The 144,179-nt window shown below is 37.4% G+C and overlaps 1 protein-coding gene across 3 annotated transcripts; it reads right to left on the bottom strand.

Moving 5' to 3' along the window:
* Nucleotides 1–45,990: 45,990 nt before the first annotated feature.
* On the bottom strand, nt 45,991–95,150 carry LOC131037230 (sirohydrochlorin ferrochelatase, chloroplastic). 3 transcript variants are annotated; one of them, XM_057969299.2, is made up of 6 exons: nt 94,825–95,149; nt 94,528–94,736; nt 94,369–94,430; nt 93,517–93,627; nt 93,189–93,281; nt 45,991–46,184 (listed from the first exon to the last, which is right to left on the bottom strand). In XM_057969299.2, the coding sequence occupies exons 1-6, from the start codon at nt 94,944–94,946 to the stop codon at nt 46,173–46,175; spliced, it is 609 nt and encodes a 202-aa protein (XP_057825282.2). In that variant the 5' UTR covers nt 94,947–95,149; the 3' UTR covers nt 45,991–46,172. The 3 variants fall into 3 exon arrangements, with proteins under 3 accessions (XP_057825282.2, XP_057825281.1, XP_057825280.1); XM_057969298.2 differs by lacking the exon at nt 45,991–46,184 and adding an exon at nt 46,589–46,642 and having other exon boundaries at nt 94,825–95,150; XM_057969297.2 differs by lacking the exon at nt 45,991–46,184 and adding an exon at nt 48,452–48,718 and having other exon boundaries at nt 94,825–95,148.
* Nucleotides 95,151–144,179: the final 49,029 nt, after the last annotated feature.

Here is a 144,179-nt window from a genome sequence, read left to right as displayed (position 1 = left end):
GAGCCTCCCATGCATCCTTTGATTTTGTTAGACTGGCAATTCAAGGAAAAATTGAGACATCCAAGACAGATTGAATGGTGAAAAGAGCTTTGTTATCCTTCTTTTTATCTTCTTTCAGCTGATTTTTCTGTTGTGGTGTCCATGTATTCAATGTATTCTAATCAACAGGTTTTGTGTATCCACCTTCCACAAATTCTCAGAGATCTTGAGATAAAAGTAGGGTCTTCATCTTGATACTCCGATAATCATAGTTTTATCCAGTAAACAATGGAAGCTGAAATGCTAAATCTTTTCCATTAGCCATCTAGAAATAATTGTTGTTCTAACCTACAACCTACATAATCAAAACTCTTGCAACCTGGTCTGATACCAAATGAAGATTATGAAAATAATACAGGCTGAAAGATAATAAAAAACACAATATATTCATAAATGAAAATAGAACAATCAGTATTGTGAAAACTGAAAGATATATTGAAAACTTGAACTCATGAACCTAAACTACATTACAATAGCATTGTTTTATACACCTTGATCTCCTGCATCGATCAAAGCAGAAAAACAATAAAACAAAACTTAAAAACCAAAAAACAGTAACAAGACTGTTTTTAAAAACTAAAATTAAAACTTGTCTACGTAGCACTTTTATGAAATGTTGTTTCACACTAAAGCATAAAGCATAAATAAAAAATAAATAAAAATCTAAAGTTGGTTTTGCGTTCTCATCTCTAGCTCAACAATCATATCTTCAATTAGGACTTATAGGTACATCTAAAATTATGATGGTTGCAATATAATTGTAATGCCCCGCCAGGAAACCCCGAAGGGATAAAGCTAAAACACACAAATGGAGTGCAAATATTTTTTTTTAAAATAAGACACGACCTAAAGATACAATGAGTTATCTAAAGCTCATATAACACAGCGGAAGACTAAACAAAACCTAAGGAGTTCCCAACGTGATTACATAACTTACCATCTAACTCAACTCACAACATCTGACCTAGACAAACAGGTTAACTTAATTTCGTGTTGTTACTTTAAACAAGGATATAATTTGTTCAGTAATTTAAAATTATAGATAATAGGACGTGTTCATCCATTATGGTTGAAGATGAGTCTAACATGAAGAAATTTACCCATTAAAGTTAAAACATAGATAACATATGAATTCATCCATTAAGGTTAAAATATGGTTAACTTGATGAGTTCATCCAAAATACAACTAATATGATGAAGTTCATTTATTAAGATTAAAATGTAAATAACCAAATGAGGTTCATCCATTAGAATTACAATATAGGTAACATGACGATTTTATCCAATAATTTTTAACCATCCATTATATTCAATTTTACATTAAACATATGCCATGCATCTTGTTCCAAAACACACTATAATTTCATCATAACTAATGAGAACTTTTCATGCATACTTATTTTTATTAACAATAATAGAATTCATTCTGCTAATCAAACTACACTCTTTCATTAACCACTTTACTGCATTAAGATACGACTACATACATGTATTTACAATAAATCTCATCTAATCCACTTATACATTCTATCAAAAAGCCTTCCATATATGCTAACACTAAAAAACATGAAACATAAGAACAAAAGCATCACATAACACCAAATTGATATCGGAGTTCACCCCTAAAGGGCTACATCTCCGGGTCTGCTCAATTACAAGACCCCTCTGATCATTTAAATAAGTTAAGGGTACATAAGTTCCACATCATTTACATTCCCGCCATCAAAGCAAATCATACCAATAAACAACCGACCACATCGGTCAATAATTACATAAATGATCCCTACATAGAAACGGATTCAACTGAATATATTAAAACTAATACAAGGTCCATTGTCTGACGATACTCTAACTAGAGACCTGACCAACTATGGTCAACCACAAATCAACACTCAATACCCGCATAAGGACAAGACCAATTATAACACCATCACAAGACAACAACCAAACTAGAGACCGAAGACATAACCAAGTACCCCAAATCAACCAAACGACAAGGTCCAAACAAACATATCAAGGCCTTGCCATTACTTTAAACAAAAGCGAATACAGAAATTAAACTAGCATAAGGAATAACCGGTTGAGACAATCCTTTCCCATATTGATTTAAACATTAAAGGTCGATCAATTTTTCTAAATGATCTAAGTTGATTTCAGTTATCTACCTCATCTAGGTACAGGTCATTCTTGGTTTTCTAACTCACTAAGTTCATATGCATCAAGACATAACATAAATACATCATTATGAGTTTTTAAACCAAGTTCACATGAATGTAAAGCATTAATCATCTAAATATGATATTTAATCTTTAGATAAACATCATTGTCATATTGGTTTGGAACAATAATCTAGTCTCATCTCTAGCAACACAAATTTACACTTTCCAAAAATGGAAATATACATTAAAAGAAAATATCGAAATGGATAAACATTTCCCAATGAAATATAATTGTCTTGCATATATTTAAAACAAATACACCATCTAAAAATATTAATTAGCATATATATATACCTAACTTAATAAAATTAACGACTGAACAATAATTGTTATTCATTGAAAATATATGCTAAAAGGGTTCCAACAATTAATATATTAATATATAAATTATCTAAATTAACATATATTTAAAATATATGTTAATCAATAATTAATAATTAATATATAATAATAAAATATATTAATTAAAATTTAATATATTTATTATTTTTAAAAAACTAAAAATAAATAAATAAAAAAAGAAGAAGAAGGGCAACCAACCCTAGGGCAGTTGCGGGCCCACCTCCCATCCACGAGAGTGGGGTGGTCGTGCCCTAGTTGTCGAGCCTGCGGCCATCATGGTGGACGCAGAATCTCGGCCTCCACACAGTGGAGTTGGGGTCTTTGCGGCCACCATGGTGGTCGCAAACCCTTCGGTCTCCACCTTGTGGAGCAAGGGGTTTCTGCGGCCACTTACGTGGACGCAGTCCCTCTGCCTCCACAAGGTGGACGCAGGGGGCTTTGCAGCCACCGTGGTGGGCGCAGAGACTTCGACTGTGGATTTGCAGAGAGGCGGAAAGGGAGGGGTGAGGGTTGAGCTTCGGCTCCCCCCCTCCAAAACCCAAAATTTCTGCCTTTAACAAAATTAAATTTTGATTTTAAATTTAATTTAATAAAATAAAACAAATTTTAAAAACATAAACCCCAAAGATGATTAAAAAAAAACACAGTCTCACACAGAGACTATATTATTATTTTTTTTGAAAGTCACGGGTTATTGAATACTCAAAATTTGATGAATAACCAAACCCACAAGCAATTTTCTTCAAACAAAGCCCATATATGGGCAAAATGAAACATTTCTCACCCATGAATTAACCAACTTTGCAAGAACACATGCTATTATGCATGGTTTTGAAACCCCAATCCCAAATTCAATCCAGAAATTAATCTGGGAGATCTTTCAACAACAAACACATATATTTCAAAACCAAACTGTAAATTCTTTTGCAACTAAGGGACCATTAAGAATCCTACCTCATTAAGCAATCTTGGATGAGATTTGTCGCAGAACCCAACCTCCAAGCTCTCGATCAATTCTTCTCTTCGAGAAATATTTTTCCAAAAAATTCCTCCAGAGCTTTTTCCAAAATGTCTCTCCAAGAATTATTTTTCCAAAAATTCTTCTCCCCAAAATATTTTTCAAAAATCATCCCCCCAAAATATTTCCAAACCTAGGATTAAATAGAAGAATCCCTTGACCTAATCCCTTTATTTAGAATTTAAACAACTTTTGAATAAAAAGAATAAAAGAAAAATCATTCTTTTTCAACTATTCCATTAATCTAAAAGAAAATTTCTACTAAAAAAAATCAACATGCTTCTCTCCCTCATTTAATTTAATTTTCTAAATATTAACAAGCTAATATTTGTATTTCACAATATTAATGAGGGTAAAATATTTTTAATTAAATTAAATTCTCAAAATCAATCTTTCACACTATATAAAATATATATGAATAAAACTTACTTTTCTAATCAAAATTGATTTTTTTAAATAATTAAAATTATCCTTTCTATTCCAAAAAGCAAAAGAGACTAAATTATTTCTATTTCGAATAAATTTAAATCTTCCCTTTCAAAATGCATAAACTGAATAACTTTTTTATTTAAAATTAACCATTAAATTAAACTTGCAACAAATATGAATAGAGCAATTTTTTTTATTAATGATTAGTTATATGAAAGAAACTTATTTACTTTAGTTTCTTAATTACTAATGCGTAAATGAACACATTAAATCAAAATAACTACTTAGGATTAAATACTCAGTTTAACCACATGCCAAGCACGCAACCCAAGAAAGACAACCAAATACCCGACCCACAAACCCAAATGAAAAGGGAACTGATGGACCACAGGCGACGCTCACTTGAGCATGACTAGGGTAAACTGAGGGTTTTACAACCACCTAACCCAAATTCTAAGGACGAAAGAGGTATACTCAACCCTGCAAATCCAAGTGAAGACGTACCTCGCACCTAGGCGGTACTGTACTTGCAATCTCCTGCAACCAAGAGTCACACAAGCATATATATATAATCCAAGTGAAGACGAACCTCGCACCTAGGCGGTACTGTACCTGCAATCTCCTACAACCAAGAGTCACACAAGCATATATATATATATATATATATATATATATATATATATATATATATATATATATATATATACATATATATATATATATATATATATATATATACATATATATATATATATATATATATATATATATATATATATATATATATATCATGAAGATGTTAGCTTGAGATTAATAACAAGAATCAGGAGGCCAATTAAACTTACATAAGAATCAATGCGAAAGCACATTAATAGGTACACACAATAATTATAATATATGAATACAACATTACCTCATGGTAATTCAACCATTCAAGAATGCCACATAAAAAGTCAACCAAGGTCAAAACCGGTTTTACAAAGCTGACTAGGGTAGGGGCACTACATTCTCCCCCCTAGGCTCTGACTTACTCTCGGAAGTCGTAAGGCTAAGCGGAAATCATGCAACACGTATTAGCCCTGAAACTCATTTAACAATTATTAATTTGCACATATAAATATTTTCTCAACAATTGAAACATTATTGCTAAATCCTCTACGAATGTTATTATCCATTGGCAAGATATATCTAACACCATACACTTCTTAAAATATTCTAGAAATTATCCACAATCATAGCAGAGAAACAAGAATTGTATTCCTTTCATTACACCAAATTAAAGCATTAAAAGAGGTAAGAAACAATTACTATACTCATCTATCAAACATGACAAGAAAACATGCCATCATGATCAATTTCTTTTACCAATACATCTTTTTCATTAAACTTTATCGCATAGAACTAGCTTCAAAATTCAATTTCTACAACCAAGTTAACTTTAAATAAATAAGAGCAACATAAATAACTCAATTGTTTACACTTGCCAAGCATATTAAAAAAAAACATTTCCAAAGACTATGTCCCATAACATAGTGACAAGTCAACACAATTTACTCCATGATTACTTATGATAATCATCCACATAATTGGAATTGCACAACTCAAAAGGCCACATGTGAGCATGTCTAATGCTCGGTCAAAGATAACATGCATGATCAGCATCTCTATGCCTGATCTCAGAATAATAATATGATCATATATATCCAGTATATCACTCAAGGGCTTGATGGTGCTAGGGCACACCATAACGCTGCTACCTTCCATACAAGACCCTCGTGAACATCCCTTGTTTTGTAAGGTGGTTAGCCTCCAAGAGATAGTCACCACACTTAGGTAGGTAGTGGATCTTAGCTACGTCACAACCTCACATACCCCCATCCTCAAGGTTCCTTGCGTCTACTTCCTCATACACACTCATCCAAGACTGCCTCCTACATTCTTGGAGAGGAATTCATAGTACAACACAAGACCAGCATACAAAAACAATAAGGATAAACTAGTTTAGCCACCAAAGTATAGATGAATACTGATAATAAATCACCAATTCCAACAATAAGGCAAGAAAATAATCCAAAATTTGCAACACCAAATCAAGTATGTAAAAGATCACAAGATCGTGGCTAAACCTTCAAAGTCAAAATAAATAAATTGTTGGTCCCCAAAGAAATAAATAAGAATATTACAATTGCACATAACATCACTATGTGACTAGAATCTAGCCACCAATGAGGAAGGAAGGAACAATCATCTAGCTATCGCAGTAGCTCATCATGTGGTGTGGTCTAGTCACACATCCGCATGGCATGGCAGTGTGCACCTCGACATCACCCTGCATCACGTCGTCACGTGGCATGGCTCTACCCTAAACCTGTCAGTAGGCCGCATGGCAATGTCTACTACATCCTGCATCGTGTCTCAGCACGGCAAGGCAATACTCCAAGCGAAAAGGGCATGCAATGGACATATCCCACATGACAGTGTACCTCGCGAAAAAGGGCACGCGTAGGTCACACCCTGCATAGCACCGTACCTCTCGGGATACTCGTCATAAGCCAGAGGTATACATGGCTAAGGTCCACCCACATGTCTACCAACGCTGGACAATTGGCAGCTCATGTGAAAAATAACATACCTTTCATGAAGACAAGGCAAAATATCCTCCAATAAAACCATCATTCTACTCAAGAACTGACATCAATATGCTCAAATAAAGGATAGGAATAGGCTGGCACACATGAACCTTATAAATCGGTTCATCACAAGGGAAAGTATTGAGTACACCTATAATATAATTTCATTACATAACTATATTTTTCCTCGAAATAGAGAAGCTAAAGTCGCTTCGCGTCGACATTACTCATACGATGTTCCATACTATTCAAAGAATGGTGACTTCTAATACTACCCCTTCACATATTGACTTATCAACAACCCATGGGTTGGCACTCAGTAAGGAAACAAATAAGCAACATCACATAAACAGTATGGTTTCTCATACTCATAAGCAAACATATCCTCCATGGTTGATTACCTCACCATCCCATGGGCACACATAGCAAACACGGGTTTCTTACAATACACAAGGAATAGCACCATTATTGGTTTAGTCACATTTACGGGGAGTACTTTTCAATACGCTATCATCTACTCAAGAAAGGTTTTACCTATGCTTTCCACATGAATCACTGAATAAAGTTTACTCTAGATACCAGCATTCATATTCACATTACTAACTATGCAATTTTCTTTCTAAAGCATAAGACTTTCATCTTTCCATAAGAAGCCCAAAAGCAAAGATACAATTTCATATGCGTTATAAAAGAAAATCTTTTTAAATCAATGCATTCTTAGTAGCATTTCTAAAAATCTTATGGTTTAGGCAAAGAAAAGAGAAAGAGAGTTTGATAATCAAACTATTTCCTACAAAGGCACAAGATTAACAAGATCACACTACAAGCTGAAACTTCTCACTATAAGTCTATCATTTTAGTTGCACGGTTTTCATTTCACTATTGTTTTAGGAGGATGCCAAACAGCCTAACATGACATTTCAAGTCATTATGGTTGCAACAAAATGTTTTAGTTTTCCAAACAAGAAATCCAGACAGACAATCCTTCAATAATACAAGACCTCTTGAGAACACTCACTACTTTAATGCAATACAACCGCATATCATAATTTGCAACCTATCATTGAAAATTCAAGGTACGGTAAGAAGATAAGTGAGGAGCTATCAACTAAATAATACATATTAATGCATGCACATCAAACAAGTCTTTCATTTTGCACTTTCTAGTCAAGCTAAGCCATTTATATATATCCAAAAGCAAGTTCAATATAGCAATATTAAAATAGGTCCTTAATCAAATCGGTATAATGAAACACATAAAACAAACTTTCATGGAACACATTAATACACTCTTAGCCACTATAACATGTTCCCTTTTTATACCTCTTTTACCCACAAGGCAGTTTCACATAATTCAACTATTCGCATCTTACTGCAAATTACTTAAGATAGAATTTAATTATATTACTCCTACGAAACACATGGAGAATTCTTTAATGTAAACATAAAATTTTTCTCAATATCCAATATGAACTTTCAAACCAAAGCCCTTTTATAATCTAAAAACACATAAGCGTTATAAGGCTCACACAAGGGCTCAAGAAATCGCAACCTTTCTCTTGCAATAAGAAAACTCACATAAGAGATAAATATACAAATAACAAAAACATTTAATTTCTAGAGAGAGAGAGGAGGAAGGATGATAATCATTCATTTTACTACAAAATAAGCATTCAATATTTACCATACTAGTCCTTCAAGTGGACAACACTAAACTAGATCATACTCTTAAACATGCACATTTCGTATTTTTAGATTCAAGACAACACTAACCAACCCAAATGGATTAGTCAAAAGAGTACAACAATCAATAAGAAAGGTACATACGACTCTCCTGCAACCAAGAGTCACACAAGCATACATATATATATATATATAGAGTCACACAAGCATATATATATATATATATATATATATATATATATATATATATATATATATATATATATATATATATATATATATATATCATGAAGATGTTAGCTCGAGATTAATAACAAGAATCAGGAGGCCAATTAAACTTACATAAGAATCGATGCCAAAGCACATTAACAGGTACACACAATAATTATAATATCTGAATACAACATTACCTCATGGTAATTCAACCATTCAAGAATGCCACATAAAAAGTCAACCAAGGTCAAAACCGGTTTTACAAAGCTGACTAGGGTAGGGGCACTATGATAATCATATGAGTGTTTGTGGAAAAGTAACTATTGACATGGGCGAAGGATGTTTCACAAATCTCCTTTTCATCCCAAAATTGTCCCCCAGTCTCATTTCTATCTATTAGATTTGTCATGACCCTGTCACAGAGAAGACAATCTAAATCAAAAAATGTCTTATGAAATAAGACTTCAAAATTTTCTAAAGTAAACTACGAACTCCCTTCTAAATGTACATTGTTTCCATTATCCACATACATGGTCTCTATGTTCAATTATATGGAAGGTGGTGTTTATTAAGGCACGAATATTCCTAAGTACTAGGATTAATGAAGAGGCACATCAGCAATCAAAGTGAGGAAGACTATTCTCATGGAGATGTTACATTTAGAGGAGGCGTGACTCTAGAAGGGACACATCCTTTCCATCCCAAGTGAAGGGATAATCATGTGTTGCAAATCAGAACTCCAGGGATCATCACAGAAGAAGAGAAAAGGATATCCGTGGGAGGAAAAAAGGAAAAAGACTAAGATCAATGGTGATGTCAGTAAGTGAATACATCTTGGTGCTATAAGCAGTATACTGAGTCAATACAGATTATATAATAGGAAGAAATCTTAAAGTAGTAAACATTAAGAAGAATATATTTACGATTCCATTTTTGTTAATATTGTCAGTATCTAAGAAGGGACTGAATTGTTTCCAAAGAGGGGCAATCTAAATACAGCCATTAGAATGATTCCCAAGATAGGGTAAGGATCAGCATCCCATAAACTTTGAGGGTATGGTCCTAAGATACAGTAAGGGCCTACATCTGTAAATTTTGAGCAAGCCTATTGTGTTTTGGTATCTAAGCACTTTGGCAACATAATCATCTCCTTCTTCCTTAGGACTGGGTAGTAACAAGGGTTGAACATTGCATTAGAAATTATGGATTATGAATAATAGAATTAATTATTAATTATGATAAATTGGTAACTTATTTAGTAATGATTGATAAATTATTGAAACTATGGCAGCTTCAAATAAGAGAATTACATAGTAACTAAGTTATATCATAATATAGAGGGTTAAGATTTATAATATGAAGGAATAGTAGTAATAAGCATAATAACATTTGGTAATGAATTCAATGTTGTATGACAATTGTTGATAACATGACAGCTTCCAAGTAGGGAACATTACAATTGGTATCAGAGCCTAATCATGCCATCCTGCGAGACAAAACTACATAACCGTCATACAATTAGGGTTAATTATAAATAAGCCAGCATTGCTCTTATAAGTGTATGCTTCCTACCTTGTGAATAGTTGTGATTCTTAAACTTAAACTGCATACCTTGCATATATTCACACCTTACATGTATTTACGCTTCATTGGCTTCATGCCTTACATACCTTAATGCGCATATTCAATGTCTTACGTGCATTTATGATTCATGTTGTGCATCTATTCAATGGGTATACATTTTCAATCTTTATATAAGTTCACATGTTTCAAATGTATTGGTATGCCTTGAATGCATTTGAGTATGCTCATATATTTGTACATATGCTCTATGCCCTATGTGTATACTTTATGTTTTACGTGCAAGCTTCTTTCCTTAAGTGCATTCATGTGCCTTATGTATATTTCTCTTAAATGTATGTTTCATGTATATATACCTCAAAATTTGTGGATATTCATGTGTTTGTTGTGTCTTTAGCATGATTACTCCATTGTATGTTCTATGCATGTACTTTTCTCATGTGTGCTTGTATTGTATGTATGCTTATGTGATTGCACCATGTTTGTCATATTTTCAGCATGTTTATGTCACGCGCCTTCCTAATGTATGCTTCACATTATCATTAATGTGTTTTCAACTTGTCTAATCCATAAGCATTTTATGTATGCCTTTCTCAAAAGCTTCATATCTTAAGCATATTTACTTCATGACTGATGTGTTTGCATAGTGTTTCCTCCATCTGCATTCTTTGAGTGTCTTTCTTATATATGCTTGTACCTTATGTGAATTTGTGTATTACTACATATTTTTGCATGTATTCATATGTATGATTTGTGCTTTGCATAGCCTTATGTGCATTACTTCATGCCTTATGTATTCTCATGTGTGTTGTTTCTTGCCTTACACTTGTCCATTATTTCATGCCTTATGTGTACGCTTCATGTCTTATGGTGTTTATGTGTCATCTGTATATTTTGTGTTGCATGTATTCACATGTATACTTCATGCCTTAAGTGAATTCATGTGTATGCTTCATGCTTTATGCATTGCATGTATTCATGTGTACACTTCATGCTTTACCTATATTCATACCTTATGAGTATGCTCCACGTTTTACGTAGATGTTTCTAGCCTTATGTGCTTCATCTTTACACCTTATGCATATTCATGTGTACGACTCATGTCTTATGTATTCATGTGTATGTTTCATACTCAATTCATGCACAAAGTGTTTACTTTGTATGTATTTCATATGTATGCTTTGTGCCTCTATGTGACGTGTACATAACTTATTTGTATTTATGGGGATTGCTTCATGCATTACTTATGTTTATGCTCCAAGACTTGCATGTATTCATGTAATTGCTTTATGCTTTCCATGTGTTTGTGGCCATGCTTTGTATCTTATACGATTATTTCATGTATTTTCAGCATGAATGCTTTTTGTCTTCAATGGATACTTCGTATCTTACATGTTTCAACGTGATTACTTCATGTATGTGTGTGCCTTCCTTGAATATGTTTAATTAGTATGCCTTATGAGGACTTATAAATGTTTAAGGATTATACTCTAAATGGTGTGCTTTTTTTTAATCACCCTAGGCCTATCTTTTGCAAACATAAGTCTCTACTCATAATAACAGGGGAAGAACAACATAGGGACTATTGAAACCTAGAGGAAGGAAGAATGTCTGAGAGAAAAATTTCTCAAACCATACAGTGATAGTATATAAGAACTTGATGAGTACAGGGATTGTCATTAAAGAGGAAAAGAAATATGGTAGCCATCCAATATATTCATGATACATTTAATCTCAATCTAACACCTAAGTCTATTGATTCGTGAATATCCAACCATAGCAATCTATATGCATACAAACTATATGGCAAAAAAGGAATGATGCCAAATTTTCGCAATTAAGAAATTGAAACCTTATTTATTACTCACCTAGATGGTAACTACAGTGCTAGTGACATTCACATTACCCACCAAATTTTTTCATTGACTAATCACTCTCCAATATTGAGGGTTCAAGATACATACTCTAATTATTGATGTCAAGTATGGTTATTATTATTATATTTTCACGTTCTCATCTAGATCAAACATCTTTCACAATTCTCTAATTAATACAACCGTTATACGTTTTGTGAAATTCATCTCACTAATTGTTTTACCTATTGACTAATTCACCCAACAAAGCAAGAAATTTAGACATATTTGTATGTAATGATAGAGTAAAATTGTCAATTGGGGTTTCCTCAAAATCACTTATGCAATCATAAGTGATAATCAATAATCCTTGTACCAAAAGCTCTTCTATTCTCTAAACAATACTTATCATTTCACAAGTTGCTTATCACACACTATCATATTCAAAAATTTGTATAGAGCCTGACTGAGCATAGTCATCCATCATGATATCAAACTTCTTTACAAATGTTATAGTAATTTATCCTCTCTCAAACAATTGTGTTGGGGTACATCTATCATACAAACAATAAGATGCAATGAACAAATTCCTAAAGGTCTCCATTCTATAAGGCATAGTCAGTATGATCATCCCACAATAAAGTTCATAGATGTGTGTCATGCTTCTAATCATCATCTTAATATATAAGAAGCTCATCCCTTGCTTTGTCTTGAAGAGATATCCATAGGACTAACCAAAGTTGTTCTTAAGATCATAATTGATGAGAGAGAAAACTTGTCTTAAGATTAAATCTTCAAGGGTTAGTTAAGGATTCTCACACTGAGAAGATTCGGTCAAAACGATCATTGCTTGAAGACAAGCAATTGTGAGAAGGGCGGACTATCATGACCCTTCCACAGAGAAGACAATCTAAATCAGAAAATCATCTTATGAAATAAGACTTCACGATTTTCTGAAGTCAAATGCAAACTCCCTTATAAATGTACGTTGTTTCCCTTATTCAAATACACGTTGGTCTCTATGTTCGATTATGTTGAAGATGATGTTTACTAAGGCATGATTATTCCTAACTACTAGGATCAATGAAGAGGCACATTAGCAATCAAAGTGAGAAAGACTATTCTCGTGGAGACACCACAGTTAGAGGAGAAGTGACTCTAGAAGAAACACATCCCTTCCATCACAAGTGAAGGGATATACATATGTTGCAAATTGGAACTCCAGGGATCATCATAGAAGAAGAGAAAAGGATACACGTGGGAGGAAAAAAGGTAAAGGATTGAGATCGGTGGCGATGTCAATAAGTGAATACATCTTGATGCTATAAACGATATGTTGAATCGATATTTATTACAGCATTGAAAACTCTTTCTAATACTGTTTTGCAGTAAATTTATAATTATTTCTAAAATATAAATGAAAGAATGTATATAATGTCTCAAGTAATTAACTAGTCAAATAACAAAATCAATAATAGATTATATAACAGAAAGAACTCTTAAAGTAGTAAACATTAAGAATAATATATATATGATTCCAATCTTGTTACTAATGTCAATATCTAAGAAGAAGGGACTGAATTGTTTTCAGAGAGGGGCAGTCTAAATCCAGCCACTAAGATGATTCCCAAGATAGGGTAAGGATCAATGTCCCATAAAATTTGAGGGCATGGTCCCAAGATAGGGTAAGGACATGCATTCGTAAACTTTGAGGGATCCTATTGTGTTTTGGTATCTAAGCACTTTGGCAACATAATCATCTCCTTCTTCATTAGGACTGGGTAGTAACAAGGGTTGAACATTGCATTAGAAATTATGGATTATGATCAACGAAATAAATTATTAAGTATGATAAATTCGTAATTTGTTCAGTAATGATTGATAAATTATTGAAACTATGGCAACTTCAAATGGGGGACATTACATAGTAACCAAGTTAGCCCATAATATAGAGGGTTAAGATTTATAATATGCAGGAATAGTAGTAATAAGAATGATAACATTTGGTAATGCAATTAATGTTGTATGACAATTGTTGATAACATGACAACTTCCAAATAGGGGACATTACAAGATTACACATGGTAGGACAAGGAACACTATTGACTTTACACCAAATTTTGTAATTATTTGAGATTTGCAACATAGAGAAATTGTTGCAATTGGCAAGGTTGATAATTTCTCTCATGTCTACACCTCTCACTTTGTTCCCAATGATTTCTCCTCTATGGTTAACACTCCTACATCTAGTGTGGATAGCTAATCAAAGGCTTGGAATGACCATTTGAACCTTGGAGTACTTAAATCTAGTGTTGATCTATCATCTCCTTCACCTCTTGCTTCCTCAAATTTCAATGTTTTCATGGCTTCCAATACTTCAATTCCATAACATGATCATTATCTTTCAAATTCAAGTTTGTGGGATGAGTACTTGATAAGTATATTAGATTTATTTTGTGATTCTTATATTTCATATTTGGAAGACACATTAGAGGGGTTACCTCTCCTTTTTTATGACAATTACGACACAGCTATTGTCACACCATCATTATCTTTGAAGATTGTTCAAGAGTTTTCACATAGTCTTGATTTGTCATCTTCTTCAATTGAGATTGCGCCCAATTTTGTTTTGGCATACTCTAGCATGGAGGCACTTAATTAATTTTTAGAGACACATCATAAAGCTACTTCTCTCATCTCTCACCTTGCCTATATAAAGCAAGGTTATATGTACATTTGTGTATCCATGTGGGTAACTACACCAAGATGGTGAACAGAAAAGTGGCCACATGCCAAAAAGAACAAAAATTTTCATAACCCGTGCGGGTTCTAAAATTTCAAAAATGTGTTAGGCTTGGTAACACCAATCCTAGAGAAAAAACAATTAAAAAAACCAAAAGTTCCTCTAAACCCAGGTTTTGGCCATTTTCAATGCCAAAACCCGTGGAACGGCAGCAAGGAGAAGCCAAAAAAAGCATCAAACCCGCACGAGTTTGCAATAGTTTTTTATTTTCCCATCATCAAAAGCAATTTTCAACAATGGCACCCCGTCGAACAGGTAAGATTTGATTTGTTTGATTATTTTTCTTTGCATTTTAATTAAATTAGGGTTTTTTAATTGATTTAAGTTTTATTTTTATTAATTTGATGTCACATTCTTCAAGCAATCCCCAAAAACGAAATAGACAACAAAGACCTCCTCCTGCACAAGTAACACAAGAAAACCCTGTTAACATTGCACAAGAGTAACAAGAAAACCCTCAAAATCCTAAAAATGTTGCTCCTCAACAACCACCACCACCCCGAAACCCTCCACATCCTTCATTAGATCATGTAGATGCCACACAAGAGGATCTCATCAATCACCTTACACAAAATAGTGCCCAAATTTCTATATAGGTGAATAGGTTGAGGACCTCTAAGCTTGAGCACCACTCAACCCTTGCCAGAACACTAGAAACAATGGCTAATAGTGCAAATGAGGTATCTAGGGAGGTTACGAAATGGGGTTCATGGAGGGATAGATGTCGAACATTTTATGCGGATGGGTTGTCATATGATCAAATGAAGAAAAAGGGCATAGTTAAAGCTAACATATGTGCTCTTTTCATCGATCTTGTTACCAATAACAACCTAGAACTAAATACGACTTGGTTTCCTATACATTGGTGTGTTCATGCTAAGTTGAAAGATTCTTTTTGGGATAGGTGGTATATGGTCTTTGACCAACCACCTTGTAATAATTGGGAGGTGCCTCTATATTTTTTTAGAAAGTTGTATTGTGAGTTTATCCTCGGCGAGAAGCCGAATTACTTTGACATCCAATAATTTCAGGGTAGAGGGAGAGGCTCTGCATAGGATAGACTTGGGGCCCATAGGGTGGTAGATCCACATCATAGGAGGCGTACAACTCCTAAACCCATGGTTCATGTCACTGTCCCTATATCCTTGAAGGAGTCTATGGAATTACAGACTCTTCAAGCAGCTGCATCATTGACTGATGTCATTGTTCAACATGGGACACAGTTGGTCGGAGCAGAGGATGTACCAGCACCTGCAGCACCTCCTTCATCAGCGACACCTCCTTCATCAGCAGCACCTCCTTCCTTAGTGGCACCTCCTTCATCAGCAGCACCTCATGCATCATTTGGCATGAGCCAGCCGATTCAGCATATGTGCCCCACCTGTCAGGGTGTATGTTCTGGTGTAGACACTGACCCGGACAAGGATGGTGGGACATCTCATTCGTGTACATGTTGCAGGAGTAGATGCCATGCTTCCACTACAGAGGATGTGGCCCTCACCGACGAACTGCTCAATATGTTGTACCCTCTCTATCAGACACAGGTGCATTTAATTCTGTTTATGACATGTTATCAATTAAGTGACTAAATCTTATAAAAAGAAATGAATTTTTATTCTTAGAACAATTTAAAGTGACATATAAATAAAATGCATTGCAGGGTGCAACAAGTGGTGGGAGTACACCACATACTGTTTAGTCAACTCCACGGTCACGAGTAGTTTCGCCACCAAAGGTAAAGATTTGTAAATTTGTTAAAAATATAATAATACATTGGATTCAAAATATATTTTGTTAATTATATGTATCATTACTTGATATTTTGTAGGGCTTATCAGTGGCTAAGATGTCCCAACTTGATGATATCATGCTTTCAGCCATTGACTTTGGCCAAGATAGCTATGTGGTACCATTTAGATTTATATTTTTTTACTTAAGTGATATATTAAATACATGCTCTTTTCCCTTATGTTTATTTTTGTCCATTAGTTTACCCCACCTTCCTCAAGGACATCTCGTGTGAGAAAGCCATCCTCTAGCACTTCGAGGCAGAAAAAGATATCCTCTCGGACACCCAAACGACAGAAGGTAATTCACTACAATTTAAATTCAATTGTTGAAATGTATTATGATTAAACATGTATATGTAGATATTGATAAATGCACTTAATTTATTTGTTCTATATACAGAAACATATGGAGTTTACGGAATTAATGAATGCACCTAATGTCAATGAGGTTCAGTAGAGAGAAGAGGTGATATCTTCATATTCACTTTGGATTGCATTCTTGCTTGTTCAAAATAACTAAACCTTTTATGTCTATATCATATGTTATCATTTTTTATACAAGAAATGGTAGTAGCTACATCAGATTCGACTAGGCCTCCTAAGGTTACAGGAGAACTATACGAGGCTTCGGTGTGCATTTTTTCTACATATGTTAAAAGTATTCGTTTTATCTAGTTTGTCAACAACTTTGGGTTATTAACTTGTATGATTGTCTTTAAACTATTATAGGCCCTTGCAAACTTCCTATTGTTATTCTACCATTCCATTTCAGTAGAAGTCCTACACGTATATTATGGGATCCAACACGACCAAGGCAAAAGGTATGTCTGTCTTAGATCAACTCATTTTCACTAAGTGCACAACGGAGTTGAAACCGTCTAGTTAACTCCTTATGGATCACTTACCATGGATATAGGAAATGGTCGCAACTGATTCATCTATGACTTTGCCTTCTACGACCACAGCACATCCATCTGAGGCTCCGGTATGCTTTAGTTTTTTAGTCTATTCATTTTTAGTTATTATGTGTTATTTGACATATATGTCATTAACATGTATTAATGTTGTTTTACCAGTTACAACCTCTTGCAGAACATCCCACGAATCCTCAGCCTCACCGAATTGCAAAAGACAGAGATGAGGTAATCAACATTTCAACTTCAAACAATTTAGAGTTCAGTATTTAGTTATTATGATGTTATATTGATGTAGACACCTAAAATTGTCCAGTCTAATTAAATAAATATTTTATTTATTTAATTATCTAAGCCTAATTCTTCTATTAATTAAATAAATCCTTATTTATTTAATTAATTCATTTATCCTCTTCTAGCCTTATTTCTCATTTAAATAAATACATTTATTTATTTAAATTATCCTTTTCCTAAATTAAATAAATATTTTATTTATTTAATTATCCTACTTCTTCTATTAATTAAATAAATCTTTATTTATTTAATTAATTCATTAGCTTTTTCTACACATGACACACGTCATTCATCTCTTAATTCCTACACTACCTACCTCTTTCATTATTTTGGTATTTCTTTTACCTACCCTCTAATCCTAGCCGACCTCTCTTTTTACACCTCTCAATCTTATCCCTCCATTTCATATAGTGTCTTCTATTTAAGGAGATGCCTCCTTCATTGTCTAACCCTAATGACTACTCTAACAACTTGATCAATTGACTACACTACGATCCTACTTGCAACCACATTCCGTTCTTTGTTGAGCTCTTGTGCATATAAAAATCTGAGAGCAAATATATCAAGCAAGATCAATGGAGATAGGAAGAATGGAGATCAAAACCCTATTGGACATGTGATGGTATAATCTTTGTGATTTTGTTTTATTTTGCATTGTCTTAGGTAATCTTCATATGTTATGGTGGATCTTTGTTGATTGTTAGGCTAGGGTTTTGTGGTTGAATTCATTTAGCCTTTCAATATTGTTATTATTGTTATCCATTTTCACCATATACATTTTGGCATGCCCGGTGGGACTCTTGTCCCTTTACATTTAACCTTTTTGTTGCAGGTTTTGCGTTTTTGAAGTTGCAGATCGGATATTTTCGACGGCATTTTAGGTTTTTCCGCGTCTGCGAACTTTCGGATCGCGTCTCTGAGTTTCAGGAGCGTCTATGGAATCTGGAATCGCGTCTGTGTTTTCAACAAATTTTATTTTGCATGTTTCAGACAGGGGCGTCTGTGTTTCAGAAGCGCGTCTGTGTTGTTTCGGATCGCGTTTGTGTCAGATAAGGGCGTCTGTGTGTTTTGGCCGCGTCTGTGCATCACAGAACCGCGTCTGTGTCATACAGACGCGTCCGTGTAGGGGGTAAAAGCGTCTGTGTTTTACTGTTTTGAAAATTTCAAAGTTTCATTGATTCGATTTTCGGATTTCGCACTTAGGGTTTCAGATTTGGTTTATTTTTGGACTAACCCTTGCAGATCTAGCTAACTAAGTTTGTGCAGCTTGTTTTGGAAGCAAAAACGTTTTTGTTGAAGGCCCCTCTTTCACAAAGTCTTTTGGGTTTCTAAAATTTACCTAACTTGTGTGCTTGCAGGAAGGGGTGATCATTTGAAACAGCCCAAACTACTAACAAATTTTGTTGCAGGTCCTTGGCTAGGGTTTTGAAATTTTGTTGTGTGCCTTGTTTTCATAGATTAGCAAACACTTCAATTGGTGCACTAAAATTGAATCATTGTCTTTTGTGTCTTGAGCAATAGGCTCTTTTTGTTTAATCTTTAGAGGGCCTGTCTTCCCGTGTGGTCATTAGGACTACTAGTGAGAAGAGAACGACCCAAGTGGTAGCAAAAGAAAAGCCATCTTCTTCCAAACCACTATAAATAAATGTATTCATGGTGAAAACTATGAATAACGTGTGCTGATTAGTTCATACCGACACTATGTCTCCCCATAAACCCGTTTGATCAAATTTATTTGATCATTTGTAGGGCGTAACCCCTACCGGCTGGGAGCCTTCTGTATTTACAGAGCTGAAAGTGCCGCATGTATGGCCACACAAGCGGATGCCCTTACTAGCACCTTTTTGTTTTAGAAGCCCAAATCCTTCTAGTTGTTGAGGCAGGAGGTCGGACCTCTGGTAGCGGCCCACACACATACAGTTCTTAGTAGAGATACAAAGTTCGCCATGGAGAGTTTTCATGGGGACTGATGCTTGGCTGACCCGAGAAGTGAGTGCCGAGGGTGGAGCCAGTGAGGTCAAGCATCTAAGTATCCGCTCTGAATAGCGTAGCCTCGGGGGTAAAACCCTATGTGGGATCAACAACTATTGTCTTGGCCAGCCATAAGAATTGTGCTTGTCTTATGTTAAACATTCAAAACATTCAAGACCAAACAGCAAAACATTGTGTCTTTTGTGTCTTCAAGTGTATGCAAAACAATTTTACATCAAACAACACACTTTTGGAGTCTAAACACTTGCAAACATTGAGTCCTCATCAACATTGTGTCCTCTTGTCACGAAAAATAGTCAAACAGTTGGATTTGGTCACAACAAAAAAACTTCACAGATTGGAAAAATTGCACGAAGTTCACAGAAACGCGTCTGTGTCTGTTTTAACCGCGTCTGAGTCATATAAGCGCGTCTGTGAAGGCATAATAGCGTCTGTGTGTCTAGCAGCGTCTGTGTCGAACAGAGACACGTCTGTGTCTAGGAATCGCGTCTGTGAAGTATACAGAAGCGTCTGTGTCCAGAATTGAAAATTTTTACAGTCCAGCAAACAAAAGAAATTAGTTTCGGAATACTTGAGCTTCCTAGGTTGTTTCTTCAGGTTTCATCTAGCATTCAACCTGTCTTTGGGTCTCACATAGTCCATCATTGCTTTACATCTCTCATTACATTCATAATTGTCTAAACTTGAGTCAAAAGGTCACTTGCTTGTCCTCATCATACTTTGTCAACATACTACATACAACTACACTTTGCTAAGTGGTCCCTCATCAAGGTTTCTTACCTTTGGGTCTCATTTGGTCTCACTTAGAGTCAAGGTCAGCTTACCTCATCAAGAGAAACTATCATCTCTTTGGAAGTCACACCTACTCTACTACATACATACTCGGTCTTACACTTTGGACATTGCAAGTACACCTCAAGGTTCATTTACATTCCATACAACTCTTGGTCTTCCATACTCTTTTCATTTTTTATCTAGTCTTTCACATCTTGGTCAAACACCTAGTTCATGGTTGAAACCCGCCTTCAAAAATCTAGGAGAAAAGCTAAAGAAGCTCAAGAATCCGCAAACATGAGTTCTTATGAGTATGACAATGATTTATTTTTCAATCCTGAGCACACTACATTGCCTGACATGGATGTTTATAAAAACATTCCAAATTTGGAAAACACAGACACTACAAACAAAAATGCTACACACAATGACAATGTGGACAACTTTTCAATACAATCAGCAGATGTAGAAGAATCCATTATGAATCCTCATTTCAATAGATTGGTTGAAGAGATAATGAAGAGGGATCGACAATACTTCTTACACATGATGGCACAAAATGGAGCTAAAATACCTCATGACTTTGACATGTCTCAACTTATGGAAAACCGACCCTCGTAACAAACTCACTCCAACATGGATCAAAGGAGACCCAATAGTGGAGGAAATAGAGGACCACATATGGTACCTGAATCACCATCAGCTTTGCTTCAAAAACCAGAAGTCTCACATACACATGCTCAAACGTATGATACTTACCTTCGAAGACCATTATGGAAGCCTTATGCAGATAGATATGCTCAATCACATGCTCAAGCTATGGATCAATCAAAACAAGTGGACATTCAAAGGCATGCTCCAAATTTGGACACAAGGAAACCTCATGTCAAATTTGGGGGCAACACAATAGAACATGACGTGCCTATAGAATATGGTATATATGCACAAAATAGATATGGGGTTCCTCAACATGAAGCCATACCAAGTGCTCCCTATATGCCACATCAATATAGACCTCCTCCATATGAACATGTGTATGATCAGTATCATCCATACATGCAACAAGCTCCTCCTCAAATTGGTGTCTCAAACATGGGGTATGCTACAAGAAATCAATCTCCACCTAAGAGCAATTTGGAGCAACAAATCAGAGATTTACAAAAGAAAATGGAGGACATGAGTACACCAAAACCAACATACACTATGAGAGACATATGTCCTTATCCATTTGATAAGAGCATTCCAATGCCTCCATTTCCTGCACACTTTGTGACGCCAAAATTTGACAAGTATAGAGGAAAAGGAGACCCCAAGGCACACATACGACAATTTTTCACAGCTTGCATTGAGGTAGCGGCAGAAGAAACATATTTGATGAGGTTGTTCCCACAGAGCTTAGGCAATCAAGCTATGGAATGGTTCTCTCAATTACCACCTGGTATTAAGTCATGGGGTGACTTAGCAGAGGCATTTATTCAGCATTTCTCCTACAATATAGAAATAGATATCTCAGTCACTACTTTGTGCAATACTAAGCAAAAGGAGGGAGAATCTTTTGCGTCATTTTTACAAAGATGGAGAAATCTAGCTAGCAGATGCTCTTGTGAAATCCAACAGAAACAAATGGTAGAAATGTTCACTCAAAACGTTAACAAGGATATTGGCTATGATCTAAGGAAAGCTTGTTTGTCCACCTTCAAGGATGTTATTGAAAAGGGCTTGGCAACAGAAAAGGTCTTAATTGAACAAGGAGTCATTAAGATATTCAAGGAAAACAAAGATGACTTTAAAGGGAAAGACAAGCCAAGATTTTGGAATAAGAACAAGAACACAGTCAATGATGGTGTTGTTGATGCCAATACAGTGCGACCCAAATTCATCTTTTCGGGATCAAGTTCTACAAACAATCAAGTGAATACCCAAACAACTTCTAGATCACGAAGGAAGTACACCCCATTGGGAGAACCACTTGAATCAGTCTTCAAAAAGCTTGTGGCAAACAAAGTGATCACAGTTCCAGATTTTCCTCCATATGAACCAAAGGTCAAACCAAATTGGTGGAACGATGATGAGTATTGTGAATTTCATAAGAGCAAGGGTCACAAGACAGGTAATTGTCATCGACTGAAGAACATTGTGCAAGATCTCATTGATAGAGGTGATATTGAGATTGAGGGACACTCATCCAATCAAGAACATGAGATGTTTAAGGAACCATTCCCAAAGCATGACAAGGGAAAAGACAAAGTCACAGATGATCAAGCCAACTATACTAGAGCACCTTACAACTATGATTCAACTATCAATCACATCTCAATGGACAATCATATCTCTACTATTACCATCAAGAACAAAAACCCTGAGAATCCTCCTCAGAGACCCAAGATTGTCCTAAGAGGTGTTGGATCTTCTTCCGAACCTACCTCTGAATGTCATGTTACAACTCGTCGAGGTAAAATTACGTTGCCAGGTGCCTCCACTAAAAATACCACTTCTTCATCAACCAAGCCTGAGTATGACTTTGTAGAACAATTAGGGAAGACACTCGCGCTCATCTCCATTCTTGAGCTCTTACGCATATCCCCCGCTCATAAAGCTATTCTTGACAAAATCTTGAGAGACACTGTCATTCCTACTGATCTGAACGTGGACCAGTTTCAAGCCATGGTGGGATACCTTTCCATTCCACATTCCCTCACATTCACAGAAGTCGATGACGCCTCCGTAAGTCAGCCACATAATGCCCCACTACATGTTGAAGCCTTCATACACAAACATCGAATAAAGCGAGTCTTGATAGATGGAGGAGCTGGTCTAAACATTTGTACATTGAGCACCATTAAACAATTGGGATATTCCGATAAAGCTGTGAATTCAACAAATCAAATCACCATCAAGGCATATGACGATGAAGAGCGCTCATCCAAGGGCACAGTCACCTTACCTCTAAGAATTGGGCCAGTCACAAAGGATGTGGTTTGTCAAGTCCTAGATCTGGATCTCACATACAACATATTGTTAGGACGTCCTTGGATTCATGAAATGAGGGCAGTCCCATCGACATATCATCAATGCATTAAGTTTCCTCATAATGGAGTCGAGGTAACAGTTAACGGTGATCCTAATCCGTTCATATATTGCAATAACCTGAGATCACATACTGAGACCATCATTCCCAGTAATCGTGAGGCTGCTCCTTCTTCGGCATACATTGACTCTGAGTCGTTGAAACCTTCGACATCAAAACAAGGTGAACTTAAAGGCAAATTTCAAGACAAAGGCATGGGAGAATACACTTTAAATCAGACCATGTATTTACGACAAGTCATGAGCTCTCCAAAAGAATATGGAAGGCCACATCCTAACCAGCAAATATCCATCATGATACTCAAATGGGATCCTACTACCTTTCAAAGATGGGGTGAACTAGAAGAGGAAGATTTATACAAAATGCTCTATAAAGACATTGAAGAGGACACACAAGATCATATCAATATACCCTGTGAGAAATATGGCAAAGGCTTCAAGATTCTACAAAAATTCGGGTATGATGGAAAAATCCCTCTTGGGTTACGCAAAGAAGGCGTCATGGAGCCCTTACAGCCTGAATTGACTGTAAAAAGGGAACGCTCAAAGGGACTTGGTTTTCTGACTTCCAAGATCCACACTAAAAGGACAGAAGGGGCATCACAAATAAAAGTTGCCAAAATTCAACAAGAGGATTACTATTCCACAGATTCCAACGAATGGGAATGGGGTTCAGACAAATCCTCCAGTGACTATGAGCTCACCGAGACATTCAGAGAGCCAGATGAACCCACAGAAGAAGAGGAATTTTATAAAAAGTTCAGAGTTGGTCAAGAAACAACCCATAAGGATTGCACACAGTCTTCGTCTCAAGGTTCTAGGTCGAAATCACATAGGATGAGGACACCTGTCCCGGAAGGCGCTACTAGTGACGACAATTTGGATTCGCTCACGATCGAAACCGATGAGGAGAGTGCCATCGATGACCTCGACGATTGCCTTGATATACCTGAATATAACCACATCTTCACTCTTAGCCCTGCAAACTCCGAAAACATTAAAGGCCTTCCCCTTGTTCACCACCAACTCATTGACTGGGATTATGAAGGACCAGGACAATTTGATACATTTCAAAATGACGAAGCTATTATTGACTATCTGGGCATAAGAGATGATCTTCCCCCTGGGGATCACAAAGCAGGATACACCATAGAACTCAACAACATGGCATATTTCGGTGAGGGTGTCGGACCTTCCAGTCGCAAAAATGTGAAAATAAGAACAAATCAAGGGTCTTATGGCAAAAACCACACTGTGGCGCTATCTGATTCCAAAAGAGTAAAAAGAAAGGACGTATCTGAGGGCGAAAACCTCTCTGAGGCACCCGAAGATGGAAGGCTCGACATTCTCCCAGCATCATATGAGGAAAAATCATCCATGTTGGTAGAGGAGACCATCAAAACAAACATTAGTACGGAAGAGGTTCCACACAACATATTCCTGGCTCAATCATTGACAGATTCCGAAAGGTCAAAATTCATAAGCTTCTTCAAAGAACGACAAATCAACTTTGCATGGTCATATGCTGATATGCCTGAACTAGATCCAGATTTGGTAATGCATCATTTGACAGTCAAACCGGGGGCAAAGCCAGTGAAACAGAAATTAAGGAAAATGCATCCACAAGTGGCATTACTAGTCAAAGCAGAGCTAGAGAAGTTATTGGATGTCGGATTCATACACCCAATTGATTATCCCAAATGGATCTCCAATTTAGTACCTGTCAGTAAACCAGATCGCAGCATTAGAATATGTACAGATTTTAGAGACATCAACAAAGCTTGTCTGAAAGATGACTTCCCATTACCAAATATCGACTTGATCGTTGATCTCACAGCAGGTCACGAAATGTTATCTTTAATGGATGGATTTTCTGGTTATAATCAAATCAGGATTGCACCCGAAGATCAACACAAAACATCATTCACTTGTCCATGGGGAACTTTCTGTTGGAATGTCATGCCCTTTGGGCTGAAAAATGCAGGTGCTACATATCAAAGAGCAATGACCACTATCTTTCATGATCTCATGCACATAACCGTGGAAGATTATGTTGACGATCTCTTGGGTAAATCAATAGACAGAGATACACATTTGGACATACTTTCAGTCGTCTTTGATCGGTTGGAAAAATACAAAGTAAGATTAAACCCCAAGAAATGTGTCTTTGGAGTAACCTCCGGGAAGCTCCTAGGATTCATTGTGTCTAAAAGAGGAATCGAAGCCGATCCAGCAAAAGTCAAAGCTATCTTGGACATGCCGCCACCCAGAAATATCAGTCAACTTCGATCCTTACAAGGGAGACTCCAGTCTATACGAAGATTCATAGCACAACTTGCAGATAAGTGTAATCCTTTCCAGCACCTGTTACATAAAAATATCAAGTTCAAATGGGATGATAACTGTCAACAAGCTTTTCAGATGCTCAAAGATTATCTTTTGAATCCGCCAGTTTTGATGCCACCAATTCCAGATCAGCCTTTGTTACTATACATATCAGCTACTCCAACAGCACTGGGGGCACTCCTAGCACAACAAATAGCTGACGGCAAGGAAAAAGCAGTATACTATATCAGTCGCACATTGGTGGGATATGAGCTAAACTACACACCAATCGAGCGTGCATGTCTCGCTGTGGTCTTTGCTTCACAAAAATTACGACATTATATGCTCACTCACAAGACTAAGTTGATTGCAAGAATTGATCCATTAAAATACCTTCTCAACAAAGCTACACTTACTCGGCGACTGGCCAAATGGGTAATGATCCTAAGTGAATTCGACATCGAATATGTAGATAGAAAAGCAATAAAAGGACAAGCAATCGCGGATCAATTAGCAGATGCTCCCATGATAGATGATGTTCCTCTAAATTCAGAATTTCCAGATGAATCCATTTTAACAATATCACATGCAAGGCCATGGCAACTATACTTTGACGGCTCATACACACAACATGGGGCAGGAGCTGGTATTCTCTTTATAACTCCTCAAGGCGATTCTATACCAAAATCATACCGCTTATCATTTCCTTGCACTAACAATATAGCGGAATATGAGGCATTAACAACTGGATTACGAATTGCAGTTCAGTGGAAGATCCAGGAACTTCATGTTTTTGGGGATTCTCAACTTGTCATCCGTCAAGCAACTGATGATTACCAAACAAAAGATGAAAAATTAATGCCTTACAAACAACTGGTAGATGATTTGAAACAGCACTTCACAAAGATAGATTTTGAACAGATACCAAGAGAGCAGAATCGTGCTGCAGATGCCATGGCTACAATTGCTTCACTAATTGATCTGCCTCAAAATGAAACCTGCTATGAGTTCCTAGTAGACAACCTGTTGGTTCCTTCATATGAGATCACTCCTACTGAAATGATATGCGTTGTTGGTCCTGAATCCCAGTTATATGGTTCCATATTCACATATCTTCGCGACAATACCTTACCTCCTGATCTATCAAACAACCAACGTCGCACTTTCATTCGCCAATCTTCTCGATATGTCATTCTAGCTGATATCCTATACCGACGAGGTCTAGATGGAACTCTTCTTAGATGTTTAGAAAGCGACGAAGCTCAGATTGCATTACGTGAAGTGCATGAAGGGATATGTGGTCCGCATGCTAGTGGTCCTACCTTGGCCAAGAAACTCATCAGGACTGGATATTACTGGCCCAATATGGAAAAAGACTCATATCAATTTGTCAAAAAATGTAAGCAATGTCAAATTCATGGAGACCTCATACATGCACCAACACAAGAACTACAACCACTTGCATCTCCTTGGCCCTTTTGTCAGTGGGGACTTGATCTCATAGGCAAGATTCACCCTACGTCTTCCAATGGTCATAAATTCATTATCACAGCTACAGAGTATTTCACAAAGTGGATTGAAGCTGTGCCTCTCACACAAGTCACTGGGAAACAAATTGCTACTTTCATCCTTAACTATATCATTTACCGATATGGTATTCCTAATTCCATTATTACTGATAACGGGCGTCCCTTAAAAAATCAGGATGTTCGTGAACTCTGTGACCGCTTCCATATTTCTCATCGTTTCTCCACACCATATTACCCCCAAGGTAATGGCTAAGCTAAGGCGTCTAATAAAACAATTCTTAAAATCCTTAAAAAGACAGTCGACGATGCTGGCCGTAACTGGCATATCCAACTCAATCGTGCACTTTGGGCCTACCACACAAGTGTCCGCACACCTACAGGAGCTACACCCTACTCACTTGTCTACAGCGCTGAAGCCATCTTGCCTATTGAGGTCGAGTTACCTTCTTTATGGGTCTCTTTGCAAAACATCATCAACGATGAAGATTACAGGGTTTCTCGCTTACAAGAATTAGAATTGTTGGATGAACGGAGACAAACTGCTTTTAATCATCTCAAGGCTTACCAACAACGAATGAGTCGCAGCTACAATCACAAAGTCAAGCCTCGCACATTTGTGGTAGGGGACTTGGTTCTCAGATAAAATCCCAAGAATCAGCAAGACAGAGAGAAGAAGGGCAAGTTCGAACCAAAGTGGCTTGGTCCTTACATTGTTACAGCAGCCTATGGATCTGGGGCATATCAGCTCTCAACTACAGAAGGTGAACCTTTGGAGGATCCTATCAACAGCATACACCTTCGCAGGTTCTACACATAGTTCTCCGGAATATCCTAATTCAAAAACACAAAAAAATCAAAAAATTCAAACATACAAAAAAATTATAAAACAAAAAAATCGTTACTTGGTGAAAACCTGGCAAACAGGCGCCTTGTGACACAAAAAAAAAAAAAAATTGAAAAATCAAAAAAAGTAAAGAGAAATAATTTCGTCCAACGGTGAAAACCACTTCGGTGGCGCCCTGGGCAAGTACCATGGTGAAAACTGAGTCACCAGCGCCATGCGTAGAGACATTGCTCCTCCCTCCTTTAGGATTCACTTTCATCATTTCACTTTGCACACACTCACAACCTATTCACTCACAATAAATTTACCCATTCCCATCATGGCTTGTTATTGATCTACCCAAGATTGGTTAGCCATTCATAATAACCCCCCCCCCCTTTTTCACTCCTTTCCATCCATAATAAATTAGATCCTATCTGTGGCTAAGGCAAAATCCTACGTCTAGTGATGGGTGTGGAACTGAGAACATCACATGTTTCGAGAGTACAGTTTCTTCCAGCTTTCTTCAGTCTATCCGCGCACAATCCGTAATAAAGCAACATTTGCATCACAGATCCACAATAAAGTTTCATCTTCTCCGCAAGAAAGTATCAGTTTCATGGATTCAGTCAGTTTCAGATGAGACAGTAGCAACAATAGGCTTCAACAAATCAAATCTTTCAATAGACTCAGACAACATATGGTTCAGTGCTATCTATCCTTTTTGTGAAAGTAAACATTGTGACCACAATCAAATAAGACTTACACAAGTGACAAGAGACACTAAACTCGAGGACTACAGTGGATGTTGGTGTCGAGTCTTGGTTTTCTTTTGATTTTATCTTTTTGGTGACATGTCTTTTAGCTTTTCCGGGATGTCTTTGACTAGAGATTCTATCTCCAGGATGTCTTTGACTACAAAGGCGAGGATGGGGTATCGTCACCTATTTGCATTTGCTGTCTGTGGATTGTCTCTTAGTAATGCTATGACTTGTCCAAGGATATGAGGACACTGTGAGTCTAGTATGAACTGGGGCATTCCTTGTTTGTGACTGTCTTATCTCCATGCAAACAGGTACAATGACTTTCTGGGTCGAACATATACCTCGATTGTCATAACCTACTTGCCATAATAAGCTCAATGATGATAACGCACAAGAAGCTCTTTCACTTTCATATCTTCTGTCTTCCATCCCCCTTTCTTGATTGACTTCCATCGTCCTTCTCGAGTCCGCGTAGCTTGCTATCACATGACTGAGTATAATGACACACCAAAAATATTTGCATTTCATGTAGCTGCACCTGCATTACCACATATAAGTATTTCATACATACATATAGATATCACAACTGCATCACATCCTGCACACAACACCTGTTAGCACAATTTACACTTACATTATCATATTCATCTACATCACATACATTCACATTTGCATCATGCATCACATATACAACATAAAAGAGCAAAAATATATTGCATCATATACATATTTGTATCCATATCATAAGCATCACATAAGAGCATCTCATCACATAGGTACGCATGCATATAGCTGCCGCAAAAATAATCACCTCATATATATAATCAACAGTGTCATGATACAATGATGTCAAAAATCATATGGCTACAAAATCACCCGCAGGTGTCTACAATACAAAAAAAAAAATGGTACAAATACTGATACAAGGGAGCCCTTTATGGCTATGATGAACTCCCTCCCTCGGAGCCGCTGGCCTCGACGGAGTCTGAGCTCTAGACGGACCTGCTCCAAGATCACCCTGCCTGTCTGGTGGTGGTGGAGGACCCATGACCCCACCGCTCGATGCCTGTCTCCTCCGGCTCCCTCCCGTAGCTGTCGCTGTCCGCGATGGTCTATGGAAGCTCCTCGCCCGCTGATCTGCTAGCACGGCACCATAATACAGGTCCCTCCAGTAGGCAATCTCTTCTCCGGCTCGCAGGACATATGTGTAGCCTGCTCCTGCGTCCTCTACCGCCTGCCTCCCTGCCCTCAGCGCTGTCTCAGCCTCAGTATAGCGCTGAATCGCCTGATCCCTCTCCCGCTCAGTATCCCTGAGCCTGGTCCTGAATCGGTCCCTCTCCCTCTCCAGATCCTGGATCTCATCTGCCTGGCCCTGGCAGATCTCCCTGAGCTCAATCAGCTCATCCTCCTCTAGATCCCCACCCTCTGCCTCTGCCTGTGGCTCTCCCTCTGCGGGTGCCTGTCCCTATACCTGTACCGGTGCCTGAACGGGTACCTGTCTCTGTGCATGCCTAGGTACCTGTACCTGTCTCCGTCCCTGCTCCTGTGCCTATACTGACACCTGTCCCTGTACCTGTCCCTGTCTCTGTCCCTGTACTCTAGGACCCTGTGCTGCTAGTACCTGCAGGGACAATCCACCGCGACCCCTCACCACCTGGGCCTGTCCCTCCTGTCCACCCTCCCTTCGAGGTGTCACTCTCCTCTCCCCAACTACTCCCCTCCGCCTCCGTCGGCCTCGGCCTCCATCACCCCCACCATCATCATCATCATCTCCTCCTCCATCTCCCTCCAGTAGCTCTCCTGGATCTGTCAATCGAGGGAATGGATGCTCGGCCCAATATGCGGAATACTCTGCATCCATCCCGGCGTCCTCGATCTCTGACCACATATCCCAGGGTAGGGGCACCATCTCTGCCAGCTATGTCAGCGCCTGATCATATGACAATAACGGTCCGAACTGCCCCTGATCCCTCACTGTACGGGCATACATACCCGAGCCTCGTGGCATCCTCTGGATCCTGCCATACTATCTGCATACTTTATCCACCAGCTGTCTCTCCAGTATATAGGGTGTCCGCCCAATAAAATACCTGCTCCGGAAAGTGTAAGGCAGCTCCACTGCGTCATCCTCCCACTCCTCAGATCCCAGATACGGCCTCCATATGACTACATCAATGTCATCTATCACTCGCCGCCAATGCTCTAGCCTGCCAATCCGAGGCTGCGAAGTGATCATATCATACAGATGAACAAAACTCTGTCCATGACCTCTCCCTCTAAAATGTATTGGTCGCGTGATAGGCAGATGCTCGTACGCCCAAACCTGCAGAAGTGTCACTCCACAGCCCAGTCCCACTGATCCATGGTAGACAAACTAGTGCAGCTCATAATATAGGTGGGCCAACACACATGGACCCCACGTATATCTGGTGTGATGCGTCACCAATGTCTCCAATGCTCCTCCCCAGCCCACTGCCAACCCCCGTGTCGCTCTGTCCGGACATAGGAACCCACTGATAGCTCCTCTGATCACAGCTGGCAAAGCTAACCCTGTCACGGTCATGGTGTCCCATGCCACATGTCCTGCTCTCATCTCTAGGCCGGGATCCTGGAACACCCATCTCAAAGCCTCTATGTCTCCGTCGCGATCGTATGGAATCAGATCTCCATCAATCGGTATATGTAGAATCCTGTATACATCCTCAAGGGTGACTGTCATCTCACCCATCGGCAAATGAAATGTGCATGTCTCTGAATGTCATCTCTCGGCCAGCGCAGTTAGCAATCTCATGTTCGCCCGAAACTCAGGCACATATAGCACGTGTCTCAATCCCATCTCCTCGATGGCAGCTCTATCCTGAAATGACAACTCCGGTCGCAACCTCTATGTCGATGGGAATCTCTCTCGTGACTCTAACATAGGCAAATACTCCTGCAGTCAAACAAATCAATCATGTCAGTCATCGTGGCATTTACTGTTCATCACAAAATGCTACTCACTATCTAAATGCATATGGTTATCTATCCTAGTGACACTCACTGTTCATCACAAAGTGTTGCTATCTATCCTAGTAGTACTCACTGTTCATCACAAAGTACTACGTGTGTGACATTCCCTGTTCATCACAAAGTGTTACTCACATCTTGCACTCCCTGTTCATCACAAAGTGCTGCTCATACTTTGGGTACTCCCTGTTCATCACAAAGTACTCTATCTTGGTACTCCCTGTTCATCACAAAGTGCCTTGATCTATCCTAGTCTTCCTAGAGGACCTGCTTCAGTGTATCCTCTCAGCAGCTTATCCAATCGACAGCGTATGTTCATCACAGAACTGCCGATTTGATCTAGAAGACCAAAACCTTGCATTTTCAGACATAAATGCGTTTCTAACTCACAAATGCACCTATTGACTGCACAAGCGCACCTAAACAACACAGATGCGCCTGTTTGACATAAACGTGCCTACATTATCCACAAACGCGACTTTGAAGCACAAATGCGCCTGAAAGGCACAGACGCGGCCGCATTCGACACAAACACGGTTCCCGACACAGACGTGCCTGGCACCGACACAGACGCGCCTGTCAGACATAGACGCGCCTGGCACCGACGCAGACGCGGTTTCCCGGTTTTTGCATTTTTTTGCATCCTACTTCTAAGCGCATTTATTGCCCTATCTACCATGCATTAATGACAAAAGCAAATGCGTCAAAGTACAAGGAGGTTTGGTGGTACTTACCGACTCTCCTACCTCTGCTGGTCTCTGAAATCGGTGAACACGGTCGAATCTGTGTACGAAAGCCATCGCTGCTGACTGCTGCTACTCTTTTTCTCGCTCTGCACTGTGATCTTGTGAATATGTAGATGACAATGAGGATGTCTTTTGCCCATGGTCTATCTTATAGCCTACCCTAGCCTTGGCCTTCATTTCCCGGGTCAGTCTTCTTTATCCCATGACTCTGTCACTTTATCCGGTCAATCCATTCTAGCCTTTCTTTCTTATCGAGAGATTGTCTGCAATCTTTTCAGACATTTTCATCTAATCTCTCGAGGGGGCATATCATTCCCATTCTTGGGCAACTTTGTATCAGTTCATCTTATCTTCTTTGAAACAGCGCGACAAGCCGCATTGTCTCAAAGAGGGGCAAAATGTAGACACCTAAAATTGTCCAGTCTAATTAAATAAATATTTTATTTATTTAATTATCTAAGCCTAATTCTTCTATTAAATAAATATTTTATTTATTTAATTATCTAAGCCTAATTCTTCTATTAATTAAATAAATCCTTATTTATTTAATTAATTCATTTATCCTCTTCTAGCCTTATTTCTCATTTAAATAAATACATTTATTTATTTAAATTATCCTTTTCCTAAATTAAATAAATATTTTATTTATTTAATTATCCTACTATTAATTAAATAAATCTTTATTTATTTAATTAATTCATTAGCTTTTTCTACACATGACACATGTCATTCATCTCTTAATTCCTACACTACCTACCTCTTTCATTATTTTGGTATTTCTTTTACCTACTCTCTAATCCTAGCCGACCTCTCTTTTTACACCTCTCAATCTTATCCCTCCATTTCATATAGTGTCTTCTATTTAAGGAGATGCCTCCTTCATTGTCTAACCCTAATGACTACTCTAACAACTTGATCAATTGACTACACTACGATCCTACTTGCAACCACATTCCGTTCTTTGTTGAGCTCTTGTGTATATAAAAATCTGAGAGCAAATATATCAAGCAAGATCAATGGAGATAGGAAGAATGGAGATCAAAACCCTATTGGACATGTGATGGTATAATCTTTGTGATTTTGTTTTATTTTGCATTATCTTAGGTAATCTTCATATGTTATGGTGGATCTTTGTTGATTGTTAGGCTAGGGTTTTGTGGTTGAATTCATTTAGCCTTTCAATATTGTTATTATTGTTATCCATTTTCACCATATACAATTGAGAAAATATATCTGATTAGACATTTGAATTGTCCTTGTGCAGCCACCTGCAGAGCCACGTACTACTTCGAAGAGGCTCGATTTTGATGATCCACCATAGTCATAGATATGGATAGAGACATATAGTTATAGTTGTGGTCATTAAAGGGCCAATTTTTTATATATTCGACATTTGTATATGTATATATCGACTTTGACAGACATGGCACATGGCACATGCCACATTTTTGTAACTATTATTGATTTGGCATCTATTCCATTTTTTGATATATGTACATGATTATTGTTCATTTTGATATATATGAAACTTGATATTCGATCCAATTTGTTCATTGATATATATGAAACATGATATTCCTAAAACTTAGTTATTTGCTATTGAAATGTGATCAAATTGGTTAGTTGTGTATATGTCTTGAAATGTGATCCAATTTGTTCATTACTTGTAACTCATATGGCGTATACTTTTAAACTATCTATTGCTCATATTGTGCATACCCAAGTACTAATACCGGTAATGTTGATAATCTGTATTTTGATTGAGTGAATTTGCTTTGAGTCCTTCGTGCATGAAGAGATTGGAGTGAAGTTATTATTTCATAAACTCGTGCTTATGGAGTGAAGTTCATCATTTCAAGAACCAATTAAGACATTTCATGCTTAAGTTCATCATTTCATGCTTATGGAGTGAAGTTCATCATTTCATGCTTATGGAGTGAAGTTCATCATTTCATTGCCTATAAAAGAAGAGTTGAAGCACTTATGGACAATCTGTTTGAACCTATGGGATCGTGTTGTCGCTACCTAAAAAATCCTATCCTAGTTTCGGGCAACTCGATTCCGTTTTTTTCTGGTGAGATTTTTTCTATCGCATCAAAAAAGGTCAAAAGTTGTCAGTGAGAGGTGGCAAAATAGTGCATCTTTTGTTCTGCTTGTCGTGGGAAGGAACCATCAGTGCGAGCGCGTCTGGGTGGCTGGGTTTACGCTAGGTGTGCCCTTGTCTCGCTCCCCAAGGCATCTGATCGTTACGAGCCACCTCGTAGCGACATTTTCCCTTGAGCGCTCAAAGCGAAAAAACTGGTCAAACTTTGACGTAGCCTAACTTGGAGACCGTGGCACTTATGGACGATCCATTTGAACCTATACGGTCGTGTTGTCACTGCCTAAAAAATCCTATCTCGATTTTGGGCAACTCGATTCCGTTTTCTTATGGTGATATTTTTTCTGTCGCATCAAAAATCGTCAAAAGTTGTCAGTGAGAGGTGGCAAAATAGTGCATCTTTCGTTCTACTTGTCATGGGAACGAACCGTCAGCACGAGCGTGTCCGGGTGGCCGGGTTTACGCTAGGTGTGCCCTTGTCTCACTCCCCAAGGTGTCTGATCGTTACGAGCCACCTCGTAGTGACATTTTCCCTTGAGCGCTCAAAGTGGAAAAAATGATCAAACTTTGACTTAGTGTAACTCGGAGACCGTGGCACTTATGGACGATCCGTTTGAACCTATGGGGTCGTGTTGTCACTACCTAAAAATTCTTATCTCGGTTTTGGACAACTCGATTCCATTTTCTTGTGGTGAGATTTTTTCTGTCGCATCAAAAACCATCAAAAGCTGTCAGTGAGAGGTGGCAAAACAGTGCATCTTTCGTTCTGCTTGTCGTGGGAACGAACCGTCAATGCGAGCGCGTCCGGGTGGCAGGGTTTACACTAGGTGTGCCCTTGTCTCGCTCCCCAAGGAATCTGATCGTTACGAGCCACCTCGTAGCGACGTTTTCCCTAGAGCGCTCAAAGCGCAAAAAAGGTCAAAATTTGACGTAGCCTAACACGGAGACCGTGGCACTTATGGACGATCTGTTTGAACCTATGGGGTCGTGTTATCGCTGCCTACAAAATCCTATCTCGGTTTTGGGCAACTCGATTTCATTTTCTTGTGGTGAGATTTTTTTTGTCGCATCAAAAATCGTCAGTGAGAGGTGGCAAAATAGTGCATCTTTTGTTCTGCTTGTCGTGGGAACGAACCGTCAGCGCGAGCGCGTCTAGGTGGCCGAGTTTATGCTAGGTGTGCCCTTGTTTCGCTCCCCAAGATGTCCGATCGTTATGAGGCACCTCGTAGTGACGTTTTCCCTTGAGCGCTCAAAGCAGAAAAAAGGGTCAAACTTTGACGTAGCCTAACTCGGAGACCGTGGCACTTATGGATGATCTGTTTGAACCTATGGGGTCGTGTTGTCGCTGCCTACCAAAATCCTATCTTGGATTTGGACTATTCCTACTAGCCCTTCAAATCGGGTAATTCAATAATAACTCAAAACTTTCCCAAAACACTTGGAAAAAAAAATTGCATATTCATATTCAAAATTTGCAAATCAGCCCCATGGACACTTTCATATATTAAATTTGGCATCTTATATAAACTATCAAGCTCATTGTTGTTTATATTTACAAGATTTTGCATCTAAATATGCAAATTACAACTCATTGTTTTTTTATACAAAACTTAGCATCTAGATATGCACATTACAACTCATTGTTGTTTTTTTATACAAAATTTAGCATCTAGATATGCACATTACAACTCATTGATGTTTTTATATACAAAATTTGGCATTTACATATGCACATTATAGCTCATATGCATATTACAACTCATATGCATGTAAAGCACATCCAAAAAAGCGAAGTTACAACGTTTCACAAAAGATATATACAAAATTGTCAAAATTATTCTACCATATTGTAGAATTATTCTTCTAGATGGCCCAAAATCAATAAAGTGAACCTTCTGGATCAGCTCTAACCCTTAGTGTCTCAAGTATTGCCTCATGGTCTGATTCACGAACTTTCCACAAATCCTTGTTAAGAGGTCTACCACGATATTTAATCAAATGAATATTTGTTGCAACAAGAAGGTTTGAGTAATGAAGAATATGTCTATGTGTCTCAAAGTCCTCAAACAACCAGGCATTAGAATTTTTGATAGGGTACCTTCATTTTATAGAAGAATAATGCCAAAATCAATACAACGATTGCTAAATAAATGAGTTTAAGAGGTCTCAATACAACTCGACACAACAACGTGGTACCTTCTAAGCCATGTCCCTGTCACAACAACGGATCCTATTGGGTACTCAATACCCTCTCCATCAACCACTGTAGAAGTCAATTTCTTTTTTGCCTCAATACAACGACACAAAAAGTAATTTGTTCCTTCTTCGTTGTTCTCATCCGCAATAACTACATATACATGACCTGCATTTAATAGAAAGATATAAGTTAATACTAAAATCAGCGTAAGTTAATACTAATAAATTAAGCTTAAAATTGTAGCAAATTGCAACCCTTTACCTGGTTCAACTATGTTTGATACATGGTCAAAATCCACTGATGCTTCAATCCAGTTCATTTGTAGTGCTCTAAGAAGTTGATATGTATCTAGGGTTTGCAAAGGTCTACAAAACCATTGGTCAACCCACTCTTTTGATTCACATTCATCCCACAAAAAATGCATACACGAAGAGCAAAAGCATGCAATATATCTAATATAAATAACTAGTGATGTTGCATTTGAACTTCTAAATGAATGCATGTCACTTGATCCAGTAAGTGTACAACAATCTAGATAGTTTTCAATGTTAGATTCACTTATTAACCAAAAATATCTAGAAACCATAGACTTATCTGCATTACCTGGTCCCATTGTAGAGCTACACCATTGCACAATTGTTTTTGCATCTATTAACATTGCACCACCTTCGTACTTCAATTCCTCTCTGGTAAGAGCTCTTTTCACACATGCTCCCGCACCATCATGCTCTCCCTTTCCATGCCCTGCCTCAATGAAATTCCAAAAATGTTGCACACCACTTGTCACATGCATCCTAGTCAACCAGTAGAACATCCTTGCATTCTTGAATTGTGCGGTGTAATTGTCCGACCATATTAAGTGTTGGTTGTATCTTATATCTCTTTCACTTAAACTATCATAGAAGACTGTAAAGCATCCTTGCACAAACTCTGAGGAATGTGTACGATCGTCACTGATATAGAAGTGATATTCTCTTATAACCTTTTTGTCCTCCTCAGTGCTATCATGTGCATGCATGAATGCTATGTGTACAAAAATTGTAACTTGTGTAGAGTGGTAATACATAGATTGTACTTCATTTTGCGACTTTAGTGTATAATTCTCAACAAAATCAACGACAAAGACAATAGTGTCGAGGGGGAAAGTGTCCTTACACAACTTGAATCGCTCATCTAACCATCTAGCTCTATGTGTGTGACCTATGTACTCATATACTAGTTTCTCTTGAAACATTTTCATAAAATCGGCTACGCATATATCCCTTTTCACTAACTCACGCCTCTTTAATTCTTTTCCATCTTTAACACCATATGTTACTGACTTATATTTTCCAATAGAAACTAGTTCCTTACCAATTTCATGTGTGCTATCCAGATGTAGGCATCTATGCAACTGTTGCAAACCACCACATGTAGGACAAAAACCTCTCAAACACATCATCTTATAATAAATGCACCCATCATCTCGTCTACATAGTACACTTGAAATAAATTCTCTCGGTGACTTAGGAGGTGCTTGTAGACCACATTCCTGCAAAACATCGTTAGTGTGCAAACTACAACAGATATAGCGATAAATATCATAATACATGGAAAATTCAACATGGACCCTACAACATGTAGTACGTGCATGATTAATCTTAACATAAAATGGTTTTGTCATCTCAAAAAATCTTTGACTAATTTTAATCTGAGGAAAGCTTTGAAAAAACCTTTCATAAAATTGTGTTTGAGTTGTATCTAAATGGTGTTTTGGATGTGGCTCGCGATTACTAATTCCAATTCGCCTTCTAACAACATCTTCTTTGGTTGGGTGAAACCCTTGTGTTGTCATGCCAAAATCTCTCAATTAACGTTCTTAGTGCATCAACAACAACCTTGTCCTTGCGTGGGAGTCTACCGGAGAATGCCCAAAGAGAATTATTGTTAGGATCCTCAATTTTCTCTTGCCTCTCTAAGGCATAGTGTAATGTGGTTCTACTTATCCTTAATGACTTGCTTGTTTTGCTTATTAAACGAGATTTTTTCATTTCCTTTCCCATTATGGTTGATGTGAGGACACGACGAGTAACATTAGCATCTTTAGCGCGTGATTTTGAACCAATGGCTTGGTATGCATCAAAAAGATTTCTCACAATGGTTCTTTCACTATTATTTTCGAATGTTCTTAACCCCAAAATTTTCATTCTCTCTCTAAATTTCAGATTTTTAATCATTTCAACAACTAATTGGCATCTTCCACTTTGATTTAAGTTTTCAAAATAGTTATTCCAAATTCTTCTAACCGTTCTTCTACAAGTTCTTTCGAAAAATTTATCATGCATTGTCTTCACAATATTTTCATCAATATCTATTAGGAACTTTGGTTTTCTACAAATTATTCTAAGAGGTGTTAAGATTGGTCCATGCTCTTCGTTTTCATTAGGTGTATTATGTGCATTGATCACATCAAATTCAAATGGTAAATCTTCTTCAATTTCATTAACATGTGCATTCACCGAATCATTTTCAAATGGTCTATGTTCATTGCATTCATTAGGTGCATTCATCATATGTATTTGAATTGGTGTATGTTGATCATTTTGATTTGGTGCATTAATCATATCAATTTCAATTGTTGAATGTTCATCACTTTCATTAGGTGCATTAGATGATGTACCTTCACGTAATCTCTTCATACGCTCCCTTTGTCTTTCCTTTGTTGCCTCTCTTTGTTCATTTGTTCCTCTCTTATTCTTTCCCATTGTCCTACACATAACATCATGATGACAATCCACAATCAAATAGCAAAAAAAACAACAAATGATCATCATTTTGTTATAATCTAAAGTAACAATAATAAAATAACTTCAAAAAAAACCAAAATACAAGACAAATAAATCATAATCAAAGCAAAAAAACAACAAATGATCATGATTTTGTTATTATCTAAAGTAACAATTATAAAATAACTTAAAAATCAATCATTCCAAAGCAAAAGTGACAAAAGAATATGAAAACCTGATTGTTACTGTCCCAGAAAATCATGTGCAAAAGCAGTGGGGCCTTCAAACAACTTGCAATGTTGTTTTTTAGGTTGTTGGGACTAAAACATATAAAGATTTTCCCATAACCCGTACAGGTTATGGAAACCTTATATGTCAACGTTCACAATTTCTCATAACCCGTACAAGTTATGTAGAACTAGAAGTTTTGGCCTTAGTTCTACCGGTACGGGCTATGTAGAACTAGGAAAAGGAGAGGGGGAGAGGGAGAGAAAAGGAGAGGGGGAGAGGGAGAGAAAGCGAGATTGGGAAAAGGAGAGGGGGAGATGAAGTGAGGGAGGGAGAGGGGGGGAAAAGGAGAGGGGGATAGGGAGAGAGGAAGGGAGACGGAGAGGGAAAGAGAGGGAGATTGGGAAAAGGAGAGGGAGAGAAGGAGAGTGGGAGGGAGAGAGGGAGATTGGGGAAAGGAGAGGGGGAGAGGGAGAGAGAGGGAGATTGGGGAAAGGAGAGGGGGGGGGAGAGAGAGAGGGAGATTGGGAAAAGGAGAGGGGGAAAAGGAGAGAGAGGGAGATTGGGAAAAGGAGAGGGGGAAAAGGAGAGGGGGAGAGGGAGAGAGAGGGAGATTGGGAAAAGGAGAGGGGGAGAGGGAGAGAAGGAGAGGGGGAGGGAGAGAGAGATTGGGAAAAGGAGAAGGGGAGGGAGAGGGAGAGAGAGGGAGATTGGGAAAAGGAGAGGGGGAGAGGGGGAGAGGGAGAGGGAGAGAAGGAGAGGGGGAGGGAGAGAGGGAGAGAGGGAAAGGAGAAGGGGAGATGGAGAGGGGGAGAGCGAGATTGGGAAAAGGAGAAGGGGAGAGGGAGACAGAGGGAGATTGGGGAAAGGAGAGGGGGAGAGGGAGACAGAGGGAGGGAAGGAGGGGGGGGAGGGAGAGAGGGAGATTGGGGAAAGGAGAGGGGGAGAGGGAGAGAGAGGGAGATTGGGGAAAGGAGAGGGGGAGAGGGAGAGAGGGAGAGGGAGAGAGTGAGATTGGGAAAAGGAGAGGGGGTGGGAGAGAGGGAGATTGGAGAAAGGAGAGGGGGAGAGGGAGAAAGGGAGGGAGAGAGGGAGAGAAGGAGAGGGGGCGAGAGATATGGAGATGGAGAGAGCGAGATTGGGAAAAGGAGAGGGGGAGGGAGAGGGAGAGAGAGGGAGATTGGGAAAAGGAGAGATTGGGGAAAGGAGAGGGGGAGAGAGAGAGTGGGAGAAGGAGAGGGGAGGGAGAGGGGGAGATTGGGGAAAGGAGAGGGGGGGAGGGAGAGAGAGGGAGATTGGGAAAAGGGAGAGGGGGAGAGGGAGAGAAGGAGAGGGGGAGGGAGACAGCGAGATTATGAAAAGGAGAGGGGGAGGGAGAGGGAGAGAGAGGGAGATTGGGAAAAGGAGAGATTGGGGAAAGGAGAGGGGGAGAGGGAGAGAGAGAGATTGGGAAAAGGAGAGGGGGAGAGGGAGAGGGAGAGAGAGGGAGATTGGGGAAAGGAGAGAGGGAGAGAAAGCGAGATTGGGAAAATGAGAGGGGGAGATGAAGAGAGGGAGGGAGAGGGAGGGAAAAGGAGAGGGGGATAGGGAGAGAGGAAGGGAGAAGGAGAGGGAGAGAGGGAGATTGGGAAAAGGAGAGGGAGAGAGGGAGAGAAGGAGAGGGGGAGGGAGAGAGGGAGATTGGGGAAAGGAGAGGGAGAGAGGGAAAGAAGGAGAGGGGGAGGGAGAGAGGGAGATTGGGGAAAGGAGAGGGGGAAGAGGGAGAGAGAGGGAGATTGGGAAAGGAGAGGGGGAGAGAAGGAGAGGGAGAGGGAGAGAGAGAGATTGGGAAAAGGAGAGGGGGAGGGAGAGGGAGATTGAGAAAAGGAGAGATTGGGGAAAGGAGAGGGGGGGAGGGAGAGAAGGAGAGGGGGAGGGAGAGAGGGAGATTAGGGAAAGGAGAGGGGGAGAGGGAGAGAGGGAGAGGGAGAGAGCGAGATTGGGAAAAGGAGAGGGGGATAGGGACAGGGAGAGAGAGGGAGATTGGGGAAAGGAGAGGGGGAGAGGGAGAGAAAGCGAGATTGGGAAAAGGAGAGGGGGAGATGAAGAGAGGGAGGGAGAGGGAGGGAGAGAAGGAGAGGGGGAGGGAGAGAGGGAGATTGGGGAAAGGAGAGGGGGAGAGGGAGAGAGAGGGAGATTGGGAAAAGGAGAGGGGGAGAGGGAGAGAGGGAGAGAAGGAGAGGGGGAGGGAGAGAGGGAGATCAGGGAAAGGAGAGGGGGAGAGGGAGAGAGAGGGAGATTGGGAAAAGGAGAGGGGGAGAGGGAGAGAGGGAGAGAAGGAGAGGGGGAGGGAGAGATTGGGAAAAGGAGAGGGGGAGGGAGAGGGAGAGAGAGAGGGACATTGGGAAAAAGAGAGATTTGGGAAAGGAGAGGGAGAGAGGGAGAGAAGGAGAGGAGAGAGAGAGAGAGAGAGGAGAGAGAGAGAGAGAGAGAGAGAGAGAGAGAGAGAGAGAGAGAGAGATTGGGAAAAGGAGAGGGAGAGAGGGGAGAGGGAGAGAGAGGGAGATTGGGAAAAGGAGATGGGGAGAGGGAGAGAGGGAGGGAGAGGGAGAGAGGGAGATTGGGAAAAGGAGAGGGGGAGAGAGAGAGAGGGAGAGAGGGAGATTGGGAAAAGGAGAGGGGGAGAGAGAGAGGGAGAGAGAGGGAGATTGGGAAAAGGAGAGGGAGAGAGGGAGAGAAGGAGAGGGGGAGGGAGAGAGGGAGATTGGGCAAAGGAGAGGGGGAGAGGGAGAGAGAGGGAGATTGGGAAAAGGAGAGGGGGAGAGGGAGAGAGGAAGGGAGAGGGAGGGCAGAGATGGGGAGAATAGGATAAAGAGAGAGAGAGAGAGAGAGAGAGAGAGAGGGGGAGAGAAAGAGAGAGAAGAGGGTGAGGGTGAGAATAGGATAGGATAATGTGTGTGTGTGTGTGTGTGTGTGTGTGTGTGTGTGTGTGTGTGTGTGTGTGTGTGTGTGTGAGAGAGAGAGAGAGAGAGAGTAGGAGGAGGAGAGGGTGAGAGACATGAGGTAGAGAGAGAAAAAGGAGAAAAGGGTGAGAGAATCAAAAAATAGAAAAGTGTAAGGGGGAGAGAGATGAGATAAAACTCAAGGAAGATAAATAGGGCTCAAAATAGACAAAGACAATGATGGGGGTAGTAAGACGCGAGAGAGAGAGAGAGAGAGAGAGAGAGAGGAAAAGAAGAGGTACATGCATGTATACAAACATATATACATATATCTATATAAATATATGTATATATAACTATAGATATGCATATATACATACATAAACACATATTATCTAGGTATGTCTAAAACATGTGTAGTAAATGCTAAGTTTACAAGCGTACATTATTATGTCTTCATAACCCGTATGAGTTTTGTGAAACCAAAAAAAATGTTTTTAGTTCTTCATAACCCGTACGGGTTTTGTGAAACAAAAAAAAAAAATTCTAGTTCTTCATAACCCGTACCCGTATGAGTTTTGTGAAACCAAAAAAAATGTTTTTAGTTCTTCATAACCCGTACGGGTTTTGTGAAACAAAAAAAAAAAATTCTAGTTCTTCATAACCCGTACGGGTTATGAAGAACTGTGAATAGTACTTTTGGTTCTTCAAAACCCGTGCAGGTTTTGGCTTGGTAAGAGGGTTGGAAAACAACCCTAAGGCTTGCAAGCCCATTTTTCCCCCTTTTTTGTTCCTTTACATGTTTTTTCATCCTCCACCATGATTTATTGACTTCATCATCATCAGGTTTACAAATGATGAAATGGGTATCTCTAAAATTACCACCATAATCTCACACATCTTAGTTTTCTGACCATATAATTTTTTTAATTTTTGGACAACATTAGCATAGTAAACTTTAATTTTCTTTATAAGTGCCTTGACAGTCCTCACAAACATATGTCTACCATTTTTTTAATAATTTTTGATATACTTGACCAAATTCAAAATATATTATATATTATTGTTCTACACTAGATTCTATACACTTTAAAAAAAAACTTGCATTTTTTATTATTTTGATGCAAGTTATGCCTAGCGCACGAACAGGTACCAAATTTTCAGGATGCGGTCACTTCTAAAAATCATAAAAAAAAAAGTGGCCACTTATACCCCCTTTTTGTTCACCATCTTGGTGCACTTACCCATGTCAAGAAAGCTATTATCTTGATATACTCTCTTGTGGAAAGTTATTTCTATTTTGCAAGTTATCTTGGCATGTGCGAGCTCACTATCAAATATTACAACGATGAAAATTTCATACCTTGTATTTTTTCTCTTTATATCAAGCTCACTTTGACCCAATAACTTTATGCAATGATAAATATGCAAGGGACAATTTTTAGCACATAGCTTGAGCTTCACCTAGCCCCATCTACATGTATTCATGTGGCCTTACCAAGACTTGTGCAATTTGTGAAAATGAACCCAAAACATTTAAAATTCAAATTCAACATTCTTAGGCTACCCTAATTCTTCAAATTAGTTATTATGCGTCAACTTGAAACATGAAAGGTTACACTTACCACCTTTTGAGTTGAATGTAAGAACTAAATGTAATCTATTTAAATCCTATAGCATCTAAACATCTTGAATCTTTAGTATTAAGCCTTCAAAGAGCAAAAATTGAGCATCTATTCTAGAACTATATGACAACATTTGAGCATTGTGCATGATTATTTGTTATTTTCATTTTTTTCTAGAAGTCATTGCATTGTTATCCTATGGTTATGCCTAAAGGAGAATTAAACCTTGCCTATCAAGCTCTGAAATAGTGCTCCTAAACACTCCTTATTTGTAAATATAGATTTTACAAATGTAGTGAATAAGATCTAAATAGCAAAAAGAAACAATTCAAATGGACATATTCAAATCCATGCACCACGTACTAATTGATTCTACATGTAAAAACTAACCCAAAATGATATAATAAATTTATAGATTCTTAAGCATTCATCTACTTACCCATATTTTCTAAAATCCTAACAAATCAAGTACAAACACCTTGTACTATACTTTTCATCAATTGAATTCTAAAATTCAAATTCAGCATTTTTAGGCTAGCCTAATCCTTCAAATTAGTCATTATGCATCAACCTAAAGAATGGAGTTTACACTTACACCTTTTGAGTTGTATTTAAGAACTAAATGTAATCTATTTAAATGTCTAGATCTAGCATATAAACATCTTGAATCTTTAGTATTTAGCCTTCAAAGAGCGAAAATTGAGCATCTAATTTAGAACTATATGACAACATTTAAGCATTGTGCATGATTATTTGTTATTTTCATTTTTTCTAGAAGTCATTACATTGTTATCCTATGTTGTTGACTAAAGGAGTATTAAACTTTGTCTAACAAGCTCCAAAATAGTGTCCCTAAACACTCCTTATTTGCAAATATAGATTTTGCAAATGTAATGGACAAGACTTAAATAGCAAAAAGCAACATAGTTCAAATGGACATAAATTCAAATCTACACGTGAAAACTAACCCAAAATGACAATAGATTTTTTTATTCTTAAACATTCATCTACTTAACCATATTTTCTAAAATCCTAACAAATCAATTACAAACACCTTGTACTATACTTTTCATCAATTGAATTCCACCTAAATACAATTTATTTATTTTAATCCCACATTTCTTTCAGTGTATTGCTCCAAATTACTTTATCCTGGCGTAATTGTTTGATTATCATTGTTCAATTATTGGTGAGATGTAATTTTATTCTCTTAAAAAATAATAATTAAAAATCAAAATAAGAGAAATCATGGGACAATGGCAGAAGCAAATTGATAGCTTTTATTCTTGAATTAAGGTAATAAAAAGGCAAATCACACACATTTGCAACCATTAAAGCAAGATGCAAAAGTACAGTCATCCATTTATAATACTTTCATGACCTGCTTATACAATATAAGCACTGTTCCACGTCAAGGTGATGTCCCCAACATATTGGGGACTTGCAGGGGCATCCCCTTTTGCAGGACTAGACAGCCTGCTTCATTTGGTGCACTAGAAAAATGAGGAAAAAAAGTTAAAATCTCCTAAAAACTTTAAAATATTGTCATTGCAAATGCAGCACATTGTATTTACTTTTTAAAAATTTAAATGCTTTTAATTTAGATTATTTTAATAGTGATCCCCCTGCGGTCACCTTGCCATGCCCAAAATTTCGAAAAATTTACGCCATCCCTGGATGCCCCTACCCCAGGAACTCAGAGAAACGTTGCATATAATGTTTAATACTTTATTGACCCCATCTGATTATAATGCATAAACAAATTTCAATTTTGACCTAACATCAAGCATTGGTGTTTATTAATCATTTACTGCAAAAGTACTACATAAGTCAAATATCGACCCAGCACATATTTGAATAACCACAAAATGTTCTCAGATGAATCAAACAGAAAAACGTGTGATCTTGGTGTGCTTGACTAATTTTTCTTTCTCGCTGCAAATCCTTCCAGCTGTGTAATGTCCCCATTTTGAAATAGGATTTAATAATAAATACTAACAATAAAATTAAAATATAAAAGAACAAAAATAAAATTAGAAATAAAATATAAAGAATAAAATTAAAATAATTAAAATTTAGGTAAGTTTAATGAATGGTCAAAAGGCATGAAATGAAAAGTTGCGACTCCCTCAAACATGAGGTATAAAAGGGAGAAGAGAACTTGATTTGAAGGGGACCTTTTAAATCAACAATCAGAAGTGCAGATCTGATTTGAATGTGTTGATCTGATCTGAATAAGTGCAGATCTGATTTGAATAATAAGACAACAATAATGAGAGATGAGTTGATGACTCTTTAAATGGATGTCTCTGTCCAAAGAGATGTGTCTCCTCAATAAAATAGGACAGTATAAAAGGATATGGAATGGAGGAAGAAAGGAGAAAGGGAACATAGGAATTAAGGAAGGATTAATGGAAGAAGAAAAGAATGAGAGGAAAATAAGGAAGTGACTCATTCAAAGGGGAGACGTGTTGAAGGGTTGTGACTCTTTCAAAGGATGGTAATTGTGAAAGGTTCTCACTATTGCAAAGGGCAGACATGGTGAAGAGGTGTGACTCTTCCTCACATTGGGAGATATAATAAGGGGAAGGTTTCATTTGAGGAGGGCATCCAAGGGAGATCAATTTGGCGAATAATTTATTATTCTCAAAGGCAACAATGAAAAATGGTGACTCAAATCTTATTAAAGGTTATGAACCTTTCACCTAGAAAGTATAAAGGGGAGATCACTCCTAGCAAAGCTCAATACATCATCACTCATCAATGCATCAAGAATCAAGCAATATATGAAAATCAAGCAATATATGAGTCAGCAAAGGTCAAATCAAACAATCTATCAATTAGCAAAGATCAATCCAAAAAAGTGGATAAAAAAGCAATCAAAACATCATCAATCATAAATTCACATCTTGAAATCAGAAATCAATCATCAAATGTGTTTTAAGGAGTCAATCAATCTATCAAATCAATCAATTCATCATTCAAACATCACTCTATCAAATCAATCGTTCAACAACAATCCCTCAATCAAGGAAAGCAATTGAACTAGTATTGGTGCTCATAAAGTGCAGATCAATCCATAATATATCAGCAATCAGGCCATAGATCAGATTAGAATAATATATGTTTAAATATGTATACCTGATGAATACCGCAATATGCTAATATAATATATATGCATTCAACACTCTGTATATTAGGCATGAGTAGCAATATGATTTCCAAATAAGCAACAAGCGATCAAGGCAAGGTGAGTGAGGAAATACAAGGGGAAACAGTTATGAGGTCCTCTCCTAAGCACACCACCTCATGGTGGTGACGGGTAGTCCCATGAGGCCAACAGGGTGCAAGGAGTGCCCCACCCTTGGGCTTAGAAGGGAAGGATGTTCTGGACACCCTATTGTAGTTTCCCCAAACATCTACCATGGTTGACCATTAGATTAAGTTACTCCAATCATAAGGAGGAGAATAAGGGTGACAATAAGAGGGGAAAGGCTATGGGATTCCTCACTAGGCACACCCCCTCATATGGATGGCAAAGGGCCACATGATGGCCAAGAGGGATGGTATCATGGTATATCCGCTCTTGGGCGTAGGGTAGAGGATCATTTATGGCACACTAACATGTCTCCTTATCCTAACTCTCTCCTATGGTTGAATTACCTTAATGAATTAGATATGTCATATGACTAAAATACAATTTGAATGAGCTTGGAATTGTGATTTTAGGGCAAAAAACTAGGGCATTTACAAAAGGGAGGATTACAAACTGTAACTATTGTACGATTGAATCAATTTATAAAGTACAATCACCATCAGAAAATGTTTAACCACTTTGAAGCTTGTCAAAAGTGAATAGCAAGATTTCAGAATTAGCAATAAATATGTTGGTTCAAGCGTCAATTTTCTTGTGTAATTTCTACGCTGACCGTTGTTGGCATTGTCCACTTCCGGAACACATTTCACACTCACTTGAATCACCAGCAACTTGACTTAAACAATACTTGATTCGATCTTCAACCACATTCTGCAAAGAAGTAACTTAATGAGAACTAGTGACTGAGTAAAATAAGCATAAGCATAGAAAGTCACAAAGAACTACGCGTAGCCTCAAAGAATTTGAAGCAGCAAACACATATAATCCTCAATTACATTATTTTTAATTCCTCCAAAGTTTTAAATTCTACATGCAGATATTCTTGGCTTACATGGTGAAGCATAATTACAAGGTAATGATATCTAAGGCCTTCACTAACGACCTCAAGGTTGTATCCTTACATGCATCTGCATAATCTGTGAATTATTTCTATTATTCTATCCAATTTAAAAAAATGGAAAAAGTTCTAACTTGTAATATACCGCATTTCAATAACAGAGGCCTAAATGTTTGATAGATCTCATTTAGGGTAAAGGTGCCAATGTTAAATGTAATTAACGGGCATAATTAATTGGAACATTTAACCCAAAAAACTTGTTTCAACCTTGTTTAGATTTTTTAATGTTACAGAATATGTCTGGAGATATGATAAATGTGGCTTATCGGCAGAAGTGCTTATTCTAAATGGTGCAGCAATGACCAGCCCTGTTTGTTTATGTTTTGTTGGGAGAATGGAATTGGAGAAACATTATGAATCTACATGAGATTTTAATAAATTTCTAGGGTGCAACTGACAAGTGATTGCAAGTTTGATGCAGAAACAAGCATTAATGGGTGCACCCAATAATAAATATAACTCCCTCAATAAAAGTCGCTCATTGAAAATTAAGCTTCCAAAGAGTAGGGTGTGGTTTTTTTTTATTCATTACTAGCAGAGTTGATCTTTCAACTTACAAGTCAAAAGTGAGGATGCCTTGATATGGTTTAGTTTTTGATGGTCCATGGATCATGTCAATCATGAGCACACACTAGAAAGCATGGCATGAAGAATAGTGGATGTGGATGCCAATTGCACAGATGTTAACCTGGCAATAGTGATGTGATAAGGCCAGTGGTGGATGACATGGCAGATGTCTTCCAACCTGGAATGATTAGTTCGGATGTAATTTTAACAGCTAAACATGACTGCAGGAAGGGCAACCATTATGTGGATTAAACCTACTTTGAAATGATCTAGAACGATGTGTCATGTGACTTGCCAAACTGAAAAGATTCTTGGAAGATTGGAGAGTCAAAGAACACTAAAGAAGATATCAGAGAGAGGGGGCATCATACGATAAAGAAGGACAAATGTGTAAGAATAATTTAGTGGGGACTGAACCATACTACATACCATTAAGTTACAAGACCTTGAGCTAACCTGTTAAAATATTCGTCACTAGCAAATACCTACAGCCAATGCACGAACTGAGGGAATGAGATACTGCCATTGGGTTCCTAGATGGACAACTACAACCATGACAAAGATTTTGTCCACAAAAGAAAGGAACAAGACTGTCCCTTATCTCTAGCATGACCTAAGATGGGATATGTTTAGATTTGGGAAAGACACTGAAGCAATAGAAGACAGAAATTGGACTGCAATGCTATTCTTTAGAAGGTTGAAGTTCAGCGAGATATAAGGCTTTCTCTCCATGTGTGTATTATAACTCTGGGTTGTGTGTACATGACGATATTTTGTGTTGGGTGAATTTCTGATTTAGTGACCTATCAAGTAGGGTGTATATTCGTTGTTGTGTGTATTCTAATTGTCGAAACCCAGTTCAGACTCTAGGGAGATGGTAAATGGTAGTCATTTCTTATTTGTAATTTTGTAGAAATGTAATATGGTCTTCAAGTTGATAGTTCCTTGGTAGCATTCTCTACCTTCAACTGATAGCTCCTGGATGATTTTTTTTTATTATTATAATGTTGCCCCTACAAATTTAGTATGACTAGATAGTATAGAACTAAAGGCATCATATTCAAACAGAAGTTACCTTCTAGCGTTGAGCCTAGCATAGAACTGATGTTAAGATAGTGTCAGATGGAGAGGTCCCACAGTCTCTCTGATTTTGCTTCTAGTAGGGTGTCTGTTATAGATGCTTGTAAGAGCGAGGTCACGCAACGAAGCTCAGATTGAATCTTGCAGTATTAAAGAATGTTAAGTCTCTTGATTTCATGGACAAACCAAGTGTGCAAAGGCAAAATATTTAGTATAATAATTGGTTTTGTAATTACTTTTTTTAGTAAAATAATTGGTAGTGTAATTACTTTTGTTCTCATAATCATAAATAAATTGTTAGTATAATAATTGGTAGTGTAATTACTTTTGTTCCCAAGAGATTGTTGGTAGTTGCTGACAGTTGGTAGTCTTAACCAACCACCAGGTTACTATATATACTTTGATTGTTGTATCAGGAAACATTCATGATTGTATACACATTACACTTTGCTAATAATAACCAAATCTTTCTATCACGTTATTGTGTTGATTACTGTTATCTAGTGTTATTGTATGGTATGGTTTTGTATCTTGTTTACTTTGTGTATAGGGAAGAAGAAGAGAGGGATACAAGTAGACATTGTACCCTGGCAATTAATGCCCCTGTGACCAAACAAGGAAAGAAAACGTATTGCAAACACTCGAGAGGAGAGAGAGATCAATGAGAAGATCTCTCTGGATCAAGGAACAAAGTGACAGACGGCAGTGATTACGGAGAATAGTTGAGTCCCAGAGTCCAACAACTATCGAGCACTATATATACTTTGATTGTTGTATCGGGAAACATTTATGATTACACACATTATACTTTGGTAATAAAGAACATATTTTTTTGCCATGTTATGGTGTTGATTACTGTTATCTGGAATTATTGTATGGTATGATTTTGTATCTTGTTTACTTTGTGTAATCAATTAAGTTCCTTTCGGGAGTAAACATTTTGGCGTCATTGTCAATTCGAACTTGGAGATCTAAGTGACTAAGAATGACGATAGACAGGATAGCAGAGTAATGGGTCAACCAATTGAACGACCAGATTCAATTAAGGAAGAGGAAGACCCAAGGCAAGACAAGTTGACACAGAATTTGGTATACTTGTCAGAAGCATCCATCAGCCAGTACGTTTGATGGGAAGTTCGTGAAAATGAGGTCCCTAGGAGCAATGTATAGGACAGCCTGACAGTGAATGGCGTCGTCGATTGTCTCCTTTTTAGGTTGACAAGGTTGTTGGCACATAACCTCATTGCTCTCCAAGACTAGCACGAGGACAAAAACCAAAAGCAGCATCAGCAACAGATACTACAACAGTATGAGGAGAGAAACCATAGGGAAGAAGACAAGAGGGATAAGTGCAGACGTCATACTCCTAGCAATTAATGCCCCTATGACCAAACATGGAAAGAAACACTTGAGAGGAGAGAGAGGGATCAATGAGAAGATCTCTTTGGATCAAGGAACAAAGTGATAGATGGCAGCGATTATGGAGAATAGTTGTTGAGGAGTCCCAGAGTCCAACAAAGAGTAAGAGCAAAGTGTTAGCCGAAGCTATAGCTAGGAGAGGCAGAGACCACGTACGTGGAGTGAGTAAGCGGAAGTTGCTAGGAACCTACCACTCCCGTACGAAGTAAACAAGGATCTTGCCGACCAAGCAAATAATCAATTTGTACACTCAATGTCGGACGAAGGGACTGACTCCACAGAAAGTAGCCCATCTGTACGGTCTGTACGTGACAGAAAAGACAACGAAGGTAGGGACTTCCAGAGCGAAGCTGCTGAAATTTTTGAACACAATTTGCACCGCATTGAGAGCCTATCCATAAGAGAAGAACTAAGAATAGGGGAGCCTGAACCAAAGACCTTAGGGAGGAGGGAATCCAAAAATGAGGAAGATAGCCAAGGTATCGAGGGCGCTGACAGCAGACATGTAGAGGGCTCCCGCATGGCCGAGAGCATAGTTGAACAACTCAGCAACTTAAAAAATTGCTTAAATTTAATAGAAGTGTATTTTTTTTGCAAAATTCAGTGAGGAGATGCATCCAATGAGTATACAAAAGAAAAAAACTGAGTCTAGATATATTTTATTGATTTAAATGCAAATTGGGTACAAAATGGCATCCCCTTGTGGAATGTTGATGGCTGATAGACTGAAACAAAATGGAATAGAAAATTATTCTTGTAAAACTAAAAGTAAATACTAAAAAAAATTTACATCTTCCTCTTCCTAGCTTTAGTGAAAACCAAGGGAGCGATAGAACTAGAGGATCTAGTCCTAGGAGTTTGATGTAGCTTCTCCACCTCGCCAAAATTAGGTTGAGGGTAGCACCCCTCACGGGGGTCTAAGGGTGAGAGAGGGGTAGAGAGATAGGTCTAGATCTTGGGGGAGAGAGGAGAGAGTGAGATAGAGAGTGGTAGAGAGAGGGGAGGAAGAGTGATAGGGAGATAGATACGTCTAAAATTTGGGGTAGATAAAGTGAGTTAGATAGAGAGAGCGAGAGAATGTTGATAGGAGCCTGCTGAGAACTGAAATTTGACTGTCTGAAAATTTAAAAGATCTAAAACCTAGAATTTGCATTATAACTCCTAGAGATTTGAAACCACTCTCAAACATCCTGTCAATATATACATGAAATATAACTTAAAATATAAAAAAGGAATAAAACATATACTTAAATGTTATATTAATTGTATGTATTCTGATGAAGAAAATGAGATTGACTTAAAAAAAATTTAGATAATTTTTTTACGTGTTTGGGCCTCTTTTTTGTATGAGCTGAGTTTTTGCTGAAAACTCACCAAGTTTTTCCCAAAACTCTGCGAGTTAATGGCATAAATACTCGACGACCAAAAAAAACACGCTTCAAAACTCCCCAAGTATTCCATCTATCGAGAGTGCAAGCGAAGCACTATAACATGGGCGAGAGCGAAACAATCCTATTATATGGTACATACTGACATAGAATGATGGTCCCCCGATAAGTCCAAGTGTGGAAATGCATAAGCTCCCTAAGTTCATAGGGAATGGATCAGAGGATCCAATATGACACTATAAGACATATGAGACCATATGGTTGGCTAGCAATCAAGAGGATAAAGATTATTGGCTAAGGTCATTCCCTGCCACATTGCGAGGAATAGCCATTGATTGGTTCACAGACTTGGATGACAAACATACACGATCCTGAGAACAATTGAAGAAGGCATTCCAAGAGGAGTTTAAATTGTTGAGGGATAATGAAATTGTGGCGAAAATTTACAACACTAAGCAAGGGAAAAATGAAAATGTACGAGCTTACAATCGTAGACTCGAGGAGCTATTGGGTAAAATGGAGAACTAGCCAGCCGATGGGCTGAAGAAACGGTGGTTCATCGAGGGGTTGATCCCCTTGCTGAGGAAGAAAATGAAGGTGGTACCCCCATCGTTGTACACCAATGCCTACAATCGAGCAATGGACATTGAAAGTGAAAACAAAACATCCTGAGTAAAGAGGAAAGGCAATGATGATGATAGTACAGAGGAGAGTAGCAGCAGCAGTGAAACTAAAACAGTACAAGCCCTCCAATAGGATACACTGAGAATGATGAAGGAATTGGAGGCCGAAAAGGAAAGCTCAAAGGAGAGTAAGGAAATGTGGTGCGCTGACTATAAAGTAGGTCAAACAAAAACCACTTGTCCAAAAAAATTATTTTGCGGCATCTACCAATAATTGGGACATTCCATTAAGGAATACCCGTACAACTTACAAACGAGGAGCACACAAGTGCTCTTTGCCCAAGCGGAATAAGCAACCCAATGACCACACCACCAAAACCACCTACCAATCCTAATGCATCACTTGGCAAGTACCATAATAATAGGCAAGGGAATAATGACAAATTGCTACAATAATAAGAATACCCACGAAGAAGAATACAATAAGACGCGAAGAGAAGCATGATCCAGTGCCAAAAATGTAATGAATGGGGTCACTTTGTGCAAGACTGTTAGACGGTCAAAATAACAACACATGCTTTCTATGCAAATGGTATGGACCTGGAAATCACAAAGAAGTCGACTACTTGAAGTAGAAGGGGGTAAATATGATGGCCATGGAAGAGCCAAAGGAGGAAGGATTGGCGATCACTAAGCCACAAACAAAGAAAGCAATATATCTAGATCCCCGTACGAAGAAAGAAAGACTTCAGGTAGCCAAAGCCGACGTAGAACAGGCAATGGCGAATGAAAGCAGAGTCTCAAATGAAGCCGCCAATACTCCATTACAGTCAGAGTCAGAGAAAAACATTGTAAGATAGGTGCTGCAAACCACAATACCCGTAAAGGTAATTGACCTTCTACAAACCATGCCACAACTAAAAATGGCGATTACAAATATAATTAGTGTTGGTGATGACAACTACAGTCATCGGAAACAGTACAAGCCACGAGAGAAACTGACGGAGAAACTGCAATGTGAAGGGGATAGGGTGAGTGACTAAATGTTGTTGACGATGAGCATTGGTAGGAAAACACTGTCATGGAGATGGAAATTAAGGGAATGAAATTAAAAAACACCATCATCGATGGAGGCTCGAGAGTCAATGTACTACCAGAGGAAACTTGGAAGAGCCTTGGAAAACCTACACTCTGGCCGCCAACCTTCAACTTGGTGGGTGCCAACCAACATTGCATTAAGCCATTGGTGAATTTGATGGCACAGAAGGTAACAATTGGCACATAGTCCTTCCTGGATTTTGTTGTCATCCCATTACCAAAAAAGGCATACAAGTCTCTCCTCGAGAGAGGGTGGTTAATCACTACCATGATAGATCACAACTAGAAGCGGAACACACTCTCAATTGAGGGTCAAGGAAGGAAGTACATCATCAACCTAAGGAATTAGGCGGTGAGTGAAGAACTATCCTCTTCTAACTCAGAGTCTGAAGACAAAGAGTGGAGTATCGAGGAAGGAAAGAAGAGGATGGAACCAAATGATGAAAGGAACTGGAGCTGGAAGATTGCTCGAAGGATGAAACAAGTTCTTTGAGTGGGCTATTTCACTGATAGATGGAGGATTACGAAGTCTTCCACCCAGAGTACGACATGCTACAAATCGTGGAGATCGAAGAAATCAATGAAGGTACAGAGAGTGCTACCTTCCATCCGGAGTATGAAGAATATAAGGAGTGGCATGAGTGGATGAAACGCCTACCCATTGTATTGAAAGGGATAAAGTAATTAAGTATGAAGAGTTGAATGTGTACAAGGTAAACTTGGGTGATGAGGGCAAGCCGAAGGTGATTCTCAGCAGTGACGATTGGAACTTGGTACTAAAGGCAATGACATTCAAAATATTCATGGAGTACAAGGACACCTTCATGTGGACATACAAGGACCTTAAGGGGATACCACCGAAACTATGCATACATAGAATTCCCCTCGAACTAGGTGCACAACCCATATAAAAGCGGCCCTACCGGATGAATAAAAACTATGTTGCCAAGGTACACAAGGAGATTGAAAAAATGTTGGAAGCCAACATAATATTTAAGGTGGAAACAAGTGAATGGGTCTCGTCAATTGTTATATCTCTGAAAAAGGAAGCAAACCAAATACTAATCTGTGTGGACTTCAAGTGTCTCAATCCAGTAACAATCAAAAACCCGTTCCCAATCCCATTCACTGACACCATATTGGAGGAAGTAGCAAGCCATGAGATGTACTCCTTCATGGACAGATTCTCCAAATAAAATTAAATAAGCATTATCGAGGAAGATAAACTCAAGAGTACCTTCGTGGTGGACAACAGGATGGATGCATACAACAAGATGTCGTTCAGCTTGTGCAACGCCCCCGTCACCTTTTAGCGTATCATTCTACATATCTTTGACAAGATGTCCATGGAGAATTTCAAAGCATTTCGAGATAATTGGCCAATATACAACAGGCAGGATACTCATCTCACTGCACTTCGAGAATGCATGGAAAGGTGTTGAAGGGCACATTTGGCATTGAACCTGAAAAAGTGTAGATTCATGGTACCCCAAGGGAAGCTACTTGGCCACATAGTTTGTAAGGCGGGACTAAAGAAAGACCCAAACAAAGTAGGGGTCACTGTACAGATAGAGGCATTGGAAAATGTAACAAGAGTCAAATCCTTTCTGGGTCACATTGGTTACTCTTGTGATGTACTCACACATCGCCCCATTGCAAATGGGGACCCCCACTTTTTTCTGCTTCCTAGGATAGTGGTAGAGTCTTTTTCTATTAGCCTTTGCATTGAAGAAGTGTAATTGGTCAAGAGATAATCAAGTCCAAGTCTCCCTCTCTAGAATAAGTGAGGTCAGTCAGTTGTCGAGGCTTAGGAAATGAATGATCATCTTTTGCTTGCAAAACTAGAGATGAAATGCTAAATTTGGCTAATGTATGAAAATTTCCTTTGATCGCTTGGATCAGCAACCAAGGCATTGACAGCACTTCCTTTGCCCAGCCAAGGCATAATCCCTTGCACTTCTCCTAGCACTACCAGTGGGTTCCCAAACCCGATCACTCCCATTTCCAATCCTCACCTTCGCCATCACCATTTCACCCTTCCATTCTTTCCATGTCTCTCCCTCTTCATCTCATAGCCCTTCCATCTTCTCTACTTTCCACTTCCACCCCTCTATGCCTTCACCACATCCCTCACATCTCCCTTTCCACTTCCATTTATTTCCATTCACCCTCACCTTCCCTTCCACCCTTCCATCCCATTCACTTCCTTCCCTCTAACCCCTATCCACCTACCTTCCTACCTACCATCCTACCTTCCCAATCCCCTTCCTACCTTTACCTTTACCTCCACTACTACTTCCATCTCCCTTACCTTCCATCTCCTTCCACTTTCTCTATCCCCTCCCTTCCTACATCCCTTATCCCTCCATCTTCTTTCATCACCTACCCTTCTACCTCACCCTCACCTTCACCTACCTTCACCTACCTTCACCTATACCTTCACCTACACTTACACCTACACTTACACCTACCTACCTCTACCTTTGCCTACATCCTAACCTCGTCTCATATTCTTTACCCCCTAACATAACCCCCACTAACCCCTTACTCCCTTATCCTACCCATTCACTATCTTATTCCCCTACCCACTTCCTACCCTTATCCTATCCTAACCACCGTGAACCCCTTGCTATCCTCTCATAAACCGGTCCCATCCTAGTTTACATCCTACCCCCTACACCCAGCCCCTGACTATGTCCTTATAACTCCTCATCACCCGTCACCTCCCTTATCACCTTCCCCAAACTCCCTTTTCCTAATTCCTAACCCACCGCAGCTCCTAACCTTCTACCCCTTACCGCCTTCCTTACCCCTTTATTCCCTTTCCTAACCCCTTATGTCTCCCTTTTCCCAACATCCTCTACTTCCCTTTCACCCGTGGCCTTTCTTTACCACATTTCTTCATCCCTCCTGGCCAAGCATGCTTGGGCCCCACCGAAACTTTGGAGAGAAGAAAAGTTTTAAGGCATTTAGAAACCAAAAAGAAGAGCATCCACCTCACCATTATGACACATGCTCAAGCCCCTTAAATCAGGGTTACCCGGGGACGCGTCCCCGACCTGAAAACCCCCGTCCCCGTCCCGGGGACGTTTCGGGGACTCGGGGACGGCCAGGGGACGTTTCCCCCCGTCCCCAAATTGGCTCTTTTTTTTAGGGGACGTCCCCGAAACGGGGGGACGCCTGCCCTAGTTCGGGGGGACGTCCGTACGTCCCGGGGACGGAAGGGGACGGCTGGGACGTCCCCAATCCGTCCCGGGGACGCCCAGACGTCCCCCATATTTAAGGCCTTTAAAAAATATAAAAAATATTAAAAAATTGAAATTTTCAATTTTTTTTTTTAATTTTCTAATATTGGGCTTTTTATTTATTCAAATTGTTATTAATAATATTAAAAATAAAAAAAATTAAAAGAAAACAATAAACATTAATTAAAAATAATTAATAAATTTTAAATTTATTAATTTAATCGATTAATTAATTTAATTGAAATTCATAATTAATAATTTATTAATTATTAATTTTATAATAATAATATAATTATAATAATAATATAATTATAATAATAATATAATTGAGTATTAACAATGTTGTATGTTCAGAATTTACATTCTAAAATGTTTTCAACTTTTCATAGTATCATACACATGCTATATCCATGTTTTCATATGAATATATAATGTATATAGTATATACTATATACTATATATGCATGCTTTATCCATGTTTTCATATGAACGTTTAGAATTTTGAAATTTTCCTATATATTTTAAATTTTTCCTATATTTTATATAGCCGTCCCCTTTGCCGTCCCCTGCCGTCCCCAAAATTGGCAAAAAAATTTGCCGTCCCGGAAACGCGTCCCGCCGTCCCCTACCGTCCCCGTCCCGGAAACTCGGGGTAACCTTGCCTTAAATCCACGATGAAACATAAGGCAATAGGTAGCAGTATTGAATAAGGAAGCTGGCCTTTGAAGTAAAAGATGTGTCACTTAAACAAAACCATTTGGGATTTCAATTCAAAATCAGATCATAGAGAGAGCAGATTGCAAATTCCAGTTACAGCAGTAAAGGGAAGGTCCAAACAATTATTCACAGTATGATGCAAATCAAGACAGATGCAAATACTAGCAGTAGAGGTGAATGTGAAGCAAGGCACTCTGGTTTTTCTACTCCATATTACATGAATCTCCTCAAATTTCTATCATTCTATACACAGCCTCTCCAAAATCTGAAAATGCATTCAGAAGTGAATCAGAGAAGCAGGTTACAGCAAAGATACAAATAAACCATGGCAGATTCTGAGACAAGGATATCAAGTTGCAGAACAAATTAGATTCAATAACAGAGCAGCAGATGTGAATTTTTGCCAGGTTTCAATAAAAGGAGGGGTTTATGAAGAAGTTTGTTAGTAATGATTTTGGGTAGACAATGATGGTCATGAATGTTGTTAAGCTATGAACTAACATTTCTCTTGTCTCAGTTACTTGTATCTTATTTTTATTCTCAAGTTTTGATTCGGGATGTTCTCTTTTGTGTGATACAATATATACAAGATGATGACAAACTAAGAATGGGAACTCCTCAACACAAGGGAAAAGATCTACATACTCGAGGAATTGATTGGTGAATAAAAGAGGAAGGCTATTGCAACATACGGGATTTTCTCAATAAGACAACATGAAGGAAGGACCTCACTAACTTAGTGATACAATCACAACAAGGATTAATCAACAATGCACTAAGGAAGCTGGGATTCACAAGCAAAGAGAGGTTTTGTTAAAAACAAAGGTGAAAGATGCCACTTTGTGCAAATAAAGCACAGAACACCGATTTGCCTGAGTGTAATAAGGTGAGCAATATTGGATCAAACAGACTTGCTTCTGCAAATGAAACCCAAAGTACCACCAACATATAGTGCAAATGAGAGAAGCGCCGATCGAGTTTGCAAAAACAAGTGTGACAATAAAAATTCGGATAAGTGTTGGATCATTTCCTTTGCTCCTTGTAAAGTCTGAAATGACTTCCTTTGCCCTTGGAAAAGTCCAAAATGACTTCCTTTGCCCATGAAAAAGTCCAAAATGACTTCCATTGCTACCCAAAAAGTCCGATTGCACTTCTAGTGGCAAGTCCGAAATTGTCCTTTGATCTATAAATCGCGAACTACTTCCTTTGCCAAGCAATGATTTTGATCTTTCCAATCACCGATCTGGCCTAGAATACATTTTTTTTTTACTTTTTAGAGGTCTAATTTGGGCACAAAGAGTTGTTTTGAAGGTAAATTGATAATGGTAAATGGAAGAGCATGAGAGAATGGAGCTAGAGACTTAAACATTTCTTGTGCCTCACCACAAATGCAACCTTTCCTTTGACATGAAAGATTGATATGAGGATTGAAATCAAAGATCGAGTTAAAGAAGGTTGGTAACAAGAAGCTGGAGATAACAATTTGAAATGACTTCTTCCTTTGCTAGTTAAAAAGTCCGATGGCACTTCCTTTGCCATTTAAAAAGTCCAATGGCACTTCCTTTGACCCCCAAAAAGTACAAATTTTTCCTTTGTTGGGCAAAAAGTACAAATTTCCTCTTGTAAACAGCAATAAAAATGAACATTATCTATTCATCTTCAACATCAGCGAACCCTGTCTACCATCAACATCAGCAAAGAAAGCTTTCTGGACTGCAAGTTCAACCTCAACATCAGCAATCAGGACTTGGAGGACAATAGCACAATAAAATCAGGTGTGAAGTGTATGATTGCAAGGGAATACAAAGGAAGCATAAGGATGAAGGAGATACAACAAAGACATGTTCTACACACTCAAGGCAAGAAATTTTCTACATTCCAAGGCGAGTCAACACCATCACAACTTTCAAGGAGGACAAATGCAAGACATTCAAGGAGGAGGATGCAAGAAATTTCATAGGATAACAAGAGGAATCTAAGCTCAAAACAAAGGATTTCACAACTACACCAAGGAATTCAAGTCAAAGACTATCAATAAGGGAAGATCAATCATCATCACATTGAGAAAACTGAATAATGTTAGAGTATCAAGAGATATTACTCAATACTCATTCATGATGATGAATCAAGTCTACAAGTGCAAGTCGAGATGGCATCCTTGTCATCACTCAACCAATCAAAAGGTTCCATGTTAGTATGTCTAGATACAATGCACCTGACTCATCATATGGAGGCACAAACTTTTAGCTACCTACCCTCATATTTCATTGGTTCACATTCAATATTGAACCTAAATGTAATTTTCTCATTGGCCGAAAAGGAGTTGTTCTAACAAACCCTAATTAGGGTTTCCATTTTGTAATCTCGGCCATTGATTGTGAATCAATTTGAGCCACTCATTGTAAAGAGTTGTCTATAAAAGGCTCGAATCTTCTCATTTGTAAAGGTTAATAGCAAAGTTAACAAGAATAGCAAGTTAATGGTTAAATAGTTCAAGAATAGTTTAGTAGCAGATAGCAGCTAGAGTAGAATAGGAAGAGAAGGCAGAAATTGTTGACAAAGTTGTAAATAAACTTCTTTTTCATTGAAGTTATGGTGCAATGTGTTGTTTTTTATACAATAGCATGACTTCTTGTTGGATCATCACGTTAGCTAATGATAATTAGATGAATGAAAGAACTTTGTGCATAATCAATGGTGAAATTCATATATCCATACCACTAGCGATTTGTTGATTGTAAGTTTGCCTTGTGTGGTCAATTGGAATCCTTAAATGAACTTAACTTCAATTACTATTCACACTTTGATATGCATCGCCTTGATGGTATCCTTGTTGTTGATAGTAATTTAAACATCATTTTGCTTTCCTTAGAAGATTGCACTAAGCTTTGTGGAGTTGTTGCTTTGCATGTCAAAGCAAGGCATAGTGGAGTTTCACCAAAGGTTGTCTATTGCTCTTGAATTCTTAGGATTAGATTAGACTCCTCAAACCTTATGTCTTTTGCCCTTTTTATTTCCAAGCAAATAGTTAGAATCTAAGTTCCAGCAACATCCAAACATTCAACATTCAAGTATTCAATGTAAGTCCCCTTGGATTACCAGAAATCACATCAACCAATTGAGCTATCCACACGTCATGACTTGACTATAGAAACCTTGGAGTCGTCTTGGTTGATCACATCATTTAGTATCCAATAAGATTTTGATCAAGAGAGGATAGAATACATTTGGTATTTTATTCTGTGTTCAATTGTGCTATAAAACACATCAACAGTTACTATTGATGGTTTATAAAGAAGTTTGCTCAGATTTCATACGTATTGGACATGCTGACCAGGAAAGGACAACCATTCACATGGGGAAATCGGATGTTGGTCTCTGTGATTTATAAGTCCTATGGTGTCGAGGAGGAAGACTGGGAAGAGAGGCTTATGGGAATAATGTATAACATTTAAGGTGACGATAGGACACACTCCGTTCCAACTAATGTACAAGCAAGAGGGAGTGGTTCTAGTCGAGTACGTGGTTCCAAGTTTGAGGATTGTTGTTGAGAACCGACTCGATGACACAAAGTTTGAAGGAGCGCCTCTTAAATTTGAACAAGTTGGATGAGCAACGGGTAATGGCACAGTGGTCAACGGAAGTCATGTAACACTGGCAAAAGTTATGGCATGATAAGCACCTTCGTAGAATGAACTTTCAGTCGAGATAGTTAGTTCTAAAGTATGATGGTCGTAATGGAATCAAGCCCAAAAAGTTCAAAGTTCGTTGGCTAAGACCCTATAAAGTGAGGAAAGTTGGATAGAATGGAGCAATCAAACTTGCAACACTCAATGATAAGACAATCAAAGACCCAATAAATGAATCAAAGTTGAAAGCGTACCAAGGGAGAAGGGAAACTATTGCAGTAAACATCTTAGGTTATGCTATATGAGGAAAAGCTTGCAAACTGTATGAAGAAGCAACTTGACAAGGAGTTTGTACACAAGGAGCACCTAGTTGTACAAGAAAGACCAAATGTGAGCACAAGCGAGCCATACAAAGGTGTTCATAGCATTTGTGGAATCGGGAGGGTCGTTTGGAGGTGGAAGTCAAAGATCCGGCGAAGGAAGAACTAGTGGAAGAGAGTCATGCGGAAGCAAGGACGAGAACAAGGTCAAACTATATAGAGAACCCTACATGGAAAAAAGAAGCGAGGTCATACGCTAAGGTGAAGCAGAGCCGTATGGAAGCATAGGGCTTAATTTCAATATGTTACGAACAAGTTACAGAAACTCTAGCGGTTATCATAACAACCAACCGACAATGAATAAAAGCCAAAAAATTCATTTAGCATCCATTTCAAGCATGGCAACAAGTAACAATAAGGGGAAAAAGACTCGACCTCAAGTGCAAAAGGACGACAGAGTTCCCGTTGAGACTCACGTTTGAGAGCCTGAGAAGTATTGAGTGTTGCACATGGTGACAGGAGACACCTGAAGATAATACCGTCAAGGATTCACTGAGGAAGGCCAAGGTTGACAAGGCAATTCAAATGCCTGTATTCAACGTAAGGGATTTTGTGCTAGTGTTGAAGGCTATGGTAGTAGACTATGATCTCCATTGGAAAAAGTCTACCATAACCTTCCACAAATGTAAAGTTATTATATTGTTTTGGCGGAATGAGTTCACCAAGGTGTTTGGTATCCCCTTGAAAGGTGTCAAGGTAGCCAAACCCTCAGTAAAGATGACCACCAAAGAGAAAAATAGTTTGGCGAAATTGGTGTGTCGAAGTGACATAACACAAAAAAAAATGGGAGAGAGTTTGGAATAGCAGCAACAAAGGGGTTAAAAAGACCATAGCGATGGCCGAATGGAGGTGCCTCATGAATTTGATAAAAAGTTGTCTCACAAGAGCCAGCAGAGCCTCAAATATTGCCATATGGATGATATATGTGATGAACGGGATAATGAACAAGAGGGTTTACAACTGGGCGGGTGTGTTGTCGAACAAGATTCAAGAGTTTTTTAGCCTTGAGTATAAGGCATTTTATATGTCCCACCATGCCATTGGTCTTTTCCTCAAGGCACTCAAAACCTAGGTTCCCATAGATAAATGGGGCCACTTCCAACCCCTCAACCAAGTGAACCCATCCAAGCCAACCATGTTTTACTGGATGCATTTGGACACGCTCACGGTTGGGAGTAAACACAAGCTACGAGAAAGAAATGGTGGTAGGAGTTGCAAGAAAGTATCAAGCAACAGTCCGAAGGAGACTATGGAGGTCTCATCCTCTAAGAGCGAGTGCGGAGGACAACATCAAGAAAGGTGGCCCATGAAAGTGATGAGGACAGCATGGAGGAAGTGGAGGAGGTGGTGAGGATCGCTAGCACAGAGGCTCAACCAACAAAGAATGTATCGGAGGAAAACCCATTGCCAACTCCGCTAGCCATGGGAGTAAGAGAGACTCTCATAATAGTTTCGAGAGCAATGGCCAAGAGAATAGTACCACCTCCGTCAAGGGCTGCAATGAGTGGCAGTGTCACATTTGCGCCAGCGATGCTATCCCCTAGGGCACACTTAATGGCTCCAAACACGTCACTTTGGATCGCTACGCCACACGAAAAACAAGAAGCCACATGGAGTACAAGAAGCCACACCAGTGGCTATTGTGGCGAAATGGAAGACAATGTTGGCTATCAAAACTACTACTACCGAACCTACCAGTGACGTCGTACCTGCCACTGTCGTCGTGCTTGCCAATACCGCCAATGCTATCACATCAGTCAGTGATACCGCACCTATTGTAGAACCTGACAATGCTCCCATGAGGTTAGTTGAAGAGGTGGCAGCTGCTATAAGGATGGAAACTATGGGAGTTGACAATTGGTTGAGCAAATTTGATGTGGCACCCACTGCCCCTCCACCACTATCATCGAGTCCTATGGAGGACACCAAATTTCAACCTAGAGAGGTAGGAGAAGCCACAAAGCCTGGTAAGGAGGAAGAGACTCAGATGGAGAAGAAACGAGGCCTACCGAGGAGGAGATAGTGGATATTGAGGAATCGGAGCAACACGGAGAGCAGAGTGAGCATGACATTCTACAATCTAGGGCAGCAAGGGAGATGATGCTCAAGAAGGAAAGGTCAAAGGGGTCTAGTAGAGAGGAAGCCTACGAAAGACACATCTAGGTTTCATCCTCGAGATGCTTTAGGACCGGTGCGGAGGTATCTCGCGGAGTTGGAGGAGTTCTCCTCAAGGATCCATGAGTTGGTTGAACTGGTACACCAATTGGACATGGATCTAGCACCACCTGAGGTAGAGAGGATCCTAACCTTTATGCAAACCAACTGCGAGTAGGAGTTCTTCCACTGTCTTACATCTAGAGGGTGGCCTGCCACAAAGACTCCTGAGATGTTGGAAGCATGGCAGCCAGCACAACCGACCTCAGTTGAGGGATAAGGTGGCATACTTTCTACCTTACACGGTATGGAGATTTCCTTTTAGGAGGTATTCTACCAAATGTAGCGGGCAACTCACACATTGGAGGAGGTCGAGGCAGGTAGAGTGGTTGCACTACAAGAAGCAGCAACTACTTGGGAGGAGCTAGCAGTATACATACGCACCTCCCAAGAGCATTTAGCCCAACAGACACAGCTCACTACCCCAAAGAGGGAGCAAAGGATGGTTATGAAAGCCACATTGCCAGAAAAGGAGGGTCACTTGGAGGAGCAAAGGGTGACCATGGAGGAGAAGGATGGCAAACTAAGGGAAATGAAGGAACACATGGATGGCCTAACTCAGTAGTTGGAACGTAAGGAGCAAGATCTCAAGCAAGCAATGTACCTAGTGAAGGGGTTGCGGGAGTGAGACTTAGTAGCAAAACGCGAATTGTAGTTTCATGCAGAGCAGGTGCAACACCTCCGGCAGCAGCTCGTAGCATCTAGAGTCACACAGATTACAATGTCCTCAACTGATCCAAGGACGTCCTCCCACCCTCCCTCATCATAGATTTTTATGTACATATCCCCATTTTGTTTTGTCGTCTAGAAGACGACTTCTTTTTTGGGGGGGGCTGATGTAGGCAGCAATTATGCCATAATCAAAAATAAATTTTTAGTATAATAATTGGCAGTGTATTTACTTTTGTTTTTGAGAGGTTGGTGGTAGTTGCTGACAGTTAGCAGTCTTAACCAACCGCCAAACACTATATATACTTTGATTGTTGTATTGGAAAACATTCATGATTGTACACACATTACACTTTGATAATAAAGAACACATCTTTCTGCCATGTTATTGTGTTGATTATTGTTATCTTGTATTATTGTATGGTATAATTCTATATCTTGTTTACTCTGCGTAATCGATTAAGTTCCTTTCAGGAGTAATCAAATATTCTTGATTGTTGTAGTTGAAGGACTCGTTAAAAATTTAATAGATTGCCGATCAAGGAGAGTATTTTTAATATTTGATCGCTGTAGCATATAGGGTTCCAATATTAAAGAAAATTGTGAAGTCTTATGAATAAGACAATTTTCTGATGATAGTAAATATTAATTTCTTATTTAAACTTCTTTTTCCTGACTTCCTAATATATACATAGACCATTTGATCAGAACTGACTTATGTTCCAGATCAGAACTTCATTTACATATCTACTTCTTTCCCCCATATCCTCTTCTCTCTCTTCTTTATACATTTATATATACTTGTGCCACTTCACAAAGTGAGATATCCCTTAGAAAGGAGACAGCTGTTTTCAAGTAGTTGCAACTTTTCTTCAAACCCCATTGCTACCCTTGAAAACTTTAGTCTCTGCATTTTAAAACATATAATTCATGCTCTTTAATTACTTCCCTTAATTTTCCATCACTCCCTGTTATCAATCGCTCCACATTAGTTATTTATACACTGTAACTTCGGCACTTAATAAGTTATTTTTGTGGTCAACAGAAGGGTGGTCATCCCAATGTAATGTTATTTAATTTTTCTAACAGCATCGATTCTACAATGAGGGTCGGCCTAAACAAAATGGTGATATCTTAAAGGGTTGGCCTCATTATTTAATTTCTCCCATAATTATTTAGATGTAATATCCATGCTGCAATAACTTGAGTTGGTCATCCTTTGTATTGGTATTTTACCCTTGGCCAGCTCCTAGCAATTTCCCAGGTTTAAAGACTGCAATCTGTATTTATCAAGGCATTGATAATTTACAAGGCTGAAATTTATGTTAGATTGGCAGGGGCATGACAATCTTACAGCAGCTGCAAGTGTTTTCTGAGATGATTTGATTTCCTATTGAGGTATTTTGTATTTGAACTTGTCAAATACAATGTTCTATAAATGATGTATGCAACAAAAAAAGAAATGAGTTAATTTTGGATTTTGTAATCAATATCCTTGATTTAAATGATATGATAATGGTTACAGCAGTGGTTATTATATTGCAAAATCATTATTGTCAAATGTGACAAACTTTTTCAAACAAACAACAAAAATAATTCCAAGGGTGTTGCTACAATTTGGACTTGGTGGCAAGGACTTTGCCCCTCAAACCCCCCTGTATTGCAACCCAGAACGCGCTAGGGGTGCTGCCCCTCGACCTAGTTGGGGCACTGCCCCCAAACCCCAAGAAGAGCACTACCCCTTACCCCGTTGGGGGTGTTGCCTCCAAACCCCCATGAGGATCACTACCCCTCAACCTCACTGGGAGCGTTGCCCCCAAACCCCCACAAGGAGCGCTGCCCCTCGACCCCACTTGAAGCATTGCCCCTAGACCCCCATAAGGAGTGCTTCCTCTCAACTCCATTGAGGTCTCCACTCCTGACCTATACTAGTTATTGAGATCTTCTGTCACATAAGAAACTTGATTACAATGAAAAGGTCTAAGAGTGGAGATAACTTAGAAAATTATCTTTATGACTATCATAATATCATTGATCAATGATGAAGTATCATATTATCAAACATTCAAATCTCATTATTATTATAAAATATTATATTATATAATATATTCTAAGTTATCGGTTCTGGTACAGGTGCAGATATGGGTATTAGAACCTGGTATGATGGTATGACAAAAAAAAATTCCTTGGGTACGGGTATGGGAGTATATATACATACATTAATGACTCTGACAACATGGCTGGCAAAAAGTTGCAGAAAAAATCAACAACCAAAAATTTCTAATAAACAAGAGGATGCACACAAGCGGAAGTAGTAAACAACTCCATCCTATGACCAACATCAGCAGAAACAAACTACATCAACAAGCTGTATGACTGAACTCAGCAACAACAGACATACAATTAGCCATATGGCTACTGGATGTACAGTAAACTTGGACTTGCCATTGATTACCGGACATACAGCCAGTTTTCCATTTAGAACAGAGATATCAGGAGTAGAATTTTCCAATTGAACATCTATTGAACAAGTACATATTTCGAGGATAATCAAGTTTTGTTGGAAGTATGAGCTTGTATGGTTGTCATTGATGTCAAACCTGGTTATCCGGATGGATTCTGGTCCAAATATGCTCCTGGTTGTTGCAGTTGTGTTTTGTGTTGCAGATTTAGTCTGGTATTTTGGTGTTGGTTGTGGTACTTCAATTCAAATAGTTATTTATGTTCTCTGGCAGTGTGTCTATTAGACGTCCAAAAAGTCTTCAATGGCCTACGGATATGTTGCAGATTGTGTTGTGGTTTAGTGGACTTGATTTTATGGCTTGTGCAGTATTAGCAATATGCTTCTCTGATGGATTCTTTGTTCCGCAAGAGAGATTTGTTGTTTTATGTTTGGAATATCCAGTTGCGTTATGGTTTAGTGTGTCCATTTGGATTATCTTGATTGGATCATATTCCTTTGGTCCAAATATGCATTGGAGGATGTATTAAGGAGTTGTTATGGGTTTCACCATGGCATGTGGAGATCCGTGTGAGATATTTTGCATCCGAAGATGTTCTTTGGCCGACTGATTACTATGTCTACACGTTATGTTTGGTAACGACATTGGAGGATGTGTTAGCGCGTTCAGATCGTTGGATTCGTCTTGGAAGAATGTATTGTGATGTATTTGGGTTCTCTCTTTGTCTTGGAGTTGACAGCTTTGAGTATTTTAAATTTTTGGTCTAGATGGCTTATTTTGTGTAATAATGTTTATGATTTTCTTGGCCAACCCTAAATTAAGTTTTCAATGATCAATCTCATATTTAAGGAGTATGGTTGAAGAAATTGTTATGATGGATTGTGTGTGAATTGATGAGAAGAATATGTGAAAAATGTGCAAGCAGATTTGAGATTGCAAAAGTGCAAAGGTCGGAGCTTTGAAGGTGAGATATTCAGTGAGACAGTGGTGGTTATCAGAGATGTTTGCCATGATGTTGGTCGCTTGATCCAGTTGTTCAAGGACAATTTCATGTTCAAGAGATCCTTCCCAGTTTTAGTTCTACTATTTCCTTTGTTGTTGATTGATAATGAATCCTTCGATAATAGATTATATCTTGCCCTGAAGCAGTGAGCCTTAGTTGTGCAAGTCCTTGTATCCTGCCCTAAGGCAATGTGCCTTAGCCTTGCAAATCCATCAGGCATTGTTTCTCCTTGGCAATGACCCTAAAACATTGTAATTATTCATATTCATATTGTGAGTTAGATTCACACCGTGGTTTTCCCAGTTTGGGTTTTCCACGTAAATGTGGTGTCCATGTGTTGATGGTTGATGTTCATGTGTTGATGATTGATATGTTGCCGCTATGTTATTTGATGATGTTTATTATTAATTTGTTTTAAATTTTCGGACTTATTCACCCCCCCTTAGTCCTGCCATGTGTTTAAGAATTGGTATCAAAGCGTTGGTTCCTCTTTGGAAAGTTTAACCACTTGAGGTAGATTTGGAATGGCGCAGGAACTTCATCTTAAAGCATTGATGTTTGATGGAACAAATTTTCCTTATTGGAAGGACAAAATGGAACCTTGGAAACTTTGCAGAATGGAATCTGGGATATTATCCAAACTAGTTATACACCTCCTCCGAATGAACCTACAACTCCAGATGAACTTATGGCTCAAGCGACAAATGCAAAAGCTAGAACAGTACTTACCAGTTGTTTGAGTGACGCATTATTTGGGAAGCTTAGAGGATTGAACGAAGCTAAGGAGAATTGGAACAAGTTGTGTTATGCATATGAAGGTGATCCTAAGACAAAGCAAGCTAGGTTGATGAATGTGAAACAGAAATATGAATGTTTGAGAGTGACAAATGATAAAGAGTTGGGAACTACATACACAAAGTGAATGATATTGCTAAGGCTATCCGATTTGTTGGTAGAACTTTAGAAGAAGGTGATACAATAAGAAAGATCCTATACACTGACTAAACCCGCCAAACCGAAGAACTGGGTGATTGAAGAATGTCATGATCTGAATAACTATTTGATTCATCAACTCATCAAAAGATTATCTGCATTTGAAATTGAAGAGATAAATGATATAAAAACCTACAAAAAAGAAACTGCATTTAATGTTTCAAAAAAATCAAAAGATGAATCGGAAATAAGTGAAAACTTGGATGAGATTTAAGCAGCTTTGCAAGAAGATTGAAAAGAGGAACTAGAAAGTACAAAAGTTAGTTACCCTTGAAATGCTTTAATTGTGGTAGAATTGGTCATTATGCTTCTAAATATATGTATAAGGAATAGTACACAAAATCTGATAATAATGAAAAGAAAAGTAGATATAGAAGACATGATTTTAAGAAAAGGACAGATGATAGAGATAAAGGGAAAAGGAGTTTTGTTCCATGGAGATACATTCATTTGAAGATGAAGATGGTGAGGACTCAAATGAAGAATCTTTATTCTTGACTATAAAAGAGAAAAACTAGGATAGGTCCGGAAAACAAGAAGATGTTGAAGATAACAGAAAGATAGAAAGAGAGAAGACTACATTGCATGATAAGATTGAACTGAGAGTGTGGATCATTGATTTCGGATGTTCAAATCACATGACTAGAGACAAAGATAAGTTCATTAATCTCAAGAAATATGATGGTGGATCAGTGAAATTCGCAAGAGAAGAAGCTATACCTATTTGCCGAATTGGGAGTATCTAGATTGATGGAAAGCATAAAACTGATGATGTTTATTATGTTGAAGGTTTGAAACATAGTCTACTGAGTGTTAGTTAGATGTGCAATAAAGGTTATGAAGTTTTATTCAGTAAGACCAGATGTGTGATTAGAAAAGGAAAACTAGAAGAATGATAACAGAAGGTATTAGAACAAATGGAAATGTTTATTTCATAAAGGTCAAAGAGTGGAAGTGGATGTATTCTGATATGGAGCAGCGAATATTGGTTATGGCAAAAAAAAGAATGGGACATCTCAACTTTGATAACATGATAAAGATCAGTAATACTAAAGCAGTGAAAGATTTACCAAAGACTATCAAACGTACTGATACTATGTGCAGGGAATGTCAATTAGGAAGAGAGGTTTCAAAAACAAGGAGTATTCCACTTCAAGACCCTTGGAGATGATTTATATAGATCTTTGCAGGCCTACAAGGACAAAAGGACTTATTGGAGAAAGGTATTTCATGTTACTTATTGATGATCATTCTAGGATGACATGAGTTACATTTTTGAAAGAAGAACATGAAGCTTTTGAAAGATTTAAAGTATTCAAATCAATGATAGAAAATCAAGTTGATGCTAAAATGAAGTGTTTAAGATTTGATAGAGGCAGAGAATTTACTTCAAATGAACTTGACAATTTTTGTGAGAAATATGGTATTAGAAGATACTTTTTTGCTCCAAGAACCCCTCAACAGAGTGGTACAATAGAAAGGAAGAATAAGATTGTTATTGAGACGGCTAGAACTATGATGAAAGATGCTAACCTGACTAATGTATATTGGAAAGAAGTTGTGCATACTGCTGTTTACATTCTTAATAGGGTACAAATAAGAGTAAATCATACTAAGACACCTTATGAGCTATGAAATGGAAGACCTCCTATTGTAAAGCATTTCAAAATCTTTGGGAGTAAGTGTTATATTAGAAGACATGAAGATGATCTTAGAAAGTTTGATACCAAAGAATATGAAGAAATATTCTTGGGATATGCTACAAACAACAAAGCCTACCAGTGTTAGAATAAGAGATTGAACAAAATAGTGGAAAGCACAAATATGAAAGTATGTGAAGCATGGGATCAGACTGCCCCTAAACCTATAATGGAGACTAATTTGATATTAGTCTTGTTGCAAATGAAAAGACAGATCAAGAAGACAACAATGAGAAAGAGATAGATGAAATTGAAAACGAAGAAGAAGAATCTAAGCAAGTGATTAAGACCCCAACAAAATATGTACAAAAGAACTTCTCAGAAGATTAGATAATTGGAGACAAAAACAAAGAAGTTCAAACAAGAAGAAGTGTTACAAAAGCAAATGAGCAAGCAAACTACAGTTTTCTTCGCTAGTGGAACCTAAATCATATGAAGAAGCAAACAAAGAAGAAAGTTGGGTAAAAGCTATGGAAGAACTAAATCAGATACAAAAGAATCAAACTTAAGAGTTGGCACCCAGAATAGTGGACAATAATGTGATAAGAACTAAGTGGGTGTTTCGGAACAAGCTAAATGAACAAAGAAAAGTTACAAGGAACAAAGCGAAATTGGTATGTAAAGGCTATTCACAAGTTGAAGGTATTGATTTTGAAGAAACTTTTGCTCCAATAGCAAGGATGAAAGCTATAAGAATGTTTCTTTTTTTTTTGGCTTATAGGAACTTCAAGGTATATCAAATGGATGTTAAGTCAGCATTTCCAAATGGAGAACTGGAAGAAGAGGTATATATTGAGCAACCAGATGGATTCAAATTGTCAAAAGATCTGGATGTTGTTTACAATTTAAAGAAGGCATTATATGCACTCAAACAAGCACCCAAAGCTTGGTATGCTAGATTGGACAGATATTTGTTACAGCAAAACTTCACGAAAGGTATTGTAGACAGCAATCTTTCTTGTAAGGTTGAAGGTAACAAGTTGTTGATTGTTGTTGTCTATGTTGATGATATTATATTTGGAGGAAGCAATGGTCTATGTAAAGCATTTGTTGAAGAGATGCAAAAGAAATTTGAAATGTCAATAATTGGTGAGATGTAATTTTTCTTGGTCTACAAGCTACTCAGTTGGAAGATGGAATCTTTATTTCTCATACTAAATATGTCAATGTCATGTCCCCGTATCAAGTTGATGTAATAATAATATTTATTTATTTATATACATTTGATTAATAATGATATTTGATGTACACACACACATATATATATGATTTATAAATAGTTGTTTATCTATTTAATAATTAAAAGGAATAATTGTATTTGATTAGATCGATATCTAAACTAATGCTAAACATGCACTAACTTCAGAGACATGATATTAACTAGGTAGAGATTCTTTCTATGTTATGAAAAGCCAGCAAATATGAATACTTACAATTGTTATGAGGAGACATTTTGAGAAAGACTTGTCTCTAATTCTCAAAGAGACACAACTGCACACATGGGAAAATACATATAAATATTGTCTCATACAAGAAGTAAGGGGGTACGAAAAAGAGGAAGAGAATCAGACTGGAAGTCTAAACCAAACTGGAGATCCATTCACAGAGAATTTTCTGATATCTTCTGCTTTGGACAGGGGCTGGTATGTTATTCTGTCCTGAGAAATAATACTTCGTTTTCTTTATGATTATATTAAGAAATTAAGTTACTGAATTAGTGTTTCATGACTGCTTATAACAGTAGTAAGATAGTCATTAAATATGACTGAAATCTTTAAGTATTAGAGAATCTGGGCTGCATTAGAGATGGTATCTGTTGTCACAAAAGTTTGCACCCTTGCTGAGCAATCAACTCGGCAACCTTGTGAAACATGGAAACAACCCCGAAGTGTGGGACCTTGCGCAAGGGGGTTGAATCTCCAGAGAAGGCCGGATTACTTCTCAATCCAAGTGCAGATGTTGAACCAACTCAACACTCCAAATTTTACTTCTAAACCTATCCTAACAGCTTGCAGAGGAAAGGGAAGAGAGAAATGCTTCAAATGAAAGGAGGTGATGCACCAAGATAAGAGATGTTTCTCTCCCCACCCAAAATGGCACAAAGAATCAACTGAAATACCCAAGAGATGCACAAACTTCAGTTGCATGAATGACCTCAATGCATGTATGGAGGTGATGTGACCTTTTCACACATCGCCCCATTGCTAATGGGGAACCCCTCTTTCCTACTTTGTGCATTGTTAGGTTAGGGTTTTTGGCTGCTTAGTGGGCAATTTTGTGTTTCTCGTGCCCGAGTCTCAAAGTTGTGGTCATGCCAAGTGTCATTTAGGGATTTGAGGTTATAGGATCAAGTGCATGAAAATTGAGATTTCCAGATGATCCTAGTTTTTTCTAAGTGTAGACCCTTTTGGAGCGTTAACGTGTTTTTAAATGCCCTCATCGGTGATCTCAAGTGCTAAGGTGTTTTCAGACCTTTTGGAGTTGTTTTTTCTCTCCTAGAGAATTATCCAGGTCGATTTCGCACTTTATCTCGATAGTTTTCCTTGTGTTACGCTCCAATTTCTGATGAATTTGCCTAAGTCCAGTTGAGTTTTATTGAGTTTTGAAGTTTCTAGGTGATTTGGAGTGGAAAAATCATCATTTTCCAGAGTAAAATCCATATTTTTAAGGGTTAAAAGGTCAAAATTCCACACTAGAGCTGTTTTTCCCCTCATATTCTTGACTACCCATGGTTTTCCCCTCACAAAATCCAGACTGGACATGGATTTCCCATGAAATCCATACTTGATCCATTTTTCCACCATTGTGAATCCATACTAGGGTCGTTTTTCCCCTCGAAGCATTAAAATTTGACTAACTACCCACGATTTTCCACCAGGGAGGTATGGATAGGTTGATGATGATGTTTGCATTCATTCCACACCTGGGTCGATTTTCCACCAGGTCTTTGTGACAAGTTTTTTGAGCATTTTGTCTGGATTTTCATCCAGACTCAACGATTTTCCACTGAGAATGCACTTTATGATTTTGAGTCCGGATTTTCATCCAGTTTGAGGTCATTTTTCCACCAAAGGGGTATTTTTGGGTGATGACTTAATTTTAAGTGGAATTTTTCATTCCACACTCGTATTGATTTTCCCCTAGCCCCATTTTGTGCACATTTGATGATTTTTTGAGTCCGGATTTTCATCTAGACTGGGATCAATTTTCCCTTAAGGGGATATTTGGCAATTTTTAAAGTGATTTTGTGAGGATTTTTTGATCGTTACTAGGATCGATTTTCCCCAATTGGCCCATTTTTTATTTAAATTGAAATATTTTAATAAATGAGCCTCATTTTAATTGATTTTTAATAAAAGGCAATGATTATTTAAAAGATGAAAGCAATTAATAAATGATTTGCAATGAGCATTTAATGTTTTCAACCTTCTAGAAGAAAATTAGTTTCACCCAAGCAGGTATAAGAACAGGTGTTTTATCCCACATTGCTTGTGTGGTGAAATTTGGTGATGAAAGTAAGTTTAAAAGGAGTCCAGCATTATTTTATTATAAAGTTTGCCAGGTGGACTCCATGCAAGGGCGATTTTCTTCATAGTTGGCAATTTTGGAGAAGTGTTGAAGTTAAGTGTTAGATTGAAGACTTATTCCTTCCTCCATTGCAGCTAGCTGCACAATCCACTCCACTGCTGCCATTGAAGCTTATTGACTCCATTGTTTCAGATTTTTCAATTTTTTGGGGAAGATAGCGATTTTTCTATTTGGCAACTTAGATCATTTTAGAGGGCTCCTACCTCTAAGTTGGAGATTTTCCTTGGGGCTGCTATTTTTACTGTTGTTATCAGACTGGTTTGCTGCCATTGAGACCCCCCATGCCACGATTTTGGTGAAGTTCGCCATTTTTGGTGAAAATCGCGATTTTGGTGTAAGGAGATTTTTTGTGTTTGGGGTTTCATCCCCAAACAAAGGTGATTTTCCTTGATACCACCATCATTGCTTGCTGTTCTCAGACCTCCATTGTTGGCAGATTGGTGTACATTGAAGATCTTCAGATTTGTGGAGGATGGCGCCATAGCTGGAAAGTTCGATTTTTATTTGGCAAATGTTTGGGGCATATTTTGGTGGATTCCTTGCATGCTTGATACTGTCATTTTTCAAACTTAACTTTTATTGCCCAGCCAGCTGCAACCTTAGCGATTTGTATTTGGAGACATTTTGGAGGCACTTTGGGATCATTTTCAGACCATTGGAAGGCTGTCTCAGGTCTGCAACTATGTTATTGGCTGCTTGTCCTCAGAAATTTATCTTTTACCACCCATACCTATGTTCCCAAAGATTGATTATTTTCATCATCAAGACTGATTTTTATCAAAGTTTGTGCATATTTTTGAAAGATTGCAACATGTTTTGAGAGGTTAATTCATTTAGTTGCAGGTTGTCTTCAGATTTGTGACCTCCATTGTTGACTACGGAAGGTGCCTTCAGACATAATTTTTTGTGAAAACACAACCTTTCACACCTTTCCCTAATCACTCTTAATCCGGTATACTCTTTTGCACTATGATTTGCACGAAATTTCTAATTATAAGGTGTTGATTTCATGAGGGTTTTGTACCCTAGTCTTGTCACATTTTGTATTTAAATTGTTAAGATCTACCTAGAGTGTGGACTATTTTTCTGACTTCATGCTCTAATTAGCCTAAATCATTAGGAAGTAGGGAATTCTATTAAGAATATTGTATTTTTTCCTAAGTTCTAACTTCAAGCTTCGTACAGGTGCGATGTCAAAGTCCGAATTTAAAGAAAGAAGAGAACAACAAAAGATATTGGAGACTGGATTCTATCCAGAATCCAAGATGTCATTCAGATGGAAGGAGATTACGAATACAAACATGCATTTCTTGAGCCTGAATCTGATGCAACATCGGATGTTCAGAGTCGGAAATCAAATTCCTTCCCCAGCGTATGTAAACATTATGAAGAGTGGTATTTTTCAAGCCGTTCGATTTCCACGGTCCATACAATGTAGTGAGCTCATCCTAGAGTGTGCACGATGTTATGATCCTCGCTCACGAACGATCAAGACTCCTAAGGGCGTTGTCATTGCCTACCTTGCCAAGGATGCAATTGCTGAGGTGTTTGGAATTCCACGCGGAGCGGATATGAAGGATGCAACTAAGGAAGAATATGAAGAGCGGTACACGAAGAAGATGGATGCATGTAAGAGTATGATAAACAAAGAGTGGATGATCGAGCCTAGGCTTCATCATTCCAAGGCTCCCAAGACACTCATGTGCACAGACTTCAAAGAGGAATATAGTGACTTAGTATTCCTTCTCAACAGAGTGATAGGGACGCCGCAGGGTGCAATATTTGATGGATGGATGTTTTACTTCATCCAGGATTGTCTTAGAGGGACATTGATAAATTGGTCTAGAATCATTAGTGACAATCCAAACTTTCAGTTGAGGAATGTAGAGCAGTCCAAGTCATTCGCCATGACTTCCTACTTGGTATATCTGCTTGCACGGTTTGTTTCATACAAAGGATTGATATGCAGAGGTGAAGTCGGGAATGGGCAAGGACAATTCAGGAATCATGAGTGCTACCCCCAGCTAAACATGTATAGAATTGAAGACTATAAAAGAGAGAATGATGTATTCACAATGTACATCACGCAGATGCTGCAAGGCGGAATCCACTGAAGATTGTCCAAGGAGGCAACAGAGCTAATAGAGAAATATGGATCGTGGTATATTCAGTTTCCCACTTTCACATACCTTTAAGATTCATGGGTTTCAATCGGAACCCTACAGGCTTCCTAGGTATTCTTCCGACAGAATGATTTTGTTGGAAGTGGTGAGACAGCTTCTAGAGTTTGATGTCATTCAGAGAGAGAAGCATAGGACAGGCATAACATTCCCTATTTCAGTTGGGAAGATGTTGGAGGTTTTCCAGTCTGCCTTAGCCGCCAGCACTACGAATAAGGAGCTTGCATTCTATCGATTTGCAACCTTCAAGAAAAGAGAAAGATTCGATCCCGACAAGAAAGTTGGAAGGATCAGGGGAGAGAAGTTCATCCACAAAGTAGACATAGAAGATTATTGGGCCAACCTGATGGATGAGCATGCAGTGAAGAGACGAATGTGGTCCAGAATGTCAATGGATTTCATGAGGAAGTGTGGACTTTTCCTCATACCTGATCAGGGGTTAGATGACAGGGATCATACGCATCCACAGTATGAGAATGAAATGAAGAAGGCAATCTTATTGCCTAATTGGTCAGAATCAAAAGAGATTAATCAGAATGTATTGATGAGAGAGGTCTTGAGTTTCTCCCGTACATGGGTAAATATTCAGTTGAATAAGTTAGTTGATATGGGTGTTTCCTTCACTTATGAAAAGATGAAGCCGGAAGAGTCTACTTCCGAAGATGATCAGAGGACTATCAGTGATGTCAGGATTCATGCAGACGAAGAGAGTCAAGCTCCTAAGAGAAGGAAAAACACGCTAGGAGGAGTCAAGGACAGAGGGAAGAAGATTGAGGAGGTGAAGAAGAAGAAACAAAAGATTATCATTCCTCCACCTATCATTCCTTCACCACCTCTCAGTGTCTCATCAATTAAAGAAATTGAAATAACAGAACAGAATAAGGAAACCCAGCAATGTTCCAACACAGTGATAGTACCAAAGAATATTCAGGAGTTACATGCCACAGTGACATCTGCTCCACCAAATGAGAAAGATGATCAGCCGGGATCCCCTACAGTCCTTTTGGAGGTAGTTTGGGAAATGAGATATATGATTTGACCAAGAGCAATCCTGATGATGATGATGATGATGCTATCTTGGCATTGAGAGGACTTGATCAAGATATGTGTCTCGATGATGGTATGGAGATGGCTGTTATTCCTGATTGGCTGATGAGAAGTATGGAAAAGAGTAAGAAAATGATAGAGGTACAGCCTGTTGATAACATTGATGATTACCTAACTAGGAGCAATAAGGAGAAAGAACCCAAGAGAGCTGAGATTTTGTCGCACATAGCTAGAGATGAGACAGGAATGCGAATTGCACAGGTCGTTGTTCCTATTGGAGGTGTGACAGCGGACATTGCTACTCCTATGGATTTCTAGATTACTTCAGTCGCCCTTGGTCGTACATCAAGAGAGCAAGAGTTTCAGGAGGTTGGTGATAACCTTAAGGTGATCAGCGCAAGGTTAGATAGAGAAATTGAAGAGAAGGAGAAGTACAGAGAAGAGAATATCAGACTTAGAGAGTATATTGCGAGGATAAGGCGTGAGAATCCTACCCTTATTTCCCCTATTGTGGTTGATCATGGAATACATTCACACTATGAGACAGCAAGAGATACACTCTCGGAGGTGGAAAACCGGATTGAGAGTGCAAGAAAACAGGTAGATGATTTCCTTACTCAGTTTGTCCAGGCATATGATAGGACAACAGGGCTCGTGTTTAGAATCCAGTATTTTGAGGGAGTTTGGGAAGAATTCCGACCTATTCAGGAGAAGACTATTCCATGCCTCAAAGCTTTGAAGAAGATTCCTAACTCCACTTTGATCAGCGAAAGCATTGTGCACAGTGGAGACAAATACGATTTCCATGGTTGGTATTGTTCATTGGCCGTGAAGAGATCAACTTATAAGAACGCCCAGTTGAGTTGTATGGAGATGGAAGGATTGATTCAAGACATTCAAATGAAGATCCTTGCCTCAATTGAGGAATTATTGGGTGTCGATGTTAATGATGCTAGTGGTTTACACTTAGCCGAATTGAGAGACAAGATGAAACTTATGTATTTTTATCAGTTGGACTCTTTGAAGAAGAGTCAGATAGATGATTTGGTCTCTTTGTTGATTCATGTTCATAGTTCGCAAAAGCTCATGCCAAATTGGGAGAACACTTTGGACGCTTGCTCAGATTCATTGGATGTGATTGATTTACAGCAGGATACCTTGCCTAGCATTTCCATAGAGGAGTTAGATTCGGTATTGGCTAGATTCTTGGAGTATGCTAAGAGAGAGAGATGCAGGGAGGAATCTTCTAGAAGATTCCCTATTTGATGACTAGGTATCTTTTTATTGGGCCATAGGTTGGTGGCACCATTTTTTATGTAAACCCTAATTAGGGCAATTCTAGGGTTTTGTTGCCATGATCTTGGCTGTTGATCTCGTATCAATCTTGGCCATCCATTGTAAGAGACTCTATATATACCTCCTTGTCTCTCATTTGTAAGAGAAAGTTTTTGTAGAATTTTTGGTATATGTTGTAGCTGTTTGAATCTAAATCATTGTTCAATTGTTGGTGATTTTGCTCTTCAAATGTTGTCTTTGCATTCACGGTTCTCAATTCCTCCAAGTTAGATTAAAATTTTAGATTAGAATTTGTTTTCATGTTTATTAGATTGAGTGAGACTTGTTGAATATATTTGTGTGGAATCCTTAATCCATACCACTAGCCTCTTGCCGCTGGTAAGTGTGCCTTGTGTGGTCGACTGGAGATTTGAGTAAGCTTGACTTCAACTATTATGCGTCCCTTGACAAGCATCAACTTGGATGGTGTCAACGTTTAATGGTGATAGTCTGAAAATCCTTGAGTATAACTTAGATGATTGCACTAAGCTTGTGTCAATACCTGTTTGTGAGATCTCGCCTAGTTTGATTCCACTAAATTTGTTCATCATTTCCTACATTCCTAGGCCTAGAATAGACTTCCTGAACCCTATTCCTTTTGCCCATTTTTTTCGTAAGAATTAAGCCCGGAACTACATTGCTAAATCTTAAGTTGTCAGCACACCTATTCTGTATATTCCATAATCAAAGAAGATAATCCTAACATTTGCGTAAGTCCCCAAGTGAACACAGCAATTCACATCGACCATTGAGTTACCCACTCGTCAAGACCTGACATGTAGAAACCTTGGAATCATTTTAGTTGATCTTACCCTTAGCATCTGAGGTGATTTTGTTCAAGAGAGGGTAAATTACTTTGGTATTTTATTCTGAAATGTTATGTGCATAAAACACACATCAACAGGAGGTTAGAACTTGTTGAATGTCAAGAGGGGAGAAGGTTTCCCACAAGTCACACCCAGAAACAAGTTAACACAACATATATGTAAAAGAAAGCCACAAACATACACTTACAATGAAGGTAAGAACACATACACAACATGCATAAGTTGAAGTAAGGCAGGAATGATGATTTCAATTCATTATAAGGCCAATGGCCAAACTTACAGTTGCAAAAATGCAAGATAAATACAAGTCTTCAAGAGAAGTGAAAGAGCATAGAATAGCTCAAGCCAACAGGGAGAGAACCCTTTACAATGAGGCTTAATAGCCTTTACATAGAAAATTGGTCACAGAGGAGAGACTATTGGTCAAGGAAGAGAAGCCTTAACCTTGTATGTGCAGAGGAATGTCAGTCAAGTAAGTGTAGGAAAGTGCATGCACCTGACATGGTGTACATGCAAGCAACCCGACCATACCTTGACAAGGCAATCCCAAAAAGAAAAGTACTTCTAGAAGGTGGATTGCCTGACATTCCAAAGTCAGAGTAGGCATGACATGAAGGTCAACAAGTAACCATAAATAAGCATGTCCTTGTACTCCACCTGATGGAAATCCTGCAAAAATCATTAAATGCTCCCCTGTAGCTCCACAAAAGAAAGTGTACAAGTCGCAAGAGTTGGTGGAGCATTAAGAAGTTTGAGTGTTGATCACGCCATCTGGAAGTGTTGCAAGCCGTCGGAAGTCGAAAGTTGGAAACTTCGAGGTCACGGGATTCGAAAGTCCCAAGGTCAAGGAAAGGCAAAGGCTTGGGAACTTGGGAACTTTGGGGTTCCGGAGTTACAGAGTTTTGGGGAAGGGAAGACTTAAGAACTTAGGAACTTCGGAGTTCTGGAGTTATGGAGTTCCGGGGAAGGGAAGACTTAGGAACTTGGGAACTTCGGGGTTCTGGAGTTACGGAGTTCCAGGGAAGAGACGACTTGGGAACTTGGGAACTTCGGGGTTACGGAGTTCCGGGGAATGGAAGACTTAGGAACTTCGGAACTTCGGGAATCTGAAATTACGAGGTTCCAAGGAATGGAAGACTTAGGAACTTGGGAACTTCGAGGTTCCAGAGTTACGGAGTTCCGAGGAAGAGAAGACTTGGGAACTTGGGAAGTTCCGGAGTTACGGAGTTCCAAGGAATGGAAGACTTAGGAACTTGAGAGCTTCGGGGTTTCGAAGTTACGGAGTTCCGGGGAAGAGAAGACTTGGGAACCTTCCTTCTGACAAGACAACACTTAAACACTTCACGCCTCCATTGGTTTTCTCCTTGATCAACTGGGGCAGCGCTGGTCCATGGAACATATCTCTAATCGGTTCTCATTGATGGACCAAGGGTGGCATAAAATGACAACAGTATCATTGCGCCTTAGACAAGCAAGTCTCCCATCCAAGACTACTGTACTATGAGCAACCTAGTTATTTAATATGACAATTAATGTAGCATGATAAGTAGTAATGTATGTTTCCCTTTGGGAATTGACAACCTACAAATAGGGGACATTACAGTTAAAGAGATGTTAAAGAAGTTTACTATGGAGAATTGTAAACCAGTTACTACCCCTTTAACTGTTGGTTGTAAATTAGGCAAAGATGATACATCTCTGGATGTTGATCAGAAAAAGTACAGATCTATGATTGGAGGACTATTATATCTAACTTCCTCTAAAACGGATATTATGCAAGCTGTATGTTTAGTTGCAAAATTTTAGGCTGATCCGAAGCAATCACATGAACAAGCAGTGAAGAGGATATTCAAGTACTTGAAAGGGACTCAAGATTTTGGTCTTTGGTACAAGAAGCATGGAGATTTCATGTCGAAAGCATTGATGACAAAAAAAGTACTAGTGGTGGTGTATTCGTTTTGGAAGATAGATTGGTTTCATGGTTAAGTAAAAAACAAGACTCGGTATCATTATCTACTATAGAAGCAAAATACATTTTGGCAGCATCATCTTGTTGTACTCAAGTTATGTGGATGAAGCGGACTCTTAAAGATATCAAAGTGGTATATGATGAAGCTATTCCTATTATGTGTGATAATACCAATGCTATAGGCAATTCAAAGAATCTGGTAATGCATTCAAGAACTAAACATATCTCAATCAGATATCATTTCATAAGAGAGAAAGTTGCAAAAAAGGAAGTAAGACTGGAATACATTTATACAAAAGAACAAATAATAGAAATTTTTCATTAAGGCATTGGCGAAAGATACTTTTGAGTATCTCCAGCAGAAACTAGGGATAATTTCCCTGCCTTTCTCTAACTAGATGCATTATAGACAGTGGTGCATCTTTCCAAGGGGAGATTTCAACGCTTATCCTTTATCTCCTGGATTGATGTTGTTTAGCTCTCAGGGGGAGCAGTGGTATGTGTTGGTCAATGCGTCATGCAAATCTCACAACTACTCTCTCCCCCTTTGTCATTGATGTCAAAGGGGGAGAGAGTTGTTGTGAGATTTGTGGAGAGAGTTGTGAGATTTGTTCGAATATTCAAGTGTCGTCATCAATGACAAATGGGGAGATTGTTAGAAGTATGAACTTGTATGGTTGTCATTGATATTTGACCTAGTTATGTGGATGGATTCTAATCCAAATATGCTCCTAGTTATTGCAGTTGTGTTTTGTGTTGCAGATTTAGTTTAGTATTCTAGTGTTGGTTGTGGTATTTTGATTTGGGTAGTTATTTTGTTCTCTGGTGGTAAGTGTGTCTATCAAATTGGTCCAGAAACTCTTTGGTGCCCTTCGGATATGTTGCAAATTGCGTTGTGGTTTAGTGGATGTGATTTTATGGCTCGTGTAGTATTATCCATATGCTTCTATGGTGGATTCTTTGTTATGCAAGACAGCTTTGTTGTTTATGTTCAGAATATCCAATTGTGTTATGGTTCGGTGTGTCCGTTTGGTTTATCCTGATTGGATCATATTCCTTTGGTCCGGATATGCATTGAAGGATGAATTAAGGAGTTGTTATGGGCCTCACCATGGCATGTGAAGATCCGCATGAGATATTAGGCATCGGACGATGTTCTTTGGCCGACTGATTGCTATGTCTACACATTATGTTTGGTAACAACTTTGGAGGATGTGTTATCATGTGCAGATCATTGGATTCGTCTTGGAAGAATGTATTCATTGTATTGTAATGTATTTGGGTTCCCTCTTTCTCTTGGAGTGGACCGCTTTGAGCATTTTTGGTCCAGGTGGCTTATTTTGTGTAATAATGTTTATTTTGTTCTTGGCCGACCCTAAATTAAGTTTTCAATGATCTATCTCATATTTAAGGAGTATGGTTGGAGAATTTGTTATGATGGATTGAGTTTTAATTGATGAGAAGAGTATGTGAATGATGTGCAAGCAAATTTGAGATTGCAGAAGTGCAAAAGTCAGAGCTTTGAAGGTGATATATTCAATGATATATTCAATGAGACAGTGGTGCTTATCAGAGATGTTTGCCATGATGTTGGTCGCTTGATCCAATTGTTCAAGGACAATTTCATGTTCAGGAGATCCCTCTCAGTTTTAGTTCTACTATTTCCTGTTGATGTAATACCTAGGTCGGATCCCTTCTAGGACTAACCTAGGACGTGTATGTGACTAATTGGCCCTTGGCCTTAGTCACGCCTTATATGCAATAAACACAATGTAACTTGTCACGTGTGGGACTGACCCTATATTGAGCGCCAAACTTAAGATATTATATTGTAATTAAATTGCTCTCCTTGAAGGCCGACCTAGGGTGTATTGGAAGGCTAAGGCACATATATATTCAAAGCATCCATCATGCATAACATACATTACATTACACAGCGATCTTACACCAGCAGTGATCAGCGAATATCAATCAAGGTCAGCAAACTTCATTCCAAGGGACAGTGAATCTATTCAGAGGCAACAAACACTCTGTTATCAGCGAATGGTGTTTATGATCTGTCTTTCTTGACCAAGGAATAAGTACATTGTACTGTTGTGCCCTAGTTTGGTTTCATCTGTGCATATACTACTGTTCTAAATGCTTCAAGTGTTGAAGCAAATTTGTAAAGACACCTACTGATTATTGCATAATAAGATCTGAGATTATTGTTGGGTTTTTCACCTCCAAGAGGGAGGTTTTCCCAGGGTATTTTTGGTGTTCCTTGTGTTCATTATTTTGATGCTCTGTTATTGCTATCAGTATCTATATCTAATAGTCTGATCTAAAATTAACATTTCCTTCGTTGTTGATTGACAGTGAGTCCTTCAATAGCAAATTATATCTTGCCCTAAAGCAGTGAACCTTAGTTGTGCAAGTCCTTGTATCTAATCCTAAGGCAATGTGCCTTAACCTTGCAAGTCCATCAGGTGTTGCTTCTCCTTGGCAGTGAGCCTAAAACATTGTAATTATTCATATTCATTTTGTGAGTTAAATTCTCACCATGGTTTTTCCCAGTTTGGGTTTTCCACGTAAATTTGGTGTTCATGTGTTGATGATTGATATGTTGCTGCTATGTTATTTGATATTGTTTATAATTAATCTGTTTTGAAGTTTCAGACTGATTCGCCCCCCTCTCTGTCATGTCGTGTGTTCAACAGTTTCTTATGTGACAAACCTTCATGACGCATGCCATTTTCACAATTTTATCACTTAAGGGTGAAATTATATCAGCCATACCCAACCATATTGTACCCACTAGAAAAAAATTTGTCATATACGCCTACCAAAACCCCTTACCCATACCCAACCCCATAATGAAACCAGCAACTTAGGAATAGTGAGATGAAACACACTAAGCAGTTTTATAAGGCAGTTCTGTAATCTAAATTCCATCAAAAGAGAATAAAAGGAGACATTTCAGAACAGGATATGGGCATCACTAAATATATGATAGTAACAATCTCGATTCCTTTTCAATTCAGAATTATCATTCATCTTAAATGTCATTTCTATCTTCTTCAAAAACAGGTTTCAAGAAGTAAGGTTCCAGTCGTAGTTGAAAAACTCGGACTCGGCAAGCCCAAATTTTTTTAAAAACTCGGGACTCACCAAAACTCGGCAATACTCGGTAACTTTATAGAACATTTGAAAATACATTTTTTTTAAATATATTATTCAAAAACACACATTTACACCAAATTTGTATAACATATATTGATTTCCATGATATATAAATCAAAGTCTGAGTTAAATACATAGCATAAACCTAAAACAAGTGCAACATGTGAATAAGAGTTCAATACATATCAATGTATCATAGTGACATAGAGTTATAGACCACAAAACAACAACCTCTGAAATTTTGATTACATATCAAGTTCAAGTTTTGCTATCAATGAAAATGAGAAATCATAAATTGCGCCTAGTACGACTAAAACTCAAAACAGATTGTTGTCGTTGGGGGGGTGGTGTTGAAGTAATGGCAACATCCTCAATAGGTGCCTCTGCTGCATGATCAACCTCGCACTCCTCCTCGTCACGTGCTGCCACTTCCGCATCCCATTCCTCTCCCGCCCTCTCCAACTCATCTAGCTGCTCATTAGTAAGGAATGGATCCAAATCATTATCAACATCATCAGGAGCAACAACCCATTCTGCTGAATATGGATCAATGTCATCCAAGTCAAGTGCCTCATGTGAATCTTGCCCTTTCACCTTCTTCTCATGCAATCAAAGGTTGTACCGCACATAGACAAGATCATTCAAGCGTTGTTGAGTCAACCTATTGTGCTTTTTTGTGTGGATGGCCTCAAAAACACTCCAGTTGCGCTCACATCCAGAAGCACTACAAGGCTGCGATAATATGCGGATGGCAAGCTTTTGAAGATTAGGCATTGTGGCACCATAATCTTCCCACCACAAATCTGCAAGGATAAAAAATGTCATTTATAACCTGCAAAGATTTTAATAATCTTAAAGAGAGAAGTAAATGGTAAAATAAAATAAAACATATGTTTCTTTTACCTGGTTGTAGGGTGTCTCTCCTATGTTTGCAATCAGGTGAAGAAAACAATGGCCCTGTGGCCTTCTTATAGCTCTGCAACTCATCAAGTATCAGGTCTCGAAGGTTCTCATCATCAACTAATCTCCGAATGCATGTGTCGAGGCCAAATTTAACCTCTGCATCTACTCTGAAACTCGGGGAGTAGAAAAACTTGGGTTTCAAGTAGTAGGCAGCAGCATGAATATGTTGGTGGAGTTGATAGTTCAACCTCTGATCAATTATGCACCATATGGGTTCATACTTGGTCTTGTTTGACCCATACAAGTGTTGAATTGCCTCTTTGGCCTTATCCATGGCCTCATATAGATACCCCATGGAGTTATGATCCCCATCCACCATTCGTAGCACCCTCACCAGCGGTTCCGACACCTAGATATAAAAAAATTTAACAAAATCAGCATATTGTAATATTAGAAAATTAAATAATAAATAATCAATTAAAGTTGCAAAACTTACATTGATGATCTCGTCCACCATCTTGGCAAAATTAGAATAAAAAATGGCAACCACAACCTTCTCTGCTTCAGGCTTCGTAGCATAAGGACTCCCCAACCATCTTTCACTCACGAACATCCGCTTCAAGTTGGGCAATGCAGCTAGTATGCTTTGCAAGGTGAGGAAATTGGTAGCAAAGTGTGTGACCCCCGATCGCACAACATCCTTACCATCAATGTGCTCTCTCATAAGATTCAGGACCCATGTGTGATTGTAGATGTATTTGGTGATATTCCTTCCATCTTCAACCACTTTCTTCACCCAACTTAGTTTCCCTATGTCTTCAAGGAGCAAGTCAAGACAATGGGCAGCACAAGGGCTCCAAAATAATGTCGGATGCCTAGCCATTAGAAGTTTGTTGACTGCCACATATGCAGCTGCATTATCAGTCACAACCTGGACGACATTCTGCACTCCCACATCCATCACCACCTCATCCAACATGTTGCACAAGGTCTCTGCATTCTTCACTTCATTAGAGGCATCAATTGATTTTAAAAATACTAACTGTCCCCCTAAAGCAACTAGAAAGTTAATGAGTGTCCTATTCCTACCATCCGTCCACCCATCAGAAAGAATGGTGCAGCCATTCTTTTCCCAAATACTCCTTTGCTCTTCCACTAATGCATGAATGTTTTGGACCTCATCCTGCAATAACGGCCCACTCATCTCATAACAACTTGGGGACTTGAACCCCTTACTTGCCACAGTCAATGCGGTGATCAAATGGTCCCAATATGGACTAGAAACAACATTGAACGGAATATCATTGTAGATCCAAAATCTAGCACATGCCACCTTTGCCTGTTGGTGAGCCTCTTTATTCCATGCAGTGCCTTGCAATCCAGGTTGTGCACCAAGAGTGTTATGTGGAACAAAGTAGTTTTCCATATGGCTGCCCACACTTCTCGTTCCTCGTATCCATGGCCCAAAGGAAGAACTTGATGCCCGCACATCTATATCAGTATGTGACCCTAAAGAACTCAAATCTGCCCTTGGGGTTGCCATTGCCTCTGTTGTTCTCTTTTTTGTTGCCTTCCTTTGATCATATGCTTCAAGCGTTGCTATTGCATCCCTTGTAGCCTCTTCAGGACATTTAGCACATGGTCTGATATCTCGGCATTCAATCTTTGCAAGGTGATATTTGAGTCGATTAATGCCACCTTTCATAAGCTTAGTGCAATGGATACAAATGACTTCTCCACGTGTTGGACCTGGTGTCGCATGTTTCCAACAAGGGTCTCTCTTCCTGCCACCACCTCTACCCTCATAAGCCATTTTCTTTCAAAAAAATAGGAAGATAACCTAGCAAAAGAGAGAGACGACATTTAGGGAAAATAAAAAATTTGATCATAAACTTATCACACAATGAAGATCTAAATATTGATTGTTAACTGTTTAATTAAAAAATAAAATTTGATCATAAATTATTGACTGTTAACTGTTTAATTTACAATCACAGAATCAATATTAACTGTTTGATTATAATTTATATTCTGTATTTTATTATAATTTATAATCTGTATTTATTAAATACAGAATCACAGATTATAAATTATAATTTTCACAAAAATAAATCTGCTGTTGAGTTTTAATCGCCATGTTTTATTTTATTTTTTCAACCTAAAAGAAGCCTCTTGTGCCTATATTTAAAAATTAAAACTACGTTCTAACTTCTGAGACTAAATTTTCTAAGTTAATAATTATTATTTGGTTAATAATTTTATAACAAATTGGGATTTTATGTTGCAAATTACTTTCTCAATATATTATTTGATGAATATAATATGCCATTCAATATTTAAATTTAAAATTGTATGGATGGTTTTAACTTTTTATTTCAACACTTAAGAAATGTAAGTGCTTGTTCCGTTAACTGCGCATAAAGTAAATAACTAAATAACTGTTAATTTTTTATTGAAATATGCTTGCTATTTGCTAAAAACCTAAATCGAAGACTCAAAAGAGTGAAGACTCAAAACCTTACTTGATCGATGAGGACCAAAAACTATGAAATCGTATACTATCGTGCAGGTTTATTTCGCGTCCAAAAAAGCCAGAAACATCGTCGCGTGGCGGGAAGGAATAATCGCACACAGTCGCACAAGTTTATTTCACGTCCAAAAATGCCGGAAATATTGTCACGCGTGGGAAGGGAATGATTAAAATTTTTTAGGTTTTTTTGTTTAAGTGAAAAAAAAAATTTAACTGTCGTTTTTATCCCCGAAATGCACGATTTTCAGGCGAGTATTGGCAGTTAAAATCGCAGCGAGTCAGGGCAAAACGCATTCGCGAGTTTTGAAGTGAGTCACTCGCGGCCAATTTCGACCCGCGAGTACTCGCGAGTTTTTAAAAAACTCGCAGAGTTTTTCAAGTATGGTTCCAGTAATACCAATTTCTACATAAAGTTACTAATTTTATCGGTTTTAGCGGAGGCCTTTGAGATAATTGGATTCTCTTAGTGATCAACTTGCCCAACCTAGAAATCTGCTACTCATGCAATTGTTCAAACCCAAATATCACATTTAGTTGAAAAAGTGTTTGCACTCCAACATAAACTCGCATACATTATTATTATTACCTTAAACATACATTATTTATCATGACCCATTCCCAGCAATAAATGAAACAACAGATCAAACTATGAAATTGTCTTACGCCAGTAAGACTTCACAATTTCATGATCCTAGGGCACTCTACACTCAGTTGTAATCAGCAATCCCAATATTAATAAAGGCAGCAAAACATCATAGGAATGAAGGCATCGATAATCAAATAGTGATAATGATAATTACAGTTCGTGCCTTAAAAATTGTTACACCTTGAATAATATCTGATTGTCCCTCCTAATGGCAGCAATTCCCCCAAGCAGCAATAAGTATTAAGAATAGTAAGGTGCGATTTGACTAATGATAAGAAGCATTTCAAAGTGTTAAATCAGCAATTCATAAGACAGTTTTTAGTTATGAAAGGGAACAGTCATACAAGGAAGAGTCACTCCTCTTCCAAGAAGTTGTAACCGCATAAGGAGACATGATTGTTCACCATCGATGAAGGTACAAGTATCCATTACAAGCATCCATCAAGGGGGCATTGAAGAAGCAATCATCAGGCAGTAGATCTGAAAACAATCTGCAGAACTGAGAAAACATATATTGACCAGCAGAATTTATAATTATTTAACAGTGTGGTATGAAATATAATGCATAATGATTGGTCTGTTATTTTACTCAAAGATGAAAAACTCTTAATCGGCAATAAATATTTTGGCCCAAAAATTTTTTTAAATCGGGAATCGGGAAAAAATCGGCAAATTTATTGAACATTTGAAAATATATAATTTGTTAAAATATTCAAAAAAAACACACATACATTAAATTTATAGAACATATTAACATATTACTGGTTTCCATCATATAGAAACCATAGTTTGACTCAAATACATAGTTAGCAATACATCAGCCGATTATAAAGCAATCATTTTAGAAATGTGTGATTGGTGTAATAAGATATGAACACAAATTCCATCCAAGAAAACCTTAAACTCTCTTCTGTTTGGGTAAATTATAGTTCTCCTAAATCCATTGTTTTAGAGATTGAGAGTCAAGGTTTTTTGGAGGAAGGAATTGAGGCCAAGTTGAAGAGGTATGCCTCTTTACATGTGCAATAGATGGTTAAACCGCAGTAGTTAATAGAACATTGGTGCATCTCTTAAGGAAGTAAACTAGAACGCATCAGGGAACATGCCAATGAAAATTTTGCATTTATATTCAACAGTCACTTACAATAGAGATACACATATATCGAAGACCTATATTGGCTAAATGTCTCCTAATCCTTTCACGTTCTTTTGGGACAGCCCAAAGAGAATTAAAATCATTGATCCCATCGAATATCCACAAACTCATTACCAGGTAGAAAATTAAATCATTGATCCCGTCGAATATACACAAACTCCTGTTGATAGATAATGATCCCTCGAATCCACACTCAATCCACAAATTCTGTCGGCTGTCATGCTAGAGAAAACGAAATTGCCGAAATCGTTTTCGTTAAAAAATAAAAACAAACTCGGTTTTGAGGGTTGTGTAAAAAAAACGGCATCGCTTTTTTATTCACGATTTTATTGTGATTTATTCTATTTAAACATTGCAATTTTTCCAAAAAATACTTCGCAATTTTTTGGAAGATTTAATCGTTTGTAATATAGACTCCCAATAAATCGCGATTTTGCCGATTTTTGGAGGATTTTTTCATCTATGATTTTACTGATCTTTCATTTAATAAGATGTAGAATAATGTATAAATAACATATGACTATTGTTATATCCCTTTCTATGTTTATTATTGTTCTAACTATGATTCTGCATAATAGACTGGTTATTAAGATTCCCCTAAATTTCTCATCCAATCAATCATCTCATTTTGGAGGTGAGACATAGTAGATACGAAGGATTGCAAGTAGCTAGGAAGCCATGCTGGTAGAGACACCCCAAGTGAGGCTGGGAGACAAGAATGGAGGTTGCTACTCCGTACTCCTGGACGGGGTGGAACAGCTCGAGGCGCCTTGTATGGTCAACCAACTGGTACTCCCTAATGATGATGAGTTGGTCGAATGGAATTTCAAGAGGGAAATCAATATGTATGTCGCAGCAGTAAATCTGAACTATAATTGTACAATATTGGTGTTATGTGTTTATTTATTTTGTGAAACAAACCTGTTTGCAGGCCCTATATTAGAATACTGAGATACAACTTCCATTTCCAAGCATTATTTAAATTCTAATTGAAGAATTTTGGGCAGATTTGGTCAAGTCCCAGGAGGGGACATTACATTATTCATTTCTGATAACTAATGTAGTTGTCAACAATATGATGAATTATAGAGTAAAACTGAGTCACGAGAGTGGTTTGATAGATTCCATACAAAAATCAAGAAAACGGAAAAACATTCCCTAGAGAATGATGCGAAAAAATTAGGCTATAAAGAGCAAGTTTATTCTATACCAACTCACCAGAAACAAAGAACAATCTAACAAGGAAAAACGACAAAGTAAGAGAATATTGCACCTCTAGGATGTAAATCTTGAGACCATGAAGCAGAATGTAAACATGACAAAACCATTCTAAAGGGGCATGTGTGCATCTGGATATTTATAACAAACAATTAAAAGGAACTGAAGCTACAATCTTCATTTATGGTTGAACTTGAGACACATAAAAGGTGCAATTTTCAGGATGACCAGCTTCACAGCAGTTAGTGAAGATGCAAAAGGGGCAGTCTTTAGCACAACTTTCATAAATGGTATTCAGTTCTAGTAGAAATGTTAATCAGATGAACACAGACACATAAAAAAAATAAGAAATGGTGACTCATATTGTCAAAACACCAAGCTAAGTAAGGGGATGCAAAATAACACTTCTGCTTACAAAGCAAAAGAGAAAAATTCTGAAAATTGCATATGCTATAATTATTAAATCATTGCTTACCACCATTAGTTCATGCAGACCAAGTGGTGCTGTGACAATGTATGGGATACCGGGATGCTCCTTTGCTGCCTCTGCAGCCAAAGCTGGGATATCCTGCAAGGATGGTATACCTTTTAATTACATCTTCCATCTCAAGGCTTTTTGCATTAACTCCCGATTATAGTGATATCTCTTTTTTGGATTGGACACAGACTAATGAGTAAATACCCTGCAGAGGTAGTGAATTTTTCACCAATGGATGTTCTTATTCCATGGAAAAATAACCTCTAGAATAGTTGTAAAGAGGAAACAAAATTATTTGTAAAGAGAACCAAAAGTGAAGTCACACCTGTTTCCAGTGGCGTCCAGGAGATAGAAAGTAAGGGCTTAAAATAACTCTGGCAGCACCTTGATTCACACATGAGTCAAATGCTTCTTTTATTGTTGGCTTTGCTATCTCCTGAAAGCATTTACAACATTAATAACTGCATTTAAATTTTCAAATCAATTGGATATAAACCAAACGTGTAGGTCAAAATCAAAATGTGAACAAGCTCCTTTGGAATATACCAGATATGCCAGTCCAAATGCCCATAAAATAACTCCTGTGTATTAACAGCTCAAGTCTTACAAAATCGAATGACTTGTGCAGAACTAAATACTTAAAAAGCATAACCTAAAGTCACATTTTCAGGATTGAGCTTAAACCCTAAAGTGCAGGGTTTCCAATTTAGGATTTTTTTTTAGGATACAATTGATTGTCCACAGAAATTGATATAAATGCAGCACATTTAAGATTTATTATCTTCTCAAACGAGAGTAACTCTCGGAACACTGGCTATTCTCTATATCAGTAGGAGCAGAATAGGAATGGTTTTATCTTTGTTTTACAGTTTCCAGATTCCAGTTCGGGTGCATGGCTCTGTTTCACTTCAGATTCCTTCGAGTCATATTACCATTCATAGATTTTCCAGCCAACAAATAATTCTCCTTAAAAGCCAAAAAAGATGTCAAAAGAATAATGTCGGGCATTTCTCAAAAAGCAACTGTGTCGATTTATTCAAAACATTAATAACCTCCTACGTGAAATAGGAAGATTTTGCTTGACAAGCCCAAAATACACATTTGGGATTGCAATATCATTGGCATCGCAATTCTACATACAATTATTTTCTGATAAAAGAGGAATATGGATCTTTACCATATGAGCAGGTTCCACGATTGGGTGACCCGTTTTCTCCTTATACATGTCCACAAATGCAACTGCCATTCATTACCACCAATCTAAGCCTGCAGTAAGCAACCATTGTATCATATATATAAATCACAGAATGGAAAAATAAATAAAAAATTAACTCACGAAGCATTGAATTGGACTCTTGGCGCCTGGAACCATGGTCAACTATGATAACTGCATCCTGCTCTCTGAAACCAAATTGCTCCTTTGCAATTGCAGATAAATTCTTACTTTCCATCCGATTAGAATAAATAGGGCTAATTACTATGTGGACATGTCCTGACCTGAAATGGGTAGATGGAGAAAATGTGTGTCCAACCAGAGGGAATCCCCTGTAAACTTGGGCATGTTAATTCACATACCTCTTTTTGCCTAACAGAAATGCACGCTTATTTGAAAAGTTACAAGAGATGAATTTACCGAGTTGGAGCACGAACAATATTAGCTGACATAATCCTGTGCTGGAAGCTATTATAATGTTTCGTTCGCCATTTCGTCCCCTGGAATGTGGGCTTGAGAATATAAACATTCTCCACTATCATCTGAATTTAGATCATCAGTTTTATTGGGGTTAGCGGGTTTCAAAAGTATTCGTTCAAATTTCTGATGTATTAAAGATAAAAGACTAGTTTAGCAAATCCTTATGTGTTCAATTGTTAAAATGCGGAAGATGTCATTTTAACCGCAAAAACTGCTATCTCCACACAAAATGGATACATTTTTGTTGGATTTTCCTAAGTTTTAACAACATTGTGAAGGTCGATTATGGGGATTGAAATGGTGAAAACTGTATAAAAATCTGTTTAGTTCTGCAAATTCTAACAGTATTTTTGTGTGGAGACTAGTCATGTAAAGACATTGAAACTTTTTGGCAACAAGTTGGTACGCAAGTGAATGTTATAAAATAAAATAATAATTTTCAAAAGAAAGAAACAAATTAACCTTTTCTTTTGTCACAACCCTCTTTTATCACCTTTGGATTAAAATACAAACTCTATTATATTTCTTCTGGATAAACTATTGAATGAATATTATAAAGGAATAAAAATAATATAAAACACACACACATGGAAATTTTTATTTAAATTTCCTCACCCAAATTACCCAAATTATGGCAAATGTTGTAGGAAGAATAAGAAGCTTCTAGAGGCTTCTCCACCACCTTGCATGTAACTCCTCCCACTAAGTCTAATCAATTTGCATGAAGGCCAAATTGGGAGAGAATCTCTTTTTTTTAATTAAAAATTTAAGTAGTGGAATTTGGGGATTTTTCTTATAAAAGATATACAAGTTTTCAAAAAAGGGAGTTGGTAATTCCATAAAGAAATTCTTCAAGTAAATTTTTCTTTGGTAGTCATATTTCGTTTTTGGAGAATAGCTAAGATTTTGCTTTGAAGGACGTCTTTCAAGTTTGAAGGATCAAGGGAGATTCATAGGGGATTCTGCACCAGTTTCAAGCATTTAGGTTCTTTCAATTGAGTTTTCATGCATCTCATCCTTGCTGCAATTTAGATTAGATTAATTTGTTTAAGAAATTAGATCCATTAGTTTCAAATTTTTGATAATAAGTAGATCAATTTGTTTAAGAATTAGATTCATTTGTTTCAAATTCTTGATAAGAATTAGATCCATTAGTTTCAATTTTTTTTATAAGAATTAGATTCATTTGTTTAAGAAGTTAGATCCATATATTTCAAATTCTTGATAGGAATTAGATCAAAATTGTTTAAAATTTCTTATTAAGTTTTAAATCGATTCTTGTTGAAGAACTAGATTAGAACCATCTTTCTTTTTTTCTCTAGAATCATCTCTCTGGTTATTGATTAGAAATCTGAATCTCATCCTTTAAAGAGATTTTGCTATGATTATTTCCTATGTATCTGGTTATATAAATTCTCTGTACAAAAAAAATTAGTTGAAAGTAAGGATAGATTTTACTGCGATTATTCTAAATTTCTCCTTGTAATATTTAAATCTGTATGATTATTCTTTTTAGCTCTATGAATAACTCTCTGTGAAGAAGGAAAATATAAGTTTATCTCTGTAAGTTTTAGATTGAAAATCAGATTAAAAACACACCTTATGAGCTTGCATTTACCAGCATAATCGTCTATCTTTCATGACTGGAAACGATTATTTTCTCTGGACTGTTTATCTTTGAAAATAAACCTCTGTGAGGAAGCAACATATAAGTTTATCTCTGTAAATTTTATGAGCTCGCATTTCTGAGCATAATCATCTATCCTTCACCTTCCTGGATTGTTTATCTATGTGAATAACTTTCTAGATTATTCACCTTGTGAATGAATCCTTATTGTTTACTTTAGTGTTTTTATCCTTTTAATCCAAATCTACTTTTTGTACCCATTTAAATTAAACTGTAAATTAGAATTCACACACACACACACACACACACACACACACACACACACAACATATTAATACTAACGCCACATTATCATTATAGCGTACTGCATTTATTTTAGCACGGTCTTCGAAAATGTCAGAAGTACGCAGGCGGCAGTTTTGAGACTGCGGGGTTAATGGTACCCCCAACTACCCTACGGTCACCGTAAGTGGCCGCAGGGGAGTGGAGGGGACCACGCGGCCCCCTCATCCCCTACGGGCCTGCGCATGCAGGACCGCAAGGGGTGATGGGACCTGTGGTCCCCACCCCCTAATTACTATATTAAAACAATTCACTTTGCTTAATGATTAATTTTGATAAAACTTTTAAAATCGTTTTTAATTAAAAATTTAAGTTACTTTTTTATTTTATATAATTGTTTAGTTAAATTTTTATTTTTTTTAAATTAACAAAAGATGGAAATCAAATTATTGTTTCAATTCCTTTAGGGAATTATTGGATTATTTGATCAATGATTTTGATTTACTTAAAAAAAAATAAGTCTTATCATTTCAATTTGATCCAAAATTTCAAAAAGTATAAGCTAATCACTCATGTGGAATTAGTAACTCGATAATTAATTAGTCTCGCGATAAGAGAAAACATTTTTGCACTTTGTATGTAAATGACATTACTTTTGCATTGCATTTATATTATTTCACATTCTTTATCTTCAAGCAATTGCACGTAAGTTCACAATTATCATTACCATGCCAATACATGTATTAATTCGTTTAATTGTAGAATAATGATATTTCTCTTTTTCAAATAGTATTTAAAGTTTAAATTATGTACATCCATTTCATAATTATATTTCAAGCATGATGTTTCATAAGCTCTTAGTTTAGAAACTAAACAAAGGAAGTTGGAAAACCAAAACTAGCAGCGTTCGGTATATACGGTGCCTCTGGGTCATGCTTACGGGTAATGTCGTCGTGTTGAACTACTGCACTTAACGCCTAATAAAGCTACATCAATGACATATGTGGCATCATCCCTATAAATCGTCAAGGAGTAATGAGGGACACTTGGAAGTTAAAATCCAAGGGGCGGGTAATCCCCCTTGGATCGATAATTTAATAAGATAACTTTTAAATGATTTTCACATCTGTTGAGATAAACCGTAGTAAACCCCTTTTTGGGATGGTCAAGTTAAATGCTCTCATGAAATTGATTTCTTTTTTTATCTTGAAGGGATATTGGTGATTTGCAATTTGGTCAAGGGTGACGCTCATGATAAGAATTAGGATCTAGTTATTTTTAGGCCACAACCAATAGGCCATCTTGAGCCTTCGCTTAAGCGCTACTATCATGGGTAGCAACCACAGAGAAACTATCTAGGACATTGACCCTAGAAAGGGTTGCGTACCCACAAATCAGTTTACATCAAACCATAGAATAGAAAATAGAACTACATACTTTACGCCTTGATCCTGTGCTGAAGCGGGTATGTAGGCAGTCTTGGGATGGAGTTGTCCCTCGTACTCAGGCGTTCGCGGGTGGGGTCTAGGCTTTGTTGAGTAAGAATCCTAATTGAAAGATAAGATAATTAAATTGGAAAAGAAATTCAATGCATACTCGGAAGGAATCCCGTACGGATTCGCTTGACTTCCCGAGGCTTTAAGCCAAATTCCGAGGTGGAATTCAAGCTTGTATTATTTAATTACTCCTAAGGACGGCAACCTCGGTGCTCTTTTGTTAGAAGAGTGTAGTACTTAGTGAGTGGCTCAGGACCCGAATGGTCCCGATGAGTCTAAGTCTCTGGCCAGAGCATCTCCTATCCCGTTTGGATAGATGCCTACCCCGTATGGGTAGATGCCTATCCTGTATTGGATAGATGGAATCTTATGTCCCGTATGGACAATTGTCTAACCCGTATGGTTAGATGCTCATCCCGGATGGATGAATGCCTAATCCTAAATGGATGGATGCCCAGAGTATGCAATTGAATAAAACATAATGATTACATTAAACAAAAACAAAAAAGAATACTCAAATTTGTTGATTCAATTATGGTGGGTTATTACATCTTTGAAGGCGACCTTTTGGAAGTAGTGGAGGAGTAAAGTATCTTGAGCTTGATTTCCACAACAAATTCAATTGATAAACTTGCATAGCAAAAAGAATTCAAGGAGGGTGGAAAGCGTTATACTCTTTGCAAAATAAATGTAGAAATGAAGAGCTATGAGATTAGAAGACCAAAAGAACACCTTTTGGCTTGCTTGTTACTTTGGTGATTCTTTACACCCATGTGAAATTTGGGGCAGCAAAAATGGAGGTAGATAGAAAGAATCCAAAAGCATCCAATCATTGGTAGTCTCAAAATTAAAGCTATTGTTATGTATGAAATCTTAGTGGTTGGAATTGTTCTTTTGGAAGCATCGATGATGGTTCTATTGCTAAGTTACCTAAAGGAGGTTTAAAGTATGGGATACCACTCTTGGCCTAGGTTAAGTATAGAGAAAGAGCTAACAAGAAGAAAGACACATGGATAAAATAGAATGACAAATAGATGAAGAAGTGGGATGTCAATATGCATGATTGTTTGAATATTAATGAGGAAATAAAAAAAATTCATGAGAGGAAATTTTAGGAACGTCATATGGACAAAACAGACAGGACGTAAAAAAATTTACTATATCTAGGAGTTTAACTCTACATGGGACCATGAGGAAAAATCTTATATAGGAACATATATTAAATAGAAAACAAAAATGTTGATAATTCAATTAAGGACTAGTTCACATCATTTTAGATGTAAGATGGGCACGTGGATGATACCTAAAGAAGAGTTGGAAAAGAGAATAAGTCAATTTTGCAACAAGGGGGTAGTGGAGATAGAATGGCACTTTGTCATGGAATGCTCAGCATACAAAGACATATGTATCAGGTATAAAGACACCTTGAAAACTGTATCTAAGCGCTGTGTTTGAGAAGGCAAAGTTGGCCAAACGTGTTAACTTCCTTATTGAAATTCATTGGAAAAGGTTAGTTCTTGTGAGGAGTTTGAAAACTTTATAAGGTTGTTGTATTGAGGGGTTGTGTTAATCTTGGTTCCCATAGTTTGATTTGGTCTTGTAGATGTTATTAAAAATCGTGCATTCATTCCCTAAATTCCTCATTTAAACACATTTGATAAGTTTTTTATATTTGTGAATGAATAGATCTATATATTTGTACAAGTGCTTGAATAAAATTTTATTTAAGTTATTTAGATATATACATAAATAACAATTAATTTAAATTAGTTTAATGATAGATTATATATAGATATAAGAAAGAAAAATTTGTAAGTATAGAAAGTAAGTGCAATAAATGAAAGTGTTAAGTTTTGTATTGGAAGAAGATGAATAATTTTGTTAATACTCTATATATCTCAAGATTAGAAATGGAATGTGGCATTATGTAATTTGTTCTAGTTTCTAAACTATTAATCTACACTATAAAGGGTCAAATCTACACTCACATAGAAAACCCTACAACCAGATGAATCATCTAGTAGTCTGCTCACTTTTTATTCTTGGTGTGTCTAATTTGCATTCACTTCTTTTATCCAAAGTGAAAGTGTCCAAGAATACCTTAGAAAATTGTTATAATATTGTAAGGATGCATGTTCACCTAGGTCAACCCAAAATACAAGTCTTAGTTGTACAAACACTACTAAGATGGTTGTAGAATCTAGATTTGTTTTAGAGCACCAAATCCAAGTGTTTCGTTAAATACAAATTTAATATACAAATAATGTTGGGAAGATGATGAGATTCCTTGGATATGAAATGAATACAATTGAATACCTTTCTAATACAATAATATAACAATAAATTGAGAAAATATGCCTTAAGTCAACCCTTGGCAAGAAAGGAATGGGTGGGAGTTGATCAAATTATGAATTTGAATTATAAAATTTTGAAGGTCAAATACCCAACCACGTGGTCAACCCCATGTGTTGCATGACTTTTCCCCAAAGTGAAATAATGTTATTTTTCCATGAAATAACCCATTCAAATTGGAAGGGAGATAGAAAAATAAAGGAAATTATGCATATTTGGTTACAATGAACATTAATAAAGATCATTTATATAACTCATTAAAAATGATAATAATCATTATATTTATTTAAATAATAGTAAAACATTTGTGAAAAGGTGTGGTGACCTGAAAAACACCCCCTAGGGCTTATAAAAAGCATTCATGTGAGACTTGGAAAGGGACATGGAGATCACTCAAAAATAAATTTGTTTGGTGGACTACGGGCATTGGAGAAGGGGGAAAACTTATAAAAAGCATTCATGTGAGACTTTGAAAGGGACTTTGAGATCACTCAAAAAAGAAATTTGTTTGGTGGACTACGGGCATTGAAGAAGGGGGCACGCATAGTGTGTCCAACTCAAGGTATAAAGTACACTTGAGGTTGTATTGGTCACAATTATGATGTGTAAGCATGGTGCAAGTAGGCACATGTTACGTTTTACATAAATTCTTCAAAATTTGCCATAACTACGAGGGTTAAGACCATTGTAATCTTCTTAGGGTGAGAATGATCTTTTCAAGTGCTTTGATAGATAAGTATTAAGCTTACTATTACTCAAATATGTTTTGAATTATAAATAAATGAGATATAGAGTTGATTTAATTAAATCTTTAAAGATTTTATTCATTTCCTTTTGATAATATTCATAGTATTGGAAGTAACTTTATGTATTAATGATGACATTTTGATGAACAACCGTCTTTATAATTTTTTCTAAATTATGGATATACTTTATGATCTTTAAACTCAAATAATAATAATTATTATTATATTCACATATAAAATGGACTCTAATATATATATTATCTATTTAATTTTATACCATGCATCGTAACATTACAGTTCCCATGGAAATGGTCAAATTGAGTGAATAGAAAAATGTCTAGTGATATGTGTATAAGTATGAAATTGAGGCAATATTTAGGTGAATGGATCAAAATATGTGTGGGTATAGATAAGGTATGAATAAATGTATTGGGATAAGCATAAGTGGATAAGTAAATAAGATGCAAGAAGGGACCTACCTTTGCACAAGACTGCACTATTTGTGAATGTGTAAATGCATCAAGACACTTTCCTCAAAATGGGAACAAAGTGAAATGGAAATGACATGGGTGTGCAAATTTCACTATTAAAGGTTTCCCCCAATTTGAGGTGCACTTGAATCCTAAAATTATCATGCATCTCCAAAATATGTAAGAATCACAAATATTCATGTAAAATATTTAGACAAAAAAAGGTACAAAGGAGTCTATGTAAAATAATGGACCCTTTAATATGTCATGATGTAGTTTTGGTTTTATATTGTACTCTTTGTAGGAACTTGTAAACACAAAGGAACAATATACAATGAGTAGCTTTAGTAGCATAAGTAGGAACAACTACAAAATCATTTTGAATGTCAATAATCATAAGATAAATAGGAGAAATGACACCTATGTGGAAAGTGGAAATGATCTTCCTCATTTGGTAGTTGATGGGTGCTAAGCATGTCACATACTAAAGATGAGTATAATTTGTAAGTACTTATAATATCCATGAAATTCAACATGAGATGTTACCAATGGAATACTCCCCCTTCTAAAATCGATTACATCTATGGGATAAAATGAATTGTAGGTGAGGGAAAAAATACATGAAATTTTTATGTTAGATAAGCATATAAAGTAATAATTACAAAGAAATGTATCATGTGAAAATCATGTAAAATAGGTTGAACAAAAATCATAGTAAGCTCATCAATTAGAGTTGATATCAAGGAATTGAATTTACTCTAACGTGGATATGTAAAAATAGTGATGTGACCTTTGGTAGCCAAGAACACACACAAGGTGTATAAAACACTAGAAAAGGTATATACCCTTGGTGCTATAGTATGAGGTTTTAATAATTAGAAGTTAAATGAAAATATAACATATAAATCTCCTCAAATTCCGATGTAAGAAAGTAGTTTTAACATTATCTCAATCTCAAAATCATAAGATACAACAATTTATAAAAATAAGATTTAATAGAAGACACATTAGCAATAGGAGATAAAATTTTACTAAAGCCAGTACTATCTTTCTAAGAGTACCCTTGGTCACCAATTTGGCCTTATACAATTCAAACTTATCATTTACATCAAATTTTTGCAACCAATGGGCTTTCTTCCCTCATGTAAAATAATAAGATCCTAGGTGTCATAATTTTTAAGGTCATCATCTCCTTTGTGTGACATTCATCCAAGGCTCACTATACTCCAAAGAAAAAGCCTTCCTAAAAGAGATAGGTTCATCATCAATACTCAAAAAAAAATACACAACAAAATATTGGCAAGATATGCATGCAACTAGATTTTGTTCTCTTGTAGGTCTCCTCAAGGTAGTGCAAACACCTAAAATTGACCACTTTTGGTCAATTTACACTTATGTCATCTAATTCCCACTTATCTAAATTAATTAAATAATATCCCATTTTTTAATTAACATTATCCATTTTCTTTTAATTTTCCTAAGTCCTAACCTAAGGTAAATAATTACCTTTAATCATTTACCCTCATATTTAGTCCCCCTTATTCAAACAATTAAATAAATAAATCCTATTTGCTTAATTAACCTCCTCACATTCACATCCTCAATCACTAGTTATTATCTCCTAATCTTCACTTAACCCTCCCACTAGTAATTTGCATATTCCCTAATCCTAATTTAGTGGAGTTGAGCCACTTCGAGTCACTACACAATCTCCTCCCATCACATCAGACACATGGACCCCTTACATAAGCACATGTGCTTGTCCCCTCAAGTACCCTATCCATCTTGTCAATCTTGCATCTCTCTCTCAACTCACCTTATGGAACCACTTGGCACCATCCCATGAGAAGAGAGAACCAATCCATCCTCTACCATAGATATTCATTCTCCAATCTCAACCATCCATCTTTTATCATCCTCAACCTATATATCCAACCTTTAACAATTTTTATCTCTCACTCCTTTTTCATTTGAGCATCGTTATGCTACCAAAATTTTATTAGAGCACACATCCATTGATCATAATGGTAGAATCAACTTAGTGGGAGACTTAACATAGTTTGATTTCGTTAAATTATATGCTTGTTTGACCTATTTTGCCTAATCTTGATTATTGCATTGTTTTGCATTTTTGAGTTGTTTTTAATGCTAAATCAATTCCTTTGAAATTCACATTTCACTGCACATAGGTAGGAGTATTGGTATGTGGTTTCTTCTATTTTCTTATCTTACACATGATCATTTAAAATCTCATTTGAACCTTCCTCTTCTCCATCCTTTGATTTATCAAATTGGTCTTCCACATGTGCATCTTCTTTATTTTTTATTTATATTCTATATTTTTCCAGATACTACTATCCTTGAGAAATGAGTTGTGTGAGATGATGATAAGCGGATTCACACTTAACCTTGAATTCATGCAACAACTTCTCTTGGTCATCTACTCCATCTTTCTCGTATTATTCTCTCAGTTTCTCAGCATGACTGCTCAATGAACTAATCAACATTTTGCATTTATCTGCATTGGGGGTGTCCAGATCTAGCTGATACTCTAGCATTGCAGTGTGGAGTGATGCCAACATATTCTCAACAATCTTATCCTTTTTCCAAAAATCATGTTTTGCATGTGAAAGAAACGCCTCTCTAATTTCAAGCTTCTCAACTGAATCAATATTAGAAAAATTAACATATTGTATAGATGAAGTGAGAGGTTGAATAACTAAGGGTACATAAAATAGTTTCTTCCAGGTATCTTTAGTAGTAGCGTAGCTAGTACAAACTATTGTCACTAATCCAAGTACACACTCACTAGACCCTTTAACTGGATTAACTACCTTATCAACCAATGAAACCTTGGTCTTCGATTCATTCATTTTAGGCTCAACAGACACTTGCTCAACATGACCTTTATCAACAAAATCTTCAATTTCCTTGCATTTAGTAGACTCAAAATTAATCGAAGGAACCTCATAAATTCTAGGAATATCCATAACATTGTCCATAGCATTACCCATAGCAGATGAATCATCAACTAAGTTATCATTAGTATTGTCAATGTGGGTATTAACAAGATTAATTGACACATTTTCAAGCATGTCGATAGAAGTACTGGAGTCAATAGGAGGGAACAAACCAAGATTATTAGCATATGTCATTATAGTCTCCATGATTTCACCTTTAAGTTTTTCTTTAGCATTAGCTTCTCCTAACATGAGACTACCTAAACTCTTCTTGGTTCTTAATTCGGTTTTGCATGCTTCAATGAGAGTAGCCTTGTTATTTTGGGAAAGTGTGGAACCAAATAACTCAAAGACTTGGTCCTTAATGGATTGTTCTTCTTCCCTATAAATTTGTCTAATTCTAATCAATTTATCATATAGCTCTTTTGGATTATCATTCCTAAACTGATTAGTTGTTGCTTCAAACTTCACACAATATAACAAAAATACTTTAATTATGCTATTTTGATCCTCAAAATTTGCTTTAGAATAAAGATGGCCTACCTCATTTGGACTTTTACCCTGAGTCAGAGCTTCACATAGGCTCTCTGCATCGAGTGGCATCTTGACTTTCTTTCCTTTATACTTTCCAACATGTATCTGGTATTTCTCTGCATCTTCATGTTCTTCAAATTCAAGAACTATTGTCTTTCTTTTGGTTTATGCTAGTTTCTTTGGGGAACTAGAAGAGAGAAGCTCCTTCTGAGCAACCTTAGATGCTCTAGATGCATTGGCAAGCCTTTTGAAACATCTAAATTCAATATTATCTTCCTTAATCAACTTAGCCTTATCCAAGGACTCCTGAGTAACTTTCTTCACAACCTTTTCATGATCCTTCTTAGTGTTTTCCATGTGGACCTTCAAGGACTTTTCATCTATTGTCACCAAGCATTCTTGAGACTCATCAACCAAACTCTATAATAGGACTTGTGCTACACCTTCAAGCATATCCTGAGTAGCTTCATATCTGAATGGAGGGATCCAAACCTTTCTCAGCACAACAACCTCCATGAAGCATTTATTAGCTGTGAGTACAAATATAATCTCATTCTTGTATTTGACAATTACCTCCTTTGGGATCCTATCCCTTCTCTACATGTTCACCTGAAGGACGGTGAAGAAGGATGCAAATGCTCCCTCTCTAGCATTATCATTGATGAACCTTTTTAACCTATCTACAATCTGATGAGCCACAGGGGTATTCAGAGACCGGAAAACCTTACCTCGTTTGAGTAACTCTTATAGAAAGTAAAATAGAATACACAGTGCTACGATTCTAAATTTGAAATAATGCTTCTTCTTCCTTCATTGTGCAAGATTCTCTAGGAACTGTTGACGTAAGATCTCATAGAGATCAAAAAATTTGTTCAACTATGCCATTTGTGTATTGCCATATTGATCTTCATGGCCGAAATAGAATTTTCCCTATTAGTGAAACAAACCTTGTTTTCAATCATCATTGATAAATACTTAATCTCCAGATTTTGGATGGAATCAATTGCCAAAGAACATTTGTTGAATGTCACACCAGTTAGTTCCATGACTTATTTGTTCTTGGTGGATTTCAAAGTTGGAATACTTCTAGAATCACTCAAACCCATAATGACTTTCATTACATCTTTCGTAATGAGGTGAGTTTGCTCCAACCAAAGGAATTCATCATGAAACTTTCTCATAGCTATCCTAATCCATCTTTCATCATATGTCTAGAAAATCATTCCACGTGTCAAGTTTACTCTAAGCTAGATTAGCAAATTCAAGTCTTACTTGGCAATGCTCATTGATCATCTTCTTAGTCCACAATTCTAACATTTTCTTGTGATGATTGAATTCTTTTAGCTTCACCTGGATGAAGGACCAAATGTCCTCTACTAAAACTACACCAATGGGAATATTTGAGAAAGCTCCATCCAAATGAGTTTCCATTGCCTTGTATAGAGTCTTCTTGAATACAGGGTGAGGCTCAGATGCAACATCAACCACAGTCGGGGTAGCCATGATCGTTGATTTAATAGATTGATAGCTTTGAATAAATTCACTAGAGAAACACTAGGTACTCTAATTTCCTGAACAATACTCTTAACGCTTCTTTAAATTGTAATGAAATAAATTTTATCGAAGTGTTGTCCTTATATTCCTTCATGTAATGTTTTGCATTAAATGTGTGTGATCCATCTTCCACTTTCTCAAGTTTCACAACATCATACTAAATCTTGTGATGAGTTATGACTATGATAGCCAGACTCCTTCATATTTTTCTCTGTCAGTAGTACGGCCTCACATTCTTTGGTAGGGGATAAGGATATATCTTTTTTATTTCTCCCCTGGGCCAAAGCCACAGATTCTTTAGTTTCTGAATGAAGTGCTTGCAGTGAAGCTAGGCGCCGATGCGTCTACAATCTCTTTCTTTCTCCAGATCTTCTTCATCTCTGCTTTCACATCCTCCACATTGATCTTCTTTGCCAATTTGATTGGATTTTGATCTCATTTCTTCTGCACTCTCTTGCCATATGTCCAAATTTGTTGTAGTTGTAGCGCCTTATGTTCGCCAAATTTTGTCTTGACCTTTCACTGGTTAGCTTTGTGTCCAAAAATATTGCATGTATAACATCTTCCTCTAAAATGATTATACGTACTTTGATTTATAATCTAATTTCTACTTTGATTAGTGTATGTGAGAATTAGTGTAATCAGTATATCAAAATTGAAACTAGAAACTAACATACCAATGAAACTTTTGAGTATAAAGACTAACTAAGCTTAAACTAATTTAAACAAGTTAATCCCCAAGATGTGTCTCATTGTTCTCTATCTCACGGGATTCTTCAAGTCAATGGTTGCTCTCAAATCGTTGAGCAACTGACTTTTGGAATGACAACTCCAAGAATGAGTGATAGTGAATGATAATGATTTGTATGCAATGCATTCTAGATCTATATGGATTATTATGAGATAACTAAGATATGATATTATGCTATGATAAAGATGATGATATGATAAAGAAACTAATTATCTATGCTAACATGATACATGAGTAAAATTCTATGTTAATGTGCTCCTAAATGATTAAAATGCTATTATCAAAGAGAGGCTAAAATATTTGTTAAAATTTAGACTATAATGTAGATGCATGAAAACTTGGATGATGAAAAATGAGAGAAATGAGGCCTATTTATAGAAGAAATGCGCAATTGGATGGTTAAGATTGAGTAATCTTAACAAGGGCTAGGATTGAATGATCTTCAATCCATGTTTATAATTTTCACCAATGAAATGGTGACAATTGTCAACATGAGATGGCTTGAGAGGAGATAGAAGAGGCATTAAATGCCTGAGAAGACATGAGGGTCACCCTAGGAGGTTTGGTTAGGGTTGAGTTATTGGATAATCCTTTTACCCGAAGGATAAACTCTCGTGCAAGGGTTCATAGGATAAATTAGGTCAAAGCATTGAGTGCTTGAAGAGACCCATGGGCTAGATAACGGTTAAGTTAGATAGAAAGTCTCTAACCAAGGGTTGAAGTTGAGTCAACCATTAATGGTTATGAAGACTTTGAGGGTTAGCTTGTTGAAGACATAAAGCCTTTAATGGTTCATAAAGACTTTGAGAGTTTTTGAGAAGTAACCCTTTTCTTAAGGAATGTGCAAATGTTTAAGGGACATGATGGTTTAGAAGAATCTAGAAGGGGTTTAGACATGCAAGTGGATTTGTTAGGAGAATGCAAGTGGGAGGATATTTTTGGATTTAAGTTTGAAATAAAATGATTTATTTCAAAAAGGTGGATGACAACTTGCTTTGGAAAGATATTTAAATAAATTTGATTTATTTAAATAGGATAATAAAGACTTTAATTAAATGTAAATTTAATTAAAATAGGAAATGGGGATTTTAATTAAATAAAGGTAATTTATTTAATTTAAGGCTAGATAGTGGCTAGATGAATTAAATTAAATAAAAGTGAATAATTTATTTAATCAATAGATGACTGTGGGGGGAATTAATTAAATATGATTTAATTAATAAAGGAATTGATTTTAATGGATTAAATAAACATTAAATATTTATTTAATTAGATGGTCAGATTTATACATCTACTTTTTGCACCTCTTTGAAGTGATGTGTGTGCACACATTAGTTCAAAGAAAAATCGCTCGATATATTAAAAAAATGATTTTTCCCCAGATGTTGATTTGATGTACTGATAATGTAATGATGCTCCCTTAGGAGATGAATTGGGGATTTTTTTATTTTTGAGAATTTTTTCATCAATTTTTTATTTTTTCAATTTTTGGATTATGTTGATGACGTTGATGATGTGAAATTGTTGGATGTTCATAGATTGATTCATCTCTCGAAAAAAAAATTGATATTGGTTAGACAGTGGCAAGATGAATTAAATTAAATAAATTGAATAATTTATTTAATCAATAGAGGACTGTGGGGGGTCCAAGGGGTTGAGCTTAACTGGTTAAAACACTAGGTTCTCACTGTGGATACCCAAGTTCAATTCCCAATAGGGACATCTGAAGTGGAATTCTAAGTTGTGACTCTTGGCCTTCCATAGGATGGGGAAGGTCTTGGGGTCAATCTAATCAAACATAATAATAATAATAATTCAAAGATATGTAATGGGGATGGGGCCCCCTACTGTGTCCCCACTGGTTCATTGCTCCAGTCAAAAGCTATTCAGGCTTCGGCCAATTACCGATCAAAAAATAAAAATAAAAAACAAAATAGAGGATTGTGGGGGGAATTAATTAAATATGATTTAATTATTAAAGGAATTGATTTTAATGGATTAAATAAACATTAAATATTTATTTAATTAGTTGGTCAGATTTATATGTCTACATTTTTCCCCTCTTTGAAGTGATGTGTGTGCGCACATTAGTTCAAAGAAAAATCGCTCGATATATAAAAAAAATGATTTTTCCCCAGATGCTGATTTGATGTACTGATAATGTAATGATGCTCCCTCAGGAGATGAATTGGGGATTTTTTTATTTTTGAGAATTTTTTCGTTAATTTTTTATTTTTTCAATTTTTGGATTATGTTGATGACATTGATGATGTGAAATTGTTGGATGTTCGTAGATTGATTCATCTCTCGAAAAAAAAAATTGATATTGGTTAGGTGAATAATCATGAAAAAAATGGAAAATACATTCCCACTTATTTACCCTCCCTTTTACCTCCTTAAAAAGGTAAAAAGTGAAAAAGAAAAATCATTTGTACACTTGTCTTCTTGTGATTGGTGATTTTGAGCTTTGACGAGAAGATGTCGATTTTGTACCACACTCATTGATTCAAGTACATCAGGCAGTACCAACGACCTGCCACATATGGACCACTGGTAAAAGATCGAAATCCACATGTTTTTGTACGATTTTGTTAATTTTTGTCACGTTTTTCATGTTTTGAGTGCGGAATTTCACGTTTTAGTGCTTAGGTTTGAACTCTTAGCGCATACGCAATGATATTTAGCACATAACAAACTAGGATTTTAGTCTAGCACATTGGCTTGATAGGATAGCACATCACCTTGATAGTTTAGCGCATAGAGTCAAAATAGCATATACGGAAAGGATATTAGCACGTTCCCCTTTTTTGTTAGGGTGTGATGGTATTTTAATGCATTTGGGCCATACTTTAGGGCTTTGGATTAAAATTTTAGCGCATAGTTTGGTTTTAGCACATCCGTCGTAGTTTTTAGCATATTTGATTAAAATATTAGCGCTTATGGGGTAGTATAGCACTTTTGAGGTGTGTTTTAGCGCATCCAAGTTGTAAGATGTGAAATTTGCTTTATTGGGGTGATTTTTGATTTGGATGAAATTGGATATGATTGGTGTAGATTTATTTGATGTTGATATGGGGTTGATTGCTTAAATTTCCTGTTATGAGTCACAAGATGGGATTTTATTCTTGATTGCTTGATATGGGTCTGATATGAGTTATGATATGGTTTTTTGATATGATTCCTAATATGGGTCACGATATGGTTCTCTAATATGATTCTTGATATGATTGTTCTAGAGATTTATCAGATTGGATTGATGTGTGCTCTTTAATCGTAATTGATTCTCGATATGATGCTAATCTTGAGGATTGATAGTTGGATTCTAATATTAATTTTTTGATGCGATTGATATGTTCTTGATTGATCAGATAAACTTGTTTTGATATTTTTTATTTGATTGATGACTAATGGTGGATTTTGGTAATGGGTCTATGGGATCTTGATATGGTGCTTGTTGATTTTGATATGGTATAAGATTCTGATACGGTATTGTTTTGATTTTGTGATGGAGATGATCTTGATTGATAGATTTGATTTGATAAATGTAATTGGATCAATGATTTGTTTAACTTGATATGGTTTCAATATGCAGGCAAGATTAGGTGTCCTTTAGTCTCGGGAGTGATTCTTGAAGACATGGAGACTGATCTCGCAGTTGTCACAGGAAGATAGAGATATTATCAAGAGATGTGGATTATCATCTTTATTGGATATACCCCGGTATACGATTAACAAGGGTCTACTGACAGCTTTGGCAGAGAGGTGGCATAGCGACACCAACACCTTCCATCTGATGACAGGGGAGATGATGATGACACCTGAGGATGTGTATAGGATCTTGCGGATTCCTGTTGTTGGTGACCTTATTCCATATGAGCATACTGAGGAGGGTGGTACTGAGGCTTTGCGACGGGTATTCCAAGATGAGCAGATTAGTGTATGAGATCCCATGGTAGGAGATAGCAAATAGTTATGCACCACTGCCTTCTGTTCTTGCAAGTTTTATTGGAGGAGTCTTGTGTCCCGACTGTAGGTCAAAGGGACTGGCAGTGGGATGGGGATTAGTGCTAGAGTACAGGATGATAGAGGGTAGGATATTTGCTTGGGGATCATGCATGCTAGCTCATTTATATAGAGAGCTCCATCAAGTGGTGTACCTCGAGTACACGAGCTTATCAACAAGGGTTACACTGCTACATGTATGGGCTTGGGAACATATAACAGTTACGCGGTCGCTAGTAGACATTGACAGACTAGTCAGCTGCCCTTATGTTTTTTCATACATAGGTGTTGTTGTCCAACGTAACCTAGGAAAACTACAGTATTGGCGTCAAGTATTAATTGATTTTGATATAGTCATCTGGAGGCCGTATATGGATTGTGAGGCCTAGCCCAAGGATGCACGAGAGATGCTATATGCTTTTACATCATAGTATTTGATTTGTCAGACGCCCTTCATCATTGAGAGGTTCTTACACAGTCGGGTATACCAACAGTATGGTCGATAGAAGGGTATGCCACAGGGAGCTTGATTATATGCTAGTCGCCAGTAGGATGTTGCAGAGTGGGGTCCAACCATCTCTTTTGGTGTAGCAGTTACATAGTATCTAAGTCTGGGTGTATAGACTTGGGATTATGTCATTGCGGTTATTGATGTTGGTATGATAGCAGAGTTTTCACATTTTTGGATATCCCATGCAGTGCCACGGTTGTCAGATCGAGCTAAGAAAGTGCTAACCTTTGATTATGAGGATGAGGATAGACCACATGGCAGTGGAGGGAAAAGATGCAAAGATGATGATGTTGGAGATGAGGAGGAGGAGGAGGAGGAGGAGGAGGAGGAGGAGGAGGAGGAGGGCGGCGACAGTGGTGGTGGTGGTGGTGTGAGGGTTAGCCAAGAGGCAAGGAGAGCAGTTCAGAGGAGGAGATAAAAGATCCTCCCTCCACCAGTTACACAAATAGGGGCAGTAGGTACCTCTTCTCAGGCTCCTAGTTAGATTTGAGTGCCCATGCAGTAGTAAGATGCACAAATAAAGGCATTACAGGTCTCTTTTCAATAGTTATAGGAATAGGTGACACAATAGCAGAGCTAGATTGTAGCACAACAGAGACATATTGCCCAACTATAGACACAGAGGGATACTACACTTGAGCAATGGGGTCAAGCAGAGGCTTTGGCTGATAGCTTAGATAGAGTAGCAACAAGAGCCCCTCTTAGAGATACTTTGAGAAAGATCTAGTACTCGGCCAAAGAGGTCGAGTACTACAAGTGATTATATGAGGATCTGGTCCCTAGAGAGTGGAGAGCACCAAGCTTCGTGATTGTGGCTGCTACGAGATTAGGAAAGAGTCACATCAAGACTGATAGTAGGGGTGTGACAGGGCCATTACAACGAGACCCACCTGACAGAGATCCTAGGGCAAGGACATTTGGTGGTGATATTGGTGTTGCGAGACCTTTCGCATCTAGAGGTAGTCATGCCCGATTGTACCATTTGTGATATAGATCATTCTTTTTTATGCATCTCATATACAAACATGATATCATTTGTATACTTGACTTTGATTTGAGATTTATATAAGAGGAGACAATGATTTTTCTTGGTTCCACATGTGACGTTTATACATGATGATGTGTGTTTTATATGATAATGCTTATGGATGTCATGAATTATATTTATATGCTTACAGATGTCTATATGTGATGATTCTTGTTCATGAATGCATATGATGTTGTGACTAATTTGATGATGATCGTGCATGGTCTTTTTAATATATGCATGATGATGCATGATCTGATGTATATATTGATGATGATTTTTAGATGTTTTATGTGCACGTCTAAAGGATTTTTATGGTTATGGATGTAGATGTGCTTAATGTGGTGTGTGCTTTCTATTTAATAAGTGATTTTATGATGATGTGATCTATATGTTTTGAAGGTGATATATCCTTTTATGATGAGTTTATGATGTATTTATGGTGATGCACGACGCGATGTATTTTCCTATGGATGAATGCTTATGTGTTTTGATGTGATGAATGGATGTATGATGACGTTATGATGAAAATGCCCCAAATGTTATGGATAAATGATGTTTGTGTACTAATGTGATGATGGATGTGCATTTATGTGAATGAATGCATATGTGGCTAAAATGATAATGGATAAGTGTTTATGAATGATAAATGCAATCTATATGGTATGGAATGAAATGCAATGTTATTAATGATACGATATGTTATATGCAATGATTTGAAATGATATGCAATGAATGTAATGTTTAAAATGATATGCAACTAAATGCAAAGATAAAAATGATATGCAACTAAATGCCAAGATAATGATATGCAATCTATATTAATGCAACTAAGTACAATTTTTGAGCAATTAAATGCATTAATGATAATGCATGTAACTAAATGTACTAAGGATAATGATCGTTGCAAGTCTAATTGTACCACGTTGTCATTCCACCAGTCAATTGTTTGTTCCTTTTTATCATCATTGAGATTTTAAAATGTTGAAAGTTAATACAAACATCGATGGTATAATTGAACCATGATGACCTGAGTATAACTTACATGAATTTGGCAAATGTGTGCATTATGGCAAACATTTCCTTATCATAAATGCTAAAACTACGCTTCGGTCCTCTGAGCTTCCTGCTCTCAAATGCAATAGGGTTCTTATCCTACATAAGCACTGCTCCAATTCCCTCACCAGATGCATCACATTGGAGCTCAAATGGTTTATTAAAGTCTGGTAAAACTAGGACTAGGCATGATGTCATTAATTGTTTGAATTTATCAAAACACTCCGACTCCTCAGGAGTCTATATAAATGCGCCCTTCTTCATCAAATTCGTCAAGGGTGCTGCATGACATGAATACCCATTAACAAATATATGGTAGAACCCACACAAACCAAGAAACCCTCTCAATTGTCTCAGGTTCTCTGGAGTAGGCCACTCAATGATGACACAAATCTTTTGAGGATCCATATGTACACCCTCTGCACTGATAATGTGACCCAAATATAGTAATTTTGTCATATCCAAATCACATTTTGATTCATTAGCATATAATGAATCCTTATCTAGACTGCCCAACACTATGTCCAAGTGTACCAAATACCCATCCCATGATTTACTATATACTAAGATATCATCTAAGAAAACCAATACATACCACCTCAACTGTGCCTGAAATAACCTATTCATCGTGGACTATAAAGTACTAGGTGCATTGGTTAGCCCAAATGGCACAACCACAAACTCAAAGTGTCCACAGTGGCATCTGAATGCAGTCTTTTCTATATCTTACTCTTTGACCTGGATTTGGTGATAGCCCGATCTCAAATCAATCTTTGAGAAGTAATAAGCATGAATCAGCTCATGAATCTATGGGATAGGGTATCTATTTTTTATGGTCCTCTTATTTAGGACCCTATAATCAATGAACATACATAAGGTACCATCTTTTTTCTTTACTAATACAATTGATGAGGCAAATGGCAACTTACTTGGCCTAATGTGTCCCATAACGAGCAACTCCTTAGTTTTTTTTCTATCTCATCTGTCTGTTGCTTTGGGTGTCGGTAAGGGGTAATCATCATGGGTTTTGCACCCTCGTCCAACTCTATAATGTGCTCGATGCCCCTATTTGGAGGTGTGTAGGGGAAAAAAGTGAGACTAGGTTAACATGCCCTAATCCTACCTTTTGACACACATTACAGAATACGAAAGAGCCTAGAGGTATCACACAATTGGCTACTTCTTTTTGTGGAAGAGAGAGCCACGAGCTACCTATTAGGATTTCTATTCCTTTGTTGCAATTGAAAGATAAGATGATGCAAGTTCAATTCCCAACCCCAAAGTGCAAGTATGAACTAATAACAAGATTGCAAAATTGAACTTAAACAATGGAAAGCTGTAAACACAAGGACAAGACAAGAATGCAAATGCGTACCCGGAGTTAAAATCTGACTGAAAATGTTCGGGACGGGGGCGCGGGCGCCACTGTCCTAATTCTACCCCTGAAACTGCTCCGGAAACTGCTGTTTTGCAAAGCTGTCAAAAATGCTGAAAACTACTGTCAGAAGGACCAGGGCGCCCAGCGCCCCTGTCCCAGGGACCAGGGCGCCCAGCACCCCTATCCTGGCAGGACCAGGGCGCCCCACGCCCCTGTCCTGGTCTTTTGCTCTGAGATTTGGTGTGAAGTTCGGTCTCTGTCTGCTTCTTCCGGATCTGTAACTTGCGGCGTCGTCCGAATTCCGAAACCTGCACTTATATCTGAAAAGGTGTGGTGGGCGGCTATATAGGGTTTTGCCTTAGTCAAACCCCCGCTTCGGTGATTTCCACCTCCACGAATAGCCAAGTTGTATTGTAAAATGTATTATGTGTGCAGACCTAGTGTGTGTGCAAGGTCCTTAAATGCAAGAAAGCAAACTAGAGCAACCTAGAAAGTAAACCCTAATTGCTTGTAAATGATAATGTAAATGCTCTAAATCAAGATACAAAGTGATCTAAAGCATGAATAAAGGATATATTGAAGCTTATGCAAAGACATGAAAACAACATGAAATCATACCCAACCCTCAAGGGAGGAGTACAAGCCAATCTTCAGTCGGTAATCTCCTATTGTTCTTCAATGTCTTCCAAGCCCTAAATGGATGAATGAAATTAATAAATGCTTGATAGAAGGATGTTGAATGTTGTTGAAGTCTTCAAAGATCTGCTCTTTTGCTGCATAGAAGGTCCTCGAAAGCCAAAATTCTGATCCTTTTCAATGAAGAAAGAGAGCTCTTATATATGAAACCCTAGGTCTTAATTTCGACTTTTGGCCGACCTAGAGATTGAATATCTCGCCAATTTCTTGGGGTTAAGCTTTATTTTATGATTGGATCGCGCTCCTAAAATTTTGGGAAAAATGTCCGGGACCATGTGCACTCCGGGCGCCATGGTCCTCTCCGGGCACCATGGTCCCGACAACTTTTCACCAAATTTTCAGGGCCGTCGGATATGATGATTTTAGAGAGAATCCCAAAGTTACAGGTGATTTCGAGATGTTTTGACCCCCGAAATCAAGCCCCCAAGTTCAAAATAGGACCTAATTAGGGTTTTAGATTAAATGATGTATTGGAAGAATAAAATGAAAGGGGAACACTTTAATGAAAGGGCCCAACTTTATGATGTGGGAGATGATAAAATAGGACCTTAGACCTAATTAATTTAATTAATTAAGTGCTAAAGGGGAAATGCAATGCAAAATGCAAAATGCGCCAAGGCGGGTGCTAAACTAGGTGTGAAATTGTACCACCCTAGCAAGTGCGTACAATTTACGACGCTACATTTAGCCCCCACTTTAGCGGTCATATGAACACTACGTGCATATGCAAGCTAAAGTACAGAAAAGTAAACATTATTTGAAAAAGGATATATCCATAAGTCCGTCGAACGAAGCCCCCAGCGGTATCTGCAGTACACAGTTAGGAACCGCACCCTACAAAACCACACGTTAGATCACAAAATCACCTAATGCTTACTAAGGAAGGTGATGAAAATTCGAGGGTAGCTATATGCCCCCCCCTATTTCGGCTTGCTAATTTTAGTGAGTTGAAACAGGGTATCATGTTTACCACTTCGAATTGTTAAAGAATATTGATGACAAATGCTCACAAGAAGATTTGATATGAGATCAAAAACTAATGGAGAATCATTTGGTAAGAAAGAGGACCAAATCTCAATTCCAACACAACAAAGAGTGTGAGGATTTGAGAGTTCTCTAACACAAGATGAAGGATGTAAATGGAAACAAAATGCAAAGAGAAGAAAAGAAAGGAAAAAAGCATAAATACACACATTGGTGATCCATGAGAAGAATAGTGAGAGAGAAAACATGGACTTCTCGCCCCTAGATCTTGTCTAGGTGATCCATGGGAAAAGGACATGGAAAACTAGCCCCTAGAGTCTGTCTAGGTGATCCATGTAAGGGAGGAGAGTGAGAAAGTCTAGCCTTATGCCGCTAGTTCCACTCAACCTCGTGCATGTGTGTGTAAGGGAGGTTAGAAGCACCTCATAGGAGTCTATGCCCGAGTATGCTACAACCTGTATATGTATAGTAAAAAAGCGTGACATCTCGCTCTAAGAGTCTGTGCTCTAGTTCCAAGAATGACCCATTGCTCAAAAAGTGTAATGTTTATGTCATAAGAAAATTAGAACAAGGATACCTACCTTCATCACAAAAGAAGATACCCCAAAAATGCAACAATGTCATAGATCCAAGCAAGAGAGTTTTGCACTCTTTAAGCAAGGATAAGATAGTTGAGAAGGGATATCCTGTAGTATGTGTAAAGGAGATCCTTAGAGGAGAAGAGATCTTTGTACAAAAGACACCTATCCCTGAGAGAAATTATCTTAGACAAATATAACATCTTCTAGATTAAGACAAAGAAGAGAATAAGAATGCAATACTTCCTTCTTTTGCGAGGTGAAAGTGATTCTTAATGAAGGATGATGCTCTTTTTAACCCAATTGGGAGAGTGAATTCATTATGGATGTATTTTACCAAGTGCAAAAGAGGTTGTAGTCAAGGACTTACACCTCTTGTAAGAGAGAATCCTTGAACAACAACAACAAATTCATACAAGGAATAACATCAAGTAATAAAGTTCACACCATCCACGAAATAGGAAAAAGTGGATCCTTAGATAAAAATTAGGAAAGATCATTGCTTCCCAAGGATAAGGACAATGAGAAGGACTTACACAATCTTCTAGGGAGAGATTTGGACATAAGAAAAAGAAGAGATGTATGAAATCACTCTTGTCCCCATAGGAACAATAAAATTAGGCTATTATGTTGCTTCAAAAAAATATGATTGCACTTGAAATTGTACCATCATGAATGACAATGAGCCCCCAGTAAATGAGCTACCAATGTCACATAATGATGAGCAACATAATAGCCATTAATGTTATTTAAAGACATGATAGACTAAATGAGGTATTTGAATATGACATGTTAAATGCTCAACTATAAGTGAGATCAAAAACATGTATAAAATGATAAAAATTGAAGAAGAAAAGTCACAAGAAATCTTAGAAGAGGGATGAGTGTAATTTATTAGAGCCTTATCCCTAGAGGAAAGGACTTTATGATGAATAGGAGATAAAGATTCATAAGTGGATTTAGAAATTTGAGGGGATTCATAAAGAGATTTGTTCATTGCCAAGATTTCCTTATGAGGGGAATGAGAGTTGACAGAAGTAGAAGATGATTTAGTTGAAGTGAGATCATCATCACTACTAAATATAGCATTCACATTGAGAGATGGTCTTTTAGATGCTTTGGTACGTTTGCAGGGATTATAGCCGAGTCCAAAGGCATAATTGTGAAAATTAGTCTCTAGAGGAACTTTTATCCCTTGTTCATGAGCGCCACAACCATTTCCATGATACCCATGCTTAGCAAAAATGCGAAAACCACGACCATAACAATCAACCATTTCAGGAAGAGAAGGTGGTTTTTCATAAGACAAAGAATCAAACTCTTCATAATTAGAGGTGTGAGGAGAAGAAGTTTGAGAAGCGGCCACAAAATTATTGCTCATAGGTTCAGGTAAGATTGATTGATTTTTAGTTTCTTCCTTCTTTGTAACTTTAAGCTCTCTAGGAGGAACCCTATACTCACCTACAAAGGTGGGATTAAAGTCAAGAGATCCCCAATCATCTTCTACGAGAACCTTCTCAGGATCAAAAGCCTTTTCATATGTAGACTCAAGTCAAGAAGGATCTTCTTTAGGAGCTTTAGACTCATCCAAAGAATTTTTATCAGAGGGTAAGGATTCATCCATAGGTATCTTGTTCAAAGAGTCATTACTAGAAGAGGAAGGCTTAGATGTTTGCAAACAAGCTTGGAGATTAGTGTCACCTATCAAGGTATATGTCTTATTGTTATAAATGAATTTAACTTGTCTATGCAATGTAGAGGGGACAACTTGCATACTGTGAATCCAAGGCCTCCCTAATAACAAGTTGTATGTTAGATTTCCCGACATAACATGGATAGGAGTAGGCAAAGTAATGGGTCCCACTGTGATGGGTAAAGTGATAATACCTAATGAAGACTTAGCCACATTATCAAAGCCTCGAATGGGATGAGAGTCAGGCTCAATAAGGGATGTATCCACATTCATCTTATGCAATAGATTAATGCTACACACATTAAGGCCAGAGCCATTATCTACCAGTGTTCGTCTTATAGCAGTGTCATTTATGATAACCACAATCATCAAGGGATCATATTGTTGTTGAATTTCACTAGTAGGCAACTCATCTTGGGTAAACACAATTTGAGCTTTAGGATTCATCACAGAGTTAACTAAAGATGCTATATTACTAGATGTATTCGGTGGAGGAACATTCAAATCTTTCAAGGCATCTTGTAACATTCCATGATGAACGGAAGAAGTTTGGATCAAATCCCAAAGGGATATCTTAGCAGGGGTAGTTTTAAGTTGTTCTATGAGATCATAGTCCTTACTAAGCATTTGTGAAATACGAGGAGCTTGAGGAAGATTAGGTTGGGAAGGAGGAAGCGAAGTGGGGATAACTGGAGGAGGATTAGGTTGCGTATTGTTTCTTGTGTTATAGGTATGGGCAACCGCATGATAGCTCTCTCTAGTCAGTTGCTTAGCATACTCATAAGGGCTCTTAGTAGAATAACCTCCTTGCACAGTAATAATAGGTTTCTTAGGCATGCAAAAAGAATCACTAGCATAACCACCTTGAACCACTAAGATAGGCTTACTTAAAGGTTGAGAATTTTGAGAAGGACAAGCACCTTGGACAGTGAAGAGAGGTTTGTTAGGTGTCTCATTCACATGTATCAAATTGATTGAGGATGGTTTAGAGGAATGAACAAAAGTGTTGGAAGAATTATTGATAGTCTTCTCTTGCACTAAAATCTTATCACAGATCAAATCAATTTTAGGAGAGAGACAAGGGATAGGCATTGATGTTCTAGTAGGAAGAGGAAAGGTCATATCATCCTCTATCATCAAATGATCTACATGGGGAATAAACTCTCTAGGAGAAGGATCAACATTACTCTCTAAAGTCTCACTTTTGAGAGGGAGATCTTTGAAAGAGATGTTAATCATCTTGCTTTGAACTAGGGTATCCTTATGAGTAGAACCAAGTTGAGGAGAGGGAGATGCTTTATTTTTAGAGGGAGAATAATTGAGATTCAAGGAAGGGGAGAAACTATCAAGGGAGTTTCCAATCTTGATTTCATCCCCTTTGGCTAGGGGTAGAGAATAATCTATACCTTCTTCTAATGGTTCATCCCAAATAGTGAGGTTGTTGAAAGGAATGTTTGAAGTATTGTCAATTTCGGGAGAGGAGATAACATTGTTTATTAATTCCTCATCCTTAGGAGGGAGAGCATCAATAGATGTGTTAAACTCATCCTCTTTCCTCAAAATATGTTCAATATGATCTTTAGGGGAGAGAGAATTAAGGAAATTGCTTATTATTTCATCTTCTTTCTCTAAGGGATGCTTATGGGTAAGACCAACTTTAGGAGAAGGGTAAGAATTTATCATTAATTCATCATCTCTAGTGGGAATTTTGTTGGAAAAGGAAATGCCATCACTAGGAAATGTAGGGATAATGTCATCTTCTTGCACAAAAGGATCCTCATGAAGGGAGTGTTTTTTAGGAGACACAAAGGCATCAAGGGCATCATTCAACAAAGCATGATCATATCTATTAAACGGTTTATCTTTTGATTCAAAAGGAGATATCTCTTCATAGAGGGGATCATTGAAAACCACCATGTTACTAGATTTAGTGGAAGAGCTGATAGGAATGTACCCTTGAGAGGAATCATTCGACTTATCTTTCTCATCACAACGAAATGGCATAGTAACAATGTTTATGAGTTTTTGGTAAAATGAAGGTTTGGTATATTTAGGTTTCAAAAATTCATCTAAAGCTTCATCTAACTCATAATCATCACAAATATGAACATCTTGCAAATAAAAATCTGACATTTTGAAATTGCATAAAATTTAAACACACAATGCAAAGAAACACACTTTTTTTTTTTAATTAAAATGAAATGAAAACACACTAAATCTAGATCTAGATCTAACAAATGCAATGCAAGAGGAAGAAATGATAGATTTCACGTCGGGTTCACCAAAATGTGTAGGGGAAAAAAGCGAGACTAGGTTAACATGCCCTAATCCTACCTTTTGACACACATTACAGAATACGAAAGAGCCTAGAGGTATCACACAATTGGCTACTTCTTTTTGTGGAAGAGAGAGCCACGGGCTACCTATTAGGATTTCTATTCCTTTGTTGCAATTGAAAGATAAGATGATGCAAGTTCAATTCCCAACCCCAAAGTGCAAGTATGAACTAATAACAAGATTGCAGAATTGAACTTAAACAATGGAAAGCTGTAAACACAAGGACAAGACAAGAATGCAAATGCATACCCGGAGTTAAAATCTGACTGAAAATGTTCGGGACGGGGGCGCGGGCGCCACTATCCTGATTCTACCCCTGAAACTGCTCCGAAAACTGCTGTTTTGCAAAGCTGTCAAAAATGCTGAAAACTGCTGTCAGAAGGACCAGGGCGCCCAGCGCCCCTGTCCCAGGGACCAGGGCGCCCCACGCCCCTGTCCTGGTCTTTTGCTCTGAGATTTGGTGTGAAGTTCGGTCTCTGTCTGCTTCTTCCGGATCTGTAACTTGCGGTGTCGTCCGAATTCCGAAACCTGCACTTATATCTGAAAAGGTGTGGTGGGCGGCTATATAGGGTTTTGCCTTAGTCAAACCCTCGCTTCGGTGATTTCCACCTCCACGAATAGCCAAGTTGTATTGTAAAATGTATTGTGTGTGCAGACCTAGTGTGTGTGCAAGGTCCTTAAATGCAAGAAAGCAAACTAGAGCAACCTAGAAAGTAAACCCTAATTGCTTGTAAATGATAATGTAAATGCTCTAAATCAAGATACAAAGTGATCTAAAGCATGAATAAAGGATATATTGAAGCTTATGCAAAGACATGAAAACAACATGAAATCATACCCAACCCTCAAGGGAGGAGTACAAGCCAATCTTCAGTCGGTAATCTCCTATTGTTCTTCAATGTCTTCCAAGCCCTAAATGGATGAATGAAATTGATAAATGCTTGATAGAAGGATGTTGAATATTGTTGAAGTCTTCAAAGATCTGCTCTTTCGCTGCATAGAAGGTCCTCGAAAGCCAAAATTCTGATCCTTTTCAATGAAGAAAGAGAGCTCTTATATATGAAACCCTAGGTCTTAATTTCGACTTTTGGCTGACCTAGAGATTGAATATCTCGCCAATTTCTTGGGGTTAAGCTTTATTTTATGATTGGATCGCGCTCCTAAAATTTCGGGAAAAATGTCCGGGACCATGTGCACTTCGAGCGCCATGGTCCTCTCCGGGTGCCATGGTCCCGACAACTTTTCACCAAATTTTCAGGGCCGTCGGATATGATGATTTTAGAGAGAATCCCAAAGTTACAGGTGATTTCGAGATGTTTTGACCCCCGAAATCAAGCCCCCAAGTTCAAAATAGGATCTAATTAGGGTTTTAGATTAAATGATGTATTGGAAGAATAAAATGAAAGGGGCACACTTTAATGAAAGGGCCCAACTTTATGATGTGGGAGATGATAAAATAGGACCTTAGACCTAATTAATTTAATTAATTAAGTGCTAAAGGGGAAATGCAATGCAAAATGCAAAATGCGCCAAGGTGGGTGCTAAACTAGGTGTGAAATTGTACCACCCTAGCAAGTGCGTACAATTTACGACGCTACAGGAGGTCTACCAAGTGGAATGTCACTTAATACCTTCTCATTCTTAACTCTCAACTCTTATATATCTGGATAGTATATTGGTTTATGTTGCTCCCCCTGTGATGGCATCAACATACACTCTACTGCCCATTCAACCATGTCGTGGCACATAAGTATCTCCATCCTCCTAGATGATATCATCTTGAATTTGTTGTCTCTGATGGCTTTCAACACATGGGTTATCCCATCAACCATGAACCTCATCTCCATCTCTCGAAGGTTGAGAGTGAAGATTCCTATGTCATGAAGCCATCTCATTCCCAAAACTACATCTATATCTCCCATAGTCACAACATAAAAATCTGCCTTAAAATCATAATTATTTTTACACATAGGGAGTCCTAAAATCATCCTATCACACTTAAGAGTGTAACCATTTGCCACGCTCACCCTTATGCCTCCAAATTATTTAGTTTGTATGCCACATGTCTCCACCAATCTAGCATCAATGAAATTGTGTGTAGCTCCTTTGTCCAACAAAGTGATAACCTTTTGTCTAGCCAACACCCCACGCATCCTAAAAGAGCCCTCATGCTGAATTCTTGTGAGGCGTGCCTCCTTAAACTTAACATCCTCTTCATCTGCATCCATTTTTTTCTAATTTTTCAGGCTTAGATTCAACCTTCTCTGCATCTGATTCTTCTTGATCAGTGTTCTAGTCAGAATTTTCAGATTCAAAATCCTCATAAAAAGCCCACATAGTATGGTTAGCCTTGCCCTTAGGCCTCAAAGGAAAATCATGGTTAGCATCGTACGGACCCTTCCAGTAGAAACACAACTTTTTCTTTCATAAATCATTAAGAGTTTCCCTGTCAAACGGAGATACTAATTTCCTTTTTTGATTACCCTTAGAATCTGATTTCCCATGTTTCTTAGGGAAAAACTTGTTGTCCCTAGATGAAGAAGATCCCTTAGATGTGAAGTTGCATTGTGGTGCTACGAGTTCCATAATCCTAGCTTTCCTCATGGCTTTCTTCAGTCTTGGTGGGTCAAATGCCTTCACCCAACCTCTCAAAGGTTCCAAAAGGCCCTTAATAAATAGTACAACTAGTTTTTGCTTGGAAATATTGGAAACCATGACTGATAGCCGCTGAAAATCTCCAATATAACTCTCTAGGCTCCCAACTTGTTTAAGCTGAGCAAGTTCCCTAAAGAACTCCAGATCTTTCTTATGAAATCATTCAACCAAATGATCAACAAACTCCTAATATGTAATGATGAGGTTATGTTGCAGGGTGACCATTCCATTATGCCACCAATCATTGGCCACTCCATCAAGATGCAATGTAGCAAATTTGATTGCATCTCCTTCTGTCATAGGCTGTAAATGAAAATAGGTGTCCAAATTATGTATCCATGACCATGTTGTGACCTTTCCACTTCCATCAAATAGGGGTAGGGTCAATTTACTAGTAGCATATTATAGATCCCTATTTTGATTTCATGGCCATCTATCCTGCCTAGCTCTAGCATGCTCCCTCTTCTGAGTCAAGAACCTATCAAAGTTTAAATTTTCTCTTACATCAGGGGGTAGTAATCTCCACTCATCATGCACTGTCATGATATTGTCCACAATCATAGTGCATCATCTTCCCCTATGCCTCCTTCTTTTGGCTCATTCCTTAGGAAAGTAGGCCTAGTAGGTTGATCAACCATATGTTTAGGAGTTCTATGGGCCTTGGGAGTTCTAACCACATTTCTATTATCTTCCTACTCATGATTCTGCCTTATAGGATTAGCCAACTATTGTATAGCCACGATGAGTTGTTGCAATGTCTCTTCTATACGCTATTGCCCATCCTGTAATCCTCTCATGGTTTCCCTTATTTCTCTAGCCTCATCACGTGGTAGACTATTCTCTCTTCTATCACCCATGGTATCCTGTCAGATGTCTAAATTATGATATCTTTGTAGTAATGCCCTTTTGCATGTATAATACCTGTGAGGACCAACTTCTTGGGGCTACATGCAAAGCCTTTAACCCTCTAGGATGGTAGGATCAAGGTTTTGATACCACTATGAAGATCCCTTTGTCCTATGTGTCAGTTACTATTGTTTTGTTTGTTGTTGAAGGTTTGTTTGGTTTTGAATTTTCTGATTTGTATTTACTTTTTTGAGAATTTTTAGATACAATGAATGTGGAATATAGACAAATGCTCAAATACATCAAACTTCAACTAGATGCATATATAATTACATTAAATTCATAGATATAGTATAAAACTAACTTTTGAAACCCTTTGAACTAATTGGAATAAAAAAACAATTACAATGGAATAATAGGAACCTGAAATGCTGATTCGAACTGTTGCATAAACTTTCTTACACTCCCAAAGGCTACATTTGATTTCCTATAGTAAGTCACTGCCCCCATAATTATTTCATAATTTTTGAATGCCTCCTTATACAAAATCGCCCAATCCCTAGATGGTATGGATAGGTAAGTAGTACGATTAGGCTGAGAGGGAATTGTATAGCCTGTAGTAATTGCAAATGATTGCAAATATTCATATTTTGATTCAGCTATTTTTTCAATACCTTCTCCATCTTTCAATCATTGAAAACTTGAAGAAATATCCTAAAATTTGAGCACAATTAGAACTCCCAAGTGAAGCCCTCCTAAAAACCAATTTCAATGGGTATTCCATCACTTCAATTGGCTGCACATTGAAGATTTTCCCACTCTCCAATGGTTTTTGAAATCCTGGAACCCTTGTTCTTTTCTCTCAAACAAGTTCATAGAAAATAGATGCAACAACAATGACTCGAACTACTCATTTCAAGCTTATATATTCTCCAAGGAGGAGTTTGAACCTCTTCCAAAAAACACCTTTTAACATCAAACTGTAATAATGTTTCATTGGCATCATTAATGAAATAAAATTTGGGTTATGTTCTCACAAATAATTAATAAATTTGCTCCCCTCCTCATGATGACTAGACCCTTAAAATATAAAGTTTGCCTTATTTAATGATTTATTATTAATTTGGCCACATATACATTAACATCTCTCAAAATACTTAATAATTCACTATACCATTTGAAACGTAAGTCCACCCTGCTATTCCCCATGTGACCATATGCTCCTGCTAAAAATAGAAAGGGTCCTTCTCAAACATCCCAAGACTTACTATAAATAGTAAGTATAGCAAATGAAGTCCAAATTTACTATAAATAGTAAGTTTAGCTATATGCCAAGAAGTGTGGAATCCTGCAAATGAGAAACAATTCAAGCACACCAATGAAATATTATAGTAGAGGTTAGAATCATAAACAAGTTAGTGAAACAAAATCTCTAAATCCGTCTCATTGTTCTCTATCTCCAAGGATCCTTCAAATCAAGGTGGCTCTTAGCTTGGAAGAGCACTTGATCTCTAGGATGACTACCTAAAGAACGAGGGATATGTGATAAAAGATCTAAATGTAAATGCAACTAAGATCTTAGCATGTGAATGGATATTGAAACTAAAAAATGATATGGTGCAAGATGATGAGATTGAAATGAAGCTAAACTAACGTAAAAATGATATTAAGATGAAGCTAATATGATATGCTATCCTAACATGATGATTCTATGATAATACTAAGATATGATAAAGAAACTAACATGCTATGAAAATGTGATTGTTATCTAAAATGCTTAAGCTTATGAGAGAGGCAAATGCAAATTCTTGATAACTTGGATGCATAAAAACTTGGATATGTAAAATGGAGGAAATGGAGCTCTATTTAGAGAAGAACTAGTCAAATGGATGGCCAGGATTGAATTGTCTTGAGAAGGGTTAGGATTGAAAGTTATCAATCCATGTGGGGCTTTACAACAAATCTCAAGTTGACCAATGCCACCATGAGGAGGGTTGAGAGGATGTTAAGTAAGCATTGGATGCTTATTAAGCTTGGGGGATTAATCTTAAGAGGATGAGCCATTGGATAAAACTATTAACCAAGGAGAAGGTTATTGTCCAAGCGTTAAACTCTTGTGCAAAGTTGAAAGATGGTCAAAGGGACAAACCATCATGGGTTAGCATGATGAAGAGATGATGTCTTGTAAGAACAGTAAAGGCTCTTTGAAGACTTTGGAGGTTTAGCTTGTGTGAAGGGAGAAACCTTCAAGGTTTTGTAATAACCTTTAATGGTTTGGAAGACTTTGGAGACAAATTTGTAAGAGCCTTACAAATTTGGGGAACTCAACAAGTTAAGTTGTTGAAAAGGATAAAGCCTTTAATGCATTTAGACGACTTTCTTCCAAATTTGGAGAAGTGACTTCCCCAAATTTAGGGATGTGACATGATTAGAAGAATTAAGGCTAGTTAAGTGGGATTATAGGGATCCTAGAAGGATGCTTAGGATGCAAGTAGATATTGTAGGAGGATGCAAGTGGGAGATATTGGGATTTTAATTAAAATAAAAAATTTTATTTCAATCAAAGTGAATGCAACTTGCATTTGTGGGAAAGTGCAAGTGGGGGGGGGGGGTGGTTATAAAAAAAATTGATTTATTTATATACAAGAAATGATTTTAATTAAATGTAAATTCAATTAAAATAAGGAAAGAAAATTTAATTAAATAAATATAATTTAGTCAATTAATGGAAAAAGGGGGATTTAATCAAATGTTGTATTTAATTAATGGCTAGATAAAAGAAAAGGGGATATTAATTAAACCTTAGTTTAACTAATAGATGAATAAAATATAATTAAACAAAAAAAAATCATTTAATTAGATGCACAAGTTTTAGGCGTCTACATTTTGCACATCTTTGAAGTGACGTATGAACACATGTTGATTCAAAGAAAAACCACTCGATATGTCGCCAAAATTTCTGATTTTGTTGTCGTAGCTAAAATTTTCAATATGATGCCCCAGATATGGATACTAATATTGATATGACATTGATATGATAATGATGCCCCCTTAGGAGATGAATTGAGAAAAAATTGTCGCTCGGGGCGATTTTGTTGATTTTTTATGATTTTTGGAATTTTGTAAAAAATTTTTGATTTTTTGGATTTTATTTTTTTTTCTTTTTTTTTTTTATTTTTAAATTTTTTCGATTTTTTTTTTAAATTTTTCGTTTTTTGGATTTTTTTAAACTTTTTTTTGGAATTTTTTTGATTTTTTAAAAAAAATTTCGATATTGATCTGCTGATAAAAGTTATTTAAAATGGTGAAAATACGGTGTGAGCGTAGCGCGAACATGCCCCACATGTCCATCTAGGCAACACACCCTGCTGACATCACCATGGGCTATATAAGCCTCCAAGGGTCCCATTCCAGCTCATTTGTGCACTTGGCATTTGGAGATTGGAGCTTTGGAGAGGAGAAAAGAAGAGAGAGCAAGATGGCGCCACCCTATTAGACCACAAATTCGAGTGACTTTGATGTTATGAGAGGCCAGCAACGTATGGACCTCCGATAAGTGGATTTTCTAACCTCTTTTGTTTGATTTTTGAGCATTTTTGATGGATTTTTCAAGATTTTTAGTCATTTTTGGTGTGTTTTTATGCCCTAGCTTTTCAGTTTGTGGTTTAGCGCATTTGATTTTTTTTGAAGCGCATATGATTTTTTATGTAGCGCATTTGATTTTTATCATAGTGCATAAGATAGTTAGTGTAGCGCATGTGATGTTTAAATTAGTGCATTTGATAGATGGATTATCACATTTGATAGTTGGATTAGCGCATGTGTTGATTGTTGTGGCGCATATGATAAGTTATGTAGCACATACGATAAATTATGTAGCGCATATGTTTTTAGCACATTTAACACAGTGAGAAATGTTTGATATTTCTCAAAAATTTTGAAGTTGGCAAATTTGATATTTGGGATGTAGATGATGTTTGTTACGTAGTTTGATGATCAGTTTGTCATGTTTGTGTTTGATTTTGCAAGGATGTTAAATTTTTAATATGGATAAGACTCGATAAAGTGTTTGTTTGTGTTTGGATAGATAGAGTTTATGATCGAATCTCTACATTGATAGTGTGACTTTCGTCACTGATAGGAGAGATCTGCTTGAGAGTGTATGATCGACACTCTAGTATTGGATAAGTGTGAGTCATTGATAGGATAGGTTGAGTTGAACCTTCTCTTGTTGATAAGAGTTTAAGATTGAAACTCTAGAATGATAGTACGACGCTCGTCACTAATATGGGTCAACTTCATTGGTGTTATGGGACAACTGGATTTCAATATGGAATCATTATGGGTCTGTGGATTTGATATGGGTTTACTTGATTACGTTATGAGTCATTGATGTCGATATGGGTCGCTTGAGTTGATAGGAGATAACTTTGTGTTTGATATGGGATAATTGTGATTTGATATAGGTCACTTGTATGTCGATATGAGTCATTTTGTTACTGATATGGGTCGACTGAATGTGATAGGATAGGCTAAGATGAACCCACCTGACCGATGAAAAGTTTTGTGATTGAAACTCCTGAATGATAGCGTAACTGATGCCACTGATTGACTATAAGAGTGGTTGATTGTTGCATGTTGATTGATCGATTTGATAGATAGAATTGATATGGTGTTTGATATTGTGATGTAGGCTTGACGTGGTGTGTTGATGCTTCGGGAGCGATACCCAAAGACATTGGCCATGCGGGGAGCTTTGATTGATGATGACAGGGTTGTTATTGGTGTATGTGGTTTTTCACATATCTTGCACATGCCTTCCTATCAGAAGAACATATCTCTACTGACTACATTAGCGGAGAGGTGGCATAATGATCATAACACCTTCCCTTTTCTGACTAGAGAGATCACTGTGACACCAGAGGACATCTATAGGATCTTGTAGATTTTGATTACTGGTGAGATAGTTCAGTATGATGTGGAGGAGCAAGGCGAGACTGTTGAATTGCTGGAGGTTTTTGTTGATCCACAACTCAGTGGTTATTCAGTGGCATGGGCGAACATGGTAGATCAATATGCCCCATTGCCCTCTATATTAGTAGGTTTGATTAGTGGCTTCCTCTATCCAGATAGGAGGTCTCATGGATTTTCAGTTGGATGGGGCTGGATATTACGACAAATGATTAGACAGAGGATCCAATATGCATGGGGTATCTATGTTTTGGCCCATTTGTACCACGAGCTACACGAGTTTGTTTATGATGAGGGTGCGAGCTTAGCAATAGGGGTCATACTTCTATAGATCGAGCATGGGAGGACATAGTAGTGACCTGTCCAGTGGTGGAGAGATCACGATCGATAGGGTTACCTTATTTATTTATGTACCGACAGACAACTTCCTATCCCATGCTTGGGAAGTTGGATTACTAGAGACAGATTATAGATGACATGGATTTAGTGATATGGAGATCGTACATGTACTGTGAGGCCTGGGCCGAGGATGCTACAAAGATCCCAGTGCTATTTCAGAGTAGGTACTTGATAGGGAGGACTCCATATATTATTGAGAGATACATTTTGACACGTGTGTACTGACAGTTTGGTTGTACCCAGGGGATGCCTCAGGGTGCAACCATAGCTCAAGTGCACAAGGAGAGAGCAGACTGGGGCCCTACATTGGATTTTGATATAGCACATGCAAAGTTTGAGGCACTGCCACAAGTACAATGGGAGATGCAGATAGGGCTGGCAGATGCAGGTATGACTGAGAAATATGCTTATTATTTTGTAGAGCATCCCTTCCCATGACTAACAAGACCTAGGGAGCCAATACCACCCTTGGAGGATGTAGATGATGATAATGAGGGAGGGCCTTGAGGTCGGAGAGGTGGGAGACAAGGGAGGGGCAAAGGGAGAGGTAGGAGAGATGGTGGTGTGGGAAAAGCTTGAGGTCAGATTGGCCAAGGAAAATAGGGTGGAGGAGGTGACGGTGGGTAAGGTCGCAAGGTTATTGGAAGAGGAGGAGGATGGCAAGAGGACATTTGTCGTGGAGGGCCTTTGCAACTAGAGGAGGTGGTAGGGGGGAGGATTCTGAGGAGGAGGATGGTTCATCCGAGGAGACTGAGTTGGAGGAGTTAGGGGAGGAGTTGATGGATGGGATGGGTGGTATGGATGAGGAGGAGGAGGAGGAGGATGTGCAGTTCTTGATCAGGCGAAGGAGAGTACATATGCCTCCACCTGCTGCCCCAGTATAGGTTAAGGTAGCATAGGTTGGTCAGGATCCACAACCTTTATAGCTGTCCGTAGTTCAAATTACCATGCCACCAACAATAGGCACATATAGCTGCTCTTCATTCCATGGTGCAGAGCTTACGAGCACAGTTGGTTCAGGCATAGGGATGGATAACATAGTTATAGGGTGTACAGGGTTAGCTAGTGCAGGCTAAAGCACAGATTGCCTAGCTATAAGGGGTAGGTTGCTTAGTTACACATACAAGTCGCTCAATTGACAGTTGAGCATGATACAAAGATAGAGCGATGGGGTTGTGTAGAGAATCATGTACAGACCATCCAACAAATTGCTTCTTGGGGGTTAACTAGTGATAACATTAGGGATCTTATGTAGTAGTCGGAGAGGGTCGAGCACTATAAGAGCTTATATCATCAGGCCATGCCACCTGAGTGATGAGCACCATCATTTGTACCTAGCTCACGACTTTGGGGCTCTCAGAGATGAGAGGGCAGCCAGGGAGCTACGTGGCCTAGGAGAGATCCCAAAGGTGATGGTACAGGTGTAGGTTCTGCAAGTGGAGGTGATCCCAATGCCCAACCGATAGATTCAGGTGGCAGACACTCTTAGATTTCTCTCTGATGATGTATTTTGCTCATGTGGATGACACGATGTACGTTTTGATATCCTTTTGATCATTTGATATGATGTACCTATTGATGTATATTGATCTATGGATAGTGATGATCTTGAGCACTTGTTGATGCACATTTATTGTTTGATATGATATGCAGGGATATTTGGAGATTATTCTTTTCATTGATTTATCTTGACATGTATCAGTTCTTTCTTTGGATTGATATGGGTCACACATGCATGATGATATGATACTGACATTCTTAGACATGATATGGATGCATTTATTTTGATGATCTAGATGCTTTGATATGCAGATCTACATGATTTTGTTGCGATGGTTTCTTTTTATGTGATGTTGTGATGATATGATTTTTGATGAGATAATCTATATGTTTTGAAGGTGATATATGCCTATATGATGATTTCTTATTGAGATGTTTATGATATGCAAATGATAATGTAGATGTGTACATGTGTTGAATAAATGTCCTATTGTGAAATATAGATGTGATGTTGATATAATGATGCTTTTTACATGTTTTGTGAATGTTTTAAATGATTTGATAAATGCTTTGATATGGTACTAAATGACAATGATGTTAAATGAAATGTTTTTAATGGAAATGATGCTAATGATTAATGACATGTAAATGAGGATAATGAAAAGTTAAAATGATATGATAATGAAAAATGACACTGATGCAATGTTAAAATGATATGATAATGAAACTAAATGCAATGATATGAATTATAATGAAACTAAATGATATAAAATGCGACTAAATGTAATTGCAAATGATATGATATGAATGATAATGTACTTAAGGATATGGAATGTCACTAAAATGATTAATGATATGAAATGCACTTTAAATGATATGTTTAAAATGACAATGATAATGCAACTAAATGCAACCCTTTTAAATGATATGAAAAATGACAATGCACTTAAATGCAAATTTTTAAATGATATGAAATGATAATGCACCTAAATGCAAATTTTTAAATGATATGAAATGATAATGCACCTAAATGCAAATGTGAAATGATATGTAAATGATAATGAGATGTATCTTGAAAATGAGATGCGAAATGATACTAGCGCAACATTTAAATGAGATGAATTGATTAATGATATGCAGCTAAGTGGTAATGACTAATGAATGCAACTAAATGATCCCTCACTGCTGATATACTCATCCTTTCAATCAATTTTTATTGTGCTTCCTTTTTGTCATCATTGAGCCTTTGATATGTTGAAAGTTGATACAGTCATCATGGTATAATTGAACCATAATGAAATGAGTATAACTTCCATGGAGTTTGATATTGCAAGATGACACAAGCATCGAGGTATAATTGAACCAAGACGACCTGAGTGTTCCTTGCATAAAAACAAACAAGAGTTAACCTTTTCCCTATACAAATCCAAAATTTCCTCAGTGATATGTTACCCGACTGTGTTGTAAGAAAAACTTGCATAGTAAAAAGGCTTCGCTCTCAAACAACAGACAAAGAAAATACCACACTCCTTCCTTGGTTCTCTAGTTTCGAGACATCTTTGAGTCGCTTAGGAGATATGATAACAAAAATAAAAAATCACCATAGGTAAACATGCATTCTATTTTATGGATTGTGTTAGATAAAACATCTTGCAAGTAGATCTATGTTTAGTTTGTTCAATTCTTGGTTTTTGAAGTCTACCATTGATAGTCATGATCTTTGTTTTTGTTCAAAATGTCTCTATTTTGATTGTTATCTATTTTGTTTAAACCTCTAAAAGGAGAGATGCCCCCAGTTACAATCAAGATTTTTGCCCCTAGATATGAACACTTATTTTGATATGGATATTCATTGATCACCAAGCCATGGTGAGATATGATGCGGATAACTATTCGGATAATCAAGGACAGTGACTATGCCAAGTGTGTCCAAGATTGTGCTGCATATTACAAAGCTTTGTGATGGCCATAGGATTAGTTCAAATGTAAGAAAAAAGATATGATATGGGTAAATATAGATGGAAGAGTTGATCTATCACAAATAGCACCTGTTGCCTGGTTTTCACTACTTCTATTTATTGAACTTTTTGATATTTTTTTTGTATTTTTCCCTTATCCGTGCATTGGAAAACTCATGTATAGAACTTTTTGAGATGCATACTTTTAAAAGGTTTGTCAAACAGGTCCCCTTCTGATGTAGATAACTGATATTCTCCCGATCCATAAGCGGATATGATGACAAAAGGACCTAGCCAATTTGGTTCAAACTTGCCCTTCTTTTCCCGATCCTATTGATTGCAAGGATTTTCATTTAGTACCAAATCACCAATTTGAAATGCTCTTGGTTTTACCTTGTGATTGTAGCTCCGACACATGCGTTGCTGATATGCTTTGAGGTTATCAAAAACACATTGTCGGTGCTAATCTGGTAGCTCTAACTCTTGCAGTTTGTTTACCTGATACTCCTCATCTAGAATGAGTCCTTTCAATGATACTTTGAGTGATGGAATCTCAACCTTAATAGGTAGAATAACCTCTGATCCATACACAAGTGAGTATGGTGTTTCTCCCATAGGTGTGCAGATGCTAGTTCTGTAGGACCATAATGCTAGGTTGAATTGAACATGCCAATCATGACTAGCTTCGTTCACTGTCTTCTTGAGGATTTTCAAGATGGTTTTATTAGAGGCCTCTGGTTGGCCATTCCCTTGTGGGTATTAAGGTATGGAGAAATGATGCTAGATATGGAATCATTCACATAGTTCTTTCACATCTTGATTCTTTAATGGTCCTCCATTATCCGTGATAATGAAACTAGGAATGCCATACCGACAAATGAGATAATTTAGGATAAAAGAGGATATTTGCTTGCCGGTAACAATATTTAATGGGACGACTTGTATCCACTTTGTAAAATACTCAGTGGTCATGATGATAAACTTATGTCCATTTGATGAGGAAGGATGAATCTTGCCCACTAGGTCAAGTCCTTATTGACAAAATAGCCATGATGTAGTGAACGGTTGTAGCTCTTGAGTTGTTGTATGTATAAGATTGCCATGAATTTCTCATTTTGGGCATTTTCTAGAAAACTGGTATGATTCCTTTTCTATGGTTGGCCAATAATATCCCATCCTTAGAAGTTTCTTGGCGAGAGTAAGACCACTTGAATGTGTACCACAAATACCTTTGTGAAGTTCTTGCAAGGTAGTTTGAGATTCATTACAATCAAGAAACCAAAGAGGAGTACCATTGAGACCTCGATGGTAAAGTGTGTCAACGGTTAGGGTATATCGGGCTTCTTGGTGAATAAAGCTACATTTTTGGTTTCAGGATAGATCTAGTGGAAGGATATTGTCTTTTAGGTAGGTGTAGATCTTTCCATAGAGGGGTGAGTCAAAACCGGCTATGTGGTAGATGACTTGGGATCAAGAATTATCATAGGAAGGGTAAAACAATTGTTCCACTAGGATCTCATAATGATTTTGTTTGTTGGGTATTTGCAGGAGTGAGGCAATGATTGTCATGGCATCGACAACTTTGTTGTCCAACCTTGGAATCTGCTTAAATTTGATGTCCATGAAGTATTTCTTAAAGTCATCCACCATTCTCTTTTAGGGCATCAACTTGTCATCCTTCATCTAATAGTCATCATTAACTTGATTAATGACTAATTGTGAGTTTCCAAAGACTTTCAACTTTGTGATCTTCCACTCTACGACCATCTTGATGCCTATTACTAGAGCTTCATATTCAACAATGTTATTTGTGAAAGGAAACATCAACCCGTAAGATCTTGGAATAGTGTGTCCTTTTGGAGTTATGAATAGGATGCCGACACCTGATCCATGCTCTGTGTATGATCCATCAAAGTAAAAGACCCATGGTTTTGTTGATATTGTGAGAATACCTATATCTAGAAATTCAACTTAGATTGGATGACTGTCTTGTAATGGTACTTCGACCAGCTGATCAGTGATAGCTTGACCTTTGATAGCCTTTATGTCTGTGTACTAGATGTCAAACTCACTTAGAATCATTACCCATTTAGCTAACCTCCCTGAGAGAGTGACTTTGTTGAGTAGATATTTTAATGGGTCATTTTTTGCTACCAGCTTGATTGTGTGAACTAACATATAGTGGTGAAACTTTTGAGAAGTAAAAACCACAACCAAACCAACTTTTTCAATGAATGTGTAGTTGAGCTCGTATCCATTCATTGTTTTGCTAATGTATTATATTTCCCTTTCCTTGTCCGCTAAATCCTCTTGTGCTAACAATTCTCATAATGATACCTCTATAGCTGCTATGTAAAGAATGAGAGGTTTGCCTGCTATTGGTGGTACTAGGATAGGTGGATTCATCAGATATTGCTTGAGTTGGTGGAATGATTTTGCACATCGATCTTCCCATCTAAAAGGGACATTCTTGTGGAGTAGATGAGTGAATGAAAGACACTTGTCAGCTAGTTGAGAAATAAATTTTCTAGGGATTGTAGTCGTCCTTGTACAGATCTTAACTAACTAATATTTATAGGAGGTGGAATCTCCATGATTGCTTGTACCTTTGTAGGGTCCACCTCGATTCCCTTTTCTAAAACTATGTATCCCAAGAGTTTGTTGGATGTTACAACAAAAAACACACTTTTTAGGATTTAGTCATACACTGAATTGTTCTAGCCTCTGAAATTTTTTGTCCAAAATATCCAGGTGTCCTTCTCTTGTAAATAATTTGGCCAATAGGTCATCTACATAATCCTCCATGAATGTGTGTATCATGTCATGAAATATTGTGGTCATTGCTCGTTGATAGGTTGCTCCTGCATTCTTCAAGCCTGTAATGTCCCCTTTTTAGCAGTTATCAGATGATTTGTCGTTAGGCCTTTTTCTCATGATCCAGAGGGATAAGCAGGACCTTGTAGGGATCTATGTTGGATTTGGCCTAGACAAATATAGTGTCGAGCCAAACAGAATTGATTTGACAGGGTTTCCAAGAACTTACTATTTATAGTAAGTCAGTTTGGGCACAATGTTGGGAAATTTTTTGGTGAGATTTTGGTCAACTTCATTTTGGTATACTAATTCATTCACCTGGATTGCATTTTTAATGAAGGAATTAATTATTTAGACAAAAATCAAAAGTTTCTAAAGTTAAATTTAATTATTTAACTTAAGGGGTTATTTAATGTTGAAGCTAATGTTAAAAAAGAAAATATTAAAAGTAGCCCTTCTTTTGGAGACATAAGGGGATACCAATATTTTATTCTATTTTAAATTTATCCCACATTCGTGATGCATTGGGATTGGAGCCAAAATGAAGTAATAAATGAGAGCATTGAAGGCTGGAAAAAGGCATCTTGGGAATTGAATATTTGAAGTTTGGAAAATGTGGAGATTTTCTCTATTGGAGGACGAAATCCCTCTCTTGCAACACTTTCCACACCTGTGTAAGATCAGGCTTGAAAGGTTTATAAAATAAATCAGATTTGAGAAGGAATCTCAGTGGGAATGAAGAGGATGTTTGGGAATGGATATGTATTTCTCTCAGTATAATTTTGCTTGCCCAATATTGGTAGAAGACTGAAATAAGATAGAAGACTGAAATAAGAGGTTTGGCAGACATTTTAGATGTCATAGTTATTAGCAGCAAAGAACTGAAATATTCTACATAACTTGAACCTATCTGATTGCTAGACATGGGAAATATCACTACTAGTGGAGTTAATTGGTGTAGGCGAAATAAGCTTGAACTGCTGGGCATAATTTTTATCATCTGTTGGACACAAAGTCACCTTCAACAGAAAGAACTGTACCACAAAAATGGACGGGAAGAAATCCTTGGCTGGTCGTAGTTGCCAGTAATGCTAGACAATAAGTTGTTGCAGCTGAGCATGTTTGGAGACACTTACTAATTTTTTTTTCATGGTGTGCTGGGTGTAACATTCCTTGTGGCTGAGTGTATACACTTTGTGGCTGGGCTAAAGACATTTTCTGGCTAGGAGTGAGTGATTCAATTTATGCTGGGCGTGAATACTTCTATTGGAAGCCATGATACTCCTCACTATATGAGTCACCAATCCACCTATGCGTGAAATACAATGCTTGTTGTGTTAGCTGGTGTGGTGTAGGAACAACTCCAACATTGTAGTGTGGGACTAAGAAGTTGCAAAATTAATGAAGGAGAAGAGAGTTGCTGGAACGTGGAGACTCAAATAATTACACAATGAATCAACCATTATCCCAAGTTCTCAATTTACTTACCTACAAACCATAGTTGGTTAGTGAATCGTATTAAACTTAAGTATTGTGCTCATGTGAAATGGTAACCCTATATTGTTGGTAATAAGAAACATTTCAATTTATTCTATTGAATGCTCTGTTTTAGTACAACAATGTTGTAAGGTGAATGCTCAATATACTTTGGAAGTGTTTGTTGTCAACTATCGATACATATGACTATGTGGATAAATGAATGAATTCAAAGATATATGAAACAAATGCACTAAGTTACAACGAAACTTGAGTAAACTCAGAAAAAGGAAAAAATTGAATGCTTGCAAACTGTTCAAATTAATTCCAACAACAGGGCTAATAGGGAAATTATGACAAATCATTGATCAGTGACATGTCAGGGCCTTGGCAGCAACCTTACACACATCATTACAACACTAAGAGAAGAGCTTTATTGAATACAGGTACAACAGAACAAGGAGGACCCAATATTCCGGTTTATCCATTAGATCACGGTAATACAGGTGAACAACCAGCTGACAATATGGGTGAGAGAAGAGACCCAAGGGAAGAGAGGTTCTTACAACAGCTGTTAGACACTCTAGTACAGGGTCAACAACTATCAGAGCAGTTAGATGGGTTTAAATGTGAATAATCTAGGAGGTGGTATGACTGGAAATAATCCTCTAGGAGGTGCTAACAATCAGCCAGGAGATAATAATGGTCAACCCGGGAACAATAATAGAGGTAATAATGGTGGGGGTAATGGAAATGGAGAAGGACAAATGGCATATAATTTTGGACATGTAGCATAGCTCATTAGGACAACGAGTTCTAGACTTCTTATAATATTTGTAGATACATAAAATTTGCCATCTTAATCTTGGGTGAATCCACCTCATTTTTCATGCATTATTCCACCTATTATCATTTATTCATCATTTATCCATTATTAATATTATCATTAATATTATTATTATTATTAGTATTCATCATTTATCCATTATTAATATTATCATTAATTATTATTATTAGTCCCTGCCTTAAGCAGGGAACTAATGTTTTCATCTCCAACATTAGCATACTTTGATAATTGTGCAAATTGAAAAATTTAATCTTATATCAAAGTTTCATTTTTGTTCCTATTAAACTATTTTAAAAATTATTAATTATTTGATTTGTTATTGGCTATTTCATTTTTTGCTGGGGTTTTAATTCTTTTATATTTGAAAATTAAATAGGTATCCAATAGGAAGCTATTATTAAAATATTTAAGTTGAATACTATAATGTTAAAAGTATTTTTATAAAACTATGTAAAAATCAGTTTTATAACTTTTTCTAGATAATTCTTTAGAGCAGAGAAGAAGCTGCGAACATTCTGGATGCTGCTTCAAACCCTGGTGACCCACCCTGGCGTTCTTCTACTCAATCGATTGCAACTGATGACCAAGCCTTAGCTTTGCATTTTGACGTGAATTTCTCTGGAGCACCTCTAAGGTCTATTGCTTTTCTTATTAATTCAATTTTCATGTCTGTCTAAGGACATAACAGCAACTGCATGCTCATGATTGGAAGTGACATTGGCTAGTTGGCAAAGTTGCCCTAGCTGTTTTCGGTTTACTGCACTAGGCTGCTTGTGTTAATTGGTAAAGTTTTATTATGTGAGGCCGATAGGCCATTCACACGTTTCCATTTGCTATGTTGGCCTGAAGGATCCGACCATAGCTATCACATTAACATGCTTTTTCAAAATTCAGCTGTATTTTGTGACTATACAAAGAGTTAAGTATGTTCTCTGCTCGGCTTGTGATCAGGGCATGAATGTTCATCAAATCAATATTTTTTTGTCAGATGTTGTACTTGTGATTGCCCTGGTAGCTGTGTATGGAAAATGTTGAAGCTCAGATAAAGTGTATGAACTGTTTGACTGAATGCCTTAAATAAATGTTGTCTCAATACATTTTTAGCAAGTGCAAATTGGCAGGCATTAAGCTTAATTTCAAAAATCTTAGCGAACCGGATTGATTTATCCAGGTGAGTTTCTAGAAAATTTCATGCTTTAAGATGAAATGTTCTCTGCAATTTCTCTTTCTATTTTCTGATGACCCAAATTCGCAGTGTTGCTTGAGTTTGTTTGTTTTGACCACAATTTTGTCCATTGTACCTTGCATCCATTTGCTGACAAACAAACCTGTGAGGGCAGACTAATCCTAGTCTGCAATAGTTCCATGGCGGCATGGATAAGTGGGAAACTCAAAATTAAAGAGGGGTCACAGGCACAATATCTGACAAAAAGGGCTACTGTCGAATCTTCCGCAGCTATTTTGCCAAGAATAAACTTTAAGGGCTAACTATATAATAGCATTGTAAAACCCTATATGTATGCAGGGTCTTAAAAAACCATGTAATAACAAAGCAAAAAGGTGTAGGAACATAGAAACTGTGAAATAGAAAGCCGTTGTTGAACATCCAGAATGGACCAGGCGGACTTCATGAGACTAAGGTTCTCCTCCTCTGTCAAGTGGACATTAACAACACCGAGCACACGTCCTCTTCCCAATTGCGTAGGTAGGATAAGAAAGACCTCTTCTTCAATTATGTGAAAACCCTTGGCCAAAACAGAAATCGGGTGGCTCTTTCTCTGGTTACGCAGCAAACTCCTAGCCAAATTAGTCATCGAGTACATTACAGTATCTGAATTTTTAGGGTGAAGGTGTATTAAATTCAATATGCAATGGTGGTTTATTTTCATTAGCTGGCTATGTTTTTCAATTTATAAATGCCCAAGGAGAATGCCTCTAAGGAATTTAGGATTTTAATTACTCTTTATTGTATTCTATACATTGGCTAAGCAGATTACCACAAGAAAATAAGACTCTTTTATTGACAGGAACTTCACAGGTCCAGATATCCATTTGTCCATTTTTATCCTTTTACAGAGTCTTTGAGTTTACATGATTCATTTGTCATTTTCTGAATGCCTTTCCAGATTTTTTAAAATAAATCTATTCTGTGCATATACTACAATCATCGCAATTTATGAGTAACATTTCTTAGCGGCATTCTATCGAATAGTTCATTGTGCCCTGAGGTAGGGAGGATGTTGGCAAAGGTTGTGCAATTTGGCTTTACAACTACCGACAGGAGCTCGCTAGATACCCTGCTTTGACTACAGGTTAGGTTCATTGTTTGTCTGATATCATTGCCAAAGCTTAATTTCCTGAAAATGTACAAGTTTGATTATAATATGTGTGCATTTACATTCAATTTTGAGTCCGAATTTTGAGTTATGTTGAATCTATAATCCGTCCAATTCGTTCATGTTAGACTTTGTTGTGCAGAAATCTTTCTAGTCCAAGATTTAGAAACAGAGTATATATATTGTGATCCTTGTCTTGTACAATTTTGGTATTTGGATCCTTTGTTTGAAAATTTGTTTAAAGCATGAAATCTTTAGAGGGCGACTTATTTTTAATTGAGGTTTGAGTGGATTCAAAGAGCCAGAGAATTCTTTCCTCGCCACATAAAGTTGGAATAGTTCTATGATTTATTCCATTCAATTAGCTTTTAATACCAGACAAGTTTTCTGTGGATTTGAATTTTGGGTTTTACCATAACTTTATGTTTTATTTTTTTATATCATACCATTCAAGTACCACTAAAACAACTTAATATCATATGTGGTGAAGCTCAACAGAGAGCTAAAGCGGGGAGGGTTTTTCGATATTATGGCCACAATCTCAAGGGATATGTACTTTATATAATTCCATATCAGAAAGCACTTTCTTTACTCCTTATTTTTATATTTAGATTGTTGTACAGGATTGAGTTCAACTTCAGTATCAGCTGTTTCAACTAGCTAAGTCTCCTCCAATTTAAGCACCTTCAGTAGTTCTTCCACGACTATTTCATAAGTAGCACCAACACCTCCAAGAATAATAGGAGCAGTTCTGGTTTTTACATAAATCACATTGCCCATTTCGTTTTCTTTGATTATCTGCCCCCTGTTCCTCTTATAAGGCACCACATCATAGCTACCATTTCCACAATACCTTCCCCCATTTCTAATTTCTTATACATTTTAATTTATTTTTCAAATATTATATTATATTTAGACCACCATCCTCAAATTGTGAAAAAAATTCCACCCGTCCTCAAAATCTGTCCCCAAGTCCCCCCTTTCCAAAACCCTGCTGAACCATGTTTACTTTCGTTGGCATATTTTAACTCTATTTTGACAATATTAGACTATCACGTCACAACAATTCGATATTTTTCAATGTCTGGAAACCTTAACCACATCAAATGTATCTTTAATAATTTAGTTCTTCATTTCACTCAAAACTCTCAACATTACATTGATAAATAATTTGTACATTGATTTCTTTGTATTGTTAACTTCTTTTTAAATTTCCAATTTGTGATATTTTGCATGAATGGGAAACTTCACCACATTGTATTTTTCATTGATTTAACCATTAATCCATTGACTAGAAAATTATGTAACTTCAAAATTATGCAATCTTTTAAGCTTCGCATTATAAACCTCTACTCATGAATTTGTGGGGCTTCAATCATCACTTTTCCTTCCATCAATACTCTCCACTCCATCCTAGAACCTACTAAACTCATACTCTCCAAACCAATAACAAGCCTTCTTTTTCATACTCTTTCAATAGAAAGGTTCCCATAGTTAAAATATTCAAGGACCCACATCTCCCATTTTATAGTTCTTTACAGTTCATGGAAAAAAATTCTAGCATTCTATATAAAGCTCCATAAATTCTGAGCTTCTCATAGTCTAACCTTTCATAATCTCTTGCATTCGAACACAATTAATATCTGTTTATACAAGGTATTAATTGTTAAAAACAACTTTTATATGAACAAAGAAACACAAAATTCTTATTTAAAATACAAACCATTTGATCATTTAATTATTATCTATCACCTATATATTTTATAATAATATCATTTATCTATTTTCACAAATACATGCATTTGCATTTATACTTTCTCCTCTACCCACTTACATTCACCTCGCACATGTGGGATCAAACTCTCAAGTCCAATCTTTTATCCCACATTCATCACATAACTTGGATTATCTCTTGTCTATGCTCCACAATTTTGGTATAAAATTTATGCACTTTCAAACAACAACACATGCCTCATCTATCACCTATATATTTTATAATAATATCATTTATCTATTTTCACAAATACATGCATTTGCATTTATACTTTCTCCTCTACCCACTTACATTCACCTCACACATGTGGGATCAAACTCTCAAATCCAATCTTTTATCCCACATTCATAACATCTCTTGTCTATGCTCCACAATTTTGATATAAAATTTCTGCACTTTCAAACAACAACACATGCCTCATCTTTGCTGTAATTTTTTTTTGCAGTTATAAGCACTTCACATGCCTTGTTTGTGTCTAATCTTTTTTCCATTCAAAATCTGAAAATAGTCCCCACGTATTGCATTCTTTTCTAAAAGTAGTGGAGAGATGGTTTTAGAAAAAAGTTTTTGTTTTAATTTTTTGCTTTTGATTCTTTCTTTAAAAGTAGTTTTATTTTTTAGTTTTGAATGTGATTTTTGTTTTTTCAATTAGTTTTTAGTTTTTAGTTGTAATTTTTAATTTTCT

The sequence above is a fragment of the Cryptomeria japonica genome, chromosome 4, assembly GCF_030272615.1.
Source record: "Cryptomeria japonica chromosome 4, Sugi_1.0, whole genome shotgun sequence".
Classification (NCBI taxonomy): domain Eukaryota; kingdom Viridiplantae; phylum Streptophyta; class Pinopsida; order Cupressales; family Cupressaceae; genus Cryptomeria; species Cryptomeria japonica.
The sequence above is the reverse complement of the archived record's forward strand: the minus strand, read 5'-3'. Positions and strand labels throughout refer to the sequence as shown.

What these genes read in the sequence shown, in the direction of transcription:
- LOC131037230 (XM_057969297.2), bottom strand. Translation starts at nt 94,946, where the DNA reads ATGATAGTGGAGAATGTTTATATTCTCAAGCCCACATTCCAGGGGACG. An exon ending in ATTGTTCGTGCTCCAACTCG is followed by an intron (nt 94,737 to 94,824) that starts GTAAATTCATCT and finishes CCAAGTTTACAG; the next exon opens with GGGATTCCCTCTGGTTGGAC. An exon ending in CTGGACGCCACTGGAAACAG is followed by an intron (nt 93,282 to 93,516) that starts GTGTGACTTCAC and finishes CCATCCTTGCAG; the next exon opens with GATATCCCAGCTTTGGCTGC.